Source organism: Cupressus sempervirens, chromosome 6 (assembly GCF_028749045.1).
Source record: "Cupressus sempervirens isolate cs-2001-9-10 chromosome 6, ASM2874904v1, whole genome shotgun sequence".
NCBI lineage: Eukaryota > Viridiplantae > Streptophyta > Pinopsida > Cupressales > Cupressaceae > Cupressus > Cupressus sempervirens.
The window spans coordinates 105,164,860-105,309,038 of NC_143123.1; positions in this window are offsets into that span (position 1 = coordinate 105,164,860).

Here is a 144,179-nt window from a genome sequence, read left to right on the forward strand (position 1 = left end):
CAACTTTGTTGCAAGGAAAAGTTTGATGAAGCTACATCTTGGATCCATAGGAGATTATGCCCAAAATTGAATTGTCATTGAATATGTAGATCCAACAAGTGCTCCTACTACAGAAGACATGAAAAACAAACAAGAACACAATCAGACAATGCTAGAAATTGCATCTGCACTCAGCTATGCTAAATTTGATGATATCAAAGGATGTGACACTGCATTCAAAATGTGGAAAGCACTATCAGACATCTATGGAGGAGATCGGAATGTACAAAGAGCAAAAAGAGAAAGTCTAAGAGGAAAGTTTGATGACATGAAAATGGAGAAAAATGAGAATGTTACTCAGTATGGTGCAAGAATAAAAGAAGTGGTAAGTGCAATAAGATACTTGAATGGTCAACTGGATGAGGATACTATTAATAGTAAGTTCTTAAGAACCTTGCTCCCTATCTATGCTATTAGAGTATCAGGAATACAAGAACTAAGATGCATACCAGGAAATAATCTAAGCTTTGAAGGTATAATAGGTAGACTCACAGCATTTGAGTTATCTAACTTTGACAACTACAAACCTGAAAATGTTGAATCTACTTTTAAGGCAAAGTTATCATTGAAAGATGCCGAACAGGTAAAATCAAAGAAAGGAAGAAAAATGAAGTATGTATCTAGTGACAGTAGCACTGATGAGGAAGATGTGGAACAATTGGAAGCATTTCTCTCTAGAAGATTTCATAGGGGCAAAGGAAAATTCAAAGGTAAGATGCCTATCATCTGTTTCAATTACAATGAAGTAGGTCATATTGCTGCAAGATGTCCACAGAAAAAGGATTCCAGGGAAAGTAATAAATACAAGAACAGAAGAGATGATGACAAAAGAGATTACAAAGAAAAAGGTGAGAATTGTTATATTGTTGAAGAAAATTCTGATGACAATGATGATGAAGTTGTTTATGTAGCCATGAAGGACCAATCTGATGAAGAAGAAGCCACAGCGCTGGTGACATGTATAAACAAGAATGACAGATGGATCATAGACAGTGGATACTCACATCACATGATAGGAGAAAAAAGTAATTTTGTCAACTTTACTCAGTATGATGAAAATAGTGTTAGATTTGGTAATGATGCTCCATGTCAAATCAAAGGAAAAGGTTCCATTAAGCTCACAGAACAGATTTCATGTGATAATGCATACTATGTTGAAGGATTAAACTACAATTTACTGAGTGTCTCACAGTTAGGCAATATAGGTTGCAAAGTGGAATTTGGAAACAAAACTACAAAAATCTATGATACTGATGGTAAACTAATAGGAAAAGGAGATCAAACAAAGATTAATTTGTTTTACCTTGATATGGATGATGCTTCTTGTCTATTTGCAAAATTTGATGATGAATGGTTATGGCATAGAAGATTATGTCATGTCAATTTTGATAATCTAGTCAACATCAGTAAAATGAAGAAAGTCAGAGGTCTACCAAAACTGAAAAAGCCTGATAATATCATGTGCAAACAATGTCAGCTAGGAAAGATGACAAAATCAAGTTTCAAAAGCAAGAACTATACATCTAAAGAGATACTTGAGTTAGTTCACACTGACTTATGTGGCCCAATGGAAATACAAAGCTATAGAGGAGATAAATACATAATGCTATTTGTTGATGACTATTCTAGGATGATGGCTGTTATGTTCTTAAAACAAAAATCTGATGCTTTTCAAATGTTTAAATGGTATGTGGCCAGAGTTGAAAAGGAAACTGAAAAAAGTCTGAAATGCCTAAGATCACATTGAGGTGGTGAGTTTATAACAAAAGAATTTGAGTTATTCTGTAATGACAATGGAATCAAAAGACAAACGTAAGCTCCTAGAACACTCCCACAGAATGGAATTGCTGAGAGAAGAAACAGATCTATGATTGACTGTGCCAAAACATTAATGATGGAAAAGAATGTTGCTCTAAAATATTGGAGAGAAGCTGTAAGTGTAGCTATTCATACACTAACCCGAGTACAAGTCAAGAAAGGTACAAATACAACACCTTTTGAATTATGGTATGGTTACTCACCCAATGTAAAACATTTCAAAGTGTTTGGTTGCAAATGTTTTATCCTGAAGGATACTAGAAATGGAAACTTTGATGCAAAAAGTGATGAAGGTATATTTCTTGGTTACTCCACTAGAAGTAAGGCATATAAGTGTTTGAATGTTAACACTAACAAAATTGTGGAAAGTGCAAATGTAAATTTTGATGAGCATGTAGAAGTCCAAGCTGAAGAACCAAAGAAAATAGAAGAATATAGAACCTTTGTATATTCTTATGAAGGAATGACTGCTGATGAGGATGATGACAATCTAATTGAAAATCAACAACAAGTGTTAGTTTCAGCTGATTCACAACCAGTGAATGCCGAGTTGCATTCAGAAGCCGAGTTACAAAATGAAGAAAATGCACAATCTAACTCTGAAGACAGTACACATAATGAAGAACAACCTGACAATGAAGTGCATAGTGATCCTAAATCTGAAAGATCAAACTTGGAAACAAGAACAGAGCCAAGATTATCCAAATATGTAAAAAGACATCACCCTGCTGAACAGATAATTGGTGACAAAGATGCAAGACCAATGACAAGGAATAGACTAAGACATGAATCATGTCTGATCAGAAAATCTGAACCCAAGACAGTATATGGTGCATTATAGGATGATGTCTGGTATAAAGCTATGGAAGAAGAAATTAATCAAATAAGGAAAAACAAAACCTAGAGTTTGGTTCCTAGACCAACTGACAAGAATGTGATTGGTACCAAATGGGTATTCAAAAACAAACTAGATGAGAATGGTGAGATTACCCGAAATAAAGCCAGATTAGTATGCAAGGGTTATGCTCAAGAAGAAGGAATAGATTATGGAGAAACATTCACTCCTATTGCTAGAATGGAAGGAGTAATAACTTTACTTGCATATGTTGCCTACAAAGATTTCAAAGTCTATTAGATGGATGTAAAATTTGCCTTCTTAAATGGTATACTAGAAGAAGAAGTCTACATTGAACAACCAGAAGGATTTGTTGATGAGAACAATAGGGATATGGTGTGTAAGCTACATAAAGCACTCTATGGTTTGAAACAAGCACCTAGAGCATGGTATGAGAGACTTCACAAGTATCTAGTGCAAATTGGATTTGAAAGAACTGATGATAATAGCAACATGTACATCAAAGTTGAAGAAAGTAAAGACATTATTGTATCTAAAATTTTTGTGGATGACATAGTATTTGGTGGTAAGGAAGTACTTTGTAAAGGCTTTGTTGACAGTATGAAACATGAATTTGAAATGTCTATGTTTGGAGAAATCAAATTTTTTGTTGGATTGCAAGTACACCAACTTAAACATGGAATATTTGTTACACAGTCAAAGTACATCATAGAAATTCTTAAAACGTTTGGATTGGAGGAATCCAAACCAGTAAGCACACCAATGGCCACAGGAAATAAGCTGTCCAAAAATGATGAGTCAACTGAAGTCAATCAAACAATGTACAGATACATTATTGGAAAACTACAATATGTTGTGCATAGTAGACCAGACATAGCATTAGCAATTGGAATAGTGGCTAGGTTTTCTGCTAATCCTAAAGAAAATCATCTCATAGCAATAAAAAGAATAATGAGATATCTCAAAGGGACTAATGATTTTGGTCTATACTACAAAAGGAATGGAAAATTTGAACTCAATGCATATACAGATGTAGACTAGGGAGGAAACATTGATGACAGAAAAAGCACAAGTGGAGGTGCATTATTTCTAGGCAAAAGGCTGGTTACCTGGACTAGCAAGAAACAAACATGTATATCCCAATCCACTGCAGAATCAGAATATGTGGCAGCTGCAGTCAATTGTACAAATATTGTATGGCTCACACATCTATTGAATGGAATGAAAGAAGAAGTAACAAAACTGGTCACATTGTATTGTGATAATACAAGTGCTATAAACATATCCAAAAATCCAGTGATGCATGCAAAAACCAAGCATATCGCAATCAAGTATCATTATGTTAGAGAATTAGTAGAAGACAAACAAGTGAAGTTGGAATACATTCACACAAAAGAACAAACTGAAGATATCTTCACCAAACCATTGCCCAAGGATGCCTATGAATATCTTAGAGGCAAATTGGGGGTCATACCCCTAACCCAAGCAGTTTAAGGCAACAAGGAAGCTGCCTTACATCAACAGGAATAAATCATTAAAATATTAATAGGTTGATCCAAAGGATGACAACAGGTACAAAAACTCCAAATCAGTCACAAGCATGGTGACAGAGGGAGAAAAACAACAAGAAGCCAAAGCTTATATTTTGCATGATAAAAATGCTACATCTTTGGCATTTATGTCAAAGAGGGAGAAATATGCAGGGAAACTGATCAATGCAAAGAAAGAGGGAGATATATATATATATATATATATATATATATATATATATATATATATATATATATATATATATATATATATATGAAAGAAGGAGATATATGAGATCTATAGTGAAATACAACAAGACAACATATACAATCTTGTTGGTAACTGAATTGATTATTTGATCAGTTTGGTTTGCCATCAATGCTAAAGAGGGAGATTGTTGGAAATGATTGAAATAATTATAAGAAAATTTGAGGGAGATTGTTGGAATAAAATATGGAACTAGTAAAGAATGTCCTCAACCATTATTTTGTCATTGATGTCAAACTTGCTACTTGCAGGGATGACAATTGCTTTAGTGATTCAAATACTATCAATTAGTTGATTGTCAAGGTGGAGGCAATTAATAAGATGTAACTAAAATACCTAGAGAAAGGTTAAAGTTATAACGTTGGAATGAAGTACAAGGATCAGCTAAGCCATTGATGAAAGAATGTATTTGATGACATACTACAAAGAATGGGCACATTGAAACATATCAAAGATTTAAGGTTTTAACTAAGTCTTTTGTAAAGCTCAAACTAAGTTTATTAGAGAGAAGGAGCCGGGCAAGCTAGTAAGAGCCGAGCAAGTTCTAGTTGATGCCGAGTGGTGCCGAGTAGAATCAAGTGCCGAGCAAGTTCAAGTGCCGAGTAAGTTCAAGTGCCGAGCAAGTTCAAGTGTCGAGCTGGTATAGATGTCGAGTAACACAAAGGTGCCGAGCACCAGTAACTCAATAATGCCGAGTTGCTACATTATTTAGAAAATAAAAGATTTGCCAGATCTAAGCCGACAAGGTTGTTATCTAGAAATTTGTGAATTAAAAGGAAGATAAGAATGATGATTTGGTGGCATAGAACACCATGTAGAACATTTTTAAGATACAATTGGCGAAGTTTCAAGAAGAAAACAAGATATGGGGTAGATACATTGTATCCTACCTAATCAATTTTGAAACCCTAAAATTGAAGAGGGAGAATTGAGTGGTAAAGGCAAATCAGACTTCTATATAAGAAGACATAAGTTAATAAGAGAAAGAGAGAGCGAGAGGGGATACAAGGAAAGGAGACAGTGGTCAAGCATAAAAGCATGAAATGCTGAAGAATGTGCCTAGGAGAAGATAGCGCAGAAATTCTATTTGTATAGACGATCGCAAAGGTGATTGCATTGACAGAATTAGTTAGAAGACTCAAGGAGACGAAGCTTGAGAGGAAGACAAGCAGTCAGAGCTAAAGATCTTAAAGCCAAGCATAAGGATTGAACTAAAAGTGTGATTTGAAATCTGCAAAGTATGTTGTAAGTTATATCAGATCAAAAGACCATTATTGTTACTTTCTAGCAATTGTAATTGTATGTCTAAATCCTATGGACTTAGGTTGGTTTAATAGCCATTAGAAAAATCCTTTAATAGGGTGACATTCCAAGTGAATGTTCTAAAGACCTTTAATAAGGCCCATTCCTAACAGTTTGGTGAAATCCTCTAACAAGGTCACATTTAACAGTGTGTTGTAAGCCTTTAACAGGGCAGGCTTTTAACAGGGCAACATTTCAGAAGAGTGAGAATAAAGTAGCATGTTATCGGTGGTTTTTCTCAAATTGGGTTTCCACGTAAATCATTGTGTCATGTGTTGATCTTGAGTGTTTTATCTTTGCGTGCTGATTTACTATAACTTGCTTATATGATTGATTTAAGTTTGAACATATGAAAAGGGTATGGATTCATTAAAAGTAGTAAAAAGGTATTAATAGGGCATTTGGACCATGAATAACTGATTCACCCCCCCCTCAGTTATTCTAAAGAATTCTAACAATTGGTACTCATTTTATTAAATTAAATATCTCAACAAAATCTCTCTTCAGTTCAAAAAGAGAAATTTCTAGTTCACTATTGATCAAAAATGAGTTAAATCAGTTAACTCCTTTTTCGACTCAAATTGAATCAGTTAACTCTTTATTTTACTCAAATTAAATCGGTTAACTCCCTTTAATTTGGAAATCTCCTTTTATGACTGAACTTCACCTTTAACCCTGACCGTTGATTGAAATCGATCTCAACCGTCGATGAATTCTAGGAAAGTCTATTTAAGAGACCCTCATCTCTTCATTTTGAAAGGTTGAATGAGAATTTGCATCGAATTGTTGCTGGAATTCATACTCACATTAGCTCCTATTCACATACGCAGAGATCAAGTTTGACCAAAAGTTGACCAAATTCAACCACGGTTCACTTCAGCTGACTAGTTTCGAAAAGAATTTTGAAAATAATTAAACAAAATTATTTAATTAAATGGAGTACTTACTTCTAATTAATTAAACAAATTTATTTAATTAAATGAGAAGCCATTCCTAATTAATTAAATCAAGTTATTTCATTAAATAAGAAAAGTGTCTCTAATTAATTAAAGATTATTTAATTAAATAGAAGAAGTAATTAAGACAACATATCTCATTTTATGAAATCAAATATGTCAACAAAATCTCCCTTCAGTTCAAAAAGGGAAATTTCCAGTTCACTATTGATCAAAAATGAGTTAAATCAGTTAACTCCTTTTTCTACTCAAATTGAATCAATTAACTCCTTATTTTACTCAAATTAAATCTGTTAACTCCCTTTAATTTGGAAATCTCCCTTTATGACTGAACTTCACCTTTAATCCTAACCGTTGATTAAAATCGATCTCAACCGTTGATGAATTTCAGGAAAGTCTATTTAAGAGACCCTCATCTGTTCATTTTGAAAGGTTGAATGAGAATTTGCATCAAATTGTTGCTAAAATTCATACTCACATTTTCTAATATTCACATATTCAAAGATCAAGTTTGACCAAAAGTTGATCGGATTTAACCACAGTTGACGTGAGTTGACTAGTTTCGAAAAGAATTTTGAAATTATTATACAATTTTTTTTAAATAAATGGACTACTTACTTCTAATTAATTGAAAAAAGTTATCTAATTAAATAAGAAAAGTGTCTCTAATTAATTAAAGATTATTTAATAAAATAGAAAAAGTAATTATGAGAGCAAATCTCATTTTATTAAATTAAATATCTCAAGAGAATCTCTCTTCAGTTCAAAAAGGGAAATTTCCAGTTCATTATTGATAAAAAATGAGTTAAATCAGTTAACTCCTTTTTTTACTCAAATTGAATCAGTTAACTCCTTATTTTTCTCAAATTAAATCTGTTAACTCCCTTTAATTTGGAAATCTACTTTATGACTGAACTTCACTTTAATCCTAACCGTTGATGAATTCTAGGAAAGTCTATTTAGGAGATCCTCATCTCTTCATTTTGAAAGGTTGAATGAGAATTTGCATGGAATTGTTGCTAGAATTCATACTCACATTTGCTCATATTCACATACGCAAAGATCATGTTTGACCAAAAGTTGAGCAGATTTAACCACGGTTGACTTGAGCTAACTAGTTTCGAAAAGAATTTTGAAATAATTAAACAAAATTATTTAATTAAATGGAGTACTTACTTCTAATTAATTAAACAAAGTTATTTAATTAAATGACCAGTCATTCCTAATTAATTAAATGAAGTTATTTAATTAAATAAGAAAAGTGTCTTTAATTAGTTAAAGATTATTTAATTAAATAGAAAAAGTAATTATGAGAGCATATCTCATTTTATTAAATTAAATATCTCAACAAAATCTCTCTTCAGTTCAAAAAGGGAAATTTCCAATTCACTATTGATCAAAAATGAGTTAAATTAGTTAACTCCATTTTCTACTCAAATTTAATCAGTTAACTCCTTATTTTACTCAAATTAAATTTGTTAACTCATGTTAAATTGGAAATCTACATTTATGACTGAACTTCACCTTTAATCCTGATCATTGATTGAAATCGATCTCAACCATTGATGAATTCCAGGAAAGTCTATTTAAGAGAGCCTCGTCTCTTCATTTTGAAAAGTTGAATGAGAATTTGCATCGAATTGTTCATGGAATTCATACTCACATTTGCTCATATTCACATATGCAAAGATAAAGTTTGACCAAAAGTTGACCGAATTTAACCACGGTTGACTTGAGTTAACTAGTTTTGAAAAGAATTTTGAAATAATTAAAAGAAATTATTTAATTAAATGGAGTACTTATTTCTAATTAATTAAAAAAAGTTATTTAATTAAATGAGAAGCCATTCCTAATTAATTAAATGAAGTTATTTAATTAAATAAGAAAAGTGTCTCTAATTAATTAAAGATTATTTAATTAAATAGAAAAAGTAATTATGAGAGCATATCTCATTTTATTAAATTAAATATCTCAACCAAATCTCTCTTCAGTTCAAAAAGGGAAATTTCCAGTTCACTATTGTTTCAAAATGAGATAAATCAGTTAACTCTTTTTTCTACTCAAATTGAATTAGTTAACTCCTTATTTTACTCAAATTAAATCTGTTAACTACCTTTAATTTTGAAATCTCCCTTTATGATTGAACTTCACCTTTAATCCTGAGCACTGATTGAAATCAATCTCAACCGTTGATGAATTTTAGGAAAGTCTATTTAAGAGACCCTCATCTATTCATTTTGAAAGGCTGAATGAGAATTTCCAGCAAATTATTGCTGGAATTCATACTCACATTTGTTCATTTTCACATACGCAAATATCAAGTTTAACCAAAAGTTGATCGGATTTAACCACGGTTGACTTGAGTTGACTAGTTTCAATTTTTTTTTGAAATAATTAAACGAAATTATTTAATTAAATGGAGTACTTACTTCTAATTAATTAAACAGAGTTATTTAATTAAATGAGAAACCATTCCTAATTAATTAAATGAAGTTTATTAATTAAATAAGAAAAGTGTCTCTAATTAATTAAAGATTATTTAATTAAATAGAAAAAGTAATTATGAGAGCATATCTCATTTTATTAAATTAAATATCTCAACAAAATCTCTCTTCAGTTCAAAAAGGGAAATTTTCTAGTTCACTATTGATAAAAAATGAGTTAAATCAGTTAAGTCCTTTTTTTAATCAAATTGAATCAGTTAACTCCTTATTTTACTCAAATTAAAATTGTTAACTCCCTTTAATTTGGAAATCTCCCTTTCTGACTGAACTTCACCTTTAATCTTGACCGTTGATTGTAATTGATCTTAACCATTGATGAAAATAAAGTCTATTTAGCAGACCCTCATCTATTCATTTTGAAAGGTTGAATGAGAATTTGCATTGAATTGTTGCTGAAATTCATACTCACATTGGCTCATATTCACATACACAAAAATCAAGTTTGACCAAAAGTTGGCCAAATTTAACCACGGTTGACTTGAGCTGACTAGTTTCGAAAAGAATTTTGAAATAATTAAACAAAATTATTTAATTAAATGGAGTACTTACTTCTAATTAATTAAATAAAATTATTTAATTAAATGAGAAGCCATTCCTAATTAATTAAATGAAGTTATTTAATTAAATAAGAAAAGTTTATTAAATTAATTAAAGATTATTTAATTAAATAGAAAAAATAATTATGAGAGCATATCTCCTTTTATTAAATTAAATATCTCAACAAAATCTCTCTTCAGTTGAAAAAGAAAAATTTCCAGTTCACTAATGATCAAAAATGAGTTAAATTAGTTAACTCCTTTTTCTACTCAAATTCAATCAGTTAACTCCTTATTTTACTCAAATGAAATTTGTGAACTCCCTTTAATTTGGAAATCTCCCTTTATGACTGAACTTCACCTTTAATCCTAATCGCTGAATGAAATCGATCTCAACCATTGATGAATTGCAGGAAAATCTGTTTAAGAGACCCTCATCTCTTCATTTTGAAAAGTTGAATGAGAATTTGCATCGAATTGTTGATGGAATTCATACTCACATTTTCTCATATTCACATACGCAAACATCAAGTTTGACCAAAAGTCGACTGGATTTAACCACGGTTGACTTGAGTTGACTAGTTTCGAGAAATTTTTTAAAATAATGAAATGAAATTATTTAATTAAATAAGAAAAGTGTCTCTAATTAATTAAAGATTATTTAATTAAATAGAAAAAGTAATTATGAGAGCATATCTCATTTTCTTAAATCAAATAACTCAACAAAATCTCTCTTCAATTCAAAAAGGGAAATTTTTAGTTCACTATTGATAAAAAATGAGTTAAATCAATTAACTCCTTTTTCTACTCAAATTGAATTAGTTAACTCCTTATTTTACTCAAATTATATCAGTTAACTCCCTTTAATTTGGAAATCTCCCTTGATGACTGAACTTCACCTTTAATCCTGAGCGTTGATTGAAATCGATCTCAACCGTTGATGAATTCCAGGAAAGTCTATTTAAGAGACCCTCATCTCTTCATTTTGAAAGGTTGAATGAGAATTTGCATCGAATTGTTGCTAGAATTCATACTCACATGTGCTAATATTCACATATGCAAAGATCAAGTTTGACCAAAAGTTGATCGGATTTAACCACAGTTGACATGAGTTTACTAGTTTTGAAAAGAATTTTTAAATAATTATATGAAATTATTTAAATAAATGGAGTGCTTACTTCTAATTAGTTAAATAAAGTTATTTAATTAAATGAGAAGCTATTCCTAATTAATTAAATGAAGTTATTTAATTAAATAAGAAAAGTTTCTCTAATTAATTAAAGATTATTTAATTAGATAGAAAAAGCAATTATGAGAGCATATCTCATTTTATTAAATTAAATATCTCAACAAAATCTCTCCTTAGTTCAAAAAGGGAAATTTTCAGTTCACTATTGATCAAAAATGAGTTAAATCAGCTAACTCCTTTTTCTACTCAAATTGAATCTGTTAACTCCTTATTTTACTCAAATTGAATCTGTCAACTCCCTTTATGACTGAACTTCACCTTTAATCCTGACCGTTGATTGAAATCGATCTCAACCATTGATGAATTCCAGGAAAGTCAATTTAAGAGACCCTCATCTATTCATTTTGAAAGGTTGAATGAGAATTTGCATCGAATTGTTGCTGGAATTCATACTCACATTCGCTCATATTCACATACGCAAAGATCAAGTTTGACCAAAAGTTGAGTAGATTTAACCACGGTTGACTTGAGCTAACTAGTTTCGAAAAGAATTTTGAAATAATTAAACGAAATTATTTAATTAAATGGAGTACTTACTTCTAACTAATTAAACAAAATTATTTAGTTAAATGAGAAGCCATCGTAATTAATTAAATGAAGTTATTTAATTAAACAAGAAAAGTGTTTCTAATTAATTGAAGATTATTTAATTAAATAGAAAAAGTAATTATGAGAGCATATCTCATTTTATTAAATTAAATATCTCAACAAAATCTCTCTTCAGTTCAAAAAGGGAAATTTTCTAGTTCACTATTGATAACTCCTTTTTTTAATCAAATTGAATCTGTTAACTCCTTATTTTACTCAAATTGAATCTGTTAACTCCCTTTAATTTGGAAATCTCCCTTTATGACTGAACTTCACCTTTAATCCTGACTGTTGATTGAAATCGATCTCAACCATTGATGAATTCCAGGAAAGTCGATTTAAGAGACCCTCATCTATTCATTTTGAAAGGTTGAATGAGAATTTGCATCGAATTGTTGTTGGAATTCATACACACATTCGCTCATATTCACATACGCAAAGATCAAGTTTGACCAAAAGTTGACCAGATTTAACCACGGTTGACTTGAGCTGACTAGTTTTGAAAAGAATCTTGAAATAATTACACGAAATTATTTAATTAAATGGAGTACTTACTTCTAATTAATTTAAAAAAATTATTTAATTAAATGAGAAGCCATTCCTAATTAATTAAATGAAGTTATTTAATTAAACAAGAAAAGTGTCTCTAATTAATTAAAGATTATTTAATTAAATAGAAAAAGTAATTATGAGAGCATATCTTATTTTAGTAAATTAAATATCTCAACAAAACCTCTCTTCAGTTCAAAAAGGGAAATTTTCAGATTCACTATTGATAAAAAATGAGTTAAATCAGTTAACTCCTTTTTTTAATCAAATTGAATCAGTTAACTCCTTATTTTTTTCAAATTAAATCTGTTAACTCCCTTTAATTTGGAAATCTCCCTTTCTGACTGAACTTCAACTTTAATCCTGACCGTTGATTGAAATAGATCTCAACCATTGATGAATTTCAGGAAAGTCTATTTAAGAGACCATCATCTCTTCATTTTGAAAGGTTGAATTAGAATTTGCATCGAATTGTTGCTAGAATTCATACTCACATTTGCTCATATTCACATACGCAAAGATCAAGTTTGACCAAAATTTGACCAAATTTAACTATGGCTGACTTGAGCTGACTAGTTTCGAAAAGAATTTTGAAATAATTAAATGAAATTATATAATTAAATTGAGTACTTACTTCTAATTAATTAAATAAAATTATTTAATTAAATGAGAAGCCATTCCTAATTAATTAAATGAAGTTATTTAATTAAATAAAAAAGTATCTCTAATTAATTAAAGATTATTTAATTAAATAGAAAAAGTAATTATGAGAGCATATCTCATTTTATTAAGTCAAATATCTCAACAAAATCTCTCTTCAGTTCAAAAAGGGAAATTTTTAAGTTCACTATTGATCGAAAATGAGTTAAATCAGTTAACTCCTTTTTTTACTCAAATTGAATCAGTTAACTCCTTATTTTACTCAAATTAAATCTGTGAACTCCTTTTAATTTGGAAATCTCCCTTTTATGACTGAACTTCACCTTTAATCCTGACCGTTGATTGAAATCGATCTCAACTATTGATGAATTTCAGGAAAGTCTATTTAAGAGACCCTCATCTCTTCATTTTGAAAGGTTGAATTAAAATTTGCATCGAATTGTTGTTGGAATTCATACTCACATTTGCTCATATTCACATACGCAAAGATAAAGTTTGACCAAAAGTTGACTAGATTTAACCATGGTTGACTTGAGTTGACTAGTTTTGAAAAGAATTTTGAAATAATTAAACGAAATTATTTAATTAAATGGAGTACTTACTTCTAATTATTTAAACACAGTTATTTAATTAAGTGAGAAGCCATTCCTAATTAATTAAATGAAGTTATTTAATTAAATAAGAAAAGTGTCTCTAATTAATTAAAGATTATTTAATTAAATATAAAAAGTAATTATGAGAACATATCTCATTTTATTAAATTAAATATCTCAACAAAATCTCTCTTCAGTTCAAAAAGGGAAATTTCCAGTTCACTATTGATCAAAAATGAGTTAAATGAGTTAACTCCTTTTTCTACTCAAATTGAATCAGTTAACTCTTTATTTTACTCAAATTAAATCTGTTAACTCCCTTTAATTTGGAAATCTCCTTTTATGACTGAACTTCACCTTTAATCCTGACCGTTGATTGAAATCGATCTCAACCGTTGATGAATTCCAGGAAAGTCTATTTAAGAGACCCTCATCTATTCATTTTGAAAGGTTAAATGAGAATTTGCATCGAATTGTTGCTGGAATTCATACTCACATTCGCTCATATTCACATACGCAAAGATCAAGTTTGACCAAAAGTTGACCAGATTTAACCACGGTTGACTTGAGCTAACTAGTTTCGAAAATAATTTTGAAATAATTTTAAAAAATTATTTAATTAAATGAAGTACTTACTTCTAATTAATTAAACAAAGTTATTTAATTATATGAGAAGCCATTCCTAATGAATTAAATGAAGTTATTTAATTAAATAAGAAAAGTGTCTCTAATTAATTAAAGACTATTTAATTAAATAGAACAAGTCATTATGAGAGCATATCTCATTTTATTAAATTAAATATCTCAACAAAATCTCTCTTCACTTCAAAAAGAAATTTTTTTGGTTCACTATTGATCAAAAATGAGTTAAATTAGTTAACTCCTTTTTCTACTCAAACTGAATCAGTTAAGTCCTTATTTTACTCAAATTAAATCTGTTAACCCCCTTTAATTTGGAAATCTCCCTTTATGACTGAACTTCACCTTTAATCCTAACCGTTGATTGAAATCGATCTCAACCGTTGATGAATTCCAGAAAAGTCTATTTAAGAGACCCTCATCTCTTCATTTTGAAAGGTTGAATGAGAATTTGCATCGAATTGTTGTTGGAATTCATACTCACATTTGCTCATATTCACATACGCAAAGATCAAGTTTGACCAAAACTTGACCATATTTAACCACGGTTGACTTGAGGTGACTAGTTTCAAAAAGAACTTTGAAATAATTAAACAAAATTATTTAATTAAATGGAGTACTTACTTCTAAATAATTAAACAAAGTTATTTAATTAAATGAGAAGTCATTCCTAATTAATTAAATGAAGTTATTTAATTAAATAAGAAAATTGTCTCTAATTAATTAAAGATTATTTAATTAAATAGAAAAAGTAATTATGAGAGCATATCTCATTTTATTGAATTAAATATCTCAACAAAATCTATCTTCAGTTTGAAAAGGGAAATTTTCTATTCACTATTGATGCAAAATAAGTTAAATCAGTTAACTCCTTTTTCTACTCAAATTGAATCAGTTAACTCCTTGTTTTACTCAAATTAAATCTATTAACTCCCTTTAATATGAAAATCTCCCTTTATGACTGAACATCACCTTTAATCTTGACCATTGACTGAAATCAATCTCAACCGTGGATGAATTTCAGGAAAGTCTATTTAAGAGACCCTCATCTCTTCATTTTGAAAAGTTGAATGAGAATTTGCATCGAATTGTTGCTGGAATTCATATTCAGATTTTCTCATATTCACATATGCAAATATCAAGTTTGACCAAAAGTTAATTGAATTTAACCATGGTTGACTTGAGTTGACTAGTTTTGAAATTTTTTTAAAAATAATTAAATGAAATTATTTAATTAAATGGAGTACTTACTTCTAATTAATTAAACAAAGTTATTTAATTAAATGAGAAGCCATTCATAATTAATTAACGAAGTTATTTAATTAAATAAGAAAAGTGTCTTTAATTAATATAAAGATTATTTAATTTAATAGAAAAAGTAATTATGAGACCATATCTCATTTTATTAAATTAAATATCTCAACAAAATCTCTCTTCAGTTCAAAAAGGGAAATTTTCAGTTCACTATTGATCAAAAATGAGCTAAATCAGTTAACTCTTTTTTCTACTCAAATTGAATCAGTTAACTCCTTATTTTACTCAAATTAAATCCGTTAACTCCCTTTAGTTTGAAAATCTTCTTTTATGACTGAACTTCACCTTTAATCCTGACCGTTGATTGAAATCGATCTCAACCGTTGATGAATTCCAGAAAAGTCTATTTAAGAGACCCTCATCTATTCAGTTTGAAAGGTTGAATGAGAATTTGCATTGAATTGTTGTTGGAATTCATACTCACATTCGCTCATATTCACATACGCAAAGATCAAGTTTGACCAAAAGTTGACCAGATTTAACCACGGTTGACTTGAGTTGACTAGTTTCGAAAATAATTTTGAAATAATTAAACAAAATTATTTAATTAAATGGAGTACTTACTTTTAATTAATTAAACAAAGATATTTAATTAAATAAGAAGCCATTCCTAGTTAATTAAATAAAGTTATTTAATTAAATAAGAAAAGTGTCTCTAATTAATTAAAGATTATTTAATTAAATAAAAAAAGTAATTATTAGAGGATATCTCATTTTATTAAATTAAATATCTCAACAAAATCTATCTTTAGTTCAAAAATGGAAATTTTGAGTTCATTATTGATCAAAAATGAGTTAAATGAGTTAACTCCTTTTTCTACTCAAATTAAATTGGTTAACTCCTTATTTTACTCAAATTAAATCCATTAACTCCCTTTAATTTGCAAATCTTGTTTTATGACTGAACTTCACCTTTAATCCTGACCATTGATTAAAATCAATCTCAACCATTGATGAATTCTAGGAAAGTCTATATAAGAGACCCTCATCTCTTCATTTTGAAAGGTTGAATGAGAATTTGCATCGAATTGTTGCTAGAATTCATACTCACATTTGCTCATATTCACATACACAAAGATCAAGTTTGACCAAAAGTTGACTAGATTTAACCACGGTTGACTTGAGTTGACTAGTTTCGAAAAGAATTTTGAAATAATTAAACGAAATTATTTAATTAAATGTAGTACTTACTTCTAATTAATTAAACAAAGTTATTTAATTAAATGAGAAGCCATTCCTAATTAATTAAATGAAGTTATTTAATTAAATAAGAAAAGTGTCTCTAATTAATTAAAGATTATTTAACTATATAGAAAAAGTAATTATGAGAGCATATCTCATTTTATTAAATTAAATATCTCAACAAAATCTCTCTTCAATTCAAAAAGGGAAATTTTCAGTTCACTATTGATCAAAAATGAGTTAAATCAGGTAACTCCTTTTTCTACTCAAATTGAATCAGTTAACTCCTTATTTTACGCAAATTAAATCCATTAACTCAGTTTAATTTGGTCATCTCCCTTTATGACTGAACTTCACCTTTAATCCTGATCGTTGATTGAAATCGATCTCAACCGTTGATGAATTCCAGGAAAGTCTATTTAAGAAACACTCATCTCTTCATTTTGAAAAGTTGAATGAGAATTTGCATCGAATTGTTGCTGGAATTCATAATCACATTTGCTCATATTCACATACGCAAAGATCAAGTTTGACCAAAAGTTGATCAGATTTGAGATGTAGTGCCTGCCCCTAGTTCACATTTTGTTTTAATTGCCAAACTCATTTAGGCTAGTTTTATACTTGATGTTTAGTAGCATCACATTGAAATTATCAGATATTGTTTTACATTCAACTTATTATATAATTAGATTACTGGGTACTCTATATTTCAGGTATGTATGATGATTATTCAATGTTTTCAGTTATCGCTGATGATTAGTTAGATGGTTTATTATCACATGTGCTTTCTTATGGATACTTACCCCATACTTCATGTGTATGGTGTGCGTGTTTTTTTTCCTTATGTATGGTGTTTCTGATGTGGTTAAGGAAGGGAGTCATAGTCACCTGCTAGTCGGGATCTACACGATGCACCACTTCCTGCCATTGTCTGTTTAGCTTAGAATATTGTGTTTGTATATGCATGGATTTTATGTAGGTTGCAGGTATCGGGTATCGACTTTCGTGAATTGCCAGGATGAGCGTACCCTATCGCATTATCTCAATGGTAAGAGAGGGGAGATAAACTCTTAAGTCCAAATCTTAAACCTTTTAGCCAATTGTTCTAATTGATAGTTAGGACAAGTATCTGAGTTAAGTACCCTCCAAATGCATCAAATGATGTTATTTTGTGATTATAACCCTTTTGTTTGATTTAGTATGTATTTTTCTATGATGGGTTTTCGTATGTTGCTTTATGAGTCTTTGATGTATTTTCTACTAATTAAGTCTAATTAAAAAGATTAATTAATGATTTAATTTAATAGAAAATTATTATAATATTTTAATATTTAATTATAATTAATTAATTAAAAAATTAATTAAATAAAAAGAATTGAATTTGGAGATAAAAGTTTAAGGATAATTTAGAACATGATAATATTTACTTAATTTAATAATAATATATCTAGAGTTCATTTTTAAATAAATGCTAAATATTATTGTTATTTAAATTAATTAAATATTTTATCAATTAAGTTTCTAAAATAAATTAAAAGTTGAAAGATATGAAATTATTAAAGTTTCTAGATCGCATGATGTGAGCTTGAGTTGAAAATAAAAGAAATTAATTAAAAAATAAAATAATAGAAAATAATAATGTTATTTTAATTTCATAAAGTGTACATGAGATTAAAGTAATAAATTAATTTAAAATAGAAGTCAAGTGGAATATTAAATAAAGTTATTTAATAATTCAACTTAATGTACATTATAAAGATAAAGCAAAAATAAAGAAAGTTAATTTTGGAGTTAACTCAGTTGAGCAAAGAGTCCTCTTGGGTGAACGCTCAATTAGTTCCCTGATTTGAGGAGAAAACTCTTGATCACAACTTTGGGAGTTCATTTTCGAGGGACACGAATTTGGACCGGGAATTTGGAGACAGGATTTTTGGGAAAGAACTTTTGTAAGCAAATTTGAGAAGGAGAATTCTAGGAAGGACTTTCAAAAGAAAATTATTGAAGAGAAGCGAGTCCTCTTACAGTTTTTGGGGATTGCGTATTAGCATCAGGTTCAGGTAGGCTCTGGTATTTTGACCCCTAAATGATTTAAGAAATTTAATATGTTCTGTCTACTTCGTGATTGTAAGAACTTGTCTTCTCGAATGTGTGAATTATTCATTCTAGATCTGTTGCTATTTGATTTTGTCTGTAAATCTAGATTGGAAAACTATTTAGAAAACCTCACTCATAAGTAAAAAGGAAACTTGGATTAAATCAGGTTTTGAGTTGAATTAAAATTGAATTGAGAAATTTAATTTGGAAAAATTGATTGTAATAGATTTTATTAAAAAAATAAAATTTAAAATTAAATCATATATATAATGTCATGCATGAGAGTTTGGTTTTATGAAAATAAATAAAATTATAATGTTAAATAAATAAAAATAATAATATAATAACTTTTATTATATATTTATTAAAAAAATTATATATAATATAAGTGAAGAGGGGTCTGACCCACCCCCCCCACGTACTCATTTGTATGGCGGCGGACTGATTCGCAGGTCTGTACTGCGAATTCGCACTAGTCCGGTCGCATATAATTAAGTGCCAGCAGGCTTTTAAACAGCCACACGGCCATATTAAACCAGCTTTTTTATAAATTGTAATGTGTATTGTAACATTTTTAAAATATTAATAATTAATAATTTTAATATAAGTTGCATTTAATTATTAATTTAATTAATTAACCATTTTAATATTATTGTAAATTATTATTAATATTATAATAAGATTTTAATATTGCTCAATAATAATTATTCATACATTTTATTATTGTTTATTTAAATAATGCATTTAAATATAATTTATTTTCAAATAATAAAACTATGAGTAATTTTATTAGTTATTAATAATTGATCATTATTGAGTTGGAAATATAAGTATTTAGGTTTTTGATTATTATTAATTTTTAAAAAAAATTATATATATAGAATTTTAATTGAATTTAATTAATGATGAATTTAGTTAAAATGAAAATTGTAGATCTATAGTAATATTATCATTTTTTTTTATATATAATATTTCTTAGATTGAAATTACTTATTTATTTCAATAAGTTAAATAAACAACTTACCTTTAGATCTTTAAAACAAGCTGCATAATCAGACTTTTTCAAGAAAAAGGACCAATCTATATGGATTAAAATGTACCTTTTTATACTAAAAAACTCACACTAAAATGAAGATTGGAACTTTACTGCGAACTGTAACACTATGATGTTTTTTGTGTACTATCTATGCTTTGGGAGTTTGGGGGTTGTTTAGTTTTGACCAGTCGTAGGTTCTTACCAGAGGCTCAGGGGTTATGTGATTGTGATGCTATGTTGTTTTGTTCTCGATCTTTCTTAACTTGACCATAGTAATGTGATAGAGTGCTCTATGATATGGATGTTTTTACTAGTTGTTATTGCTTTCCAGTTTCCTTGCGTGAGACTGAGGTATATGTATTTGAGTTACCTAACTTAACCATTTTTGAGTCATCGATCAGTTATACTTGGGTTGCTTTCCAGTTGCATTGATGGGAGTGAAGTGTTTTGCTATGCTCTTGATGATGTCATGTTGTGACATGTTTGACTTGACCATTATGGAGTCTTCGATCAGTTTTGTGTTCTATTATTGGAATTCTTTCTGGTTGCTCGTTGGAGAATCATGGGATATTGTGATTTATCATTGATGCCTTCAGATGGTACTAGAGATTTGTTGTGATCATTATGATTATTATTTGAGGCTATTCAGTTGCTCATGGAGAACTGATGTGATGATTATGGATAATATTTATGATGTTTTCAGTCACTTGTACAGGGCTGAGGTGATTTTATTATGATACTTGATTTTGTGATTTCATGAACCTAGGGTAGGTTATCTATGTGTAGTGTCGGTAAGTGGCTTGCAATGAGGGACGGGAGACCCGAAGTGGCTCTGGGCATGACTCATTGTAGGTTGTTTTTTTTAATAAGTGAAAACATCTCACCTAAATACTGACTTAAATGAACCTAATAAGATAACTGTATGTTCACTCCCATGCCTTGAGTGCTAGTACAGACTAGGATGGGGTAGAGAGAATGCTTGGTTACGACCTTGCATTCCGTAGTATGCCTCGTCAGTACGAGAGGATACTAGTGGCTGCAGGATCAAAGGGGACCTAAGATTCTTAAGGGATTGCTCAGGTAACTTCCAATGTGACTTTTGCGATGACACTTTCTCGCTTGCATAGCAGGTTTCCTACGTGTCTTGTGTGCCTCTAGGTCTAGATGTATATCTATGTTGGAACCTTTTAGTTAGTATACTTTTAGGATTTTCCAGACTTAGAGAGTACTTGTGTTTTGTATTTTGATACCTTGTTTGGGACTTGAGACTATCTCCTCAGCGCGGTGGGAGTGGACCATTTAGGTTCCACGCGGTCGGGTGGTAGTGCTTTTACTCTTACCTTTGAGATCTGTTCGTAGTCACTGTGGTTGGAGCTTCTTGGGATGCTTGTTTATCAAGATTAGATGATGTTATTTACTTATGTATTTCTTTATATTGATGATTAGCATGTTAGATTTCTTTATGATTATGTTGTAGTATGTTTATTAGTAACATCCCTAATACTATAGTACCGACGATCTTATCGGTGACTTGGGATGTTATGCGTGAGGGATGGCTAGGGCCCACGATGGTCTGATGATGCTATTGATGGTTGGGAGGAACAACACACTTAGATTAGTTATGTTTTATGATAGATGGATAGTTGTATTTCATGTTGGATGCTTATATCTTTTATGATGGATGGATGGATGTATCATGTATGGTATATGGTTTCATTTATTTTACTATACTTTGTATCATGGATTCTTGGAGGATGATGTACCTTTATTTCTATTTATGTATATTCTTTTAGCCTTTCGTACCCTGTGACATGTACAGTGGATGATTGAGCATTCTGAATTAATTTGCCAAGAGGCATTCGGAACAAATGTATATTAAATGGATATTGGACTTTCTTATTATTCTTTCATGTGAATGTGGTAGTTGTTAGACTTAGAATTAATTAAATTACATGTTACTACTTCCGCTACTATGTGTTTGATGTGTACATTATACTTTCTTGTTTAAAAAAATTTTTTTTTTGGCAAACTTAGTAAAACTTTAGGTTAATTCTTTTGGATCCCTTGGCAGGGCATTACACCATAGTTGACTTGAGTTGACTACTTTTGAAAAGAATTTTGAAATAACTAAAAAAAATTATTTAATTAAATGGAGTAATTACTTCTAATTAATTAAACAAAGTTATTTAATTAAATGAGAAGCCATTCCTAATTAATTAAATGAAGTTATTTAAATAAATAAGAAAAGTGTCTCTAATTAATTAAATATTATTTAATTAAATAGAAAAAGTAATTATGAGAGCATATATTATTTTATTAAATTAAATATCTCAACAAAATCTCTCTTCAGTTCAAAAAGGGAAATTTCGAGTTCACTATTGATCAAAAATGAGTTAAATCAGTTAACTCCTTTCTCTACTAAAATTGAATCAGTTAAATCCTTATTTTACTCAAATTAAATCTCTTAACTCCCTTTAATTTGGAAATCTCCCTTTATGGCTGAACTTCACCTTTAATCCTGACCATTGATTGAAATCGATCTCAACCATTTATGAATTCCAGGAAAGTCTATTTAAGAGCTCCTCATCTCTTCATTTTGAAAGGTTGAATGAGAATTTGCATCGAATTGTTGCTAGAATTGATACTCACATTTTCTCATATTCACATACGCAAAGATCAAGTTTGACCAAAAGTTGACCAAATTTAACAATGGTTGACTTGAGTTGACTAGTTTCGAAAAGAATTTTGAAATAATTAAACGAAATTATTTAATTAAATGGAGTACTTACATCTAGTTAATTAAACAAAGTTATTTAATTAAATGAGAAGCCATTCCTAATTAATTAAATGAAGTTATTTAATTAAATCATAAAAGTGTCTCTAATTAATTAAAGATTATTTAATTAAATAGAAAAAATAATTATCAAAGCATATCTCATTTTATTCAACTAAATATCTCAACAAAATATCTCTTCAGTTCAAAAAGAGAAATTTCCAGTTCACTATTGATCAAAAATGAGTTAAATCAGTTAACTCTTTTTTCTACTCAAATTGAATAAGTCAACTCCTTATTTTACTCAAATTAAATCAGTTAACTCTCTTTAATTTGGAAATCTCCCTTTATGACTAAACTTCACCTTTAATCCTGACAGTTGATTAAAATTGATCTCAACCGTTGATGAATTCCAAGAAAGTCTATTTAAGAGACCCCCATCTCTTCATTTTGAAAGGTTGAATGAGAATTTGCATCGAATTCTTGCTGAAATTCATACTCACATTTGCTTATATTCACATACGCAAATATCAAGTTTGACCAAAAGTTGACCAGATTTAACCACGGTTGAATTGAGTTGACTAGTTTCGAAAAAGAATCTTGAAATAATTAAACGATATTATTTATTTAAATGGAGTGCTTAATTCTAATTAGTTATACAAAGTTATTTAATTAAATGAGAAGACATTCCTAATTAATTAAATGGAACTATTTAATTAAATAAGAAAAGTGTCTCTAATTAATTAAAGATTATTTAATTAAATAGAAAAAGTAATTATGAGAGCATATCTCATTTTATTAAATTAAATATCTCAACAAAATCTTTCTTCAGTTCAAAAAGGGAAATTTCCAGTTCACTATTGATAAAAAATGAGTTAAATCAGTTAACTCCTTTTTCTACTCAAATTGAATTAGTTAAATCCTTATTTTACTCAAATTAAATCCGTTAACTCCCTTTCATTTGGAAATCTCCCTTTTTGACTGAACTTCACCTTTAATCCTGACCGTTGATTCAAATCGATCTCAACCGTTGATGAATTCCAGGAAAGTCTATTTAAGAGACCCTCATCTCTTCATTTTGAAAGGTTGAATGAGAATTTGCATCGAATTGTTGCTAGAATTGATACTCACATTTTCTCATATTCACATACGCAAAGATCAAGTTTGACCAAAAGCTGACCAGATTTAACCACGGTTGACTTGAGTTGACTAGTTTTGAAATAAATTTTCAAATAATTAAATGAAATTATTTAATTAAATGGAGTACTTACTTCTAATTAATTAAACAAAGTTATTTAATTAAATGTGAAGCCATTCCTAATTAATTAAATGAAGTTATTTAATTAAATAATAAAAGTGTCTCTAATTAATTAAAGATTATTTTATTAAATAGAAAAAGTAATTATGAGAGCATATCTGATTTTATTAAACTAAATATCTCAACAAAATCTCTCATCAGTTCAAAAAGAGAAATTTCCAGTTCACTATTGATGCAAAATGAGTTAAATCAGTTAACTCCTTTTTTTACCCAAATTGAATCAGTTAACTCCTTATTTTACTCAAATTAAATCCGTTAACTCTCTTTAATTTGGAAGTCTCCCTTTATGACTGATCTTCACCTTTAATCCTGACCGTTGATTAAAATTGATCTCAACCGTTGATGAATTCCAAGGATGTCTATTTAAGAGACCCTTATCTCTTCATTTTGAAAGATTGAATGAGAATTTGCATCGAATTGTTGCTGGAATTCATACTCACATTTGCTAATATTCACATACGCAAAGATCAAGTTTGACAAAAAGTTTACCAAATTTAACCACGGTTGACTTGAGTTGACTAGTTTTAAAAAAAATTTTGAAATAATTAAACGATATTATTTAATTAAATAGAGTACTTACTTCTAATTAGTTATACAAATTTATTTAATTAAATGAGAAGCCATTCCTAATTAATTAAATGAAGCTATTTAATTAAATAAGAAAAGTGTCTCTAATTAATTAAAGATTATTTAATTAAATAGAAAAAGTAATTATGAGAGCATATCTCATTTTATTAAATTAAATATCTCAACAAAATCTTTCTTCAGTTCAAAAAGGGAAATTTTCAATTCACTATTGACAAAAAATGAGTTAAATGAGTTAACTCCTTTTTCTACTCAAATTGAATCAGTTAACTCCTTATTTTACACAAATTAAATCCGTTAACTCGCTTTAATTTGGAAATCTCCCTTTATGACTAAACTTCACCTTTAATCCTGACCGTTGATTGAAATCGATCTCAACCATTGATGAATTTTAGAAAAGTCTATTTAAGAGACCCTCATCTCTTCATTTTGAAAGGGTGAATGAGAATTTGCAACGAATTGTTGCTAAAATTCATACTCACATTTGCTCATATTCACATACGCAAAGATCAAGTTTGACCAAAAGTTGACTAGATTTAACCACGGTTGACTTGATTTGACTAATTTCGAATAGAATTTTGAAATAATTAATCAAATTATTTAATTTAACAGAGTACTTACTTCTAATTAATTAAACAAAGTTATTTAATTAAATGATAAGCCATTCCTAATTAATTAAATGAAGTTATTTAATTAAATAAGAAAAGTGTGTCCAATTAATTAAAGATTATTTAATCAAATAGAAAAAGTAATTATGAGAGCATATCTCATTTTATTAAATTAAATATCTCAACAAAATTTCTCTTTAGCTCAAAAAGAGAAATTTCCAGTCCACTATTGATAAAAAGTGAGTTAAATCAGTTAACTCCGTTTTCTACTCAAATTGAATCAGTTAACTCCTTATTTTACTCAAATTAAATTCGTTAACTCCCTTTAATTTGGAAATTTCTCTTTATGATTGAACTTCACCTTTAATCCTGACAGTTGATTGAAATCGATCTCAACCGTTGATGAATTCCAGGAAAGTCTATTTAAGAGACCCTCGTCTCTTCATTTCGATAGGTTGAATGAGAATTTCCATGAAATTTTTGCTAGAATTCATACTCACATTTGCTCATATTCACATATGCAAAGATCAAGTTTGACCAAAAGTTGACCAGGTTTAACTACGGTTGACTTGAGTTGACTAGTTTCGAAAAGAATTTTGAAATAATTAAACAAAATTATTTAATTAAATGCAGTACTTACTTCTAATTAATTAAACAAAATTATTTAATTAAATGAGAAGCCATTCCTAATTAATTAAATGAAGTTATTTAATTAAATAAGAAAAGTGTCTCTAATTAATTAAAGATTATTTAATTAAATAGAAAAAGTAATTATGAGAGCATATTTCATTTTATTAAATTAAATATCTCAACAAAATCTCTCTTCAGTTCAAAAAGGGAAATTTTCAGTTCACTATTGATAAAAAATGAGTTAAATCAGTTAACTCCTTTTTCTACTTAAATTGAATAAGTTAACTCCTTATTTTACTCAAATTAAATTCGTTAACTCCCTTTAACTTGGAAATATTCCTTTATGACTGAACTTCATCTTTAATCCTGACCGTTGAGTGAAATCGATCTCAACCGTTGATGAATTCTAGAAAAGTCTATTTAAGAGACCCTCATCTCTTCATTTTGAAAGGTTCAATGAGAATTTGCAGCAAATTGTTGCTAGAATTCATACTCACATTTGCTCATATTTACATACGCAAAGATCATTTTTGAGAAAAAGTTGACCAAATTTAACCACGGTTGACTTGAGTTGACTAGTTTCAAAAAAAAATTTTAAATAATTAAACAAAATTATTTAATTAAATGGAGTACTTACTTCTAATTAATTATACAAAGTTATTTAATTAAATGAGAAGCCATTTCTAATTAATTAAATGAAGTTATTTAATTAAATAAGAAAAGTGTCTCTAATTAATTAAAGATTATTTAATTAAAAAGAAAAAGTAATTATGAGAGCATATCACATTTTATTAAATTAAATATCTCAATAAAATCTCTCTTCACTTCGAAAAGGGAAATTTCCAGTTCACTATTGATGAAAAATGAGTTAAATTAGTTAACTCATTTTTCTACTCAAATTGAATCAGTTAACTCCTTACTTTACTCAAATTAAATCTGTTAACTCCCTTTAATTTGGAAATCTCCCTTTATGACTGAACTTCATCTTTAATCCTGATCGTTGATTGAAATCGATTTCATCCGTTGATGAATTCTAGGAAAGTCTATTTAAGAGACCCTCATTTCTTCATTTTGAAAGGTTGAATGAGAATTTGCATCGAATTGTTGCTAGAATTCATACTCACATTTGCTGATATTTACATACGCAAAGATCAAGTTTTACCAAAAGTTGACCAAATTTAACCACGGTTGACTTGAGTTGACTAGTTTCGAAAAGAATTTTGAAATAATTAAACGAAATTATTTAATTAAATTGAGTACTTACTTCTAATTAATTAAACAAAGTTATTTAATTAAAAAAGAAGGCATTACTAATTAACAGTGTTACCCCAGCGCGGGGGTGCGGCGGTGCGGGGGGACGTCGGGACGATTTTTGGGTGTGGGAAAAAAATAGCCTCAATTTGGGGACGACAAGGGTGCGTTGGGGGTGTGGCGGCGGGGGAGCTGAGGGGGGATTCAAGGGAGGGGGGGAGGAGAGAGAGTGGGGGGAAGGAGGTTGCATAGTATATATATAATATTATTAATATATATGATTGAAAATGCTAATTATGAAATGATACTTCAATATATTATATAAAAATGTAATATTAACATATCAAATATAGTTGACTACAATGAATAGAGAAAATTAAAATGTGATTCACAAATCATAAGTTCAAACTTGAAACTTGAAATTTCATAATCATTACTATTACTAATGACCATTTGACAAATTAACTTAGTTCAAGATGCAAGATTCAAAATTCATTATTTAAATATGATTTTATGAATATCATATATCATAAAGATGCTCATGATGACAATGAGCTGAATAGCATGAAACAGTGAAATAATAATAATGTATCATAGCCATATCAAAGTGAGTATAATCAACAAAATGACAAAATGCCAATAATTAGAATGGATGATTCTCAAGTGTTCTCTAATCATCCCCTATGCCAAAGTCCTCATCATTGGAACTACTAGACTCCTCCTGGGTAAGATCCTGATCCTCTAAAGGAACACCAACTAGCCCTACATTGGCTTTTGCATCGGCATCCTCATCAATCTGAGCTGGATCCTCTGGCTCCACATCCCATCGTGCTGCAGGGCTCTCCTTATACCCGCGTGTCTTGCAATCTTTGAGCCTCAAGTGACCATGTACAGCAACCAGCTTCTCCGCTCTCTTAAAGGTAAGTCTATTCCTGTTAACAGAGTGAATGAAGCTATAGGTGGACCAATTCCTCTCTGCAGCTGAGGAGCTAGACACCTGAGATAACAAAGTTGAAAGTTACAATTTACAAGTTACAAAAAAATGTTCATACAATTTGTAACAAATGATAAATGGTAAATTGATGATTAATAATTATTGAATCAATGAATCATAAATTAAAATCAGCAAGGTACAACTCTTCAAGTTGAGATTGTAAAGGGTTGGAATTAGTTATTAGTATTACAAACCTGAGAAAGCAGTCGAATGGCTAGTGAGGTTATCTTTAACTTTTGTGACCCACGACATTTCCACTAAAAAATGTGATTCTTTTGTGCCATGGTTTTGAGATCCACCTTTGCAATATCCGAGTATCCTACAAGTTACAAGTTTTAAAGTTTACAACATAATATTAAAATTATAAATAACTTAAATAAAGTTATAACTTATAAGTAACAATTAATTATTAAAAGAACTTTTAATTATAAAGAGTTTAGAGCACTAAATCAAGATTTAAGGATTACCTGAAAGATTAGCAAATTGGGACCACTCAGTACAGATCTCACTAGCAGTCTCAGTATCATACATTTTGGCAATGCATCAAAAGAACACATTCTTCACCTCATCATCCTGAAGTGGTGTGACTCTACTAGGCCTAGGTATGTACCACTTCGGGTTCAATGCATAGGTAGCCATGTGCAAAGGAGTGTTCAACTTCTCCCACCTACAATGAATGATAGGCTCAATGTGCTCCGTATAGAATGCTAGAGTGGGGTCTCTCTCATGCACAACAACCCTCATCTGCCCAAGCATGGAATCAATGCACTCATAAACCTCTCCAAGGTTAAGTGAATCTGCATCTCCATATCTGATCACCTGAAACACTGGAGTAATGATGGAGATTATGTATTTTGCATCACTCCAAAATTGATCACTCTTCACTGTCTCCTTTACCCTCTTCCCCTGCTCTGTTTTGGACTCAGGCCATCGATTCCATTCTTGTGTCATAACCATGAGTTGCAATGGCTCTTGCAACTCAATCATTCTCTCCAAGAGAATATAATATGATGCATACCTGGTCTCAACTAGTTTCAGGAATTGCTTCTTTGCGAAGCTCCTGAAAAGTGCATATGATGTATGGTGATTGCAGATAAACATCTGCACCTCTCTCTCATCATTAACCACCTTTCTAATCCACTCTATTTTCCTCATGTCTTTGAGTGCATTGTTCATGGCATGCACACAACATGGAGTCCACCAAATATGCCTATAAGCTACCTCAACAAGCCTCCCTGCAGCTTTGCACACATGTGCTACATCTGTCACAACTTGGACCACATTTTGTGGTCCAACCTCCTCAATGGCTTCCCTAAGCACATGAAACTTAAAATCAGCATCTTTACGATATCCTGAACAATCAACTGCCTTCAAAAAATATGGGCCCTCCGCGAATGTAACCATAATGTTGATGAGTGGACGATGACTAATGTCCGTCCACCCATCCATGATAATGCTGCAACCTGAGTCCATCCAACATGCTTTCATTTGCTCCATCAAGATCCCAACCTTGTCATAGGCTCTATCCAACACTGTAGTCCTCGACTTGTGGTCACCTAGTGGCACATATGATGGCTCTCCCTCATTCACTGCCATGGTAATCATCCTCACAAAATAGGGAGATCGAGCCACATGTGTAGAGATGTCATTGGCAAAGAAGAAATCACCAACAACATCATCTAACCAGTCCCTTGCATGCATATTAAATAAATGAGCAATGGGGTTACTATCAGTACCACTTGAAGTTTCTTTTCGTTTCCCCCTATTGATGTCCCTAGCTGAACTATGTGTAGGCGAGGAGAATCATGGTGTAGGTGACATAGTCCCTGCTCTCTGATGCAAGATACGAGTAGATGTATCTCGCTGCCCCTGTAACTGCTGTATGTGTTGTACCTATTGCCTAGCAAACAAAGATCTAGGCACCGGAACAACACTATCATCAGGAATGCCCCATAGTTTATTTACTTCAATTCTGTATCTGACATTCTCAGGATTTGATAAGAACATGCATGGGTTCACACCATAGCCACTCCAAAAAAGAAGGTGTGAATTAACTATTGTAATGCTGCCAAACCATTCTGCTCCACATATATTGCACTTCCATTTGCGTGTGCTGCCCCCTGAAGGTGTAGGGCATGTAATTTTTGTAGCAAACTATTTAAGAGGGGACTTTGGGTCATAAGGACCCCTAGCATACTTCCTCAAAATCTTTGAAGGGCAATCAGTAGAAGGCACCCCTAGTGCAACATAAGGAGGCTCTTCTGCAGGCTCAGATTGACCACCTACATCAGCCCCATGATCACTTCCTTCAGGCTCAAGTTCAGGCTCATAATCAGATGCACTTGGCTCATTAATTTCCATGACTTCTACACTTTGGTTGGATCTAGAAGCCATTTATAAAACTGCATTTCACAAAATGAAAGTAAAATTATAAAAATGATCATGATACATTTTAGCCCAAGTAAAAATAATTTAAAACTTAAAAATTTACTATTTAATTTTAGCATTTACTATTTAAAAATTTAAAGTATTAAAAAATGAAACTAAATAGTAAAATACTAAAAGAAAATATTAAATAAAAATATGGCAATATGGCATATGTTGAAACGTTTTACTAAGTTAGTAAGTTACTCTCAAGTTTCAAGTTTTATTTTTTATTCTTGAATCTTGTTGATAGTTGAATCTTCTTAGTTCTATGATTTTTTATTTTTTTATTTAATATTTATATTGATTTTTAGTTTTTAAATTTTTTCATTGTTCTTAAAATAAAAATATGGCAATATGGCATATGCTGAAATGTATTTTACTAAACACGTTTCAGCATATGCCATATTGCCATATTTTTATTTTAAGAACAATGAAAAAAACTAAAATTTAATATAAATAATAAAATAAAAAATCATAGAACTAAGAAGATTCAACTATAAAAAAGATTCAAGAATGAAACTTGAAACTTGAAAGTAACTTAGTAAAACTAAATACTAAATACTAAATTTAAAAATTATAAATTAATTTTTAAAACCAAAAAAACAAAGTAAAATAAAAAAAACCCTACCTTGAAGGCTCGAACTTGAGGAGACAGTTGCCAAATCAAACTTTCTTACTCCTCTTGCTCTTCTTGATTTTGCAATCCCTTGCAAAACCACCCACTAATCTCTCACAAGCTCCTCCAAACACTCTTTCTCACTTAGCTCCTTGCTGCTCCAAAATGGTGAAATGAAATGATGAAATGAATAAGAGATCTATTGGTCTTATTAAGATTTCAAATAGACTACATGGGACCCACACCAAATTAGGGTTAGCATACTTCAAAAACAAAAACAAAAAAAGAAGAAAAAAGTTTTCTTTTTTAAAAAAAAATTGGGCCTCTTCTCAATGCACCCCGCGCGCACCCAGGAAGCACCCCGCGAGCACCCGTGGTGCACCCGTGCACCCTCGCACACGGGAAGCACCCAAGCACTCGGTGCTTGATCGGTGCGGTGGGGGTGTGGCGACGAAAAAGCCTTGGGCGGGGGTGCTTGGGTGCGTGACGCACCCGCACCGGGTGCGCAGGGCTTTTGACTCAGGTGCGCGCACCCGGGTTACAGTACTAATTAATTAAATGAAGTTATTTAATTAAAAGAAAAAAGTGTCTCTAATTAATTAAAGATTATTTAATTAAATAGAAAAATTAATTATGAGACCATATCTCATTTTGTTAAATTAAATATCTCAACAAAATCTCTCTTCAGTTCAAAAAGAGAAATTTCTAGTTCACTATTGATCAAAAATGAGTTAAATCAGTTCACTCCTTTTTCTACTCAAATTGAATCAGTTAACTCCTTATTTTACTCAAATTAAATCTGTTAACTTCCTTTAATTTGGAAATCTCCCTTTATGACTGAACTTCACCTTTAATTCTGACAGTTGATTGAAATCGATCTCAACCGTTGATGAATTCTAGAAAAGTCTATTTAAGAGACCCTCATCTCTTCATTTTGAAAGGTTGAATGAGAATTTGCATCGAATTGTTGCTAGAATTCATACTCACATTTGCTCATATTCACATACACAAAGATCAAGTTTGACCAAAAGTTGACCAGATTTAACCATGGTTGACTTGAGTTGACTAGTTTCAAAATTTTTTTTGAAATAATTAAATGAAATTATTTAACTAAATGGAGTACTTACTTCTAATTAATTAAACAAAGTTATTTAATTCAATAAGAAAAGTGTCTCTAATTAATTAAAGATTATTTAATTAAATAGAAAAAGTAATTATGAGAGCATATCTCATTTTATTAAATTAAATATCTCAACAAAATATCTCTTCAGTTCAAAAAGGTAAATTTCCAGTTCACTATTGATCAAAAATGAGCTAAATCAGTTAACTCCTTTTTCTACTCAAATTGAATCAGTTAACTCCTTATTTTACTCAAATTAAATCCGTTAACTCTTTTTAATTTGGAAATCTCCCTTTATGACTGAACTTCACCTTTAATCCTGACCGTTGATTTAAATCGATCTCAACCGTTGATGAATTCTAGGAAAGTCTATTTAAGAGACCCTCATCTCTTCATTTTGAAAGGTTGAATGAGAATTTGCATGGAATTGTTGTTGGACTTCATACTCACATTTGCTCATATTCACATACGCAAAGATCAAGGTTGACCAAAAGTTGACCAGATTTAACTATAGTTGACTTGAGTTGACTAGTTTCGAAAAGAATTTTGAAATAATTAAACAAAATTATTTAATTAAATGGAGTACTTACTTCTAATTAATTAAACAAAGTTATTTAATTAAATGAGAAGCCATTCCTAGTTAATTAAATGAAGTTATTTAATTAAATTAGAAAAGTGTCTCTAATTAATTAAAGATTAATTAATTAAATAAAAAAAGTAATTATGAGAGCATGTCTCATTTTATTAAATTAAATATCTCAACAAAATCTCTCTTAAGTTCAAAAAGGGAAATTTCCAGTTCACTATTGATAAAAAATGAGTTAAATTAGTTAACTCCTTTTTCTACTCAAATTGAATTAGTTAACTCCTTATTTTACTCAAATTAAATCCGTTAACTCCCTTTAATTTTGAAATCTCCCATTATGACTGAACTTCAGCTTTAATCCTGACCGTTGATTGAAATCGATCTCAACCGTTGATGAATTCTAGGAAAGTCTATTTAAGAGACCCTCATCTCTTCATTCTGAAAGGTTGAATGAGAATTTGCATCGAATGATTGCTGGAATTCATACTCACATTTGCTCATATTCACATACGCAAAGATCAAGTTTGACCAAAAGTTGACCAAATTTAACCACGGTTGACTTGAGTTGACTAGTTTCGAAAAAAATTTTGAAATAATTAAACGAAATTATTTAATTAAATGGAGTACTAACTTCTAATTAATTAAACAAAGTTATTTAATTAAATGAGAAACCATTCCTAATTAATTAAATGAAGTTATTTAATTAAATAAGAAAAATGTTTCTAATTAATTAAAGATTATTTAATTAATTAGAAAAAGTAATTATGAGAGCATATCTCATTTTATTAAATTAAATATCTCAAAAAAACCTCTCTTTGGTTGAAAAAAGAAAATTTCTCGATCATTATTGATAAAAAATGAGTTAAATCAGTTAACTCCTTTTTCTACTCAAATTGAATCAGTTAACTCCTTATTTTACTCAAATTAAATCCGTTAACTCCCTTTAGTTTGAAAATCTTCTTTTATGACTGAACTTCACCTTTAATCCTGACCGTTGATTGAAATCGATCTCAACCATTGATGAATTCCAGAAAAGTCTATTTAAGTGATCGTCATATCTTCATTTTGAAAGGTTGAATGAGAATTTGCATCGAATTGTTGCTGGAATTCATACTCACATTTGCTCATATTCAGATACGCAAATATCAAGTTTGACCAAAATTTGACCAGATTTAACCACGGTTTACTTGAGTTGACTAGTTTCGAAAAGAATTTTGAAATAATTAAACTAAATTATTTAATTAATTGGAGTATTTACTTGTAATTAATTAAACAAAGTTATTTAATTAAATGAGAAGTCATTCCTAATTAATTAAATGTAGTTATTTAATGAAATAAGAAAATTGTCTCTAATTAATTAAAGATTATTTAATTAAATAGAAAAAGTAATTATGAGAGCATATCTCAATTTATTAAATTAAATATCTCAACAAAATCTCTCTTCAGTTCAAAAAAGGAAATTTCCAGTTCACTATTGATAAAAAGTGAGTTAAATCAGTTAACTCCTTTTTCTACTCAAATTGAATCAGTTAACTCCTTATTTTACTCAAATTAAATCTGTTAACTCCCTTTAATTTGGAAATCTCTCTTTATGACTGAACTTCACATTTAATCTTGACCGTTGATTGAAATCGATCTCAACCGTTGATGAATTCAAGAAAAGTCTATTTAAGAGACCCTCATCTCTTCATTTTGAAAGGTTGAATGAGAATTTGTATCAAATTGTTGCGAGAATTCATACTCACATTTTCTCATATTCACATAATCAAAGATCAAGTTTGACCAAAATTTGACCAAATTTAACCACGGTTGAATTGAGTTGACTAGTTTCGAAAAGAATTTTGAAATAATTAAACAAAATTATTTAATTAAATGGAGTACTTCTAATTAATTATACAAAGTTATTTAATTAAATGAGAAGCCATTCCTAATTAATTAAATTAAGTTATTTAATTAAATAAGAAAAGTGTTTCTAATTAATTAAAGATTATTTAATTAAATAGAAAAAGTAATTATGAGAGTATATCACATTTTATTAAATTAAATATCTCAACAAAATCTCTCTTCAGTTCAAAAATAGAAATTTTCAGTTCACTATTGATCAAAAATGAGTTAAATCAGTTAACTCCTTTTTCTACTCAAAGTGAATCATTTAACTCCTTATTTTACTCAAATTAAATTCGTTAACTCCCTTTAGTTTGAAAATCTCTCTTTATGACTAAACTTCACCTTTAATCCTGACCGTTGATTGAAATCGATCTCAACCGTTGATGAATTCTATGAAAGTCTATTTAAGAGACCCTCATCTCTTCATTTTGAAAGGTTGAATGAGAATTTGCATCGAATTGTTGCTGGAATTCATACTCACATTTGCTTGTATTCACATACGCAATGATCAAGTTTGACCAAAAGTTGACCAAATTTAACAACAGTTGACTTGAGTTGACGAGTTTTGAAAAGAATTTTGAAATAATTAAGTGAAATTATTTAATTAAATGGAGTACTTCGAATTAATTAAACAAAATTATTTAATTAAATGAGAAGCCATTCCTAATTAATTAAATGAAGTTATTTAATTAAATAAGAAAAGTGTCTCTAATTAATTAAAGATTATTTAATTAAATAGAAAAAGTAATTATGAGAGCATATCTCATTTTATTGAATTAAATATCTCAACAAAATCTCTCTTCAGTTCAAAAAGGGAAATTTCCAGTTCACTATTGATCAAAAATGAGTTAAATCAGTTAACTCCGTTTTCTACTCAAATTGAATCAGTTAACTCCTTATTTTACTCAAATTAAATCTATTAACTCCCTATAATTTGGAAATCTCCCTTTATGACTGAACTTCACCTTTAATCCTGACCGTTGATTGAAATCGATCTCAACCATTGATGAATTCCAGGAAAGTCTATTTAAGAGACCCTCATCTATTCATTTTGAAAGGTTGAATGAGAATTTGCATCGAATTGTTGTTGGAATTCATACTCACATTCACTCATATTCACATACGCAAAGATCAAGTTTGACCAAAAGTTGACCAGATTTAACCACGATTGACTTGAGTTGACTAGTTTCAAAAAGAATTTTGAAATAATTAAACGAAATTATTTAATTAAATGGAGTACTTACTTCTAATTAATTAAACAGAGTTATTTAATTAAATGAGAAGCCATTCCTAGTTAATTAAATGAAGTTATTTAATTAAATAAGAAAAGTGTCTCTAATTAATTAAAGATTATTTAATTAAATTGAAATGTCCCTTTACTGATTTTATATGATATTTCATGCCTCTAATCAGATTTTCAAAATCAAACAACTAATATCACAAAGATCCACCAAATTTCTCAAGAAACCCCAAATCGAGTATGCCGAAAATAGTGCCAAAAGTTTCACAGCTTCACCTATTATTAATAAATCTAAAAGTGGAAATTTTTACAGAAATTTGAGCAGAATAATAGCCTATAAAATGACATTTCTAGATCTGTATAACATGAATACAATAGCTCCCAAACAAAGGACAAAAACAATGCTCATCGGGCTCCCGAAAATAGCACAAAATAGCTCAGAATCTCCACAAAAACTTAATAATATATCATAGAAGTATAATCATATCCAAATACATATTTTTAGCTTTATTTTAACATTTAAAAGTCTGATATACAGCAGCGACCCAAACTGATATGAAATACTCAACCGAAAATACCAAACTCTTACGAAAAATACACCCGAAAACTCACAAATCTGCATTGTTCAACACAAAGGCAAACTCTGCATGAGCATGCACATGGAATGGCTTCAAACTCCAATCCTTAGCCTTCTTTGAAACCTAAAAACTCCCATTCTTGGGTCTCCCTGAAAACTTGCAAACTTCCGTTCTTGGGTCTCCTTCTCCATAGGTTTGGCAGCCTCTGAAGAATAACAAAGAAATGAGCAAAAATCAAGTTCTAAAATTAGCCCAAAATGCCTCCAAACCACTTAAAAGAGGGCATAACCCTAACTCACGTCCAAGAGGGGTTAATAAAACATATTTTGATAATAATTTTCATTTATTAGTCCATTAGCTTCCAAAAATTATCCCCTTTTTTCTGAAACTTCACCTTTTTGGGCCTGCCTACCTTAGGAAAGATTATTATTTTTTAATTATTTGAAAAAGGGACATGACAAGTCCTCCCCTCCCAAATATTGCTTGTCCTCAAGCAATGGCTGAACAATAAACCAATCAATCCACCTAGATCCCAAATGTAGTCATGAACTATACTACTATCAATTAACACATGCTCCTACAATACAATCAAGAGGAATCCATAACCAAACTGACAATTATAGCTCAGCCAAACTCCAAAACCAACACTACCACGGTCAGAAACCCATGAGACACAAAATCTTAGAACACTAGAACCCAAGTAAAGTGGATAAATCAAACTACCAACATGGTAAATACCATCAACGCATCCCACTGGTCTATACAGAATGTACAATCCAACTTTGCAACAATGGTGAATTTTCTTGAATGAAACTGTACTGCATATGGATAATCCACACACTATACAACTCCTATAGGCAACACAACTCTGTAGATCATGAACCACTGTCTCATAACCATAACTCCCATGCATTACTGATGGTGAAAAGACATTACAAAATAAATAGCAAGAAATGGAACCCAAACCAAATTTTCCTGCCATCAACTCCTCAACACAAGGATCAAATGCTAACTGATGTACATACCCTTTCAATATAATGTTGATGAAAAAAACCAAACTCAATCAACAGCTCACCATGAACAAGTGATACAACCCACTGTGATTGATCACCAGCTAAGTCAGGAGATGTCATAGCCAAAGGAGTAGAATCAATAACAACACCCGCTGAAGCATCACTCCAAAACTCCTACTCTAAGTCATGTATTATCAAGCTGTCAACTGCAGAACCTATCGCCATGTTGTGCCCATCATAACTCTCATCCCAAGTCGTCAAACTATCCCATAACTGATGATAAGCATTAGGAACCAAAATACATCTCTGTATCATCATCTCATCAACATGGTCATCAAAGGTGAATTGATGAGCATACCTCACAATGTAATGTTGATAGAATGCGCCAATCTCAGTCAATGGCTCAGACTGCAGTCTAGATGAAACTAACTGCAATTGATCATTAACCATGTTGGTACTAACTACTACCTCTGAAGATATTACCAAAGGAGTAGTATTACTAGCAGGAACCATGCCAACTGCTGGCTCACCCACATCATACATAATCTTTGATACATCTCTAGTCTCCGTGCCATCAGTACTAGAGGCCACCACCATGTCAGGCATACAAAAATTTGCTACAGCACCCAACTCAACTAAACCTAACTCTAGTGGGAATGAACCTGATATGCCAATGTTAGTATCAAGGATGGATGCATCCCCATCTCCACTGTCTCTGACAATCTCGGCCATGGACATCCTCAGATCACCAAATACCATAGCTTGTGACTGTATAGAATCAGGTAAAGACTGTAGTCGCTCTAATTCCATGGTCACCTTAACCAAATGAAACTGTGACTCCTCGAAAGCCAACTGTGTACTCTCAAGAATCTCAAAAGTCACCTTGAGTTGCTGAGTAAGCTCACTCACCTCATCTTCCTTGGCCAACAATGCATCGTATGCTGTACTCCCCCACTCCATAAGATAATCTCTATCGGCTACCAACTGCATATAATTCTATCTCAGAATCTGGATAGCCTCCCATAAAGAGTGGAACTCTGTCAAGGAAAGATAACTACCTCCCTCCTCATCACTAGTAGGAGAACCCCATCCATAAACTACTGAAAAATGACAAGCAACATCGAAATGCTGGCAAGCGATAGAAGTATCTTGCTCACTAACTCTCAACTGATTAGACACATGATGGAACTGTCTAGACTATCTCCTACAAACCTCCTCTGATGCACTGTCTAAAGGAATATCCTCAAAGTTACTAGTCTCTAGAGTATTACCATACATATCCTATGAATCAAATCCAAAGCTCATATCAACATACGGAGTATCAAAAACTATAGCATTGCTGTCCAACTCCTTTGTACCAAAAGAAACTCCCAAGGAAACTAAGTCTTCAAAACTGCCCACTGCATCCTCTTGGATGTCATCAATGCCAATATGATCCTGGGACTCATTTTTACACACTGCCAAATATGAAAGATCATCAACACATTCCATCAAGTATGGTCCACTGGATATATGAACAAAGCCCAACACCGGTGTATAAAAACTAATACCAACATCAAACAAGCTGCTAGCACAAGAAAAGACAACACCGTGCAATCTACTAATCAAATCCATGATAGCACCCAAACAAAAACTACTACAAAAAAGTGTTAAAGATCTCCAGTCAACTGAATCCCAAATGCCAATATAACAATCTCGAGTCCATATTCGTAAACTAGAATCAGCTAGTAACTCAAGCAAACTCCTCACCTGAGTAATATGATCAATACCAACTAACTCCACATACCTGTCATGATGGGATAATGTAGTCACAATACTGTCTTCACTCACCTTCAGCTGGCGGGATAAATCATGTGAAGTACTACTAGCCTCAACTTCATGTGATAAAGCATCTAATTGTGCCTGGTACTCTCTCTCAGAAAAGTCATGAATACTCAATGTCTGCTCATCTCTACTAGGTATCTCACCATCATGCACAACAACATCCTCATAATCATCATCCTTGAGGTCAAATCTATCTATCACTCTTTGACTAAAATCATCAAATGTAGTTACCTGATCATGACCTTGAGTAGTCATTCCATGATACCACCAATCATAGGCTGCATCTTCCAAATGTAGACTTGCAATTTGAACAACATCACTCTCCTTCATGGGGTTAAGTGTGAAGAAGGTCTGTAATTTTTGTAGCCATGCTCTAGCTGAAATTTTATTTGTTCCATCAAAAATAGGTGCTATAAACTTGCTTATTTTATTTTTGAGCCCTCTTCCACTTATGTCATGCTCCCTTCTGTACTCTTTCTTAGGCATCAAAGTGTTCATCATATCCACATATTCTCTAAAAGGAACTAAACTACGAAAGTCATCATCTAAACCATTGTAAGTAGCTCTTAATGCAATCAAGTTACTTGTAACCTCTTCCATGGGATTAAAGACTGGATTTGGCACTGGTGGCTCATCTGCATGCAAAAAAATAGTTTTTGTCAATATTCGCAAAGCCTCTCTAGTTTCTGCCAAACTATCCACTATTTTCTTTTGAGTATTTTGGATGTCTTGGAAGAATTTCTTTGCCATCTCATCTAGATTTTCCATACTTTTTCCTTTCTTGGATTTTGTACTTTTACTTTCAACTGGAGGTTTCACCAAAATTTCTTTATTCTTTTCTCACTGTAAATATCTCTTTTCTCTTTCACTTAGTTGCATGCAACCATAAATTTTGACATGCAGCTGATTAGAAGCAACATGCAACCACCAAATTCACCAAGAACTAACATGCAAATGATTAGAAACAAAATGCAACCATAAATTTTGACATCCAGCTGATTGGAAGCAACATGCAACCATAAATAATGACATGCAAGATTTGGGTAGTTATCAAAACTGACATGCAAGATCTGGGTAGTTGTCAAAACTGACATGCAGGATCTGGGTAGTTGTCAAAACTGACATGCAAGATCTGGGTAGTGTCAAAACTCACACGCAAGATCTGGGTAGTTGTCAAAACTAACATGCAAGATTTGGGTAGTTGTCAAAACTGACATGCAAGATCTGGGTAGTCAAAATTGACATGCAAACTTCTACAAACTCTCAGGCTAGCAAGATCATGGCTCTGATACTACTGAAATGTCCCTTTACTGATTTTATATGATATTTCAGACCTCTAATGAGATTTTCAAAATCAAACAACTAATATCACAAAGCTCCACCAAATTTCTCAAAAAACATCAAATCGGGTATGCCGAAAATAGTGCCAAAAGCTTCACAGCTTCACCTATTATTAATAAATCTGCAAGTGGACATTTTTAAAGAAATTTGAGCAGCATAACAGCCTATAAAATGACATTTTCAGATCCGTATAACATGCACACAATATCTCCCAAATGGAGGACAAAAACAATGCACATCGGGCTCCCGAAAATAGCACAAAATAGCTCGGAATCACCACAAAAACTTAATAATCTATCAAGTATAATCATATCCAAATACATATTTTCAGCTCTATTTTGGCAGCCTCTTAAGAATAACAAAGAAATGAGCAAAAATCAAGTTCTAGAATCAACCCAAAATGCCTCCAAACCCCTTAAAAGAGGGCATAACCCTAACTCACATCCAGGAGGGGTTAATAAAACATATTTTAATAATAATTTTCATTTATTAGTCCATTAGCTTTCAAAGATTATCCCCTTTTTTCTGAAACTTCACCTTTTTGAGCTTGCCTGCCTTAGGAAAGATTATTATTTTTAATTATGTGAAAAAGGGACATGACATAAATAGAAAAAGTAATTATGAGAGCATATCTCATTTTATTAAATCAAATATCTCAACAAAATCTCTCTTCAGTTCAAAACAGGTAATTTCCAGTTCACTATTGATCAAAAATGAGTTAAATCAGTTAACTCCTTTTTCTACTCAAATTGAATCAATTAACTCCTAATTTTATTCAAATTAAATCTGTTAACTCCCTTTAATTTGGAAATCTCCCTTTATGACTGAACTTCACCTTTAATCCTGACTGTTGATTGAAATTGATCTCAACCATTGACGAATTCCAGAAAAGTCTATTTAAGAGACCCTCATCTCTTGATTTTGAAAGGTTGAATGAGATTTGCATCGAATTGTTGTTGGAATTCAAACTCACATTTGCTCATATTCACATACGCAAATATCAAGTTTGACCAAAAGTTGACCAAATTTAACTACGGTTGACTTGAGTTGACTAGTTTCGAAAAGAATTTTGAAATAATTAAATGAAATTATTTAATTAAATGGAGTACTTACTTCTAATTAATTAAACAAAGTTATTTAATTAAATGAGAAGCCATTCCTAATTAAAGATTATTTAATTAAATAGAAAAAGTAATTATGAGAGCATATCTCATTTTATTAAATTAAATATCTCAACAAAATCTCTCTTCAGTTCAAAAAGGGAAATTTCCAGTTTACTATTGATAAAAAATGAGTTAAATCAGTTAACTCCTTTTTCTCCTCAAATTGAATCAGTTAACTCCTTATTTTACTCAAAATAAATCCGTTAACTCCCTTTAATTTGGAAAACTCCCTTTATGACTAAACTTCACCTTTAATCCTGACCATTGATTGAAATCGATCTCAACCATTGATAAATTCCAGAAAAGTCTGTTTAAGAGACCCTCATCTCTTCATTTTGAAAGGTTGAATGAGAATTTGCATCGAATTGTTGCTGGAATTCATACTCACATTTGCTCATATTCACATACGCAAAGATCAAGTTTGACCAAAAGTTGACCAGATTTAACTACGGTTGACTTGAGTTGACTAGTTTCAAAAAGAATTTTGAAATAATTAAAAGAAATTATTTAATTAAATGCAGTACTTACTTTTAATTAATTAAAAAAAGTTATTTAATTAAATGAGAAGCCATTCCTAATTAATTAAATGAAGTTATTTAATTAAATAAAAAAATTCTCTCTAACTAATTAAAGATTATTTAATTAAATAGAAAAAGTAATTGTGAGGGCATATCTCAACAAAATCTCTCTTCAGTTCAAAAAGAGAAATTTCCAGTTCACTATTGATAAAAAATGAGTTAAATCAGTTAACTCCGTTTTCTACTCAAATTGAATCAGTTAACTCCTTATTTTACTCAACTTAAATCCATTAACTCCTTTTAATTTGGAAATCTCCCTTTATGACTGAACTTCACCTTTAATCCTGACCGTTGATTGAAATTGATCTCAACCGTTGATGAATTCCAGGAAAGTCTATTTAAGAGACCCTCATCTCTTCATTTTGAAAGGTTGAATGAGAATTTTCACTAAATTGTTGCTGGAATTCATATTGACATTTGCTCATATTCACATACGCAAACCTCAAGTTTGACAAAAAGTTGACCAGCTTTAAGCACGGTTCACTTGAGTTGACTAGTTTTGAAAAGAATTTTGAAATAATTAAATAAAATTATTTAATTAAATGGAGTACTTATTTCTAATTAATTAAATAGAGTTATTTAATTAAATAAGAAGCCATTCCTAATTAATTAAATGAAGTTATTTAATTAAATAAGAAAACTGTCTATAATTAATGAAAGATTATTTAATTAAATAGAAAAAGTAATTATGAGAGCATATCTCATTTTATTAAATTAAATATCTCAACAAAATCTCTCTTCAGCTTAAAAAGGGAAATTTCTAGTTCACTATTGATCAAAAATGAGTTAAATCAGTTAACTCCTTTTTCTACTCAAATTGAATCAGTTAAGTCCTTATTTTACTCAAATTAAATTTGTTAACTCTCTTTAATTTGGAAATCTCTGTTTATGACTGAACTTCACCTTTAATCCTGACCGTTGATTGAAATCGATTTCAATCATTGATGAATTCAAGAAAAGTCTATTTAAGACACCCTCATCTCTTCATTTTGAAAGGTTGAATGAGAATTTGCATCAAATTGTTGCAAGAATTCATACTCACATTTGCTCATATTCACATACGCAAATATCAAGTTCAACCAAAAGTTGACCAAATTTAACCACGATTGACTTGAGTTGACTAATTTTGAAAAGAATTTTGAAATAATTAAACGAAATTATTTAATTAAATGAAGTACTTACTTCTAATTAATTAAACAAAGTTATTTAATTAAATGAGAAGCCATTCCTAATTAATTAAATGAATTTATTTAATTAACTAAGAAAAGTGTCTCTAATCAATTAAAGATTATATAATTAAATAGAAAAAGTAATTATGAGAGCATATCTCATTTTATTAAATTAAATATCTCAACAAAATCTCTCTTCAGTTCAAAAAGGGAAATTTTCAGTTCACTATTGAATAAAAATGAGTTAAATCGGTTAACTCCTTATTTTACTCAAATTAAATTCGTTAACTCCCTTTAATTTGGAAATCTCCCTTTATGACTGAACTTCACTTTTATTCTGACCGTTGATTGAAATCGATGTCAACCGTTGATGAATTCCAGAAAAGTCTATTTAAGAGACCCTCATCTCTTCATTTTGAAAGGTTGAATGAGAATTTGCATCGAATTGTTGCTGGAATTCATACTCACATTTGCTCATATTCACATATGCAAAGATCAAGTTTGACCAAAAGTTGACCATATTTAACCACGCTTGACTTGAGTTGACTAGTTTCGAAAAGAATTTTGAAATAATTAAACAAAATTATTGAATTAAATGGAGTACTTACTTCCAATTAATTAAACAAAGTTATTTAATTAAATGAGAGGCCATTCCTAATTAATTAAATGAAGTTATTTAATTAAATAAGAAAATTGTCTCTAATTAATTAAAAATTATTTAATTAAATAGAAAAAGTAATTATGGGAGCATATCTCATTTTATTAAATTAAATATCTCAACAAAATATCTCTTCAGTTCAAAAAGGGAAATTTCTAGTTCACTATTGATAAAAAATGAGTTAAAATAGTTAACACCTTTTTCTACTCAAATTGAATCAGTTAACTCCTTATTTTACTCAAATTAAAGCAGTTAACTCCGTTTGATTTGGAAATCTTCCTTTATGACTGAACTTCACCTTTAATCCTGACCGTTAATTGAAATCGATCTCAACCTTTGATGAATTCATGGAAAGTCTATTTAAGAGACCCTCATCTCTTCATTTTGAAAAGTTGAAAGAGAATTTGCATCGAATTGTTGCTAGAATTCATACTCACATTTTCTCATATTCACATATGCGAAGATCACGTTTGACCAAATGGTGACCAGATTTAACCACGGTTGACCTGAGTTGACTAGTTTTGAAAAGAATTTTGAAATAATTAAACAAAATTATTTAATTAAATGGAGTACTTACTTCTAATTAAATAAACAAATTTATTTAAGTAAATGAGAAGCCATTCCTAATTAATTAAATGAAGTTATTTAATTAAATAAGAAAAGTGTCTCTAGTTAATTCAAGATTATTTAATTAAATAAAAAAAGTAATTATGAGAGCATATCTCATTTTATTAAATTAAATATCTCAAAAAAATCTCTCTTCAGCTCAAAAAGAGAAATTTCTAGTTCACTATTGATAAAAAATGAGTTAAATCAGTTAACTCCTTTTTCTACTCAAATTGAATCAGTTAACTCCTTATTTTACTCAAGTTAAATCTATCAACTCCCTTTAATTTGGAAATCTCCCTTTATGACTGAACTTCACCTTTAATCCTGACCGTTGATTGAAATTGATCTCAACCGTTAATGAATTCTACGAAAGTCTATTTTAGAGACCCTCATCTCTTTATTTTGAAAGGTTGAATGAGAACTTGCATCGAATTGTTGCTAGAATTCATACTCACATTTTCTCATATTCACATACGCAAAGATCACGTTTGACCAAAAGTTGACCAGATTTAACCACGGTTGACTTGAGTTCACTAGTTTCAAAAAGAATTTTGAAATAATCAAATGAAATTATTTAATTAAATGGAATACTTACTTCTAATTAATTAAATAAAGTTATTTAATTAAATGAGAAGTCATTCCTAATTAAGTAAATGAAGTTATTTAATTAAAAAAGAAAAGTGTCTCTAATTAATTAAAGATTATTTAATTAAATAGAAACAGTAATTATGACAGCATATCTCATTTTATTAAATTAAATATCTCAATAAAATCTCTCTTCAGTTCAAAAAGGGAAATTTTCAGTTCATTATTGATCAAAAATCAGGTAAATCAGTTAACTCCTTTTTCTACTCAAATCGAATCAGTTAACTCTTTATTTTACTCAAATTAAATCTGTTAACTTCCTTTAATTTGGAAATCTCTCTCTATGACCGAACTTCACCTTTAATCCTGACCGTTGATTGAAATCGATCTCAACCGTTAATGAATTCCAGGAAAGTCTATTTAAGAGACTCTCATCTTTTCATTTTGAAAGGTTGAATGAGAATTTGCATCGAATTGTTGCTGGAATTCATACTCACATTTACTCATATTCACATACACAAAGATCAAGTTTGACCAAAAGTTGACCACATTTAACCACGGTTGACTTGAGTTGACTAGTTTCGAAAAGCATTTTAAAATAATTAAACAAAATTAGTTAATTAAATGGAGTACTTACTTCTAATTAATTAAACAAAGTTATTTAATTAAATGAGAAGCCATTCCTAATTAATTAAATGAAGTTATTTAATTGAATAAGAAAAGTATTTCTAATTAATTAAAGATTATTTAATTAAATAGAAAAAGTAATTATTAGAGCATATCTCATTTTATTAAATTAAACATCTCAAAAAAAATCTCTCTTCATTTAAAAAAGGGAAATTTTTAGTTTACTATTGATAAAAAATGAGTTAAATCAGTTAACTCCTTTTTCTACTCAAATTGAATCAGTTAACTCCTTATTTTACTCAAATTCAATCTATTAACTCCCTTTAATTTGGAAATCTCCATTTATGACTGAACTTCACCTTTTATCCTAACCGTTGATTGAAATCAATCTCAACCGTTGATGAATTCTAGGAAAGTCTATTTAAGAGACCCTTATCTGTTCATTGTGAAAGGTTGAATAAGAATTTGCAATTAATTGTTGCTGGAATTCATACTCATATTTGCTCATATTCACATACGCAAAGATCAAGTTTGGACAAAAGTTGACCACATTTAACCATGGTTGACTTGAGTTGACTAGTTTCGAAAAGAATTTTGAAATAATTAAACAAAATTATTTAATTAACTAGAGTACTTACTTCTAATTAGCTAAACAAAGTTAGTTAATTAAATGAGAAGTCATTCCTAATTAACTAAATGAAGTTATTTAATTAGATAAGAAAACTGTCTCTTATTAATAAAAGATTATTTAATTAAATAGAAAAAGTAATTATGAGAGCATATCACATTTTATTAAATTAAATATCTCAACAAAATCTCTCTTGAGTTCAAAAAGGGAAATTTCTAGTTCACTATTGATCAAAAATCAGTTAAATCAGTTAACTCCTTTTTCTACTCAAATCGAATCAGTTAACTCCTTATTTTACTCAAATTAAATCCGTTAACTCCCTTTAATTTGTAAATCTCCCTCTATGACTGAACTTCACCTTTAATCCTGACCGTTGATTGAAATCGATCTCAACCGTTGCTGAATTCTAAAAAATTCTATTTAAGAGACCCTCATCTCTTCATTTTGAAAGGTTGAATGAGAATTTGCATCGAATTGTTGCTAGAATTCATACTCACATTTGCTCATTTTGACATACGCAAAGATCAAGTTTGACCAAAAGTTGACTAGATTTAACCACGGTTGACTTGAGTTGACTACTTTCGAAAAGAATTTTGAAATAATTAAATAAAATTATTTAATTAAATAGAGTACTTACTTCTAATTAATTAAACAAAGTTATTTAATTAAATGAGAAGCCATTCCTAATTAATTAAATGAAGTTATTTAATTAAATAAGAAAAGTGTCTCTAATTAATTAAAGATTATTTAATTAAATAGAAAAAGTAATTATGACAGCATATCTCATTTTATTAAATTAAATATCTCAACAAAATCTCTCTTCAGTTCAAAAAGGGAAATTTTCTGTTCACTATTGATCACAAATTAGGTTAAATCAGTTAACTCATTTTTCTACTAAAATTGAATCAGTTAACTCCTTATTTTACTCAAATGAAATTTGTGAACTCCCTTTAATTTGGAAATCTCCCTTTATAACTGAACTTCACTTTTAATCCAGACCATTGATTGAAATCGATCTCAACCATTGATGAATTCAAAAAATGTCTATTTAAGAGACCCTCATCTCTCCATTTTGAAAGGTTGAATGAGAATTTGCATCGAATTGTTATTGGAATTCATAGTCACATTTGCTCATATTCACATACGCAAAGATCAAATTTGACCAAAAGTTGTCTAGATTTAACCACGATTGACTTGAGTTAATTAATTTCGAAAGGAATTTTGAAATAATTAAATAAAATAATTTAATTAAATTGAGTACTTACTTCTAATTAATTAAACAAAGTTATTTCACTAAATGAGAAGCAATTCTTAATTAATTAAATGAAGTTATTTAATTAAATAAGAAAAGTGTCTCTAATTAATTAAAGATTACTTAATTAAATAGAAAAAGTAATTATGAGAGCATATCTCTTTTTATTAAATTAAATATCTCAACAAAATCTCTTTTCAGTTCAAAATAGAAAATTTCCAGTTCACTATTGATAAAAAATGAGTTAAATGAGTTAAATCCTTTTTCTACTCAAATTGTATTAGTTAACTCCTTATTTTACTCAAATTAAATCTGTTCACTTCCTTAAATTTGGAAATCTCCCTTTTTGACTGAACTTCACCTTTAATCCTGACCGTTGATTGAAATCAATCTCAACCGTTGATGAATTTCAGGAAAGTCTATTTAAGAGACTCTCATCTCTTCATTTTGAAAGGTTGAATGAAAATTTGCATCGAATTGTTGCTGGAATTCATACTCACATTTTCTCATATTCACATACGTAAAGATCAAGTTTGATCAAAAGTTGACCAGATTTAACCACGGTGTACTTGAGTTGACTAGATTCGAAATGAATTTTTAAATTACTAAACGAAATTATTTAATTAAATGGAGTACTTACTTCTAATTAATTAAACAAAGTTATTTAATTAAATGAGAAGCCATTCCTAATTAATTAAATGAAGTTATTTAATTAAACAAGAAAAGTGTCTGTAATTAAATAAAGATTACTTAATTAAATTAAAAAAGTAATTATGAGAACATATCTCATTTTATTAAATTAAATATCTCAAAAAAATCTCTCTTCAGTTCAAAAAGAGAAATTTCCAGTTCACTATTGATCAAAAATGAGTTAAATGAGTTAACTCCGTTTTCTACTCAAATTGAATCAGTTAACTCCTTATTTTACTCAAATTAAATTGGTCAACTCCCTTTAATTTGGAAATCTCCCTTTATGACTAAACTTCAGTTTTAATCCTGACCATTGATTGAAATCAATCTCAACTGTTGATGAATTCTAGAAAAGTCTATTTAAGAGACCCTCATCTCTTCATTTTGAAAGGTTGAATGAGAATTTGCATCGAATTGTTGCTACAATTCATACTCACATTTGCTCATATTCACATACGCAAAGATCAAGTTTGACCAAAAGTTGATCAGATTTAACCACGGTTGAATTGAGTTGACTAATTTCAGAAGGAATTTTGAAATAATTAAACGAAATTATTTAATTAAATGAAGTACTTAATTTTAATTAATTAAACAAAGTTAATTAATTAAATGAGAAGCCATTCCTAATTAATGAAATGAAGTTATTTAATTAAATAAGAAAAGTGTCTCTAATTAATTATGGATTACTTAATTAAATAGAAAAAGTAATTATGAGAGCATATCTCATTTTATTAAATTAAATATCTCAACAAAATCTCTCTTTAGTTCAAAAAGGGAAATTTTCAGTTCACTATTGATAAAAAATGAGTTAAATCAGTTAATTCCTTTTTCTACTCAAATTGTATCAGTTAACTCCTTATTTTACTCAAATTAAATCTATTAACTCCCTTTAATTTGGAAATCTTTCTTTATGACAGAACTTCACCTTTAATCCCGACCGTTGATTGAAATCGATCTCAATTGTTGATGAATTCCAAGAAAGTCCCTTTAATAGACCCTCATCTCTTCATTTTGAAAAGTTGAATGAGAATTTGCATTGAATTGTTGATGGAATTCATACTCACATTTTCTCATATTCACATATGCAAAAATCAAGTTTGATCAAACGTAGATCAGATTTAACCACGGTTGAGTTTAGTTGACTAGTTTGATCAAAAGTATGACTGAACTTCACCTTTAATCCTGATCGTTGATTGAAATCGATCTCAACCGTTGATGAAATCTAGAAAAGTCTATTTAAGAGACTCTCATATCTTCATTTTAAAAGGTTGAATGAGAATTTGCATCGAATTGTTGCTAGAATTCATACTCACATTTGCTCATATTCACATACGCAAAGATTAAGTTTCACCAAAAGTTGACCAAATTTAACCACGGTTGAGTTTAGTTGACTAGTTTCGAAAGAAATTTTGATATAATTAAATGTTATTATTTAATTAAATAGAGTACTTAATTCTAATTAATTAAACAAAGTTATTTAATTAAATGAGAAGCCATTCCTGATTAATTAAATGAAGTTATTCAATTAAATAAAAACAGTGTCTCTAATTAATTAAAGATTACTTAATTAAATAGAAAAGGTAATTATAAGAGCATATCTCATTTTATTAAATTAAATATCCCAACAAAATCTCTCTTCAATTCAAAAAGGGAAATTTCTAGTTCACTATTGATAAAAAATCAGTTAAATCAGTTAACTTGTTTTTCTACTCAAATTGAATTAGTTAACTCCTTATTTTACTCAAATTAAATCTATTAACTCCCTTTAGTTTGGAAATCTCCCTTTATGTCTGAACTTCACCTTTAATCCTGATCGTTGATTGAAATCGATGTCAATCGTTGATGAATTCAGGAAAAGTCTATTTAAGAGACCCTCATCTCTTCATTTTGAAAGGTTGAATGAGAATTTGCATCGAATTGTTGTTGGAAGTCATACTCAAATTTGCTCATATTAAAATACGCAAATATGAAGTTTGACCAAAAGTTGAGCAGATTTAACTACGATTGACTTGAGTTGAATAGTTTCAAAAAGAAATTTTGAAATAATTAAACGAAATTATTTAATTAAATAGAGTACTTACTTTTAATTAATTAAACAAAGTTATTTAACTAAATGAGAAGCCATTGCTAATTAATTAAATGAAGTTATTTAATTAAATAAGAAAAGTGTCTCTAATTAATTAAGGATTACTTAATTAAATAGAAAAAGTAATTATGAGAGCATATCTCATTTTATTAAATTAAATATCTCAACAAAATCTCTCTTCAGTTCAAAAAGGGAAATTTCTAGTTCACTATTGATAAAAAATGATTTAAATCAGTTAACTCCTTTTTCTACTAAAATTTAATCAGTTAACTCCTTATTTTAATCAAATTAAATTTGTTAACTCCTTATTTTACTCAAATTAAATCTGTTAACTCCCTTTAATTTGAAAATCCCCCTTTATGACTGAACTTCACCTTTAATCTTGACCGTTGATTAAAATCGATCTCAACCATCGATGAATTCCAAGAAAGTCTATTTAAGAGACCCTCATCTCTTTATTTTGAAAGGTTGAATGAGAATTTGAATCGAATTGTTGCTGAAATTCATACTCACATTTGCTCATATTCACATACGCAAAGAACAAGTTTGAGCAAAAGTTGACCAAATTTATGTACGGTTGACTTGAGTTGACTAATTTCGAAAAGAATTTTGAAATAATTAAACAAAATTATTTAATTAAATGGACTACTTCTAATTAATTAAACAAAGTTATTTAATTCAATGAGAAGCCATTCCTAATTAATTAAATGAAGTTATTTAATTAAATAAAAAAAATTGTCTCTAATTAATTAAATATTATTTAATTAAATAGAAAAAGTAATGATGAGAGCATATCTCATTTTATTAAATTAAATATCTCAAAAAAATCTCTCTTCAGTTCAAAAAGGGAAATTTCCAGTACACTATTGATAAAAAATGAGTTAAATCAGTGAACTCCTTTTTCTACTCAAATTGAATGAGTTAACTCCTTATTTTACTCAAATTAAATCTGTTAACTCACTTTAATTTGGAAATCTCTATTTGTGACTGATCTTCACCTTTAATCATGACCGTTGATTGAAATTGATCTCAATTGTTGATGAATTTCAGGAAAGTCTATTTAAGAGACCCTCATCTCTTCATTTTGAAAGGTTGAATGAAAATTTGCATCGAATTGTTGCTGGAATTCATACTTACATTTGCTCATATTCACATACGCAAATATCAAGTTTGACCAAAAATTGATCAGATTTACCCACAGTTGACTTGAGTTGACTAGTTTCGAAAAGAATTTTGAAATAATTAAACAAAATTATTTAATTAAATGGAGTACTTACTTCAAATTAATTAAAAAAAGTTATTTAATTAAATGAGATGCCATTCCTAATTAATTAAATGAAGTTATTTAATTAAATAAGAAAAGTGTCTCTAATTATTTAAAGATTATTTAATTAAATAGAAAATGTAATTATGATAGCATATCTCATTTTATTAAATTAAATATCTCAACAAAATCTCTCTTCAGTTAAAAAAGAGAAATTTTCAGTTAACTATTGATCAAAAATGAGTTAAATCAGTTAACTTCTTTTTCTAATCAAATTGAATTAGTTAGCTCCTTATTTTACGCAAATTAAATCTGTTAACTCTCCTTAATTTAAAAATCTCTCTTTATGTCTGAACTTCACCTTTAATCCTGACCGTTGATTAAAATTGATCTCAACCATTGATGAATTTCAAGAAAGTCTATTTAAGAGACCCTCATCTCTTCATTTTGAAAGGTTCAATGAGATTTTGCATCGAATTGTTGCTGGAATTAATACTCACATTTGCTCATATTCACATACGCAAAGATAAGGTTTGACCAAAAGTTGACCAAATTTAACCATGGTTGACTTGAGTTGACTAGTTTCAAAAAGAATTTTAAAATAATTAAACGAAATTATTTAATTAAATGAAGTACTTACTTCTAATTAATTAAACAAAGTTATTTAATTAAATGAGAAGCCATTCCTAATTAATTAAATGAGGTTATTTAATTAAATAAGAAAAGTGTCTCTAATTAATTAAAGATTATTTAATTAAATAGAAAAAGTAATTACGAGAGCATATCTCATTTTATTAAATTAAATATCTCAACAAAATCTCTCTTCAGGTCAAAAAGGAAAATTTCAAGTTCACTATTGAACTAAAATGAGTTAAATCAGTTACCTCCTCTTTCTACTCAAATTGAATGAGTTAACTCCTTATTTTACTCAAATTAAATTTGTTAACTCCCTTTAATTTGGAAATCTTCCTTTATGTCTGAACTTCACCTTTAATCCTGATCGTTGATTGAAATCGATCTCAACCATTGATGAATTCTAGGAAAGTTTATTTAAGAGATCCTCATCTCTTCATTTTGAAAGGTTGATTGAGAATTTGCATCGAATTGTTGCTGGAATTCATAATAACATTTGCTCATATTCACATACACAAATATCAAGTTTGACAAAAAGTTGACCAGCTTTAACCACGGCTGACTTGAGTTAACTAATTTTGAAAAGAATTTTGAAATAATTAAACGAAATTATTTAATTAAATGGAGTACTTATTTCTAATTAATTAAAATAAAGTTATTTAGATAAATGAGAGGCCATTCCTAATTAATTAAATGAAGTTATTTAATTAAATAAGAAAAGTGTCTCTAATTAATTAAAGATTATTTAATTAAATAGAAAATGTAATTATGAAAGCATATCTCATTTTTTTAAATTAAATATCTCAACAAAATCTCTCTTCAGTTCAAAAAGAGAAATTTTCAGTTCACTATTGATAAAAAATGAGTTAAATCAGTTAACTCCTTTTTCTCAAATTGAATTAGTTAACTCCTTATTTTACTCAAATTAAATTTGTTAACTCCCTTTTATTTGGAAATCTCCCTTTATGACTAAACTTAACCTTTAATCCTGACCATTGATTGAAATCGATCTCAACCGTTGATGAATTCCAAGAAAGTCTATTTAAGAGACTCTCATCTCTTCATTTTGAAAGGTTGAATGAGAATTTGCATCAAATTGTTGCTAGAATTCATACTCACATTTGCTCATATTCACATATGCAAAGATCAAGTTTGACCAAAAGTTGACCAAATTTAACCATGGTTGACTTGAGTTGACTAGTTTTGAAAAGAATTTTGAAATAATTAAACGAAATTATTTAATTAAATTGAGTGCTTACTTCTAACTAATTACACAAAGTCATTTAATTAAATCAGAAGCCATTCCTAATTAATTAAATGAAGTTATTTAATTAAATAAGAAAAGTGTCTCTAATTAATTAAAGATTATTTAATTAAATAGAAAAAGTAATTACGAGAGCATATCTCATTTTATTAAATTAAATATCTCAACAAAATCTCTCTTCAGTTCAAAAAAGGAAATTTTCAGTACATCGTTGATCTAAAATGAGTTAAATCAGTAAACTCCTTTTTCTACTCAAATTGAATCAGTTAACTTATTATTTTACTCAAATTAAATTTGTTAACTCTCTTTAATTTGGAAATCTTCCTTTATGATTGAACTTCACCTTTAATCCTGACCGTTGATTGAAATCGATCTCAACCGTTGATGAATTCCAAGAAAGTCTATTTGAGAGACCCTCATCTCTTCATTTTGAAAGGTTGAATGAGAATTTGCATCGAATTGTTGCTTGAATTCATACTCACATTTGCTCATATTCACATACGCAAAGATCAGGTTTCACCAAAAGTTGACCAAATTTAACCACGGTTGACTTGAGTTGACTAGTTTCAAAAAGAATTTTGAAATAATTAAACAAAATTATTTAATTAAATGGAGTACTTACTTCTAATTAATTAAACCAAGTTATTTAATTAAATGAGAAGCCATTCCTAATTAATTAAATGAAGTTATTTAGTTAAATAAGAAAAGTATCTCTAATTAATTAAAGATTATTTAATTAAATAGAAAAAGTAATTATGAGAGCATATCTCATTTTATTAAATTAAATATTTGAACAAAATCTCTCTTCAGTTCAAAAAGGGAAATTTCTTTTTCACTATTGATAAAAAAATGTGTTAAATTAGTTAACTCCTTTTTCTAATCAAATTGAATCAGTTAACTCCTTATTTTACTCAAATTAAATCTGTTAACTCCCTTTAATTTGGAAATCTCCCTTTATGACTGAACTTCACCTTTAATCCTGACCGTTGATTGAAATCGATCTCAAGCGTTGATGAATTCCAATAAAGTCTATTTAAGAGAGCCTCATCTCTTCATTTTGAAAGGTTGAATCAGAATTTGCATCGAATTGTTGCTGGAATTCATACTCACATTTGCTCATATTCACATACGCAAAGATCAAGTTTTACCAAAAGTTGACCAGATTTAACCACGGTTGACTTGAGTTGACTAGTTTCGAAAAGAATTTTTAAATAATTAAACAAAATTACTTAATTGCATGGAGTACTTACTTCTAATTAATTAAATAAATTTATTTAATTAAATGAGAAGCCATTCCTAATTAATTGAATGAAGTTATTTAAATAAATAAGAAAAGTGTCTATAATTAATTAAATATTATTTAATTAAATAGAAAAAGTAATTATTAGAGCATATCTCATTTTATTAAATTAAATATCTCAACAAAATCTCTCTTGAGTTCAAAAAGTGAAATTTTTAGTTCACTATTGATCAACAATGAGTTAAATCAGTTAACTACTTTTTCTACTCAAATTGAATCAGTTAACTCCTTATTTTACTCAAATTAAGTTTGTTAACTCCCTTTAATTTGGGAATCTCCCTTTGTGACTAAACTCCACCTGTAGTGCCTACCCTCGTTCACATCTTTTCTGGACATATTATTGCTATTATTATCAGACTATGATAGACTAGCTTTATGTTAATGGATTAGTGGTATTGTTTTGACACTATCAGACATTATGTTATGGATTCAGTTGTTATATGATGAGATCATTTAGACTTTACATTTCATGTATGTATGATGATCATTATATTGTTTTCAATTATTTTTGATGATTAGTTAGATGGTTTATTATCTCATGTGTTTTATTATGGATACTTACCCCATACTTGCATGTGTATGGTGTGTGTGTTTTCTTATTGTATGGCATTTCTGATATGGTTAAGGAAGGGAGTCGTAGTCACCTGCTTAGTCGGGATCTACACGATGCACCACTTTCTGACATTGTCTGTTTAGCTTAGCACTATATATATTGTATGTACATGCATGAGTTTTCTGCAGGTTGTAGGTACCAGGTATCGACTTCTTTGAATTTCCAGGATGAGCGTACCCTATTATACTATCTCAATGATAAGAGAGGGGAGATAAATTCTCAAGTCCAAATCCAAAACCCTAAAACCATTTGTCCTAGTGAGTTAGGACAAGTATCAGAGTTGGATATCCACCAAATGTGTCAGATGACATATTTCGTGATTTTTAACTCTTTAGATTTATTTTGTATGATTTGTTCTATGATGGGTTTTCATATTTTATCTTGGAGGTCTATGGTGAATTTTTCATTAATTAAGTCTTAATAAATAGATTTAATTAATAAATTATTTATTTGAGAAAATTAATAAAAGATCATGATCTTTGATTTTTTGATTATAATTAATTAAATGTGAATTATTGGGGAAAAAGAATTAAATAAAAGAAAACTAGAAATTAAAATTAATAATAATTATAAAATAATAATAAAGTAATAAATAAAATAATAATAATAAAAATTATAAAAATTAAAATGAAAGTTATAAAATTTAAATAAAAATTATTTAAAAAGTAAATTGGAGTTATAAGCTTGCATGGGAATTAACATGTGTCAACAACACGGGGGTTAGTGTATCAATTAAGCACAAAGTGTTTACAATTATATGACTCATCAAAAAGAATTGGAAAAGACCCATGCTTAGTTGGTGACACCTTTCAGCGGTTTCAAGAAGTATTCCAAAAAGTTCTTGAGAGCTCTTTATATTCAGGCATTCATAAAAGCTTAAAAAAAAAAGGGGAGAGCTATTAGAGCATTAGAGAACTCAAGAACTCTGAAGAAGGGAGGAGCTTGTTCTGCAAATTTTTTTTGAGGAAGAGTGATTTAGCATCAGAATCCGGGTAGATTCTTGTGATTTTACTTATGCTATTTTCGCATCATGCATTCACTGTCTTCTTCGTGTCTTCCATATGTCTTCTGAGGAATCTCATATTTCATTATGCATTTTCAATTTGGGCAATTAAAATTTATATGAGGATTCTATATGCTTAGATCTGAAAATGACACGGGGCTAGGGTTGAAAATTCATAGTTAAACCCATTAGGTTAATTATTAGAAATTTTGAAAATCAAGTTTCATAGAGAAATTCTGAAAATTGGAAATTGTATTCGTAAATCTGCTTATACATATATATATATATATATATATATATATATATATATATGTACATATTATGTAATACTTTTTAATTTCTGTATATATGTATTTGTTTAAAAATCGAATATCATTAATCGAAAAATGTTTTTGAAAAAAAATGTTAAATTTTAATCAAAAATCTAAATCTCATCACGTAGTGGAAGCGTTTTGAAAACATTTTATACATATGCAAATGTTGGGCGGGCGGGTATTCAATAGCCCACCCACTGTAGGCCTACGAGATCGCAGGGTACCTATGGTCCGTATTGTACCTGCGATGCGGTACCTTATATGGCTGCACGATTTAATAAATCGCATTGCAATTTTTCATTTGGTTTAAATGAATTGCAACATCATCTCATATACAATTTGGTATGAATTTTGATTTCGGTTGCATTGTTATTAATTATTATTATATATATTTATGTATGTATATATATATATATATATATGTATATAAGTATATATGTATATATAATTAATTATAAATAATTATTATAAAGTTCTAAATTAATGGACCACTATTTTAATGATTTAAAGTAATGTTATTAAGGTTATGAAGAGATATTAATAATTAATTTAATTAAACATTAGTTTTAATTAAGATTAATTATTAGAATATATAATCAAAGTTTTATTTTTTAAACAAATTTTTTATAAATAAAATATTATTGGATCAATTAGAAAATTGAATCTAATGGAGGAACTTTTATCTATTAAGCAAATACATGGGTTAGGTAATATGTGATATTTCTCCACTTGATATTAATTGGGAAACGTAAATTGAGACTTCTACATTCAAATTTGAAAACTTAGCAAAACCAAAACATGTGTTTACATTGTGTATTCCTTATGCTAATGTTTTGGGTTTTGGGTTGATTAGTGTTGACCAGTATAGGATGTCTACCAGAGGCTTGGGGGTTATGTAATTGTGATGTCATGATGATGTTTTATTCTCGATCTTTATAAACCCAACCATGATTATGTGATGGAATGCTCTATGTATTGGTTATGATTACTGATTGTTAAAGTTGAGATTCTTATGTTTGAGACCCTTGACTTAACCATTATTTTTGATCATCGATCAGTTATCCTTGGTTATATTCTAGTCGCCATGATGGGACTAAAATGTGGATTTATTCTTAATGATGTCATGTTGTGACATGTTTGACTCAACCATTTTTGGAGTCTTCGATCAGTATGATTGAGACATATTTTGTTTATTGAGAACCAATGGATACTTTGATTATCAGTGATACTTCAGTTGCCAATAGAGAGTTGTTGTGGTCATGATTTTCTATGGATGTTGTTCATGGAGATTTGATGCTTTTATGCATATTTGATGATTTTATCATGGATATTTGATGATTCTTATTGTGGATATTTGATAATTTTATTATAGATTTTCTTTGGTGATTTTGATGATTTATGATACCATGAGCATTAGGGTAGGATATCTGCATGTAGTGTCAGGAAGTGGCTTGCAATGGAGGTTGGGGTCCTAAGAGGCTGCCAGGGTAACTCATTGTAAGTTGGATTAATAAGTAATAACATTCACACTTAATACTAACTGAATGAACCTAAAAAGATAAGAGTTTTGGTTCTCACCCATGCCTTGAGTGCTTGTATAGGCTAGGATGGGATTAGTGAGAACGCATGGTTGTGACCTTGCATTCCATAGTATGCCTTGTCAGTATGAGAGGATACTAGTGGCTGCATGAGATCTGTATGGACTCGTGGAGTTTAGCTAACTGCCAGGGTGACTTGTATGAGATAAATGTGATGACACTTTCCCACTTGCATAGTAGGTTCCTACATGTCATTGTGTGCCTCTAGGAAGTAGATGTCTGTTGTGTGATTGGAACCTTGAGTTAGTATACTTTTAGGATTCTTGGACTTTAGAGATTTGTGCTATGTGATTTTGTTAGCCTATTTGGGACTTGAGATTATCTCCTCAGCATGGTGGGAGTGGACCACTTAGGTACCATGCGGTCGGGTGGTAGTGTATTTTCCACTCTTATCATTTGAGATTCATTGAGACATCGTGGCTGAATCGTCCTTCGTGATGGTGGATATGTATCCTTTCATTGATGATTAGCATATGTTAGATGATGTTATCTTATGCTTATATTTTCATGTTAGATTACTTCTACATATGATGTTGTATTTATTAGGAGTGACATTCTTACTATGTTAATGCTGATGATCTCTTCGATGATTTGGGATGTTACGCACAGAGGGATGGCTAGGGCCCACGATGGTCTAATGATGCTATTAACAGTTGGGAGGAACCGTGCACTTAGTTTATTATGTTTGATCTTATGATGGATGTATCATGTGATTATCTTTAGTTTGATATATCATGGATTAGAATAGAGTGATGTACTATATTTCACATATGTATATTCTTTTAAGCCTTCATACCCTGCGACATGTGTAGTGGATGACTGTGCATTCTGGAATGTAATTTAGAAAGGACATTTGCACAATGGACTTATCATTATTATTTCATGTGGATGTTGTACTAGATGAAAACATGTATGTAATTCACGTTAAGGAATCTTAAAGAATATAATCTGTTAAGTATGTTATGTTTATTTTTAGATGGACATTGCTAATGCTTCCGTTATTGTGAATAAGTTATATGTGGTATTTACTTTCATGTAATTTTAAAAAAAAATGTTACCAAATTTAGTGAAATTCTAGGTTAATTCTTTGGATCCCTTGGTGGGGCATTACATTTGGTATTAGAGCTTGAGTTTCTACATTGGGAGCTCTGGGTATTTCGGAACAACTAGAACTTGAACTATTAAGTGTATTTCTTCAACTTGAAACTAGGGGAACTGAAAACAGAACTTGAATTGTTACTTATATATTTTGTCAAAACTGAAATTTTACTTAGACCTAAACATAGAACTGAACTTAGTCTATTACAAACATGTGTCTTTTGATTGTAATAGTACTTTGTACTATTGTAGGATGGTATCTGGGGCTAGGTCTTCTATTAGAGGCTGTGGTAGAGGCTGTGGTCATGGCAGAGCCGTCAGTGCCCATGAGTCTACCCATGAGGGATCGGCTTGTATAGAGAGTAGGGAAGAGCACTCTAATAAGCAGCAGGAAGAGAGCCGTATAGAGGACCAAGCTGAGTCTGAAGAGGTTGGTCTGAGATAGATGATGCAAACTATTCTAGAACATCTACCTCTTCTTCAAGAACAGCCTAAAGTGCATTAGACAGAACAAGAGCATAGAACCAGATCTAGAAGTCCTCGAAAGGATCGTCAGAGGTCCATTGTGTCCACTCAGATGAAGGATCTTTCAAGATCCAAGGTTAAGCCTTTCAATGGGCAAGGTTTTGGTTATGTGGCCGAGTAGTGGCTTATTTCTCTTGATAGGATTTTTTCTATGCAGGACTTTGACAGCCATGTTAAGGCAAGATTTGTGATCACCAATTTAGAGAATTTTGGGGCCCACTTGGTGGACAATTGAGGAGAAGAAGCTAGGGATCGATAAGTGCAGTGTCACTTGGGAACTATTCTTAGAGAGTTTTTGTGAACGATTCCTACCAGAGGAATGGAAACAACAAAGGGCAGATGAATTTCATAATCTCAAGCAGTACTCAAATTAAATCTGTTAATTCTCTTTAATTTGGAAATCTCCGTTTATGACTAAACTTCACCTTTAATCCTGACCATTGATTGAAATCAATCTCAACTGTTGATGAATTCCAAGAAAGTCTATTTAAGAGACCCTCATCTCTTCATTTTGAAAGGTTGAATGAGAATTTGCATCGAATTGTTGCTAGAATTCATACTCACATTTGCTCATATTCATATACGCAAATATCAAATTTGACCAAAAGTTGACCAGATTTAACCACGGTTGACTTGAGATGACTAGTTTCGAAAAGAATTTTGAAATAATTAAACAAAATTATTTAATTAAATAGAGTAGTTACTTCTAATTAATTAAACAAAGTTATTTAATTAAAAGAGAAGCCATTCCTAATTAATTAAATGAAGTTATTTAATTAAATAAGAAAAGTGGCTCTAATTAATTAAAGATTATTTAATTAAATAGAAAAAGTAATTATGAGAGCGTATCTCATTTTATTAAATTAAATATCTCAACAAAATCTCTCTTCAGTTCAAAAAGGGAAATTTTCAGTTCATTATTGATCAAAGATGAGTAAAATCAGTTAACTCCTTTTTCTACTCAAATTGAATCAGTTAACTCCTTATTTTACTCAAATTAAATTTGGTAACTCCATTTAATTTGGAAATCTCTCTTTATGACTAAAATTCACTTTTAATCCAGACCATTGATTGAAATCGATCTCAACCGTTGATGAATTTTAAGAAAGTCTATTTAAGAGACCCTCATCTCTTCATTTTGAAAAGTTGAATGAGAATTTGCATCGAATTGTTGCTAGAATTCATACTCACATTTGCTCATATTCACATACGCAAAGATCAAGTTTGACCAAAATTTGACCAGATTTAACCACGGTTGACTTGAGTTGACTACTTTCGAAAAGAATTTTCAAATAATTAAATGAAATTATTTAATTAAATGGAGTACTTACTTCTAATTAATTAAACAAAGTTATTTAATTAGATGAGAATCCATTCTTAATTAATTAAATGAAGTTATTTAATTAAATAAGAAAAGTGTCTCTAACTAATTAAAGATTATTTAATTAAATAGAAAAAGTAATTATGAGAGCATGTCTCATTTTATTAAATTAAATATCTCAACAAAATCTCTCTTCAGTTTAAAAAAAGAAATTTTCAGTTCACTATTGATAAAAAATGAGTTAAATCAGTTAACTCCTTTTTCTACTCAAATTGAATTAGTTAACTCTTTATTTTACTCAAATTAAATCTATTAACTCTCTTTAATTTGAAAATCTTCCATTATGACTGAACTTCACCTTTAATCCTGACCGTTGATTGAAATCCATCTCAACCATTGATGAATTTCAAGATAGTCTGTTTAAGAGACCCTCATCTCTTCATTTTGAAAGGTTGAATGAGAATTTGCATAGAATTGTTGTTGTAATTCATACTCACATTTGCTCATATTCACATACGCAAAGATCAAGTTTGACCAAAAGTTGACCAAATTTAACTACGGTTGACTTGAGTTGACTAGTTTCGAAAAGAATTTTGAAATAATTAAACGAAATTATTTAATTAAATGGAGTACTTACTTCTAATTAATTAAAAAAAGTTATTTAATTAAATGAGAAGCCATTCCTAATTAATTAAATGAATTTATTTAATTAAATAAGAAAATTTTCTCTAATTAATTAAAGATTATTTAATTAAACAGAAGAAGTAATTATGAGAGCACATCTCATTTTATTAAATTAAATATCTCAACAAAATCTCTCTTCAATTCAAAAAGAGAAATTTCCAGTTCACTATTGATCAAAAATGAGTTAAATCAGTTAACTCCTTTTTCTACTCAAATTTAATTAGTTAACTCCTTATTTTACTCAAATTAAATCTGTTAACTCCGTTTAATTTGAAAATCTCCCTTTATGATTGAACTACTGTATGGCCCATTTGTCGTTGCACCAAAAGCCATGACTGTTAGTGAACATGGAACACCACATAATTAACCACCTGTGGGCAGGGGAGCGCATCGCATCACCCAAAAATCTCCCCCTCGACGCGCATACCAGGTGCTTACACGGGTCGGGAAGGCACCGAGGAGATTCGAACCCATGACCAGGTCAAAACCAGGCTCTGATACCAATTGTTGGGCCCATTTGTCGTTGCACCATTAGCCATGACTATTAGTGAACATGGAACACCACATAATTAACCACCTATGGGTAGGGGAGCGCGTCGCATCACCCAACAACTTCACCTTTAATCCTGACCGTTGATTGAAATCCATCTCAACCGTTGATGAATTTCAGTAAAGTCTATCTAAGAGACACTCATCTCTTCATTTTGAAACGTTGTATGAGAATTTGCATCGAATTGTTGCTGGAATTCATACTCACATTTGCTCATATTCACATACACAAAGATCAAGTTTCACCAAAAGTTGACCAGATTTAACCAGAGTTGACTTGAGTTGACTAGTTTTGAAAAGAATTTTGAAATAATTAAAAAAAATTATTCAATTACATGGAGTACTTACTTCTAATTAATTAAACAAAGTTATTCAATTAAATGAGTAGCCATTAATAATTAATTAAATGAAGTTATTTAATTAAATAAGAAAAGTGTCTCTAATTAATTAAAGATTATTTAATTAAATAGAAAAAGTAATTATGAGAGCATATCTCATTTTATTAAATTAAATATATAAAAAAAATCTCTCTTCAGTTCAAAAAGGGAAATTTTTAGTTCACTATTGATAAAAAATGATTTAAATCAGTTAACTCCATTTTCTACTCAAATTGAATCAGTTAACTCTTTATTTTACTCAAATTAAATCTGTTAAATCTCTTTAATTTGGAAATCTCTCTTTATGCCTGAACTTCACCTTTAATCCTGACCGTTGCTTGAAATCGATCTCAATCATTGATGAATTCCAAGAAACTCTATTTAAGAGACCCTCATCTCTTTATTTTGAAAGGTTGAATGAGAATTTGCATCGAATTGTTGCTGGAATTCATACTCACATTTGCTCATATTAATATAAGCAAAGATCAAATTTGACCAAAAGCTGACCAGATTTAACCACGGTTGACTTGAGTTGACTAGTTTTGAAAAGAATTTTGAAATAATTAAACAAAATTATTTAATTAAATGGAGTACTTACTTCTAATTAATTAAACAAAGTTATTTAATTAAATGAGAAGCCATTCCTAGTTAATTAAATGAAGTTATTTAATTAAATAGGAAAAGTGTCTCTAATTAATTAAAGATTATTTAATTAAATAGAAAAAGTAATTACGAGAGCATATCTCGTTTTATTAAATTAAATATCTCAGCAAAATCTCTCTTCAGTTCGAAAAGGTAAATTTTCAGTTCACTATTGATAAAAATTGAGTTGAATTAGTTAACTCCTTTTTCTACTCAAATTGAATCAGTTAACTCTTTATTTTACTCAAATTAAATCTGTTAACACCCTTTAATTTGGAAACCTCCCTTTATGACTAAACTTCAACTTTAATCCTGATCGTTGATTCAAATCGATCTCAATCGTTGATGAATTTAGGGAAAGTCTATTTAAGAGACCCTCATCTCTTCATTTTGAAAGGTTGAATGAGAATTTGCATCGAATTGTTGCTGGAATTCATACTCACATTTTCTCATATTCACATAAGCAAAGATCAAGTTTGACCAAAAGTTGACTAGATTTAGCCACGGATGACTTGAGTTGACTAATTTTGAAATTTTTTTAAAAATAATTTAAAAAAATAATTTAATTAAATAGAGTACTTACTTCTAATTAATTAAATAAAGTTATTTAATTAAATGAGAAGCAATTCCTAATAAATTAAATGAAGTTATTTAAATAAATAAGAAAAGTGTGTCTATTTAATTAGGGATTATTTAATTAAATAGAAAGAGTAATTATGAGAGCATATCTCATTTTATTAAATTAAATATCTCAACAAAATCTCTCTTCAATTCAAAAAGAGAAATTTCCATTTCACTATTGATCAAAAATGAGTTAAATGAGTTAACTCCTTTTTCTACTCAAATTTAATCAGTTAACTCCTTATTTTACTCAAATTAAATCTGTTAACTCCCTTTAATTTGGAAATCTCCCTTTATGACCAAACTTCACCTTTAATCCTGACCGTTGATTGAAATCGATTTCAACCGTTGATGAATTTCAGAAAAGTCTATTTAAGAGACCTTCATCTCTTGATTTTGAAAGGTTGTATGAGAATTTGCATCGAATTGTTGCTGGAATTCATACTCACATTTGCTCATATTCACATACGCAAAGATCAAGTTTGACCAAAAGTTGACCAGATTTAACCACAGTTGACTTGAGTTTACTAGTTTCAAAAAGAATTTTGAAATAATTAAATGAAATTATTCAATTAAATGGAGTACTGACTTCTAATTAATTAAACAAAGTTATTCAATTAAATGAGTAGCCATTCCTAATTAATTAAATGAAGTTATTTAATTAAATAAGAAAAGTGTCTCTAATTAATTAAAGATTATTTCATTAAATAGAAAAAGTAATTATGAGAGCGTATCTCATTTTATTAAATTAAATATATAAACAAAATCTCTCTTCAGTTCAAAAAGGGAAATTTTCAGTTCACTATTGATCAAAAATTATTTAAATCAGTTGCCTCCTTTTTCTACTCAAATTGAATCAGTTAACTCTTTATTTTACTCAAATTAAATCTGCTAACTCTCTTTAATTTTGAAATCTCTCTTTATGACAGAACTTCACATTTAATTTTGACCGTTGATTGAAATCGATCTCAACCGTTCATGAATTCCAAGAAAGTCTATTTAAGAGACCCTCATCTCTTTATTTTGAAAGGTTGAATGAGAATTTGCATCGAATTGTTGCTGGAATTCATACTCACATTTCCTCATATTCATATACGCAAAGATCAAATTTGACCAAAAGCTGACCAGATTTAACCACAGTTGACTTGAGTTGACTAGTTTCGAAAAGAATTTAGAAATAATTAAACGAAATTATTTAATTAAATGGAGTACTTAATTTTAATTAATTAAACTAAGTTATTTAATTAAATGAGAAGCCATTCCTAATTAATTAAATGAAGATATTTAATTAAATAGAAAAAGTAATTACAAGAGCATATCTCATTTTACTAAATTAAATATCTCAACAAAATCTCTCTTCAGTTCGAAAAGGGAAATTTCCAGTTCACTATTGATAAAAAATGAGTTAAATTAGTTAACACCTTTTTCTACTCAAATTGAATCAGTTAACTACTTATTTTACTCAAATTAAATCTATTAACTCCCTTTAATTTAGAAATGTCCCTTTATGACTAAACTTCACCTTTAATCCTGACTGTTGATTGAAATCGATCACAACCGTTGATGAATTTAGAGAAAGTCTATTTAAGAGACCCTCATCTCTTGATTTTGAAAGGTTGTATGAGAATTTGCATCGAATTGTTGCTGGAATTCATACTCACATTTGCTCATATGCACATAAGCAAATATCAAGTTTGACCAAAAGTTGACCAAATTTAACCACTGTTAACTTGAGTTGACTTGTTTCGAAAAGAATTTTGAAATAATTAAATGAAATTATTTAATTAGATGGACTACTTACTTGTAATTAATTAAACAAAGTTATTTAATTAAATGAGAAGCCATTCCTAATTAATTAAATGAAGTTATTTAATTAAATAAGAAAAGTGTCTCTAATTAACTAAAGATTATTTAATTAAATAGAAAAAGTAATTATGAGAGGATATCTCATTTTATTAAATTAAATATATAAACAAAATCTCTCTTTAGTTAAAAAAGGGAAATTTTCAGTTCACTATTGATCAAAAATTAATTAAATCAGATAACTCCTTTTTCTGCTCAAATTGAGTCAGTTAACTCTTTATTTTATGCAAATTAAATTTGTTAACTCTCTTTAATTTGGAAATATCTGTTTATGACTAAACTTCACCTTTAATCCTAACCATTGATTGAAATCAATCTCAACCGTTGATGAATTCTAAGAAAGTCTATTTAAGAGACCCTCATCTCTTCATTTTGAAAGGTTGAATGAGAATTTGAATCGAATTTTTGTTGGAATTCATACTCACATTTGCTCATATTCATATACGCAAATATCAAATTTGACCAAAAGTTGACCAGATTTAACCACGGTTGACTTGAGATGACTAGTTTCGAAAAGAATTTTGAAATAATTAAACGAAATTATTTAATTAAATAGAGTAGTTACTTCTAATTAATTAAATAAAGTTATTTAATTAAATGAGTAGCCATTCCTAATTAATTAAATGAAGTTATTCAATTAAATAAGAAAAGTGTCTCTAATTAATTAAAGATTATTTCATTAAATAGAAAAAGTAATTATGAGAGCATATCTCATTTTATTAAATTATATATATAAACAAAATCTCTCTTCAGTTCAAAAAGGGAAATTTTCAGTTCACTATTGATAAAAAATGAGTTAAATCAGTTAACTCCTTTTTCTACTCAAATTGAATCAGTTATCTCTTTATTTTACTCAAATTAAATTTGTTAACTCTCTTTAATTTGGAAATATTCGTTTATGACTAAACTTCACCTTTAATCCTAACCATTGATTGAAATCAATCTCAACTGTTGATGAATTCTAAGAAAGTCTATTTAAGAGACCCTCATCTCTTCATTTTGAAAGGTTGAATGAGTATTTGCATCGAATTGTTGCTGGAATTCATACTCACATTTGCTCATATTCACATACGCAAAGATCAAGTTTGACCAAAATTTGACCAGATTTAACCACGGTTGACTTGAGTTGACTACTTTCAAAAAGAATTTTCAAATAATTAAATGAAATTATTTAATTTAATGGAGTACTTACTTCTAATTAATTAAACAAATTTATTTAATTAGATGAGAATCCATTCTTAATTAATTAAATGAAATTATTTAATTAAATAAGAAAAGTGTCTCTAACTAATTAAAGATTATTTAATTAAATAGAAAAAGTAATTATGAGAGCATGTCTCATTTTATTGAATTAAATATCTCAACAAAATCTCTCTTCAGTTCAAAAAAGGAAATTTTCAGTTCACTTTTGATCAAAAATGAGTTAAATCAGTTAACTCCTTTTTTCTACTCAAATAGAATCAGTTAACTCCTTATTTTGCTCAAATTAAATTTGTTAACACCCTTTAATTTGAAAATCTCCCGTTATGACTGAACCTCACCTTTAATCCTGACCGTTGATTGAAATCCATCTCAATCGTTGATGAATTTCAGGAAAGTCTGTTTAAGAGACCCTCATCTCTTAATTTTGAAAGGTTGAATGAGAATTTGCATCGAATTGTTGTTGTAATTCATACTCACATTTGCTCATATTCACATACGCAAAGATCAAGTTTGACCAAAAGTTGACCAAATTTAACCACAGTTGACTTGAGTTGACTAGTTTCAAAAATAATTTTGAAATAATTAAATGAAATTATTCAATTAAATGGAGTACTTACTTCTAATTAATTAAACAAAGTTATTCAATTAAATGAGTAGCCATTCCTAATTAATTAAATGAGGTTATTTAATTAAATAAGAAAAGTGTCTCTAATTAGTTAAAGATTATTTCATTAAATAGAAAAAGTAATTATGAGAGCATATCTCATTTTATTAAATTAAATATATAAACAAAATCTCTCTTCAGTTCAAAAAGGGAATGTTTCAATTCACTATTGATCAAAAATGAGTTAAATCAGTTAACTCCTTTTTCTACTCAAATTGAATCAGTTAACTCTTTATTTTACTCAAATTAAATCTGTTAACTGTCTATAATTTGGAAATCTCTCTTTATGACAGAACTTCACATTTAATCCTGATCGTTGATTGAAATCGATCTAAACCGTTCATGAATTCCAAGAAAGTCTATTTAAGAGACCCTCATCTCTTTATTTTGAAAGGTTGAATGAGAATTTGCATCCAATTGTTGCTGGAATTCATGCTCACATTTGCTCATATTCATATACGCAAAGATCAAATTTGACCAAAAGCTGACCGGATTTAACCACAGTTGACTTGAGTTGACTAGTTTCAAAAAGAATTTAGAAATAATTAAACAAAATTATTTAATTAAATGGAGTACTTACTTTTAATTAATTAAACTAAGTTATTTAATTAAATGAGAAGCCATTCCTAATTAATTAAATGAAGTTATTTAATTAAATAGGAAAAATGTCTCTAATTAATTAAAGATTATTTAATTAAATAGAAAAAGTAATTACGAGAGCATATCTCATTTTATTAAATTAAATATCTCAACAAAATCTCTCTTCAGTTCGAAAAGGGAAATTTCTCGTTCACTATTGATAAAAAATGAGTTAAATTAGTTAACACCTTTTTCTACTCAAATTGAATCAGTTAACTCCTTATTTTACTCAAATTAAATCTGTTAACTCCCTTTAATTGAGAAATGTCCCTTTATGACTAAACTTCACCTTTAATCCTGACCGTTGATTGAAATCGATCTCAACCGTTGATGAATTTAGGGAAAGTCTATTTAAGAGACCCTCATCTCTTCATTTTAAAAGGTTGTATGAGAATTTGCATCGAATTGTTGCTGGAATTCATACTCACGTTTGCTCATATTCACATGCGCAAAGATCAAGTTTGACCAAAAGTTGACCAAATTTAACCACTGTTGACTTGATGTCATGCCCAAACTAAGAGGGTAAAACACACACAACTTTTTTTTTTAATAAATAATATTAAACATGCTCTACGTTTGATATGACTAAGATAGAAGTTTTAGTACAGGTTCCCTACATTGCATCCTAAGATTTTAAACAAGAGGACGATAACATCGTTAAAATTTTGCAACTTTCGTTATTAGATTAATAGTGATAAATTTATGATGTTGCATTAATTTATAATGATATGCAATCAAAATTACTTAAATAACAATGTACCTGAATTCGGAATTAAAATTACTTGCAATATCGAATCAATCAAACCTACATTAAAACTTATTTTAATAGCCAATTAATCGATAAATTTAATCTACTTAATGGTTAAAACAATTAGAGTACATTTGAATCAAAACTAACTAAATTGGTATTTACAAAATCAAGCATAACTAAATAACTAAAATTATTAACAATTACGACAAATGTCCTGAATCAAAACATGACATAACCTTAAACTTTATTAAATCAACTAACTATACTTTAATCAATTTAAAGTTTCTTCTTAAACATAAAATACTAACTTAATTTAAAATTTTAACTATATTACATTTAATATTAAACTAACTTTAAACCAAATACTTTAAAATGATACAACTATTCTAACATGATCTTTTACTAATTTTATTAACAATTTAAACAAACAAAAATAAATAACATATACCTAAACTAACATACTAATTCAATACTAAATCTAAAACTCAATAAATTAATAAAATCTAACTATAAAGAATATACATTAACCACTAACTTATTTAAACATTTAACTAAAACCCAAAGTAAATAATAAACTAACAAACATATTTTAACATTAAACTTAACACTTAAAACAATTTAAATCTATTTAAACACTAAAACTAACCTCAATTTAATCTACCCTATCCAAAACTCCCTACACATCCTACTGCCTAGGCCTAGTCCCCCCCCTCTCCCCTGCGCATGCGCTGCCCGAGGTCTGCACTTGGCAGGTCGGGCCTCCCTATATCCTGTGTGGGCGGCGGCGGCATAGTCCAGAGGGGATGCTTGAGGTGGCGTCCAATGCAGGGACAGCGACCAGGACCCAATGCGTCGACAGTGACTAGGACCCAAGCTGACGCATTGATGACCCTCCCAAGGTGGTTGAGCATCCAGCACAAACAGGGGAAGAGGATGGGACGTACGCTGACAGGGGGAAATTTTTCAAAAACAAAGTGCATAAGCCTTAACAAAGTCTCAAACCCATGATGCGCAAAACAAGAAAAAGGGATTTTGGGGATGGGAGGTGGAGACAGGTGACGTCACCCTCCCATCCAGTCTTCTTTGAAATGCTATATATATTTGTTACAAGCTATTTTTTTTAATAGGCCTTCCAAATCTGATGCCCAAGGAAGGTGGTTAGAGAATTTAAGAGGTAAAGTTTTATAGGTGAAAATAAGATCTTTATTATATTAGTTTAAAACTATATTTACACCATTTCTAACTATCATTATTATTCTAATTTAATTTTACAAGCTTTAACATATGTTTTAAAAGAGGATATTTAAAAGAATATTCTCTGTTCCAAAACAATAATTATTACATTCTCTCATACAAACTCCAGCATCCTGTAGGTGGATTATTTGATAATTTGTCTTCTCTCTCTCTCTTGAAACTCATTGTATCCTTTTTTTTTTTTTGCAACTATATTACAATAATAGGTGTATGCATTCTCTTATAAATTTCTAATTTATTATTTCCATGAACCTCAAATGGCCATGCATTTCAATGAAACCATATTACATGTAATAACCATCTACATATTCATTTAACCATCTATTATAACTGATGGATCAACATTGGAACAACATAATGACTAAACTAGTCTTAAGGCAATTGAGAAAATAGAGAGAGATCAAAATGATAATGCTCTATTCATTTTGATGGGAGTATCAAGACACACCAAGTTCTGTCCTCTATCATATTTTTAAATTTAAGTTTGGATAACTTAACATAATTCTTTCCTACATGTTCTTGCAAATTCACTTTCAACACAACCATCCATAAACTAAATCATACCAAACTCAAAGGAGACACCATACATTTACAATTTGAATCTTGCATAATTGCACATCATGGTTTCATCTCATCTTTGATACACATTCATATAACAACATAGAATACAAAAATTTTAAGAGAAGCAAAGTTTACTCAATCACTTATTTTATTACCAACCTAATTCAAAGGCTCAGCCGGGAAAGAACCAGGAAGAAAACCCGGCTTCGTGGCCATTACAACTAAGTTTAAAATACCATTTACAACAGGATCTCGATCCCAATATTCAACAATTTAATCAAATTTTCTTCATGATCAAAATCAAGGGATTTATAATGTTTTTCTGCAACTCACTTCTAGAACCATGGAGGAAGCAAAAATCTGGTCAGGTGACAACCAAGTAGAACCAAAAGAACATCAAGCATGCATAATCATACATGGTTTACACAATAGGATTCACAATGAATCAAGACTAGGGAGAGGTGGATTCTTCCAACTGGAGAAGTCAAGCACAACACCAATTCAGATGCCCAATCGGGGCCAATAACCAAGAACTTATGTTCTTCCATTTGAACTTTCCATACTCATACCAGGTTTGTGCTGACGGGTAGGGGCCCATAACACCCTACCCTTTATCCCTCTTCTCATCCTGAGAAGAGACTCTACACAGGTTGGAGTCCAACTAAACAAACCTCTCCCAAAATTGGTCACTTCTGCCCTCTCCTAGCGTGAGTAATACCAAAACACCCATGCAAGGAAAACTCAAAATTTCAAACATAAACAAGAAAGGAAAACAACCAAAATGACATGGTTTACAAATCTTCCCAACATACCCACAACCATACAACAGTGAAACAACAACAAAGTAACATGAACATGAAATAAAACATAAAAATTGAATAAGGGGGATGAGAATTTCCTACCTTCACAAGGGGGTAATGGCAATGAACCAGTTTGAGTAGAGTATCCCTCCTTCCTTCAAGCTTCAAGAAATCTTCTCTAAATGTAGAGATTGGGTAACCCCACAACTAATCCAAGGAAGGCCTCTAAATAAGCCTCCAACACAACCACCCAAAAGGAGCAATAACTATCTCCACCCACTAGCCACTCTAGAAACTCCTAACTCAACCTACACCATGGTTAAACCCTAAAAGGAGGTGGGGTAAGACAACTCATGACAACCACTTGCAATTTTCGCAAAAAGGCAAAAAGGGGACTTTTGAGTGACCTCAAAAGTCAAAAAAAGGGGCTTAGGAGTTGGAAAAGACTCCTAACCCATACCCATACCCTTTGGTTGGAATAAAAACATGTTAAAAGCCTAAGGAAAGAGGTTTAGAGACAAATAAAATTTAGGAATGAGATAGGTCCATCTAACAACTCTAACTTGCAAAAATAAGCACTAATCCAAATTAGGGATGACTAACCCTAATTAAGAACCTAATAGAAAATTGACACTAACTTGAATCCAAGGGTTAAACAATTAACCCTAAATAGCACACCGAGGCACATAACATTTTACGAGTGTCAAGCGACACTGAAAGAACATAATTATGAACATTAACATTTACTGAGCAACGAAGATGCATACATACATCACACAATACAATTACGTGATTTATGAACAACATGGTTTCCAAAATTAGCACATGGAGATCAGTTATGTTCCTCCGTAGGGTTTCTTGGCTAAATATCTGCACACTCATTGCACACATCAGTAGTCCCATAAAATCACATGTACATAAATGTATACGTATTAAGATTTCACATAAATTAAAACATACATCAATAAAGTTTCTTCATCCTACATAATTCTTAACCATTTGAAATATCTTAAATCAAATCTCAATCCTACATTTACTGATTTCGTCAACATATATATACATGAACATTAAATGACAATCATCAAATATATCTGCAAATGACATCACACAACAGGAAATAATAAAATATGTTCTAAGCATCAGATACTGTCTCGACATCTCGAGTCGTGAATAACAAAATAAGAGTAATGTATCACTATGCTACGATGGGTCGGGGTGAGGCCTCACATCCTCCCCCACTAGGCATGAACTTCCTCCTGGAGTTCATCAAAAAGGTACGGGTACTGAGATCGCATCTGCGCTGTATTCTCCCATGAAGCTGTGACCTCATCGTAACAATCCCATTGGACCCTAACCTTTTCCAGCTCTCGGCCTCGAAGTGCTAGGGTCCATCGGGCAATAATGCGGATAGGCTCCAGTGCCAGCTATCCGTCTGACTCCACCTGTAAAGCATCCCAATCTATAATATGAGACTCATCATAAATGTATCCTCTAAGTACTGAAATATGAAATACATCTTGGATGCGTGACAAGCTAGGTGGCAAAGCTAAATGGTATGCAACAGGTCCTATCCTCTCAAGGATCTCAAACGGGCCAACAAATCGGGGTGCCAACTTAGAGCCTTTTCTGAATCGATTTGGACTCTTGTGTGGTCGTACCCTTAAGAACACTCTATCACCAACCTGATACTCTCGATCAGTCCTCTTCGCATCTGCATACTTCTTCTGCCTATCCTGTGCCTCTCTCAGGCGTTGTCTAATCAGGGTCACCTGCTGCTCCATCTCCTTTACTAACTGGGGCCCAATAGATACTTGATCCTCAATCCTATCCCAACTCAAGTGTGTCCTGCATGGTCTCCCATACAAAGCCTCATATGGCAGCATACCTATGGAAGAATGATGCCCATTATTATAGGCAAACTCGACAAGATGAAGGTATTCCTCCCATTTGACCTGATGGTCCATCACGTACATACGTAGCATGTCCTCCAAAACTTGATTCACTCGCTCGGTCTGGCCATCGGTCTAAGGATGGTACGCTATACTAAAATTGAGCCTAGTGCCCAAAGCCAACTGTAACTCTCTCCAAAATGAAGAAGTGAACAAAGAGTCTCTGTCAGATATGATCTTACGGGGAACACCATGAAGTCTAACAATGTCCCGCAAGAACACCTGAGCTATGTCTCGTGCTGTAAATGTAGTACGCACGGGTGAGAAATGGGCAACCTTGGTTAATGTGTCGACTATCACCAAAATGGCATCATGGAGACGAGATAACATAGGAAGACCAACAATAAAATCCATAGATATAGTGTCCCATTTCCACACTGCAATCTCATGTGGTTGGAGAAGCCTGCCAGGATGACGATGCTTCGCCTTCACCCTCTGGCACTCGAGGCATCTTGCAACTATGCTAGCAATCTGCACTCTCATGCTTGGCCAATGATACAACTTCCTCAAATCTGAATGTAACTTCTTAACACTGGGGTGCACTGCATAAGGTGCTCTATGAGCCTCAAGTACAATGAGCTCGCGCAAACTCCCAATGGAAGGTACATACATACGTCCCCTATGCCGCAAAAGTCCATCGAACTCCAAAGAATACTCTACAAACTTTCCTTCCAAGGGTCTTTGAGAATGTACCAACTGACTTACTTCTGCATAAAGCTCATCAGCTGGTAAGTGTTGCAAGATTCGCTCTCTCAAGTCGGTGCAAGTAGTCACAGATGAAAGTTCATGGCACCTTCTGCTTAAGGCATCTGCAACCACATTCTCCTTTCCCTTAATGTAATGAACATTAAAATCATACTCACACAGGAACTCCATCCACCTTCTTTGCCTAGCATTAAGGTTCGACTGAGAAAATATGTACTGCAAGCTCTGGTGATCAGAATGAAGCTCGAATCTATGACCCAGAAGGAAATGTTTCCATCTCACCAAGGCATGAACCACTGCCGCTAGTTCTAGGTTATGAGTAGGATAATTGAGCTCATGAGTCTTCAACTTCCTAGACTCAAAGGAAATAGGTTGTCCTTCCTGCATAAGGACTGCTCCGAACCCATCTAAAGATGCATCAGTGCACACCACAAAATCTGCAACAAGATCTGGTACTGCAAGAATTGGTGCACTCGTGAGGGCTCTCTTGAGCTCTTCAAAAGCTCTACCACACTTCTTCATCCACTCGTACTTCTTCCCCTTCCTTTGAAGAGAAGTGATGGGGTGTGCCAATCTAGAGAATCTTGAAATGAAGCGTCAATAATAACCTGCTAGCCCCATAAAGCTCCTCACTTTGGTAACACTAGTGGGTGCTGGCCAATCCATGATAGCCCTGATCTTTGATGGGTCTACTGAGACACCATCACCTAATATGACATGACCCAAATAATGTATCTCGAGTCTGTAGAATGCACACTTTGACAAGCTGCCAAACAACTGATTCTCTCTCAGCCTATGCAATACCTGTCTCAGGTGCTCTTCATGCTCTCTCTCATCATGAGAATAAATCAGAATTTCATCAAGAAACACAATCACAAACTTATCCAAAAAAGTATGAAATACTCCATTCATGAGGCTCATGAATATAGCTGGAGCATTCGTAAGGCCGAAAGGTACCACGGTGAACTCGTAGTGGCCATACCTAGTACGAAAAGCTGTCTTGGGGATATCACTATCCACAATCCTCAACTGATGGTAACTCGACTTAAGGTCAATCCTTGAAAATACTCGGGCACCCTGCAACTGATCAAAGAGGTCATCTATTCTGGGAAGAGGGTATCGGTTCTTGATGGTCACCTTGTTCAATTGCCAATAATCAATACACAACCTAAGTGATCCATCCTTCTTCTTGATGAAAATCACCGGTGCACCCCAAGGTGACACATTAGGTCGAATATGCCCCTTCTCCAAGAGTTCCTCCAACTGAGCCTTTAGCTCACTAAGCTCATGTGTAGTCATCCTATATGGTGCTCTCGAAACTGGCGCAACTCCTAGTACTAGGTCTATGTGAAAATCCACTGCTCGCGGTGGAGGCATACCAAGAAGCTCTGAAGGAAACACATCTGCAAACTCCTGAAGGATTGGAAAATCATCAAGGGATGGCTCCCTTTCTGAATCTTCCTCTCGATCACTGATAGTGATAGCAAACAACTGACAACCCTTTCGCATGCACCGTCTAAGCTGCATAGCGGAAATCATACGAAGGGATACAGGCCTCTTCACTCCGAAGATCTCCCTAGAGATACCATCGTCATCCGCACATTCCACCCTCTTCTGTCAACAATCCACCTTGGCGCTGTGGGCACAAAGCCAATCCATGCCAAGGACAACATCATAAGAACCTAGAGGGGTAATGCATAGGTCATTCTTAGTGGACATGTCTCCCATCTGCATCTGACAACTCCGCACCATGGAACTAACTGACACTCTGGCTCCTGAGGCTAACTCTACCTCCCAACTAACATCCTGTCTAACTGCCACTAGCCCGCAACACTCCACCACAAATGGAGATGTAAAAGAGTCAGTAGCCCCAGAATAAAATAAAACTGCAACCATATGGCCCTGAATAATACCTGTAGCCTCGATAACTGTGGCCTGATGCTCAGCCTAGCGGTTGTCAACCGCTGAAAAAACTCTATGGGATCTACCCATGTCACCAACTATCGGCTCTGAAAAAACCTTGCTCTGACCACTGGATGCCTGTCCCTGTGGACACTCCCTAGCTATATGACTATTGATCAAAAATGAGTTAAATCAGTTAACTCCTTTTTCTACTCAAATTTAATCAGTTAACTCCCTATTTCACTCAAATTAAATCTGTTAACTCCCTTTAATTTTAAAATCTCCATTTATGACTAAACTTCATCTTTAATCTTGACCGTTGATTGAAATCGATCTCAACCGTTGATGAATTTCAAGAAAGTCTGTTTAAGAGACCCTCACCTCTTCATTTTGAAAGGTTGAATGAGAATTTGCATCAAATTGTTGCTGTAATTCATACTCACATTTTCTCATATTCACATTCGCAAAGATCAAGTTTGACCAAAAGTTGACCAGATTTAACTACGATTGACTTGAGTCGACTAGTTTCGAAAAGAATTTTGAAATAATTAAACAAAATTATTTAATTATATGGAGTACTCACTTCTAATTAATTAAACAAAGTTATTTAATTAAATCAAAAGCCATTCCTTATTAATTAAACGAAGTTATTTAATTAAATAAGAAAAGTGTCTCTAATTAATTAAAGATTATTTAGATAAACAGAAAAAGTAATTATGAGAGCATATCTCATTTTATTAAATTAAATATCTCAACAAAATCTCTCTTCAATTCAAAAAGGGAAATTTCCAGTTCACTATTAATCAACAATGAGTTAAATCAGTTAACTACTTTTTCTACTAAAAGTGAATCAGTTAATTTCTTATTTTACTCAAATTAAATCTGTTAACTCCCTTTAATTTGGAAATCTCCCTTTATGACTGAACTTCACCTTTAATCCTGACTGTTGATTGAAATCGATCTCAACCGTTGATGAATTCCAGGAAAGTCTATTTAAGAAACCCTCATCTCTTCATTTTGAAAGGTTGAATGAGAATTTGCATCGAATTGTTGCTGGAATTCATACCACATTTTCTCATATTCACATACGAAAAGATCAAGTTTGACCAAAAGTTGACCAAATTTAACCACGGTTGACTTGACTTGACTAGTTTCGAAAAGAATTTTGAAATAATTAAATGAAATTATTTAATTAAATGGAGTACTTACTTCTAATTAATTAAACAAAGTTATTTAATTAAATGAGAAGCCATTACTAACTAATTAAATGAAGTTATTTAATTAAATAAGAAGAGTGTCTCTAATTAATTAAAGATTATTTAATTAAATAGAAAAAGTAATTATGAGAGCATATCTCATTTTATTAAATTAAATATCTCAACAAAATCTATCTTCAGTTCAAAAAGAGAAATTTCCAGTTCACTATTGATAAAAAATGAGTTAAATCAGTTAACTCCTTTTTCTACTCAAACTGAATCAGTTAACTCCTTATTTTACTCAAATTAAATCTGTTAACTCTCTTTAGTTTGGAAATCTCCCTTTATGACTAAACTTCACCTTTAATCATGACCGTTGATTGAAGTCGATCTCAACCGTTGATGAATTCTAAGAAAGTCTATTTAAGAGACACTGATCTCTTCATTTTGAAAGCTTGAATGAGAATTTGCATGGAATTCTTAGTGGAATTCATAGTCACATTTGCTCATATTCACATATGCAAAGACCAAGTTCGACCAAAAGTTGACCAAGTTTAACCATGGTTGACTTGAGTTGACTAGTTTTCAAAAGAATTTTGAAATAATTAAACAAAATTATTTAATTAAATAGAGTATTTACTTCTAATCAACTAAACAAAGTTATTTAATTAAATGAGAAGCCATTCCTAATTAATTAAATGAAGTTATTTAATTAAATAAAAAAAGTGTCTCTAATTAATTAAAGATTATTTAATTAAATAGCAAAAGTAATTATAAGAGCATATCTCATTTTATTAAATTAAATATCTCAACAAAATCTCTCTTCAGTTCAAAAAGGAAAAATTTCAGTTCACTATTGATCAAAGATGAGTTAAATTAGTTAACTCCTTTTTCTACTCAAATTGAATCAGTTAACTCCTTATTTTACTCAAATTAAATATGTTAACTCCCTTTAATTTGGAAATCTCCCTTTATGACTGAACTTCACCTTTAATGCTGACCGTTGATTGAAATTGATCTCAACCATTGATTAATCCCAGGAAAGTCTATTTAAGAGACCCTCATCTCTTTATTTTGAAAGGTTGAATGGGAATTTGCATCGAATAGTTGCTGGACCTCATACTCACATTTGCTCATATTTACATACACACAGATCAAGTTTGACCAAAAGTTGACCAGATTTAACCACGGTTGACTTGAGATGACTAGCTTGAAAAAGAATTTTGAAATAATTAAATGAAATTATTTAATTAAATTGAGTACTTACTTCTAATTAATTAAACAAAGTTATTTAATTAAATGAGAAGCCATTCCTAATTAATTAAATGAAGTTATTTAATTAGATAACAAAAGTGTCTCTAATTAATTAAAGATTATTTAATTAAATACAAAAAGTAATTATGAGAGCATATATCATTTTATTAAATTAAATATCTCAACAAAATCTCTCTTCAGTTCAAAAAGGGAAATTTTCAGTTCACTATTGATAGAAAATGAGTTAAATCAGTTAACTCCTTTTTCTACTCAAATTGAATCAGTTAACTCCTTCTTTTACTCAAATTAAATTTGTTAACTCCCTTTAATTTGGAAATCTCCCTTTATGACTGAACTTCACCTTTAATCCTGACAGTTAACTGAAATCAATCTCAACCGTTGATGAATCCTACGAAAGTCGAGTTAAGAGACCCTCATCTCTTCATTTTGAAAGGTTGAAAGAGAATTTGCATTGAATTGTTGTTGGAATTCATACTCAGATTTGCTCATATTCACATACGCAAAGATCAAATTTGATCAAAAGTTGACCAGATTTAACCACGGTTAACTTGAGTTGATTAGTTTCGAAAAATATTTTGAAATAATTAAACAAAATTATTTAATTAAATGGAGTACTTTCTGATAATTAATTAAACAAAGTTATTTAATTAAATGAGAAGTCATTCCTAATTAATTAAATGAAGTTATTTAATTAAATAAGAAAAGTGTATCTAATTAATTAAACATTATTTAATTAAATATAAAAAGTAATTATGAGAGCATATCTCTTTTTGTTAAATAAAATATGTCAACAAAATCTCTCTTCTGTTCAAAAAGGGCAATTTTCAGTTCACTATTGGTCAAAAATGAGTGAAATCAGTTAACTCTTTTTTCTACTCAAATTGAATCAGTTAACACCTTATTTTACTCAAATTGAATTTGTCAACTCCCTTTAATTTGGAAATCTCCCTTTATGACTGAACTTCACCTTTAATCCTGACCGTTTATTGAAATCGATCTCAACCGATGATGAATTCTAGGAAAGTCTATTTAAGAGACCCTCATCTCTTCATTTTGAAAGGCTAAATGAGAATTTGCATCGAATTGTTGCTAGAATTCATACTCACATTTGCTCATATTCACATACGCAAAGATCAAGTTTGACTAAAAGTTGACCAGATTTATGTAACGCCCCGTCAAGGGATCCAAAAGAATTAACCTAATGTTTTACTAAGTTTGCTAAACAATTTTTTTTTAAAAGTAAGAATGTATAACATACACATCAAACACATAGTAGCAGAAGCAATAACATGTAATCATCAACAATCATACATAACAGGTTACATTCCTTAAGGATCCCAAGACGTTGAGTCACTTTTAAATTTAATTAATTCTAAGTCTAAAAACTAGCACATTCACATGAAAGAATAATAATAAAGTCCAATGTCCACATTATACATTTGTTCCAAATGCCTCTTGGCAAATTAATTCGGAATGCTCAATCATCCACTGTACATGTCATAGGTTATGAAAGGCTTAAAAGAATATACATATGTAAAAATAGATATGCATCAACCTCCACAAATCTATGATAAAAAGTACAGTAAAAATATATGAACCCATTCACCATACATGATACATCCATACATCCATAATGATAAAACATGTATCATAAAATCTAACCATCCATCATAATAATCCAAGAACATAGTGAAGGTAAATTCCAACCAAGAAAGCTCCAGCCACGGCGACTACGGACGAATCTCAATGCTAAGAGTAAAAGCACTACCACCCAACCACGTGGAACCTAAATGGTCCACTCCCACCGCGCTGAAGAGATAGTCTCAAGTCCCAAATAGGATATCAAATCACATAATCACAAGTACTCTCTAAGTCTAGGAAATCCTAAAATTATACTAACTCAAAGGTCCCAACACATAGATCGACATCTAGACCCAGAGGCACCACACAGACACGTAGGAAACCTGCTATGCAAGCGAGAAAGTGTCATTGCAAAAGTCACGTTGGAAGTTACCCGAGTAATCCCTTAGGAATTCTGGGTTCCTTGTGATCCTGCGGCCACTAGTATCCTCTCGTACTGACGAGGCATACTATAGAATGCAAGGTCGTAACCAAGCGTTCTCTCTACCCCATCTTAGTCTATACTAGCACTCAAGGCATGGGAGAGAACATACAGTTATCTTATTAGGTTCATTTAAGTCAGTATTTAGGTGAGATGTTTTCACTTATTACAGCAAACAACTTACAATGAGTCATGCCTAGAGCCACTTCGGGTCTCCCATCCCTCATTGCAAGCCACTTCCCGACACTACACATAGATAACCTACCCTAGGATCATGAAATCACAAAACACAAAATCACCTCAGTCCTATACAAGCAACTGGATAGCATCAAAAGATAAACCACAATAGTCACATCAGTTCTCCACGAGAAACTGGAAAGCATCAAATAATAATCATAATGATCACAACAGTACTCTATCAGCAACTGAAGGCTTCAATGATAAGTCACAATATCCAATGGTTCTCCAACAAGCAACCAACAAGTATCCAAATAATAGATCACAATACTAATCGAAGACTCCAAAGTGGTCAAGTCAAAACATGTCACAACATGTCACAACATGACATCATTAAGAACAAATCACTTTAAAACACCTTAGTCCTCTCAAGAAGCTGGAAAGAAATAACAACCAGTAAACACATCCATCATAGAGCATATCAACACATCACCATGGTTGGGTTTAGAAAGATCGAGAACAAATCATCATAGTATCACATTTGCATAACTCCCAAGCCTCTAGTAAACAACCTAAGACTGGTCAAGCAAAATCAACCCCCAACACCCCAACACACATATAACACAGATAACACAAAGAAAATAGGATCATGTCATAGTTGAGTATGAATGATAATATATTGTTGAGCTAATGTAAGGACTCTATTTCTAGTTTCATATATGTTTCAGGTAATAAGTTTTTCGCAATTAAGCGCTTACAATTAACCCATTTCTATATTCAAATAATTGTACAATTACCCTATAAATAATCTAAGGATAATCTTTTTAATTTATCAAGTTATAAGAATAGCCATTAATGATTTTAAATAAAATAATTATATTTTTATTTTATTTTATTAAAATCAACAATTTTTCTTTAACATCAAGAAAATTAAGTCATAATTAATAACTATGAATTATTAATCAATATTATTTAAATTATATTCAAATAAATTTATTAATAATATATTACATTTAGTGTTATTGTATCAAATATTAAAATATTAATATAATTTAATAATTGAATTATTAATAATTAATAACATAAATTTGATTTAATTAAAAATTATTAAATTCAATTTATAATATTAAAATTGATGCACATAAAAAAATGAATTTTAACTATGTTAAAAGGCACATATATAAATTTTCTATATATATATAAAAAAAAACATATAATAAAGTGATTGTATTAATCGTTGTCTGCAACTCATTAATCGCCGCGCACATATATCAATGGCCTACATTTATAAATGTAATGGGTGCTAGTTAAATACAGTCGCCGCCTTTAGTAAGGGTGGCCGCGCAGCTCTGCCATGACAGTGGCCTGCCGCGCAACCTTTAAGGCTTCTGGCAGTCCACTGTCGTGGACAATGCTGCCGGCTAGGGGGTGGGATGTGACTGCCCACCCTCCAATAAATTTTTATTATTATTATATATATATATTTTTAAAATTTATAAAATACCTTTATAAAATGTTTTTTTTCAAGTTTATACATTTTCAATTTAAATTTTATTAAAAATTAAGTTCACACAATTTTTTTCTTGTTAATTAATAATTTAATTTAATTCTTTTATTTTTATTTCATTTTATTTTTATTTTTATTTTTTATTTTTTTAAATTATTTTCCAATATTAACATGATAGGAAACTACAAACATCCTTTTTAATTTCCAAACTACAATTTTCTTTTTAATCTCAAAACTCTCCCCAATTAATTCTATCCCTACTCCATTTTAATTCAATTCTAAATCCCGATTTAATTTTGTTGAAGGATGTTCCTAAGCAGTTTTTTTTTTTTTAATCTAGATTACAAATGAAATTGAATAGCAAAAGATCTAGAACGAAGAAATGATACATTCAAGAAGACAAGATTTTTACAATTGTAAGAGAACTCGCTCCTCTTCAATAAATTTTTTCTGAAAATCTTTTCTAGAATTCTCCTTCTGAAATTTGCTTCCAAAAAATCTCCCCAAAATTCTTGTCTCCCCCAAATTCACGATCCAAATTCCTCCTTTTCAAAAATGAACCCCAAAGTTGTGATAAGGAGTTTTTTCCTCAAATCGGAGCACTAATTGTGCGTTCACCTGAGAGGACTCTTTACTCAACTGAGTTAACTCAAAATTAAATTTTATTAATTCTTTGCTTTATTTTTGCATTCATCTTTTCATGCACATTAACTTGAATTATTAAATAACTTTATTTAATATTCCACTTGACTTCTATTTTAAATTAATTTATTACTTTAATCTCATGTGCACTTTATAAAATTAAAATAACATTATTATTTTCACTTATTTTATCTTTTAATTTATTTCTTTTATTTTCAACTCAAGCTCACATCATGCGATCTAGAAACTTTCATAATTTAATATCTTTCAACTTTTAATTTATTTAAGAAATTTAACTGATAAAATATTTAATTAAGTTAAATAACAATACTATTTAGCATTTATTTAAAAATGAACTCTAAATATATTATTATTAAATTAAATAAATATTATCACGTTCTAAATTTATACTTAAAACTTTTATCTCCAAATTCAATTCTTTTTATTTAATTAATTTTTTAATTAATTAAATATAATTAAATATTAAAATGTCATAATAATCTTCTATTAAATTAAATCATTAATTAATCTTTTAATTAGACTTAATTAATAGAAAATACACCAAAGACTCATAAATCAACATACAAAAACTCATCATAGAAAAACACATACTAAATCAAACAAAAAGGGTTATAATCACGAAATAACATCATTTGATGCATTCGGAGGGTACTTAACTCAGATACTTGTCTTAATTATCAATTAGGACAATTGGCTAAAGGGTTTAGGATTTGGACTTAAGAGTTTATCTCCCCTCTCTTACCATTGAGATAATACGATAGGGTACGCTCATTCTGACAATTCAAGAAAGTCTATACCCGGTACCTGAAACCTACATAAAATCCACGCATGTACAGACACAATATTCTAAGCTAGACAGACAATGACAGGAAGTGGTACATCGTGTAGATCCCGACTAGCAAGTGACTACGACTCCCTTCCTTAACCACATCAGAAACACCATGCATAAATAAAAAAAATGTGCACACCATACACAAGCAGTATGGGGTAAGTATCTATAAGAAAGCACATGTGATAATAAACAATCTAACTAATAATCATCGTTAACTACAAACAATGAATAATCATCATACATGCATGAAATATAGAGTACCAAGTAATCTCATCATATAATAAACTGAGTGTAAAACAACATCTGATCATCTCTAAAATAATAATACTAATCATCAAACATAAAATTGGCCTAAAAGAGTTTGGCAAAGATGACTAAAATGCGACTTAGGGGCAGACACTACAATTTAACCATGGTTGACTTGAGTTGACTAGTTTCGAAATTTTTTTTGAAATAATTAAATGAAATTATTTAATTAAATGGAGTACTTACTTCTAATTAATTAAACAAAGTTATTTAATTAAATGAGAAGCCATTCCTAATTAATTAAATGAAGTTATCTAATTAAATAAGAAAAGTGTCTCTAATTAATTAAAGATTATTTAATTAAATAGAAAAAGTAATTATGAGAGCATATCTAATTTTATTAAATTAAATATGTCAACGAAATCCCTTTTCAGTTCAAAAAGGCAAATTTCTAGTTCACTATTAATAAAAAATGAGTTAAATTAGTTAACTCCTTTTTCTACTCAAATTGAATCAGTTAACTCCTTATTTTACTCAAAATAAATTTGTTCAATCCCTTTAATTTGGAAATCTCCCTTTATGACAGAACTTCACCTTTAATCCTGACCGTTAATTAAAATCGATCTCAACCACTGATGAATTCCAAGTGAATTCTAAGAAAGTCTATTTAAGAGACCCTCATCTCTTCATTTTAAAAGGTTGAATGAGAATTTGCATCGAATTGTTGTTGGAATTCATTCTCACATTTGCTCATATTCACATACGCAAAGATCAAGTTTGACCAAAAGTTGACCAAATTTAACCACGGTTGACTTGAGTTGACTAGTTTCCAAAAAAATTTTGAAACAATTAAATGAAATTATTTAATTAAATGGAGTACTTAATTCTAATTAAATAAATGAGAAGCCAATCCTAATTAATTAAATGAAGTTATTTAATTTAATAAGAAAAACTGTCTCTAATTAATTAAAGATTATTTAATTAAACAGAAAAAATAATTATGAGAGCATATCTCATTTTATTAAATTAAATATCTCTACGAAATCTCTCTTCAGTTCAAAAAGGAAAATTTTCAGTTCACTACTGATAAAAAATGAGTTAAATCCGTTAACTCTTTTTTCTATTCAAATTGAATCAGTTAGCTTCTTATTTGATTCAAATTAAATCTGTTAACTCTCTTTAATTTGAAAATCTCCCTTTATGACTGAACTTCACCTTCAATCCTGACCGTTGATTGAAATCGATCTCAACCGTTGATGAATTCCAAGAAAGTTTATTTAAGAGACCCTCATCTCTTCATTTTGAAAGGTTGAATGAGAATTTGCATCGAATTGTTGCTAGAATTCATACTCACATTTGCTTATATTCACATACGCAAAGATCAAGTTTGACGAAAAGTTGACCAGATTTAACCACGGTTGACTTTAGTTGACTAGTTTCGAAAAGAATTAAACAAAATTATTTAAATAAATGGAGTACTTACTTCTAATTAATTAAACAAAGTTATTTAATTAAATGAGAAGCCATTCCTAATTAATTAAATGAAGTTATTTAATTAAATAAGAAAAGTGTCTCTAATTAATTAAAGATTATTTAATTAAATAGAAAAAGTAATTATGAGAGTATATCTCATTTTATTAAATTAAATATCCCAACAAAATCTCCCTTCAGTTCAAAAAGGGAAATTTCTAGTTCACTATTAATAAAAAATGAGTTAAATCAGTTAACTCCTTTTTTTACTCAAATTGAATAAGTTAAGTCCTTATTTTACTCAAATTAAATCTGATAACTCCCTTTAATTTGGAAATCTCCCTTTAAGACTGAACTTCACTTTTAATCCTGACCGTTGATTGAAATCGATCTGAACCGTTGATGAATTCCAGGAAAGTCTATTTAAGAGACCCTCATCTCTTCATTTTGAAAGTTTGAATGAGAATTTGCATCGAATTGTTGCTGGAATTTATACTCACATTTGCTCATATTCACATACGCAAAGATCAAGTTTGACCAAAAGTTGATCAGATTTAACTACGGTTGACTTGAGTTGACTAGTTTAGAAATTTTTTTGAAGTAATTAAACGAAATTATTTAATTAAATAAAGTACTTACTTTTAATTAATTAAACAAAGTTATTTAATTAAATGAAAAACCATTCATAATTAATTAAATGAAGTTATTTAATTAAATAAGAAAAGTGTCTCTAATTAATTAAAGATTATTTAATTAAATAGAAAAAGTAATTATGAGAGGATATCTCATTTTATTAAATTAAATATGTCAACGAAATCCCTTTTCAGTTCAAAAAGGCAAATTTTCAGTTCACTATTAATAAAAAATGAGTTAAATTAGTTAACTCTTTTTTCTACTCAAATTGAATCAGTTAACTCCTTATTTTACTCAAAATAAATATATTAAATCTCTTTAATTTGGAAATCTCCCTTTATGACAAAACTTCACCTTTAATCCTGACCATTGATTGAAATCGATCTCAACCATTGATGAATTCCAAGTGAATTCCAAGAAAGTCTATTTAAGAGACCCTCATCTCTTCATTTTGAAAAGTTGAATGAGAATTTGCATCGAATTGTTGTTGGAATTCATACTCACATTTGCTCATATTCACATACGCAAAGATAAAGTTAGACCAAAAGTTGGCCAGATTTAACCACGGTTGACTTGAGTTGACTAGTTTCGAAAAGAATTTTGAAACAATTAAACGAAATTATTTAATTAAATGGAGTACTTAATTATAATTAATTAAAAAAAGTTATTTAATTAAATGAGAAGCCAATCCTAATTAATTAAATGAAGTTATTTAATTTAATAAGAAAACTGTCTCTAATTAATTAAAGATTATTTAATTAAATATAAAAAGTAATTATGAGAGCATATCTCATTTTATTAAATTAAATATCTCTACGAAATCTCTCTTCAGTTCAAAAAAGAAAATTTTCAATTCACTATTGATCAAAAATGAGTTAAATTCGTTAACTCCTTTTTCTATTCAAATTGAATCAGTTAACTCCTTATTTGATTCAAATTAAATCTGTTAACTCCCTTTAATTTGGAAATCTCCCTTTATGACTGAACTTCACCTTCAATCCTGATCGTTGATTGAAATCGATCTCAACCGTTGATGAATTCCAAGAAAGTTTATTTAAGAGACCCTCATCTCTTCATTTTGAAAGGTTGAATGAGAATTTGCATCGAATTGTTGCTGGAATTCATACTCACATTTGCTTATATTCACATATGCAAACATCAAGTTTGATGAAAATTTGACCAGATTTAACCACGGTTGACTTTAGTTGACTAGTTTCGAAAAGAATTAAATAAAATTATTTAATTAAATGGAGTACTTACTTCTAATTAATTAAAAAAAGTTATTTAATTAAATGAGAAGCCATTCCTAATTAATTAAATGAAGTTATTTAATTAAATAAGAAAAGTGTCTCTAATTAATCAAAGATTATTTAATTAAATAGAAAAATTAATTATGAAAGCATATCTCATTTTATTAAATTAAATATCTCAACAAAATCTCCCTTCAGTTCAAAAAGGGAAATTTCCAGTTCACTATTAATAAAAAATGAGTTAAATCAGTTAACTCCTTTTTTTACTCAAATTGAATCAGCTAAGTCCTTATTTTACTCAAATTAAATCTGATAACTCTCTTTAATTTGGAAATCTCCCTTTAAGACTGAACTTCACCTTTAATCCTGACCGTTGATTGAAATCGATCTGAACCGTTGATGAATTCCAGGAAAGTCTATTTAAGAGACCCTCATCTCTTCATTTTGAAAGTTTGAATGAGAATTTGCATCGAATTGTTGCTGGAATTTATACACACATTTGCTCATATTCACATACGCAAAGATCAAGTTTGACCAAAAATTGATCAGATTTAACCACGGTTGACTTCAGTTGACTAGTTTAGAAATTTTTTTGAAATAATTAAATGAAATTATATAATTAAATACAGTACTTACTTTTAATTAATTAAACAAAGTTATTTAATTAAATGACAAGCCATTTCTAATTAATTAAATGAAGTTATTTAATTAAATAAGAAAAATGTCTCTAATTAATTAAAGATTATTTAATTAAATAGAAAAAGTAATTATGAGAGCATATCTCATTTTATTAAATTAAATATTTCAACAAAATCTCTCTTCAATTCAAAAAGGGAAATTTTCCAATTCACTATTGATAAAAAATGAGTTAAATGAGTTAACTCCTTTTTCTACTCAAATTGAATATGTTAACTCCTTATTTTACTCAAATTAAATCTGTTAACTCTCTTTAATTTGGAAATCTCCCTTTATGACTGAACTTCACCTTTAATCCTGACCGTTGATTGAAATTGATCTCAACCGTTGATGAATTCGAGGAAAGTCTATTTAAGAGACCCTCATCTCTTCATTTTGAAAGGTTGAATGAGAATTTGCATCGAATTGTTGCTGGAATTCATACTCACAATTGCTCATATTCAAATACGCAAAGATCAAGTTTGACCAAAAGTTGACCAGATTTAACCACGGTTGACTTGAGTTGACTAGTTTCGAAAAGAATTTTAAAATAATTAAATGAAATTATTTAATTAAATGAGAACCCATTCCTAATTAATTAAATGAAGTTATTTAATTAAATAAGAAAAGTGTCTCTGATTAATTAAAGATTATTCAATTAAATAGAAAAAGTAATTATGAGAGCATATCTCATTTTATTAAATTAAATATCTCAACGAAATCTCTCTTCAGTTCGAAAAGGGAAATTTCCAGTTCACTATTGATAAAAAATGAGGTAAATCAGTTAACTCGTTTTTATACTCAAGTTGAATCAGTTAACTCCTTATTTTACTCAAATTAAATCTGTTAACTCCCTTTAATTTGGAAATCTCCCTTTACGACTGAACTTCACCTTTAATCCTGACCATTGATTGAAATCAATCTCAACCGTTGATGATTTCTAGAAAAGTCTATTTTAGAGACCCTTATCTCTTCATTTTGAAAGATTGAATAAGAATTTGTATTGAATTCTTTTTGGAATTCATACTCACATTTGCTCATATTCACATACGCAAAGATCAAGTTTGACCAAAAGTTGACCAAATTTAACCACGGAAGACTTGAGTTGACTAGTTTTGAAAAGAATTTTGAAATAATTAAATGAAATTATTTAATTAAATGGAGTACTTACTTCTAATTAATTAAACAAAGTAATTTAATTAAATGAGAAGCCATTCCTAATTAATTAAATGAAGTTATTTAATTAAATAAGAAAAGTGTCTCAAATTAATTAAAAATTATTTAATTAAATAGAAAAAGTAATTATGAGATCATATCTCATTTTATTAAATTAAATATCTCAACAAAATCTCTGTTCAGTTCAAAAAGGTTAATTTCCAATTCACTATAGATCAAAAATAAGTTAAATCAATTAACTCCTTTTTCTACTCAAATTGAATCAGTTAACTCTTTATTTTACTCAAATTAAATCTATTAACTCTTTTTAATTTGCAAATCTCCTTTTATGACTGAACTTCACCTTTAATCGTGACCGTTGATTGAAATCGATCTCAACCATTGATGAATTCCAGGAAAGTCTATTTAAGAGAGCCTCATCTCTTCATTTTGAAAGGTTGAATGAAAATTTGCATGGAATTGTTGCTGGAATTCATACTCACATTTGCACATATTCACATACACAAAGATCAAGTTTGACCAAAAGTTAACCAAATTTAACCACGGTTGACTTTTGAAATAATTAAATAAAATTATTTAATTAAATGAAGAAATTACTTCTAATTAATTAAATAAATTTATTTAATTAAATGAGAAGCCATTCCTAGTTAATTAAATGTAGTTATTTAATTAAATAAGAAAAGTGTCTCTAATATTAATTAAATAGAAAAAAATAATTATCAGAGCATATCTTATTTTATTAAATTAAATATCTCAACAAAATCTCTCTTCAGTTCAAAAAGGGAAATTTCCAGTTCACTATTGATCAAAAATGAGTTAAATCAGTTAACTCCTTTTTCTACTCAAATGGAATCAGTTAACTCCTTATTTTACTCAAATTAAATCTGTTAACTCCCTTTAATTTGGAAATCTTCCTTTATGATTGAACTTCACCTTTAATCCTGACCGTTGATTTAAATCAATCTAGACCGTCTATAAATTCAAGAAAAGTTTATTTAAGAGACTCTCATATCTTCATTTTGAAAGGTTGAATGAGAATTTGCATCAAATTGTTGCTGGAATTCATACTCACAATTGCTCATATTCACATACGCAAATATCAAGTTTGACCAAAAGTTGAGTAAATTTAACCATGGTTGACTTGAGTTGACTAGTTTCGAAAAAAATTTTTAAATAATTAAACGAAATGATTTAATTAAATGAAGTACTTACTTCTAATTAATTAAACAAAGTTATTTAATTAAATGAGAAGTCATTCCTAATTAATTAAATGGAGTTATTTAACTAAATAAAAAAGTGTCTCTAATTAATTAAAGATTATGTAATTAAATAGAAAAAGTAATTATGAAAGCATATCTCATTTTATTAAATTAAATAGCTCAACAAAATCTCTCTTCAGTTCAAAAAGGGAAATTTCCAGTTCATTATTGATAAAAAATGAGTTAAATCAGCTAACTCCTTTTTCTACTCAAATTGAATCAGTTAACTCTTTATTTTACTCAAATTATATCTATTAACTCCCTTTATGACTGAATTTCACCTTTAATCCTGACCGTTGATTGAAATTGATCTCAACCATTAATGAATTCCAGGAAAGTCTATTTAAGAGACCTTCATCTCTTCATTTTGAAAGGTTGAAATAGAATTTGCATTGAATTGTTGCTGGAATTCATACTCACATTTGCTCATATTCACATACGCAAAGATCAAATTTGACCAAAAGTTGACCAGATTTAACCACGGTTGACTTGAGTTGACTAGTTTTGAAAAATGTTTTAAAATAATTAAACAAAATTATTTAATTAAATGGAGTACTTTCTTCTAATTAATTAAACAAAGTTATTTAATTAAATGAGAAGCCATTCCTAATTAATTAAATGAAGTTATTTAATTAAATAAGAAAAGTGTCTCTAATTAATTAAAGATTATTTAATTAAATAGAAAAAGTAATTATGAGAGCATATCTCATTTTATTAAATTAAATATCTCAACAAAATCTTGCTTCAGTTCAAAAAGGGAAATTTTCAGTTCACTATTAATAAAAAATGAGTTAAATCAGTTAACTGCTCTTTTTACTCAAATTGAATCAGTTAAGTGCTTATTTTACTCAAATTAAATCTGTTAACTCCCTTTAATTTGGAAATCTCCCTTTATGACTGAACTTCACTTTTAATCCTGATCGTTGATTGAAATCGATCTCAACCGTTGATGAATTTTAGGAAAGTCTATTTAAGAGACCCTCATCTCTTCATTTTGAAAGGTTGAATGAGAATTTGCATCGAATTGTTGCTGGAATTTATACTCACATTTGCTCATATTCACATATGCAAAGATCAAGTTTGACCAAAAGTTGACCAGATTTAACCACAGTTGACTTGAGTTGACTAGTTTAAAAAAAAATTTGAAATAATTAAATGAAATTATTTAATTAAATGCAGTACTTACTTTTATATAATTAAACAAAGTTATTTAATTAAATGACAAGCCATTCCTAATTAATTAAATGAAGTTATTTAATTAAATAAGAAAAGTGTCTCTAATTAATTAAAGATTATTTAATTAAATAGATAAAGTAATTATGAGAGTATATCTCATTTTATTAAATTAAATATTTCAACAAAATCTCTCTTTAGTTGAAAAAGGGAAATTTCCAGTTCACTATTGATAAAAAATGAGTTAAATCAGTTAACTCCTTTTTCTTCTCAAATTGAATTAGTTAACTCCTTATTTTACTCCAATAAAATCTGTTAACTCTTTTTAATTTAGAAATATTCCTTTATGACTGATCTTCACCTTTAATATTGACCGTTGATTGAAATCGATCTGAACCATTGATCAATTTGAGGAAAGTCTATTTAAGAGACCCTCATCTCTTCATTTTGAAAGGTTGAATGAGAATTTGCATTGAATTGTTGCTGGAATACATACTCATATTTGCTCATATTGAAATACGCAAAGATCAAGTTTGATCAAAAGTTGACCAGATTTAACCACGGTTGACTTGAGTTGACTAGTTTCGAAAAAAATTTTGAAATAATTAAACAAAATTATTTAATTAAATGGAGTACTTAATTTTAATTAATCAAACAAAGTTATTTAATTAAATGAGTAGCCATTCCTAATTAATTAAATGAAGTTATTTAATTAAATAAGAAAAGTGTCTCTAATTAATTAAAGATTGTTTAATTAAATAGAAAAAGTAATTATGAAAGCATATCTCATTTTATAAAATTAAATATCTCAAAGAAACCTCTCTTCAGTTCAAAAAGGGAAATTTCCAGTTCACCATTGATAAAAAATGAGGTAAATCAGTTAACACCTTTTTCTACTCAAATTGAATCAGTTAATTCCTTATTTTACTCAAATTAAATCTGTTAACTCTCTTTAATTTGAAAATCTCCCTTTACGACTGAACTTCACCTTTAATCCTGACCGTTGATTGAAATCAATCTCAACCGTTGATGAATTCTAGGAAAGTCTATTTTAGAGACCCTCATCTCTTTATTTTGAAAGGTTGAGTAAGAATTTGCATTGAATTGTTCTTGGAATTCATACTCACATTTGCTCATATTCACATTTGCAAAGATCAAGTTTGACCAAAAGTTGACCAGATTTAACCACGGAAGATTTGACTTGACTAGTTTTGAAAAGAATTTTAAAATAATTAAACGAAATTATTTAATTAAATGGAGTACTTACTTTTAATTAATTAAACAAACTAATTTAAGTAAATGAGAAGCCATTCCTAATTAATTAAATGAAGTTATTTAATTAAATAAGAAAAGTGTCTCAAATTAATTAAAGATTATTTAATTAAATAGAAAAAGTAATTATGAGATCATATCTCATTTTATTAAATTAAATATCTCAACAAAATCTCTCTTAAGTTCAAAAAGGGTAATTTCCAATTCACTATTGGTCAAAAATAAGTTAAATCAATTAACTCCTTTTTCTACTCAAATTGAATCAGTTAACTCCTTATTTTACTCAAATTAAATCTTTTAACTCATTTTAATTTGCAAATCTCTCTTTATGACTGAACTTCACCTTTAATTCTGACCGTTGATTGAAATCGATCTCAACCATTGATGAATTTCAGAAAAGTCTATTTAACAGACCCTCATCTCTTCATTTTGAAAGGTTGAATGAAAATTTGCATAGAATTGTTGCTGGAATTCATATTCACATTTACTCATATTCACATACACAAAGATCAAGTTTGACCAAAAGTTAACCAGATTTAACCACGGTTGACTTCAGTTGACTTGATCTCTGTCCGAATTTTGAAATAATTAAATAAAATTATTTAATTAAATGAAGAACTTACTTCTAATTAATTAAATAAAGTTATTTAATTAAATGAGAAGCCATTCCTAATTAATTAAATGTAGTTATTTAATTAAATAAGAAAAGTGTCTCTAATTAATTAAATATTAATTAATTAAATAGAAAAAAAAAATTATGAGAGCATATCTCATTTTATTAAATTAAATATCTCAACAAAATCTCTCTTCAGTTCAAAAAGGGAAATTTCCAGTTCACTATTGATCAAAAATGAGTTAAATCAGTTAACTCCTTTTTCTACTCAAATTGAATCAGTTAACTCCTTATTTTACTCAAATTAAATATGTTAACTCCCTTTAATTTGAAAATCTCCTTTTATGATTGAACTTCCCCTTTAATCCTGACCGTTGATTGAAATCGATCTAGACCATTTATGAATTTAAGGAAAGTCTATTTAAGAGACCCTCATCTCTTCATCTTGAAAGGTTGAATGAGAATTTGCATCGAATTGTTGCTAGAATTCATACTCACAATTGCTCATATTCACATACACAAAGATCAAGTTTGACCAAAAGTTGACTAAATTTAACCATGATTGACTTGAGTTGACTAGTTTCGAAAAGGATTTTGAAATAATTAAACGAAATGATTTAATTAAATGAAGTACTTACTTCTAATGAATTAAACAAAGTTATTTAATTAAATGAGAAACCATTCCTAATTAATTAAATGAAGTTATTTAACTAAATAAAAAAGTGTCTCTAATTAATTAAAGATTGTGTAATTAAATAGAAAAAGTAATTATGAGAGCATATCTCATTTTATTAAATTAAATAGCTCAACAAAATCTTTGTTCAGTTCAAAAAGAGAAATTTCCAGTTCATTATTGATAAAAAAATGAGTTAAATTAGCTAACTCCTTTTTCTACTCAAATTGAATAAGTTAACTCTTTATTTCACTCAAATTAAATCTATTAACTCCCTTTAATTTGAAAATCTCCCTTTAGCACTGAACTTCACCTTTAATCCTGACTGTTGATTCAAGTCGATCTCAACCATTGATGAATTCTAGGAATGTCTACTTAAGAGACCCTCATGTCTTCATTTTGAAAGGTTCAATAAGAATTTGCATTGAATTATTCTTGAAATTCATACTCACATTTGCTCATATTCACATACGCAAACATCAAGTTTGACAAAAAGTTGACCAAATTTAACCACGGAAGACTTGAGTTGACTAGTTTTGAAAAGAATTTTGAAATAATTAAATGAAATTATTTAATTAAATGGATTACTTACTTCTAATTAATTAAAGAAAGTTATTTAATTAAATTAGAAGCCATTCCTAATTAATTAAATGAAGTTATTTAATTAAATAAGAAAAGTGTCTCTAATTAATTAAAGATTATTTAATTAAATAGAAAAAGTAATTATGAGAGCATATATCATTTTATTAAATTAAATATCTCAACAAAATCTCTCTTCAGTTCAAAAAGGGAAATTTTTAGTTCACTATTGATCAAAAATGAGTTAAATCAGTTAACTCCCTTTTCTACTCAAATTGAATCAGTTAACTCCTTATTTTACTCAAAATAAATCTGTTAACTCCCTTTAATTTGAAAATCTCCCTTTATGACTGAACTTCACCTTTAATCCTATCCATTTATTGAAATCGATCTCAATCGTTGATGAATTCTAGGAAAGTCTATTTAAGAGACCCTCATCTCTTCATTTTGAAAGGTTGAATGAGAATTTGCATCGAATTGTTGCTGGAATTCATACTCACATTTGCTCATATTCACATACGCAAAGATCAAGCTTGACCAAAAGTTGACCAGATTTAACCACGGTTGACTTGAGTTGACTAGTTTCAAAAAAAAATTTGATATAATTAAATAAAATTATTTAATTAAATGGAGTACTTACTTCTAATTAATTAAAAAAAGTTATTTAATTAAATGAGAAGCCATTCTTAATTAATTAAATGAAGTTATTTAATTAAATAAGAAAAGTGTCTCTAATTAATTAAAAATTATTTAATTAAATATAAAAATAAATTATGAGAGCATATCTTATTTTATTAAATTAAATATCTCAACAAAATCTCTCTTCAGTTCAAAAAGAGAAATTTTCAGTTCACTATTGATAAGAAATGAGTTAAATCAGTGAACTCGTTTTTCTACTCAAATTGAATTAGTTAACTCCTTATTTTGCTCAAATTAAATCTATTAACACCCTTTAATTTGGAAATCTCCCTTTATGAATGAACTTCAACTTTAATCCTGACCGTTGATTGAAATCAATCTCAACCATTGATGAATTACAAGAAAGTCTATTTAAGAGACCCTCATCTCTTCATTTTGAAAGAATTTGCATCGAATTGTTGCTAGAATTCATACTCACATTTACTCATATTCACATACGCAAAGCTCAAGTTTGACAAAAAGTTGACTAGATTTAACCACGGTTGACTTGAGTTGACTAGTTTAGAAAAGAATTTTGAAATAATTAAACAAAATTATTTAATTAAATAGAAAATTTACTTCTAATTAATTAAACGAAGTTATTTAATTAAATGAGAAGCCATTCCTAATTAATTAAATGAAATTATTTAATTAAATAAGAAAAGTGTCTCTAATTAATTAAAGATTATTTAATTAAATAAAAAAAGTAATTATGAGAGCATATCTCATTTTATTAAATTAAATATCTCAACAAAATCTCTCTTCAGTTCAAAAAGGAAAATTTCCAGTTCACTATTGATCAAAAATGAGTTAAATCAGTTAACTTCTTTTTCTACTGAAATTGAATCAGTTAACTCCTTATTTTACTCAAATTAAATCTGTTAACTCCCTTTAATTTGGAAATCTCCCTCTATGACTGAACTTCACTTTTAATCCTGACCGTTGATTGAAATCGATCTCAACCGTTGATGAATTTTAGGAAAGTCTATTTAAGAGACCCTCATCTCTTCATTTTGAAAGGTTGAATGAGAATTTGCATCGAATTTTCGCTGAAATTCATACTAGCATTTGCTCATATTCACATACGCAAAGATCAAGCTTGACCAAAAGTTGATCAGATTTACCCACGGTTCACTTGAGTTGAATAGTTTCGAAAAGAATTTTGAAATAATTAAACGAAATTAGTTAATTAAATGGAGTACTTACTTCTAATTAATTAAACAAAGTTATTTAACTAAATGAGAATCCATTCCTATTTAATTAGAAGAAGTTATTTAATTAAATAAGAAAAGTGTCTCTAATTAATTAGAGATTATCTAATTAAATAGAAAAAGTAATTATAAGAGCATATTTCATTTTATTAAATTAAATATCTCAACAAAATTTCTCTTCAGTTCAAAAAAGGAAATTTCCAATTCACTATTGATCAAAAATGAGTTAAATCAATTAACTCCTTTTTCTACTCAAATTGAATTAGTTAACTCTTTATTTTACTCAAATTAAATCTATTAACTCCCTTTAACTTGGAAATCTCCCTTTATGACTGAACTTCACCTTTAATCCTATGCGTTGATTGAAATCGATCTCAACCGTTGATAAATTCTAGGAAAGTCTATTTAAGAGACCCTCATTTCTTCATTTTGAAAGGTTGAATGAGAATTTGCATCGAATTGTTGCTGGAATTCATACTCACATTTGCTCATATTCACATACGCAAAGATCAAGCTTGACCAAAAGTTGACCAGATTTAACCACGATTGACTTGAGTTGACTAGTTTCAAAAAGAATTTTGATATAATTAAATGAAATTATTTAATTAAATGGAGTACTTACTTCTAATTAATTAAACAAAGTTATTTAGTTAAATGAGAAGCCATTCCTAATTAATTAAATGAAGTTATTTAATTAACTAAGAAAAGTGTCTCTAATTAATTAAAGATTATTTAATTAAATAAAAAAAATTATTATGAGAGTATATCTCATTTTATTAAATTAAATATCTCAACAAAATCTCTCTTCAGTTCAAAAAGGGAAATTTTCAGTTCACTATTGATAAAAAATGAGTTAAATCAGTTAACTCCTTTTTCTACTCTAATTGAATTAGTTAACTCCTTATTTTACTCAAATTAAATCTGTTAACTCCCTTTAATTTGGAAATCTCCCTTTATGACTGAACTTCACCTTTAATTCTGACCATTGATTGAAATCGATCTCAGCCGTTGATGAATTTCAAGAAATTCTATTTAAGAGACCCTCATCTCTTCATTTTGAAAGGTTGAATGAGAATTTGCATCGAATTGTTGCTGGAATTCATACTCACATTTGCTCATATTCACATACGCAAAGATCAAGTTTGACCAAAAGTTGACCAAATTAACCACGGTTGAACTGAGTTGACTAGTTTCGAAAAGAATTTTGAAATAATTAAACAAAATTATTTAATTAAATGGAGTATTTGCTTCTAATTAATTAAACAAAGTTATTTAATTAAATGAGAAGCCATTCCTAATTAATTAAATGAAGTTATTTAATTAAATAAGAAAAGTTTCTCTAATTAATTAAAGATTATTTAATTAAATAGAAAAAGTAATTATGAGAGCATATCTCATTTTATTAAATTAAATATCTCAACAAAATCTCTCTTCAGTTCAAAAAGGAAAATTTCCAGTTCACTATTGATCAAAAATGAGTTAACTCCTTTTTCTACTCAAATTGAATTAGTTAACTCTTTATTTTGCTCAAATTAAATCTGTTAACTCCTTTTAATTTGAAAATCTCCCTTTATGACTAAATTTCACCTTTAATCCTGACCGTTGATTGAAATCGATCTCAATCGTTGATGAATTCCAAAAGAGTCTATTTAAGAGACCCTCATCTCTTTATTTTGAAAGGTTGAAAGAGAATTTGCATCTAATTGTTGCTGGAATTCATACTCACATTTGCTCATATTCACATACGCAAAGATCAAGTTTGACTAGAAGTTGACCAGATTTAACCACGGTTGAGTTGAGTTGACTAGTTTCGGAAAGAATTTTGAAATAATTAAACGAAATTATTTAATTAAATGGAGTAGTTACTTCTATTTAATTAAACAAAGTTTTTAATGCCCCGCCAAGGGATCCAAAGAATTAACCTAAAGTTTGCCAAACATTTTTTTTTTAAAACATGAAAGTAAAACCATTCATAACATCTGTGGAAGCAATAGCAACATCCAATTGAAAGAAAACATAACATAACAGATTACATTCATTAAAGATCCCTTAACGTTGAATTACTTCTAATCATAACTTATTCACCTAATGTTACATCCTTAACAATGAAATAACAAGGATACATCCAATGTTCTTAAACCATATATAAGTGTACATTTTAGATTGCTCAATCATCTACTGTACAAATCACAGGGTATGAAAAGCTTAAAAGAATAAACATTTTTCCAAATAAAGTACATCAACATCCAATATTAATCTATGATGCAATTAAAGTAAATGAAACCACATGTCAGACATGATACATCATCACAAAAGATATAAACATCCATCATAAAAGATAACCATATATCACAAACATAAATAACTAAGTGCACGGTTCCTCCCAACCATAAATAGCATCATTAAACCATCGTGAATCCTAGCCATCCCTCCGTGCGTAACATTCCAAAGCACTGAAGAGATCATCGGCTATTACCATAGTAGGAATGTCACTCCTAAAACATCCTACTAACATGCAAAGTAAAGCATAGGATACCATCATCTAACATATGCAAATCATCAATATAAGAAACATACTAATAAATACAACCATCATAGGGTATATCATCTATCATAATGATCCAAGAATAGAATGAAGATAAATACCAACGAAGAAAGCATTAGCCACGGTGTCTCAGATGGATCTCAAATGATAAGAGTGGAAAATACACTACCACTCGACCGCGTGGAACCTAAATGGTCCACTCTTACTGTGCTGAAGAGATAATCTCAACTCCCAAACAGGCTATCAAAATCACATAGCGTAAATCTCTTTAAGTCCAGTAATCCTAAAAGTATACTAACTCAAAGGTTCCAATCACAAAATTGACATCTAATCCTAGAGGCACAACAATAAGTACACCACCAAAGGTACACAAAATCTATAGAAGAGATTCAGGCTACATACTAGAGAGTGTCATCACATGGCTGCTTGAGTTACCCTGGACTGGTCTCTCATTAGACCCCAAACCCTCAAGCGTTGAGTTACCTTGGACTGGTTACTCTGAACCCCGGACCCTCAACGTGGCACATGTGGAAACCAAGAAGCCCTCTCAAGAGGATGAGACACTTCTTCCATCCTTAGTCTATACAAGCACTCAAGGCATGGGTGGTTTAAATATCTCTAACTTATCTTTTTAGTGTGTTTCCCCCCATAAATTTTAATTACTAGATTATCACTTGTTACATAACTTGCATTAGGTTACCCTAGTACTGACCAATTTGGGCCTCGGACCCCTATGCAAGCCACTCCTATAGTCATGTACCTAGATAACCTCTCCTAAGCACATAAATTCACAGTTGTGTCCTATACCACAACACTCATAAAGATCAAACTCAGTTCCTTAATAGGAAACCTGATAATAAGATGGTTCTCTCATCCAAGAATACATAAAAACTCCACAAAATAAACTTCATAATTATAATCTCCAATATGAATCACAATATCCATTGGTTCTCAACAAGCAACCAAGAATATCTCAAAATAATACTGATCAAAAATTCTAAAATGGTTGAGTAAAACATGTCACAACATGACATCATCAAGAAATAAATCAACATTTCAGTCCCATCATGGCGATTGGAAAGCAATCCAAGGAAAATTGATCGATGACTCAAAAATGATTAAGTCAAGTGTCTTAGATACAAATAACTCAGCTTCACTCAAGAAGACTGATAAGCAATAACAATCAATAATACAATCATCTCATAGAGCATACGATCACATAACCATGGTTGGGTTTATAAAGATCAGAATACGACATCATCATGACATCACAATCATAACCCCTGAGCCTCTGGTAGACGTCCTATAACTGGTCAACACTAGTCAACCCAAAATCCAAAATAAGAAGCATAGAAAAAAAATGATGCAAACACATGTTTTGGTTTATTAAAAACACATAGCTAAATAATGTATAGAGCTTCAGTTTTTCGTTTCAAATATAAATGTGTAAAGTTTTTCATTTGACCTACATGTCAACCTGTTTGTTTCCCCGATAACATTATCCTTCCATTATTTAAAATTATATTCTAAGAATAATTTAAGAGTAAATATTTACTCATTAAACTAATCATCATTAACCCTTAATTAAATTGTTCTCTTTATTTAACTAAGATCCATATTCTTATTGATTAACTCTTCTTTAATGTTACTTCAACTTTTCAACATAATCAGAGGATCATTATTCGTTAAATTATAAGAGAACCAATTATCAATCTTCGAATAAGAAGAATATAACTTTATTTATCTCAATCAATTAACATAGGTACACAATTCATGACCTTTTAACCTTCTAATAGTTCTCAATTGAATAATACTAGTTCTCATCATTAAAACATCTAAGGTCATTATTCAAGTCATCAGAATAAGACTTATCAACTTCGATATCAATATTTTTACAATCTCGTTAAAAGATTTATATCAATTAAATCTCTATTACATAACATAATTATTAATTAAATCCAATTAACTCTAGTTTATTGATTTAATTAATAATTACACAACCATACCATCAACCTAATGAATATCAGTTGGCTAATAACTAAAAGTCAGCCATAATCCAATACACAAATATTCATATTCATAATTCAATAATAATAACTTGTTAATATTTAATAATAAGCTATATTGGAAATCTTATTAATAAACCTATAATGACCATATCCGTCACTCTGCAACAATGCTCCCATTTATATTTTAACAAGTTATAATAAATCTCCAATACCAAGTATTATTATCTCAAATAAGTTTCCCCTATGTACGTTGATTCAATTAATTAATACTTCTCCAAATTATTAACCGATTCAATTTGATTAATATTTTTTACAGTACTTCAAACATTAACTAATCTCCTCTGGATTAACTCTGATCGTATTAATTGATAACTATTTAAACTACATAAAAAATTTTTAAAAAAAAAAAAAAAAAAAAAAATTAGTGAAAGAGAGGGATGGGCACGGTGAGAGAGAGGGATGGAGCGGGCGGGAACTGCAATTCGAATCACGTTGTTTCGAACCTGGAGAAAGGCGGGAGACAGGAGAGAACGTCTGCAGGAGGGCATGCAGCAAGGCATGCAGCAAGCGCAGGGCAGGAAACGGAGGGGAAAGATGAGGATGCCTCAAAGGATGGGGACCCACGGGTTATGATGCCCCATCCAGGTGAGAAGATTCCCCCTCCCCCCCATGTGGGCAGTGGGCCGTCTGGGGCATGAGGACACTGGTCGAATCTATTCGAGATAAAACCATCAGGTAAATCGTCTTTCCCAAAAGTCATTGACAAATCTGATAAGGAGAAAGGTATTTTTGCTCTGGAAATCCCTAGGGAAATTATTGACCACAATATCCTAAGCATGGCAAACACTTTGGTAGGAAAATTTGTAGGGCCAAGACCTAATATTGATGTAGTGAGGACATTTACCAGGAGAAAATGGGACCTTAAAGGGCATGTAGAAGTGACTGCTATGGCCAAAGGCTTCATGTCTTTCGAGTTCTCTTGCTCGAAAGATTTTTCTCGTATACTATGTGCTGGGAACTGGTCTTTGGGCAGATCCAACCTAATATTGCAAAAATGGACATCCAACTTGGATTTGAACAATGATTTCCAATCTCAGGTTCCAGTTTGGTTAAGACTTCCAGAACTTCCTTTGGAATATTGGCATGAGGATGTCTTTGATGGCATAGCCAGGACTTTTGGAGAGCTCCTCTCCATTGACCCTGTCACAACAGCTAAGAAAAGATTGAACTACGCAAGAATCTGTGTAGGAGTCATCGAAGGCCAGGACATGCCTCAAGTTTTAGAACTACAATCTCGTCTAGGAAACAGATCTCAAAAGATTGACTATGAAAGTGTGCCTTTTGCTTGTTTCCATTGTAAGAAGGCTGGCCACAAGGCTGGATCATGCCCACTTTTCAAAGGGAAGAGTACGGTGGGAAAGGCTCGTCCACAAGGGGGGATAAAAGATTCTCTAGATCCCAAAAAAGAATGGAGGAAAAAAACATCGCAAGTCAAGGCAAATGGAGAGGTAGAAGGAAAAACAAATACTATTCCTAGTGCACCCCAAGAGGAATCAGGGCCTCCTCGGGTGACTGGAAATGTAGGAGGGCGAGAAGAGAAAGGAGTGAAAGACGATTCAACACCTCTCCCCAATGCAAAGGAATCTGAGAAGAAACCTGAGGAGACAGGTGAAAATATGACTCTTCCCCCTCTGGATTCTCAAGAGGATGACTTGAAACTATCCTTTGTCCCGAACTCCATGGAAGAACTAAAGGAGGGGGAACCCATGTCCCAGGACCCTAACCCGATGTGTTGTCCCCCCCTTCAACAGTAAATAGAATCATAGAGAGGCTGTCTGCATCGACAATGGAAGATTTGGCGAGAATTGATGCTTGGCTAGACAAAGGACTAGAGGGAGAAGAGAATCCCTGGACAGAAGTCAGGAGTAGAAAGAAGAAGAATAGCAGGGACCCTTCTCCGGTATCTCCCCCTTCTACTAGAAGCATGGCCAAGGCTGATCTCGGCCACAAATCTAACCTAGTGGGAAGGAAAAACAAGAATGAAATCAGGAAAGAGGAAGCCAGAAGAAACATTAAGGATGGTACGCAGTGCACCATCCAGGAAGCATGTTTAGTAGTTAAATCCTGAAGATCTTATCTTGGAATATTCGTGGACTCAATGGAATCCACAAGCAAGAAGTTATTAGAAATATGATAAGGGACCAAAGGCCTGATGTGTTTCTAATCCAGGAAACTAAAATGAAGAAGGAAAGGATGGAAAATATTAAGTTTAGCAATAGCATGAAGGGCATAGCCTCTAACTTTGAAGGAGCGTCTGGAGGACTGCTGTTACTTTTCAATGATAAGTATTTCAATATAGTAGCTAAGTATGATGAAGATAACATTCTTTTCTACAGAGTTCAACATTTGCACACCAATGATTCCTAGTTTTTAGCGAATATTTACGCCCCCAATAATAAGAGAGATAGAAAAAACTTCTGGACCAAAGTTGGTAATATGGTGCAAGATTGTGACATTAAGAAAGGTATAATCATGGGAGACTTTAACACACCGCTAGAAGATAAAGAGAAAAAGGGAGGTATGCCCCCGAATTGGGAAAGTAAACAGGATCTTTCTAACTTCATAAATAATCTGGCCCTTATGGACGTAGAGCTTAAGGGCGGATCCTTTACCTGGTCAAACAAGAGAAAAGGCCATGATTGCATTCAGGTTAGGCTGGATAGAGCTCTTATATCTTTGGACTGGCTTCAATCCTTCAGTTGCAGACTATCTCTGATTCCCAGATTTGGTTCGGACCACTCTTCCATTTCTCTTTTAGTTTCCCCTCTGGTACACAGGAGATACCATCCTTTCAGGTTTGAGAAAATGTGGACCTCTCACCCTGACCTCCTGGATAATATCAAGAAATGGTGGGGGATAGAGGTGGAGGGCTCAGCCATGTTCAGAGTCACCAGAAAACTTAGCAATGTGAAGAGGATGATTAAAATTTGGAACAAGTCTGATTTTGGTCATATCTTCCATGAAAAGAAAGAGTTATTTGATAATCTAACTATTATCCAAGATTGCATACAGAAGGAAGGTTACACTGAGACCAACAGGGTTTCGGAGCTCAAGACCCTGTCTGAAATTCATAACATTATTAATAAGGAAGAAAAATTTTGGAGGCAAAGATCGAGGATCACCTGGCTAAAGGAAGGAGATCGGAACACTAAGTTTTTTCACCTAACCACCCTCAAGCACCGTGCTAGTAACAGGATCTATGGTATCAGAAAGGGGCAGGAGCTGTTAACTGAAGAATCTGCCATCTCGGAAGAAGTTGTTTCCTTTTTCTCTAGCCTTCTCTCTGAGGACCCAATGCTTTCCAATTTGGACCAGGAGGATTTGTTACACTGTATCCCTCAGCTCATTCAACCTATCCATAATAAATAGCTCTGTGCTATTCCTAATGCTTCAGAAGTTAGAGAGGCTCTCTTTTCTCTGCCTGCTGACAAGGCTCCAGGCCCGGACGGTTTTTCCACTTTTTTCTTCCAAAGGTTCTGGCCGGTGATCATGGGAGAGGTTGTTCAGGCTGTCCAGGAATTCTTTGGAGCCAAATCTATTCTCAAGGAGCTAAACTCGACTTTTGTGGTTCTCATTCCTAAATCCCCTGGGGCGGACTCGTTGGAAAACTTTAGACCTATTAGTCTGTGCAACTCACTCTACAAGATCATCTCTAAAGTTCTCACTTTAAGAATGCTCAAGATCTTGCCCATGATAATCTCGTAGCATCAATCAGGTTTTGTTCCAGGGAGACAAATTTTGGATTCTGTCCAGATGGTGCACGAAGTCATCCACTCTCTTGAGGCATCCAAACGGGAAGGTATGTTTCTCAAACTGGATCTTTCTAAAGCTTATGACAGGGTGGACTGGTCTCTCCTTGGGAAGGTCCTCTCAACTTTTGGCTTTGACAGTAAAGTTTGCAAAATTATCTCTCAATTGGTGTCCACCTCCTCCTTGGCTGTTCTGGTTAATGGAGTCCCTTCTAATTTTTTCAAACCTTCCAGAGGCCTCAGATAAGGAGACCCCCTTTCGCCCATTTTATTCATCATTTTAGCTGAATGCTTAGGAAGGATTATAGACTGTAGAAAGCGTGAGGCTTGTATCAAAGGGATCCTTCCCTCCTCTAATTGCGTTCCCTTCACTCATCAGCAATTTGTTGACGATACTATCTTGGGGGGGGAAGCTTCTATCAAAGAGGCCAGAGCCCTGAAGAAGATTCTTGATACTTACTCCAGTGGGACGGGTCAGCTGATTAATTGGAACAAAAGCTCGCACTTTTTCATCAACACCTCTGAGGTTAGACAAAGAAAAATCGCCAGGATTCTGGGTTGTGGGGTAGGCTCTTTCCCCTCTACCTATCTTGGTCTCCCTTTGGGATCCTCACCCCCGGAGTCCTTTTGAAATGTTATTTTGGACAGATTCAACAGGAAGATGGCTTGTTGGAAAGGGGTCTCTCTTAGTCAAGCGGGGAAATGCCTCTTAGTCAAATCTTCTCTTCAAAATATGCCAATCTACGCCCTGAGCCTCTTTGGAATTCTGAGGAAAATAGCTAAAAGAATGGAGAAAATCCAGAGAGACTTTCTTTGGAATGGTAATGAAGGGAAGAAAAGATACCCTCTTGTTGCTTGGGAGAAGGTTTGCCTCCCTAAGAGGTACGGAGGTCTGGGCATTAGAAAGATCACCCACCTCAATAAGGCTCTCCTAGCTAAACAAATATGGCGGATCTTCAGTAGCACCGGTGAATGGAGGGACACCCTGGTAAACAAGTACCTTAGAAGACCCACTCTTCTTTTCACCCTTTTTAATGGAGATATCCCAAAAGGATCGAACATTTGGAATGGGATCATGAAAGCTAGGGACCTGGCTAAGGCCAGGATATCATGGAAATTGGGAAATGGGAAGGACATCCAGTTCTGGTCGGATAGATGGCTTTCCCAAGATCCACTTATCAATAACCCTATTTTTGAGAGATGGATGCAAGCTTGTACTGATCAAATTGGGTCCAAAGTTTGTGATTATTGGAATGGCCAGGAATGGATTGACGTATCCCTCATCTCTGAGGACTTGACTCCTATAATGCTTATGCTCAATTCCATGATTCCTATCAATTTGGGGGATGAGCTGGTCTGGAGGGATAATCCCAATGGAAGATACTCTGTTGCCTCAGGCTATAATTCCCTTTGGAGCTTAAAAGAGAAGGCCCCTTGGGCGGAGGCTTGGATTCTGGGTCTCACTCCAAAGATCAACATTTTTTACTGGCTGGCTCTTCAGAACAAAATCCTTACTCATGAAAATCTCATGAAGCGAGGACATGTTATGCCCAGTAGATGTCCCTTGTGTAAGAATCAGGCTGAGATCGGAAATCACATTTTCATCTTATGTGACTATGTCAGGGAGGTGTGGAATGTCATCACACATGATAATGAAACCCTCTGGTGCAAACCAGATAATCTCATGGATTTTTTCCATCAGTGGAAAGGTCTTTGTAAGATTTCTGGTCGGTAGGATCACTCGGACTGGATTTTACCCCATTTTTGCTAGGGAATTTGGAAGGAAAGGAATAATAGAATATTTAGAGACAGAGAGGAGCCGGCTATAATCCTTGGCAGGAAGGTCTCGAAGAATATAAAAGAAAATCTCCAAGTGCTGAAGGAGGAAGAAGAAGAAGAAGGGGACAGAAAGATAGCTAAAGAAAAAGACAAGAACCTCAAAAGGCAGGATGCTAGCTGGCTTCTCCCCCCAGATGGTTGGTCAAAAGCCAACTTTGATGGGGCTTCTAAGGGTAACCCAGGCCCTTCAGGTTGCGGTGGAATCATAAGAAATAGCTATGGGGAGGGAATAGCTGCCTTTGCTTCCCCGCTGGGAATCCAGACTATTCATCTGGCTGAAGCAAGAGCTGCGAGTAAGGTGGTCAAGTTGGCTTTTGAAGCCGGGATTACTAAACTCTGGCTTGAGGGGGACTCCAAAAACATTATTAATACCATTAATGGTATTTCCCCTCCCTCGTGGACGATTGCAAACATAATTGCTGAGACTTGCGCCACTCTCACAAAGTTCGATAAGGTCCACGTCACTCATGTTTATAGAGAGGCAAACCCAGTCGCTGATTGGTTTGCTAATAAAGGGGTTAACGCCACCAATAATCTGACCTGGCATGCCGGAAAAGATTTTCCAGCGGAGGCAAAGTTGCTTATTGACCAAGATAAAATCTTGGGAAGGACGGCTCAAATCCAATGCAATTATGGATAATAAAGATTGCTTAATAAATGGTAAGTGCCATTATTGGCATCATGATTTTCACCAGCAAAAGGGGTTTCCTCTGACATTTCGACACGTTCGAAAGGACGATACCATTATTTTCAGAAAGGGGTATATTCACGGGTATCATAAAAGAAACATCACCATTTTTTCGAATGCAAATAACTTGCACAGTTCAGAGTTCATGAGAATTGTGGAAGTTGATCAGGTAAACATGACGGGTGAGAGGAGCAGAAAGGAGCCGGTGGGGGAAGTTCAGAAGTGGAAGAACAAGGCCAAAGTTTGGAGAGAGCTGGAAAAGGGTGGGGTTACTAATTTCTTCGAGAAACTTCATGGATTGGATCCTGAGATCACTAACAGCATGGTGAATTCGTGGAATAATGGTAAGGTTAAGGTGAACGGGGTCTACTTTCAAATTACTGAGGATGTGGTTGCTGAAGTCACGGGGATTCCGATGGAGCGGCATAAATTCTTCAGAGACAAGAAGATGTCTTCTAATGCAATCAAGGATTTTGTGAAAAACACTGAAGAGCTGAACAAGCTGGGCAAGAAACAGACATTTTTTGTAACGGATACTATAAAGAAGCTCTGGAGGTATGTTCTCTACGCTGTCATTGAATATATAACCCTAGACCCCAGGTTTGATAGGGTTAGGACTCACCATTTTGTGATTCTGAATCATTTTCGCCATGGTAGTAAGATCTCCTTCCCGTATTATCTTTTTAACTCGTTGAACAAGGCCATTTCTAGTTTTAAAAAGAAAGCTACCGTCAACCCGACACTGCATGAGGGTCTTCTGCTTCTGATTCATGAGCATTTCCACGCTCAAACCATTAGCAAAAACCCTATCCAGGGGGAGGATGTTGACAAGAGCAGCTCCAGTTTTTCCTCAGATTCTGACGATGTCGAGAGCATCAGCTCTGATGAGGTTTTTGAGCATTCAGGTAAGAAGACTAAAAGCCATAAGAAGGATTACCCCTCTATCAAATTACCTAGCAGAAAGAGCCCTAGAGGTCATACCCCAGCTAAAACTGGCTCTGCTGAGGTGGAGGAGGAAATGGATACTGATGATTCTGACAAGGTTTCGAAGGAGGAGCTGGATGAGGAGAAACTGAGAAAAAGATAGAAGAGGGAGGGAGAGAGCATGGAGCGCTCTAGTAGTCAGGGAAAGGATTCTCTGCCCATTCCCCTCTCCCCTATACATCCTCAGCCTCCTTTGGAGGAAAATGACAACTCTGTACAGATTGAGGGGGAAGTGCAAGTTAATAACAGAAGGAAGGCTTGGAAGAACTTCAATGTGAGAACGGCCACTATGGGAATCTACAGAGAGGCGATGAACCCCCAACTCCTGGTGGATGACCTCAAGAAGCCTAGACTCAATGAGCTAATTAACCCGGCTATGGTGGCTATTTTTGATAATGCAAGAGAAATGGGCATGAATCTGTTGAACAATGCCCACAATAGCATGATCAACAACTTTAGATCAATTAAATGGCTTTTCCATGAGCTTGAGGATGTCAGAGATAGGGTTTCCCAAATGGAAAAAATCAAGAGCAAGACAAGTGCAGAAAGCCAAGGCGACCGGAACAGCTGGGAGACTCTGCTGGAGAGGAGAGTAAAAAATATTGAGAACTACAATCACAACCTGGCAAGTCAAATGATCTCCCTCCTCGCTTCGATCAACGACAACATCCTCTCTCTCTTGGAAAATCTCAAAGACAGGAACCAGATGGAGGAAGATGATAAACAGAACAGAGACAAAGATAGGCTGGATGTGGATAAAGCCAAGGACAGCACTATGGAGCAGGATTTGACGAATGCCCAGGATCATAAGGCAGAAGAGCAACAAGAGTGCGCCGAAGCTGCCCAGACCATGCTCGAGATGGAGAAGAAGTCTACTAGGTTGGGTCTCTGTCCTTTGGTTTTTGTTTCTCCTGGCTTTGGCTTTTTGTCTGGTCTCTGTTTTTCTGGTTGGTTCTCTGGCCTTTTTAGTGGGCAGTTGTTTCGGGCTGGGCCTTTGGGCTTATTTTCAGCCGTAAGGCTTATGTTTTGGTTGGGCATTTTTTCGCTTATTTTCAGCCTTTCTTGTTGTTAAACTTATGGGTTTCAGGACCCCTTAAAACCTATTTACCTTATCAAAAACTATTTAAACTACTTATCCTATTATTTATTAATAGTTTGTTAGACCCAACAAATATTAATAAATAATAAACTCATCAAAACTATTATTAATCGATTTAGAGAATCCTTCCGTAAACTTCATTAGTTAATATTTTACTAACTCTAAACACCATTAAGATATATCATTAAGTTATTTATTAATAAATAATGTATTAATAATAACATAACAATAATTCAAATCGTAGCTATGTTATAACAAGGTCAAAATGTAACAATGACCCATTGTCCAATATCATTAAAAATTTAAGTCTCTTAATTTAAAATCATCTTCATAATATAAAATTAGCATCTCTAAATTATTTAATATATATTAAATAGTATTTAATATACATTATAAAAAATTCCACTATATAAACTATATTAAAATCTCTTTTCTTTTAATTTTCTCTCATTAAAAAAAAATCATTTACTTAGATTGACTAATAATTAATTACACTTTTTCTACTATTAACTAATCTTAATTAAATTTGATTTAATTAGATTAGATAATAAACCATATAAAACTAATGCATATTAATAAGATTTTAATAAGGAAAGATTACAATAATATCTTTAATTCATTCCATGCTTTGATATATTATTTTTTGTGAAGTTTAAGCATAAAGAACTCTTGGTTATGGAAAATGATGAAATGTCTGTCCTTAAATAAAACAGTCCCAGTATGAGGGCCATATCTCTCTAATGAACTGTTGGATCGAGCTGAAATTGAAATATGTTGTAGAGGGCCAAGTTGCGCCAATTCTGACTAGAGTGATCGAATAAATTCAATCACGATAAAAAGTTATGAATGACTGAGTTCGGGTCTATCCAAGGGGCAGCGACAGGACAGTTTGTGATGAATTAAGAATTTTTCCTAAAAGGTAATTGTTCTCTAAATTTATCTAATAATTTCACTAATGGATTTGGCCATAAATCTTGAAACCATTTTCAAATCTATTTCAATTTGATTCTAATTCGAACCCAAACCTGTTTAGATCTAATTTCTTCCTCAATTGGATCTAGAGTTTTTCTATTATTTTCTTCTCAACTAATAAAATATCTAGATTCCAATTTGATTGTAGATTCAATCACAAAGAGTATTCAGAGACATATAACAGACATGATGAAGATAGGAAGAGAAATAGTGCAAAGAGAATATGCAGATATCACGAGTGCACTTGGACACTGATGCTAATTTGCTATGCCTCAGAAGTCTATAGAAAAGTCCCTTCTTTTTTCAACATTCACAATTCCTCCAAGATCCAAGCCAACCAAAATTCTCGCATGACTAGAAGTGCTTGAAGAAGCATAGGAGCATGTAGAAACATATGAGCATGTAGAAGCATATGAGCTTCTCAAATGCAAGTAAGCTTTGAAGCTTGTGGGTTGTCCAAACACACTAGGAGAGCCTCTATTTGAAGCTCTCTAAGATGCATCTAGAGTGTGTCTAGAAACAACTAGAAGATAAGCATGACAACCAAGCATGAGTTTTCTCCAACCTTTTAGATGAGTATTAAGGTTGTAGACACCATGTGCTCAAATAAAATGCTAACTCCTAAGTGTAGACAACTAGTGCATACTTAGAGTGCAAACCCCTGTGTTGTTTACATGACAACTCTCGAGAATTTGCCAACTCTTGTGTGATTAAAATAATGCACAATAATTAATATAATATTTAATTTACTCTTTCCAATTTAATTTATTTATTATTAAATCTCATGCACTAACTTTAATAATTCCACTTTTCAATCTTAATATATTTATATTTTAATCACATGAGATTTAGAATCTTTTAATAATTTTAATATATTTTCCAGTTTTAAATCTCTTTTTCCAAAACTTAATTGCTAAAATATTTGTTAGCTTTAATAATAATATTATTTAGTCATTTATTTGAAAATGAGCTCCAAATATATTATTATTAAAATAAATATTGTCACATTCCAAATTCAAACATTTAACTTTTATTTTCAAATTTAATTATTTTATTTAATTAATTTTTTAATTAATTAAATAAAATAAATATTAAAATATCATATTAATTTTTCATTTAATTAAACCATTAATCAAATCTTTTAATTAGGCTTAATTAATAGAAAATACTCCAAAGACTCTCAAGGTAAAAATATGAAAACCCATCATAGCCAAAATACATACAAAATCAAACCAAGGGTTTATATCATGAATTACGTTATCCAACGCATTCGGAGGGTACTCAACTCAAATACTTGTCCTAATTTTTTCAATTAGAACAAATGGCTTAAAGGGTTGGAATTTGGACTTAAGAATTTATCTCTCCTTTCTTATCATTAAGATGATGTGATAGGGTACGCTCATCCTGGAAATTCAGGGAAGTCAATACCTGGTACCTGCAACCTCCATAAAAACCATGCATGTACAAGCACAATAAATACTAAACTAAACAGACAATGGCAGGAAGTGGTGCATCGTGTAGATCTCGACTAGCAGGTGACTACGACTCCCTTCCTTAACCACATCAGACATGTCATACAAAAGCAAACATGCAAAGCAAACAAGCACACCATACACATGCAAGTATGGGGTAAGTATCCATAAGAAAACACATATGATAATAAATCATCTAATCTAATCATCATCAATAATTGAAAGCAATGTAATGATCATCATGCATACATGAAATGTAAAGTCTAAGTGATCTCATCACATAATAAACTGAATCCATAGCACAATATCTAATAGTCCCAAAATAATGTTGCTAACCAACAATATAAAACTAGCTCTTAAAAGAGTTCAACAATGATAACAAAATGCAAACCAGGGGCAGGCACTACAAAGTTATTTAATTAAATGAGAACCCATTCCTAATTAATTAAATGAAGTTATTTAATTAAATAAGAAAAGTGTCTCTAATTAATTAAAGATTATTTAATTAAATAAAACAAGTAATTATGAGAGCATATCTCATTTTATTAAATTAAATATCTCAACAAAATCTCTCTTCAGTTCAAAAAGAGAAATTTCTAGTTCACTATTGATAAAAAATGAGTTAAATGAGTTAACACCTTTTTCTACTCAAATTGAATCAGTTAACTCCTTATTTTACTCAAATTAAATCTATTAACTCCCTTTAATTTGGAAATCTCCCTTTATGACTGAACTTCACCTTTAATCCTGACCGTTGATTGAAATCGATCTCAACCGTTGATGAATTCTAAGAAAGTCTATTTAAGAGAACCTCATCTCTTCATTTTGAAAGGTTGAATGAGAATTTGCATCGAATTGCTGCTGAAATTCATACTCACATTTGCTCATATTCACCTACGCAAAGATCAAGCTTGACCAAAAGTTGACCAGATTTAACCACGATTGACTTGAGTTGACTAGTTTCGAAAAGAATTTTAAAATAATTAAACTAAATTATTTAATTAAATGGAGTACTTACTTCTAATTAATTAAATAAATTTATTTAACTAAATGAGAAGCCATTCTTATTTAATTAAATGAAGTTATTTAATTAAATAAGAAAATTGTCTCTAATTAATTAAAGATTATTTAATTAAATAGAAAAAGTAATTATGAGAGCATATATGATTTTATTAAATTAAATATCTCAACAAAATCTCTCTTCAGTTCAAAAAGGAAAATTTTCAGTTCATTATTGATAAAAAATGAGTTAAATCAGCTAACTCCTTTTTCTACTCAAATTGAATCAGTTAACTCCTTATTTTACTCAAATTAAATCTATTAACTCCCTTTAACTTGTAAATCTCCCTTTATGACTGAACTTCACCTTTAATCCTGACTGTTGATTGAAATCGATCTCAAGCGTTGATGAATTCCAGGAAAGCCTATATAAGAAACTCTCATCTCTTCATTTTGAAAGGTTGAATGAGAATTTGCATCGAATTGTTGCTAGAATTCATACTCACATTTGCTCATATTCACATACGCAAAGATCAAGTTTGACCAAAAGTTGACCACATTTAACTACGGTTGACTTGAGTTGACTAGTTTCAAAAATTTTTTGAAATAATTAAGCAAAATTATTTAATTAAATGGAGTCCTTACTTTTAATTAATTAAACAAAGTTATTTAATTAAATGAGAATCCATTCCTAATTAATTAAATGAAGTTATTTAATTAACTAAGAAAAGTGTCTCTAATTAATTAAAGATTATTTAATTAAATAGAAAAAGTAATTATGAGAGTATATCTCATTTTATTAAATTAAATATCTCAACAAAATCTCTCTTCAGTTCAAAAAGAAAAATTTCTAGTTCACTATTGATAAAAAATGAGTTAAATCAGTTAACTCTTTTTTCTACTCAAATTGAATCAGTTAACTACTTATTTTACTCAAATTAAATCTGTTAACTCTTTTTAATTTGGAAATCTCCCTTTATGACTGAACTTCACCTTTAATTTTGACCTTTTATTTTAAATCGATCTCAACTGTTGATGAAATTCAAGAAATTCTATTTAAGAGACCCTCATCTCCTACCTTCTTGATAATTTTGTAAGGCCCATAGAACCTTGGCTTGAGTTTCTCTGCCCCACTCATCTTCAAGGTGCTTTGCTTATATGGCTGCAACCTAACAAATACCAAATCTCCCACCTCAAAAGATCTTTCAATCCTTTTCCTGTCAGCATATATTTTTTGTTGGTTCTATGCATGTTGTAGATTATCCTTGAGGGACCTTATTATGTCTTAGCTTTGCTTGACGAAGTCACTTGCTGCGGGTACTCTGCTATCGGAAAGTATTAGATCAACAAATGAAAGGGCATCATAACCATAAAGAGCATGAAAAGGAGGCATACCAATAGACATGTGATGAGATGTATTGTAACAATACTCCCCTAGGTGTAACCATCTCACCCAAGTATGTTGTTGATTTGAAACATAGTTCCTCAAATATCCCTCTATCCATTTATTAACTATATCTATTTATCCATCTGTTTGAGGGTGATAGCTAGTACTGAGAGTGAGTTTAGTTTCTGCCAAATGAAAGAGCTCCTTCCAAAAAGAGCTAAGGAATCTATTGTCTCGGTCACTAACAATGTTTCTAGGCAAACCATGTAATCTAAAAATTTCCTTGAAGAATAATTCAGCCACTTGTGATGCCTTGAAATCAGATGTGATAGGAAAGAAATGTTCATACTTAGTTAGTCTATCTACCACCACATATTTGCAATCCTTACCTTGAACCTTGGGCAACCCAGTGATGAAGTCCATGGAAATACTTTCCCATTTTTGTTCAGGAATAGCAAGTGGCTGCAACAACCGTGCAGGAAAATTTTTCTCACTCTTGCTTTGTTGGCATACCATACATTCTTTAATGTGTTTAAGGAGATCCTCCTTCATACCCTTCCATGAAAACCGCTCTCAAATTTTCCTGTATGTCTTGAAGTATCCCTGATGACCAGCCAAAGGTGTGTCATGAAAGGCCCTCAATATCCTCTCTTTAGTTTTTGACCCTGGCACTAAGAAGATCTTTTTCTTGTAATAAATCAATTCATCAACAACCTTTTACCTATTATCATCCCCTAATTTATCCAAAATTTTGGTGGCAAAGGAATCTTTAGCATACTCTAAAATTATGGAGACTTTCCAATTAGCAGAGATAGATGATAAGGAACACAAAGTGGGCTTTCTTGAGAGAGCACCAACAACCACATTATTCTTTCCTTTCATGTATTCAATATCAAAATCATAAGCTTGCAATTTTCTTACCCATTTTTGTTGATGATCATTTAAATCCCTTTGGTTCAAGAAGAACCTGAGGCTATTATGGTCTGTCTTTACAATGAATCTCCCACATACCAAATATTGTCTAAACTTATGAAGTGCATGCATGATTGCCAACATTTCCTTATCATAGATGGAGTAACCTTTCTCTGATTGATTTAATTTTTTACTCTCAAATGCTATTGGATGTCCCCTTTGAGTTAGGACAACCCCTATACCTTCTCTAGAAGCATCACATTCAACAACAAAAGGTAAAGAGAAATCTGGAATTGCAAGCACAGGGCATGAACTCATTACCTCCTTAAGCTTATCAAATATTTTTTGTGCCTCTTCTATCCAAACAAAAGCTCTTTTCTTTGTCAAATCAGTCAAGGGGGCAGAAAGCTGAGAAAATCCCCTGGCAAATCTCCTATAGTAGCTACACAACCCGAAGAAACCTCTCAACTGTGTAAGATTAGTGGGTGGAGGCCAATCCAAAATTGCCTGGATTTTTTGTTGATCAACCTATACTCCTTTAGAACTTATAATATGTCCCAAATATAGGATCTCTGTCAAACCAAACTCACATTTAGATAGCTTAGCATAGAAGGATTTCTGCTCCAAGATTCTCAAAATAGTGTCTATGTGCTTTAGATGCTCTTCCCATGTTTTACTGTATATCAAGATATCATCGAAAAATACCAAAACAAATTTTCGGAGATGCTGGCTAAATACCTTATTCATACAAGATTGGAATGTTGCAAGTGCATTAGTGAGTCCAAATGACATAACAAGAAATTCAAAGTGCCCATAGTGACATCTGAAAGTAGTCTTTTTCACATCTTCACTCCTCATTCGGATTTGATGGTACCCTGATCTTAAGTCAATTTTTGAGAAGTATACAAAACCATGTAACTCATCAATGAGTTCATCTATGCGTGGTATGGGATACCTATTTTTTATGGTCTTCTTGTTTAGAGCCCTGTAGTCTATACACATTCTCATTGTACCATCCTTTTTCTTGACAAGTACCACAAATGATGCAAATGGACTAGAGCTAGGCCTTATGAATCCCATGTCCAAGAGTTCTTTAATAGTTTTTTCAATTTCTTCCTTATAACCTCTTGGATGGTGGTATGGGGTTTTTATAATTGGTTTGGCACCCTGTTCTAACTCTATAACATGCTCAAAACCTCTATCTAGTGGTAATCCTGGAGGCAAATCATTGAAAACTATACTATGCTTATCAAGAATATTTTGAATTTCAAAATAGAAATTACCTTGATTCTTTGGAGAGCTTGTTGATTGGATTATGACTCCTGCTGCCCATGTTACTTGTCCTCTTCGAAAAGTCCTCTCCATCCTCTTTGCAGAGACCACCTTAGGTGCTCCATTCGATAAACCTCTCAATATGACTTCTTTCCCATTGGAATGAAATTTAAACTCCATAGTTTGATGGTTCATGTAATAGCCTCCGATAGAGTGCAACCATTGAACACCCAATACAAGATCTATCTCCCCAATACCAACCACATAGAAGTCATCACATAACTCATAATCTCCTAAGGTCATCTTGAGTTGTTTCACCACCCATGTACAAGGCATAGTGAATCCATCAGCTACCGTAACATTGAATCCCTCAAAATCTTCTACTTTAAGCCCTCTTTTCATGACAAATCCCTCATCAATAAAATTGTGAGTTGCCCCACTATCAAGAAGAGCTATCAACCTTTGTCCTGCTAGTACACCTCGAATTCGAAAGGGATGGTATCTTGGGACTCTCGATAATGCTGCTAAAGTGCCATCCTTGCTATTTTCTTTTTCTTTCTCTTCTTCTACCTCCTCCTTAGTATCATGAAATTCCTCATGCTCATCTGAATCAGATTCTGAAGCAACTTCAATATAGTGCACTTGACCTTTCCCCAAACATCTATTTCCTAGAGCCCATGGTTCTCTACAAGTGAAACAAAGCATTTTTCTTCGTAATTCACTCCTAGTCTCTTCATCTACCTTCTTTTTTGCCACATTTATCACATCTTTTGGTGGTAGTGTTGGGAAAGTCTTTTTCTAAAAATTTCCCTTATGTTGCCAAAGATTTGGGAGTTTTTGATTAGTGATTGATTTCATAGGCACACAAGTTTCAAGTTGCAACCTTCTTTTGATAGCTTCCTGTAAGGTTGAGGGTGAGAAAGCCTTAACCAAACCCTTAACAAAATCTTCTAAACCATCAAGAAAAAGATAAACAATCCTCTTTTCACTCATATCAGGTACCATAACAGCCACTTTTTGAAACTCTTCTATATACTCATTAACTGATTTGGTTTGCTTCAATTTTGACAATTCTTTAAAGTACTCTTCATCATCCTTGAGGTCAAATCTATCTATCACTCTTTGACTGAAATCATCAAATATAGTTACCTGATCATGACCTTGAGTAGTCATTCCATGATACCACCAATCATAGGCTACATCTTCCAAGTGTAGACTTGCAAATTGAACAGCATCACTCTCCTTCATGGGGTTAAGTGTGAAGAAAGTCTGTAATTTTTGTAGCCATGCTCTAGCTGAAATTTTATTTGTTCCATCAAAAGTAGGTGCTGTAAACTTGCTTATTTTATTTTTGAGCTCTCTTCCACTTATGTCATGCTCCCTCCTATTCTCTTTCTTGAGCATCAAAGTGTTCATCATATCCACATATTCTCTAAAAGGAACTGAACTACGAAAGTCATCATCTAAGCCATTATAAGTAGCTCTTAATGCAAACAAGTTACCTGTAACCTCTTCCATGGGATTAATGGCTGGATTTGGTACTGGGGGCTCATCTGTAGGCAAGAAAAAAGTTTTGGTTGATTTAGATGGTGTGGATTTCAGATTTCTTGGCTCCTCTGAAGTGCTCCCTTTCTCATTAATAGATGCAACTCCTTGTAGTTTTTCTGTCAATATTTGCAAAGCCTCTCTAGTTTCTGCCAAACTATCCGCTGTTTGCTTCTAAGTATTTTGGATCTCTTGAAAGAATTTCTTTACCATCTCATCTATATCAGCCATACTTTTTCCTTCCTTAGATTTTGTACTTTTACTTTCAACTGGGGGTTTGATCAAATTTTTTTTATTCTTTTCTCGCTGCAAATATCTTTTTTCTCTTTCACTTAGTTGCATGTGACCATAAATTTTGACATGCAACTAATTAGAAGCAACATGCAACCATAAAATATGACATGCAAGATCTGGGTAGTTGTCAAAACTGACATGCAAGATCTGGGTAGTTGTCAAAACTGACATGCAAGATCTGGGTAGTTGTTAAAACTGACATGCAACTTCTACAAACCCTCAGGCTGGCAAGATCATGGCTCTAATACCACTGAAATGTCCCTTTACTAATTTTGTATGATATTTCAAGCCTCAAATCAGATCTTTAAAATCAAACAACCAATATTACAAAGATTCACCAATTTCTCAATAAACCCAAATCTGAAAATGGACATTTTTACAAAAATTTCAGCAGCATAACAGCCTACAAAATGACATTTCCAAATTCGTATAGCCTCTACACAACAGTTCATAAATGTAAGACAAAAACTATGCTCATCAGGCTCCCGAAATTAACACAAAAATGCCTGAAAACATAACAAAAATACTAATAATCTATCTCAAAATTTTGATCATGTCTCAATACATATATTCAGCTCTATTTTAACACCTTAAATTCTAAAATACAACAGCAATCCAAACTGATATGAAATACTCAACTGAAAACACCAAACTCATACAAAAAATACACCCAAAAACTCACAAATCTGCACTGTTCAGCACAAAGCCAAACTTTGTATGAGCATGGACATGGAATGGATCCAAACTCCCATCCTTAGCCTTCCAAGAAACTGACAAACTCTCATTCTTGGGTCTTCTTCTCCACAGGTTTGGAAGCTTCTGACTAACAACAAAGAAATGAGAAAAAATCAAGTTCTGGAATGAGCCCAAAATGCCTCCAAACCCCTTAAAAGAGGGCATAACCCTAACTCACGTCCAAGAGGGGTTAATAAAATATAATTTAATAATAATTTTTATTTATTAGTCCATTGGTTTCCAAAGATTAGCCCCTTTTTTCGAAACTTCACCTTTTTGGAGCCTGCCCGCCTTAGCAAAGTTTATTATTTTTTTAATGATTCGAAAAAGGGACATGACAATAAGTTAATTCCTTTTTCTACTCAAATTGAATCATTTACCTCCTTATTTTACTCAAATTAAATCTGTTAACTCCCTTTAATTTGGAAATCTCCCTTTATGACTGAACTTCACCTTTAATCCTGACCGTTGATTGAAATCGATCTCAACCGTTGATGAATTCCAGGAAAGTCTATTTAAGAGACCCTCATCTCTTCATTTTGAAAGGTTGAATGAGAATTTGCATCGAATTGTTGCTGGAATTCATACTCCCATTTTTTCATATTCACATACGCAAAGATCAAGTTTGACCAAAAGTTGACCAGATTTAACCACGGTTGACTTGAGTTGACTAGTTTCAAAAAGAATTTTGAAATAATTAAAAGAAATTATTTAATTAAATGGAGTACTTACTTCTAATTAATTAAACAAAGTTATTTAATTAAATGAGAAGCCATTCCTAATTAATTAAATGAAGTTATTTAATTAAATAAGAAAAGTGTCTCTAATTAATTAAAGATTATTTAATTAAATATAAAAAGTAATTATGAGAGAATATCTCATTTTATTAAATTAAATATCTCAACAAAATCTCTCTTCAGTTCAAAAAGTGAAATTTCCAGTTCACTATTGATAAAAAATGAGTTAAATGAGTTAACTCCTTTTTCTACTCAAATTGAATCAGTTAACTCCTTATTTCACTCAAATTAAATATTTTAACTCCCTTTAATTTGGAAATCTCCCTTTATGATTGAACTTCACCTTTAATCCTGACCATTGATCGAAATCGATATCAACCGTTGATGAATTTCAGGAAAGTTTATTTAAGAGACCCTCATCTCTTCATTTTGAAAGGTTGAATGAGAATTTGCATTGAATTGTTGATGCATTTCATACTCACATTTGCTCATAGTCACATACGCAAAGATCAAGTTTGACCAAAAGTTGACCAGATTTAACCATTGTTGACTTGAGTTGACTAGTTTCGAAAAGAATTTTGAAATAATTAAATGAAATTATTAATTAAATGGAGTACTTACTACTTCTAATTAATTAAAGAAAGTTATTTAATTAAATGAGAAGCCATTCCTAATTAATTAAATGAATTTATTTAATTAAATAAGAAAAGTGTCTCTAATTAATTAAAGATTATTTAATTAAATAGAAAAAGTAATTATGAGAGCATATCTCATTTTATTAAATTAAATATTTCAACAAAATCTCTCTTTAGTTCAAAAAGGGAAATTTTCAGTTCACTATTAATCAAAAATGAGTTAAATCAGTTAACTCCTTTTTCTACTCAAATTGAATCAGTTAACTCCTTATTTTACTCAAATTAAATCTGTTAACTCCCTTTAATTTGGAAATCTCCCTTTATAATTGAACTTCACCTTTAATCTTGACCATTGATTGAAATCGATCTCAACTGTTGATGAATTCTAGGAAATTCTATTTAAGAGACCCTCATCTCTTCATTTTGAAAGGCTGAATGAGAATTTGCATCGAATTGTTGCTGCAATTCATACTCACATTTTCTCATATTCAAATACGCAAAGATCAAGTTTGAACAAAAGTTGACCAGATTTAACCATGGTTGACTTGAATTGACTAGTTTCGAAAAGAATTTTAAAATAATTAAATGAAATTATTTAATTAAATGGAGTACTTACTACTTCTAATTAATTAAAAAAAGTTATTTTATTAAATGAGAAGCCATTCCTAATTAATTAAATGAAGTTATTTAATTAAATAAGAAAAGTGTCCCCAATTAATTTAAGATTATTTAATTAAATAGAAAAAGTTATTATGAGACCATATCTCATTTTATTAAATTAAACATCTCAACGAAATCTTTCTTCAGTTCAAAAAGGGAAATTTCTAGTTCACTATTGATAAAAATGAGTTAAATCAGTTAACTCCTTTTTCTACTCAAATTGAATAAGTTAACTCCGTATTTTACTCAAATTAAATTTGTTAACTCCCTTTAATTTGAAAATCTCCCTTTATGACTGAACTTCACCTTTAATCCTGATCGTTGATTGAAATCGATCTCAACCGTTGATGAATTCTAGGAAAGCCTATTTAAGAGACCCTCATCTCTTCATTTTGAAATGTTGAATGAGAATTTGCATCGAATTGTTGTTAGAATTCATACTCACATTTGCTCATATTCACATATGCTAAGATCAAGTTTGACCAAAAGTTGACTAGATTTAACCATGGTTGACTTGAGTTGACTAGTTTCGAAAAGAATTTTGAAATAATTAAACAAAATTATTTAATTAAATGGAGTATTTACTACTTCTAATTAATTAAATAAAGTTATTTAATTAAATGAGAAGCCATTCCTAATTAACTAAATGAAGTTATTTAATTAAATAAGAAAAGTGTCTCTAATTAATTAAAGATTATTTAATTAAATAGAAAAAGTAATTATGAGAGCATATCTCATTTTATTAAATTAAATATCTCAACAAAATCTCTCTTCAGTTCAAAAAGGGAAATTTCCAGTTCACTATTGATCAAAAATGAGTTAAATGAGTTAACTCATTTTTCTACTCAAATTGAATCAGTTAACTCTTTATTTTACTCAAATTAAATCTGTTAACTCCCTTTAATTTGGAAATCTCCCTTTATGATTGAACTTCACCTTTAATCTTGACCGTTGATTGAAATCGATCTCAACCGTTGATGAATTCTAGGAAAGTCTATTTAAGAGACCCTCATCTCTTCATTTTGAAAGGTTGAATGAGAATTTGCATCGAATTGTTGTTGGAATTCATACTCACATTTTCTCATATTCAAATACGCAAAGATCAAGTTTGAGCAAAAGTTGACCAAATTTAACCACGGTTGACTTGAGTTGACTAGTTTCGAAAAGAGTTTTGAAATAATTAAATGAAATTATTTAATTAAATGGAGTACTTACTACTTCTAATTAATTAAAAAAAGTTATTTAATTAAATGATAAGCCATTCCTAATTAATTAAATGAAGTTATTTAATTAAATAAGAAAAGTGTCTATAATTAATTAAAGATTATTTAATTAAATAAAAAAAGTAATTATGAGAGCATATCTCATTTTATTAAATTAAACATCTCAACAAAATCTCTCTTCAGTTGAAAAAGGGAAATTTCCAGTTCATTATTGATAAAAAATCAGTTAAATCAGTTAACTCCTTTTTCTACTCAAATTGAATCAGTTAACTTCTTATTTTACTCAAATTAAATCTGTTAACTCCCTTTAATTTGGAAATCTCCCTTTATGACTGAACTTCACCTTTAATCCTTACCGTTGATTGAAATCGATCTCAACCATTGATAAGTTCTAGGAAAGTCTATTTAAGAGACCCTCATCTCTTCATTTTGAAAGGTTGAATGAGAATTTGCATCTAATTGTTGCTGGAATTCATACTTACATTTGCTCATATTCACATACGCAAATATCAAGTTTGACCAAAAGTTGACGAGATTTAACCACGATTGATTTGAGATGACTAGTTTCGAAAAGAATTTTGAAATAATTAAATGAAATTATTTAATTAAATAGAGTACTTACTACTAATTAACTAAACAAATTTATTTAATTAAATCAGAAGCCATTCCTAATTAATTAAATGAAGTTATTTAATTAAATAAGAAAAGTGTCCCTAATTAATTTAAGATTATTTAATTAAATAGAAAAAGTAATTATGAGAGCATATCTCATTTTATTAAATTAAACATCTCGACAAAATCTCTCTTCAGTTCAATAAGGGAAATTTTCAATTCACTATTGATAAAAATGAGTTAAATCAGTTAACTCCTTTTTCTACTCAAATTGAATAAGTTAACTCGTTATTTTACTCAAATTAAATCTGTTAACTCCCTTTAATTTGGAAATCTCCCTTTATGACTTAACTTCACCTTTAATCCTGACCGTTGATTGAAATTGATCTCAACCGTTGATGAATTCTAGGAAAGCCTATTTAAGAGACCCTCGTCTCTTCATTTTGAAAGGTTGAGTGAGAATTTGCATCGAATTGTTGCTGGAATTCATACTCACATTTGCTAATATTCACATACGCAAAGATCAAGTTTGACCAAAAGTTGACTAGATTTAACCATGGTTGACTTGAGTTGACTAGTTTCAAAAAGAATTAAACAAAATTAAAGAGTACTTGTAATTGATCAAACAAAGTTATTTAATTAAATGAGAAGCCATTCCTAATTAATTAAATGAATTTATTTAATTAGATAAGAAAAGTGTCTCTAATTAATTAAAGATTATTGAATTAAATAGAAAAAGTAATTATGAGATATTATCTCATTTTATTAAATTTAATATCTTAATAAAATCTCTCTTCAGTTCAAAAAGGGAAATTTTCAGTTCACTATTGTTAAAAAATGAGTTAAATCAGTTAACTCCTTTTTCTACTCAAATTGAATCAGTTAACTCCTTATTTTACTCAAATTAAATCTGTTAACTCCCTTTAATTTGGAAATCTCCCTTTATGACTGAACTTCACCTTTAATCCTGACCATTGATTGAAATTGATCTCAACTGTTGATGAATTCTAGAAAAGTCTATTTAGGAGACCCTCATCTCTTCATTTTGAAAGGTTGAATGAGAATTTGCATCGAATTGTTGCTGGAATTCATACTGACATTCGCTCATATTCACATATGCTAAGATCAAGTTTGACCAAAAGTTTACTAGATTTAAACATGGTTGACTTGAGTTGACTAGTTTTGAAAAGAATTTTGAAATAATTAAACGAAATTATTTAATTAAATGGAGTACTTACTTCTAATTAATTAAACAAAGTTATTTAATTAAATGAGAAGCCATTCCTAATTAATTAAATGACGTTTTTTAATTAAATAAGAAAAGTGTCTCTAATTAATTAAAGATTATTTAATTAAACAGAAAAAGTAATTATGAGAGCATATCTCATTTTATTAAATTAAATATCTCAACAAAATCTGTCTTCAGTTCAAAAAGGGAAATTTCAAGTTCACTATTGATAAAAAATGAGTTAAATGAGTTAACTCCTTTTTATACTCAAATTGAATCAGTTAACTCCTTATTTCACTCAAATTAACTATGTTAACTCCTTTTAATTTGGAAATCTCCCTTTACGACTGAACTTCAATTTTAATCCTGACCATTGATTGAAATCGATCTCAAACGTTGATGAATTTCAGGAAAGTTTATTTAAGAGACCCTCATCTCTTCATTTTGAAAGTTTGAATGAGAATTTGCATCAAATTGTTGCTGAAATTCATACTGACATTTGCTCATATTCACATATGCAAAGATCAAGTTTGAGCAAAAATTGACCAGATTTAACCACGGTTGACTTGTGATGACTAGTTTAGAAAAGAATTTTGAAATAATTATACAAAATTATTTAATTAAATGGAGTACTTACTTCTAATTAATTAAACAAAGTTATTTAATTAAATGAGAAGCCATTCCCAATTAATTAAATGAAGTTATTTAATTAAATAAGAAAAGTATCTCTAATTAATTAAAGATTATTTAATTAAATAGAAAAAGTAATTATGAAAGCATATCTCATTTTATTAAATTAAATATCTCAACAAAATCTCTCTTCAGTTCAAAAGGGAAATTTTCCAGTTCACTATTGATAAAAAATGAGTTAAATTAGTTAACTCTCTTTTCTACTCAAATTGAATCAGTTAACTCCTTATTTTGATCAAATTAAATCATTTAACTCACTTTAATTTGAAAATCTCCCTTTATGGCTGAACTTCACCTTTAATCCTGACAATTGATTGAAATTGATCTCAATTGTTGATGGATTTCAGGAAAGTCTATTTAAGAGACCCTCATCTCTTCATTTTGAAAGGTTGAAAGAGAATTTGCATCGAATTGTTGCTGGAATTCATACTCACATTTTCTCATATTCACATACGCAAAAATTAAGTTTGACCAAAAGTTGACCAGATTTAACCACGGCTGACTTGAGTTGACTAGTTTCGAAAAGAATTTTAAAATAATTAAACAAAATTATTTAATTTAATGGAGTACTTGTAATTGATCAAACAAAGTTATTTAATTAAATGAGAAGCCATTCCTAATTAATTAAATGAATTTATTTAATTAGATAAAAAAAATTGTCTCTAATTAATTAAAGATTATTTAATTAAATAGAAAAAGTAATTATGATATCTTATCTCATTTTATTAAATTTAATATCTCAATAAAATCTCTCATCAGTTCAAAAAGGGAAATTATCAGTTCACTATTGTTTAAAAATGAGTGAAATCAGTTAACTCCTTTTTCTACTCAAATTGAATCAGTTAACTCTTTATTTTACTCAAATTAAATCTGTTAACTCCCTTTAATTTTGAAATCTTCCTTTATGACTGAACTTCACCTTTAATCCTGACCGTTGATTGAAATCGATCTCAACCATTGATGAATTCTAGGAAAGTCTATTTAAGAGACCCTCATCTCTCTATTTTGAAAAGTTCAATGATAATTTGCATCGAATTGTTGCTGGAATTCATACTCACATTTGCTCATATTCACATACACAAAGATCAAGTTTGACCAAAAGTTCACCAAATTTAACCACAGTTGACTTGAGTTGACTAGTTTCGAAAAGAATTTTGAAATAATTAAATAAAATTATTTAATTAAATGGAGTACTTACTACTAATTAATTAAATAAAGTTATTTAATTAAATAAGAAGCCATTCCTAATTAATTAAATGAAGTTATTTAATTAAATAAGAAAAGTGTCTCTAATTAATTAAAGATTATTTAATTAAATAGAAAAAGTAATTATGAGAGCATATCTTATTTTATTAAATTAAATATTTAAACAAAATCTCTCTTCAATTCAAAAAGGAAAATTTCCAGTTCACTATTGATCAAAAATGAGTTAAATCAGTTAACTCCTTTTTCTACTCAAATTGAATCAGTTAACTACTTATTTTACTCAAATTAAATCTGTTAACTCCCTTTAATTTTAAAATCTCCCTGTATGACTAAACTTCACCTTTAATCCTGACTGTTGATTAAAATCAATCTCAACCATTCATGAATTTCAGGAAAGTCTATTTAAGAGACCCTCATCTCTTCATTTTGAAAGGTTGAGTGAGAATTTGCATCGAATTGTTGGTTGAATTCATACTCACATTTGCTAATATTCACACACGCAAAGATCAAGTTTGACCAAAAGTTGACAAGATTTAACCATGGTTGACTTAAATTGACTAGTTTCGAAAAGAATTTTGAAATAATTAAAAAAAATTATTTAATTAAATGGAGTACTTACGTCTAATTAATTAAACAAAGTTATTTAATTAAATGAGAAGCCTTTCCTAATTAATTAAATGAAGTTATTTAATTAAATAAGAAAAGTGTCTCTAATTAATTAAAGATTATTTAATTAAATAGAAAATGTAATTATGAGAGCATATCTTATTTTATTAAATTAAATATCTCAACAAAATCTCTCTTCAGTTCAAAAAGGGAAATTTCCAGTTCAATATTGATAAAAAATGAGTTAAATCGGTTAACTCCTTTTTCTACTGAAATTGAATTAGTTAACTCCTTATTTTACTAAAATTAAATCTGTTAACTCTCTTTAATTTGTAAATCTCCCTTTACGACTGAACTTCACCTTTAATGCTGACCCTTGATTGAAATCGATCTATGCCGTTGATAAATTCCAAGGAAGTCTATTTAAAAGACCCTCATCTCTTCATTTTGAAAGGTTGAATGAGAATTTGCATCGAATTGTTGCTAGAATTCATACTCAGATTTGCTCATATTCACATACGCAAAGATCAAGATTGACCAAAAGTTGACCAGATTTAACCACAATTGACTTGAGTTGACTAGTTTCAAAATGAATTTTGAAATAATTAACTGAAATTATTTAATTAAATGGAGTACTTACTTCTAATTAATTAAATAAAGTTATTTAATTAAATGAGAAGTCATTCCTAATTAATTAAATGAATTTATTTAATTAAATAAGAAAAGTGTCTCTAATTAATTAAATATTATTTAATTAAATAGAAAAAGTAATTATAAGAGCATATCTCATGTTATTAAATTAAATATCTCAAAAAAATCTCTATTCAGTTCAAAAAGGGAAATTTCTAGTTCATTATTCATAAAAAATGAGTTAAATCAGTTAACTCTTTTTTCTACTCAAATTGAATAGGTTAACTCCTTATTTTACTCAAATTAAATCTGTTAACTCCTTTTAATTTGGAAATCTCCCTTTACGACTGAACTTCACCTTTAATCCTGACTGTTGATTGAAATCGATCTCAACCATTGATGAATTCTAAGAAAGTCTATTTAAGAGACCTTCATCTCTTCATTTTGAAAGGCTGAATGGGAATTTGCATCGAATTTTTGCTAGAATTCATACTCACATTTGCTCATATTCACATACGCAAAGATCAAGTTTGACCAAAAGTTGACCAAATTTAACCACGGTTGACTTGAGTTGACTAGTTTCAAATTTTTTTTTGAAATAATTAAACGAAATTATTTAATTAAATGGAGTACTTACTTCTAATTAATTAAAAAAAGTTATTTAATTAAATGAGAAGTTATTCCTAATTAATTAAATAAGAAAAGTGTCTCTAATTAATTAAAGATTATTTAATTAAATAGAAAAAATAATTATGAGAGCATATCTCATTATATTAAATTAAATATCTGAACAAAATCTCTCTTCAATTCAAAAAGGGAAATTTTCAGTTCACTATTGATCAAAAATGACTTAAATCAGGTAACTCCTTTTTCTACTCAAATTGAATCAGTTAACTCCTTATTTTACTCAACTTAAATCTGTTAACTCCCTTTCATTTTGAAATCTCCCTTTATGACTGAACTTCACCTTTAATCCCTATCGTTGATTGAAATCGATCTCAATTGTTGATGAATTCCAAGAAAGTCTATTTAGGAGACCCTCATCTCTTCATTTTGAAAGGTTGAATGAGAATTTGCATCGAATTTTTGCTGAAACTCATACTAACATTTGCTCATATTCACATACGCAAAGATCAAGTTTGACCAAAAGTTAACCATATTCAACAACAGTTGACTTGAGTTGACTAGTTTCGATAATAATTTTTAAATTATTAAATGAAATTATTTAATTAAACAGAGTACTTACTTCTAATTAATTAAATAAAGTTATTTAATTAAATGAAAAGCCATTCCTAATTAATTAAATGATGTTATTTAATTAAATAAAAAAATTGTCTCTAATTAATTAAAGATTATTTAATTAAATAGAAAAAGTAATTATGAGAGCATATCTCATTTTATTAAATTAAATATCTCAACAGAATCTCTTTTTAGTTCAAAAAAAGAAATTTTCAGTTCACTATTGATAAAAAATGAGTTAAATGAGTTAACTCCTTTTTCTACTCAAATTGAATTAGTTAACTCCTTATTTTACTTAAATTAAATCTATTAACTCCCTTTAATTTGAAAATCTCCCTTTATGGCTGAACTTCACCTTTAATCTTCACCGTTAATGAATTCCAAGAAAGTCTAATTAAGACACGCTCATCTCTTCATTTTGAAAGGTTGAATGAGAATTTGCATCGAATTGTTGCTGAAATTCATACTCACATTTGCTCATATTCACATACGTAAAGATTAAGTTTGACCAAAAAATGACTAGATTTAACCACGGTTGACTTGAGTTGACTAGTTTCGAAAATAATTTTGAAATAATTAAATAAAATTATTTAATTAAATGGAGTACTTACTTCTAATTAATTAAACAAAGTTATTTAATTAAATGATAAGCCATTCCTAATTAATTAAAGGAAGTAATTTAATTAAATAAGAAAAGTGTCTCTGATTAATTAAAGATTATTTAATTAAATAGAAAATGTAATTATGAGAGCATATCTCATTTTAATCAATTAAATATCTCAAAAAAATCTCTCTTCAGTTCAAAAAGGTAAATTTTCAGTTCACTATTGATTAAAAATGAGTTAAATCAGTTAACTCCTTTTTCTACTCAAATTGAATCAGTTAACTCCTTATTTTACTCAAATAAAATCTGTTAACTCTCTTTAATTTGGAAATCTCCCTTTATGACTGAACTTCACATTTAATCCTGACCGTTGATTGAAATCGATCTCAACCATTGATGAATTCTAGGAAAGTTTATTTAAGAGACCCTCATCTCTTCATTTTGAAAAGTTGAATGAGAATTTGCGTCGAATTGTTGCTGGAATTCATACTCCCATTTGCTTATATTCACATACGCAAAGATCAAGTTTGACCAAAAGTTGACCAGATTTAACCACGGTTGACTTGAGTTGACTAGTTTCGAAAAGAATTTTGAAATAATTAAACAAAATTATTTAATTAAATGGAGTACTTACTTCTAATTAATTAAATAAAGTTATTTAATTAAATGAGAAGCCATTCCTAATTAATTAAATGAAGTTATTTAATTAAGTAAGAAAAGTGTCTCTAATTAATTAAAGATTATTGAATTAAATAGAAAAAGTAATTATGAGAGCATATCTCATGTTATTAAATTAAATATCTCAACAAAATCTCTCTTTAGTTCAAAAAGGGAAATTTCCAGTTCACTATTGATAAAAAAAAAGTGTTAAATCAGTTAACTCCTTTTTCTACTCAAATTGAATCAGTTAACTCCTTATTTTACTCAAATTAAATCTGTTAACTCCCTTTAATTTGGAAATCTCCCTTTATGACTGAACTTCACCTTTAGTACTGACCGTTGATGGAAATCGATCTCAACCGTTGATGAATTCTAGGAAAGTCTATTTAAAAGATCCTCATCTCTTCATTTTGAAAAGTTGAAAAAAAATTTGCATCGAATTATTGCTGGAATTCATACTCAGATTTGCTCATATTCACATATGCAAAGATCAAGTTTGACCAAAAGTTGAGCAAATTTAACCACGGTTGACTTGAGTTGACTAGTTTCGAAAAGAATTTTGAAATAATTATACGAAATTATTTAATTAAATGGAGTACTTACTTCTAATTAATTAAACAAAGTTATTTAATTAAATGAGAAGCCATTCCTAATTAATTAAGTGAAGTTATTTAATTAAATAAGAAAAGTGTCTCTAATTAATTAAAGATTATTTAATTAAATATAAAAAGTAATTATGAGAGCATATCTCATTTTATTAAATTAAATATCTCAACAAAATCTCTCTTCAGTTCAAAAAGGGAAATTTCTAGTTCACTATTGATAAAAAATGAGTTAAATCAGTTAACTCCTTTTTCTACTCAAATTGAATCAGTTAACTCCTTATTTTACTCAAATTAAATCTGTTAACTCCCTTTAATTTGGAAATCTCCCTTTATGACTGAACTTCACCTTTAATCCTGGCCGTTGATTGAAATTGATCACAACCGTTGATGAATTCTAGGAAAGTCTATTTAAGAGACCCTCATCTCTTTATTTTGAAAGGTTGAATGATAATTTGCATCGAATTGTTGCTGGAATTCATACTCACATTTTCTCATATTTACATACGCAAAGATCAAGTTTGACCAAAAGTTGACTAGATTTAGCCACGATTGACTTGAGTTGACTAGTTTCGAAAAAAATTTTGAAATAATTAAATGAAATTATTTAATTAAATGGAGTACTTACTTCTAATTAATTAAACAAAGTTATTTAATTAAATGAGAAGCCATTCCTAATTAATTAAATGAAGTTATTTAATTTGTGAGGCCTCACCCAATTTGTCATAGTACCAAAGAGATAGTTGCATTACGGTGATTTTAATCCTATGTTTGATACACTTTTAAGACTGTAGGGTTATGTCATTTTAATATTTGCATTTTGATGATCTGCAATTACGTCTGCATATTATGACCTAATTGATGCATTTAATGACTCTATTTCATGTTGTAAGCTATTGACATTGCTTTAATAGAAATTAAATGGTAGAAATGCTTGTAATATAAGAAGGTAATGTTGAAGTGGAAATTAGAGTTAAAAGATAATTTTTTTATGCATTGAGACCTAACTCACATACCTAGGGATTCAATAGTTATGGATTCAGCATCTTGTCGTAGAATATGAAGTTATTCAGAATATTAAATTGACCATGTTATGTTGATATGTAAAGTTTAGTTTTATAGTGTTTTGAACATTTTACATGGAAATTGTTAGAAGAAGTAATGTAATTATAAGGAATGAAGTATGGAATTCAAATGTCGAATGTGATATGTAAGTTTTGATAGTTTAATATTTTGAAGGTTATATTTGAAATGATTAAGAAAGGAAAGTTAATTTGAGATGATGAAATATATGCAAGTCTAATGTATAATGAGATAATGATTTATTTTAGATATGCTTATATGATTTTCTTGGACTACTGACGATCGAGTTTAGTGTGCAGGAATTTGACCATGGGTTAAAGGGGAATTAAGGTTCAAAGTTACTACAAACATGACATAACCAAGGTTGAATCAGTGGAAAAGATTCAAACCTAATTATAATGTGTTTTATTTCGTATATGTGAATTGTATGTGTGCGTAGTAGCCTAGTTCATGTATTATTGTAAAACAAGTCATTCTTTTTAATATAATGTGATATTTTGTGTGTGTTACTTGACACTTGTGCTTGTTATGTGATATGACATGTTATTTGTCAATGGATCATGTGACCACCTTATTCCATGATAAATGGCTCAGTTGAGGAATTTGATTATTGCCTAAGTCAGTAAAAGGACAAGGTCATCACCTTGGGGAATTTGAAATTTGAATCACCTAGCTTTGGGAGGGTCATAAAGTAACTTTAAGGTAAGTTGGGATTAAAATTAACCCCACCCATGTTAGTACTATAGGCTAGGGAGCTATTAACGACCTCTAGGGTGTCTAGTGGACCTAGGAGACCCCATGAAAATGACATTCTTTATGGAATCCGAAAATGAGAAGGATATATATATATATAGAGGTATGGCTAAATGAGAAACCACTTGGCCACTCTCTAATTTTAGAGATAGTTAGTTTTTGGAGGGAGAGGAGGGGAGCTCTACTACAACTATCCTTACCCTAGCTTGGACCAAGGTTGGTATCTCAAGCTTGCTTCATTTCCTTTTTCTTTCTTTTATCATGGTTAAGCCAATCTGCAAGTGTGGAGTTTATCAATGGAGTATGCATTGCATTGCATTGTGGAGTAGCATTCATGTGAGTGTTTGAAAGGTGTTCATTCCATGTAGATTAGTGTGACACCATTGTGCATCTTGTTGTATTGTGTGGAGTATTGTGAGTATGAGGTCCTGATTTCCTCTATTTCCTTGTTGCATTATGGGTGTTGATATTGTGTTGTGATAATGTGATGTGCTCTTGAAAATCTATTGTTTTATTGCTACTTGGTTTTGTTTTGTTTTTGTGCTTGAGTGTTCTTATGGGTGTGGGACTTACATTCACCCTTGTGGGAAGGGAAGAGAAGTCCAAGGTGAATGGGCAGCAGTTGGATTGCATAGTTGAGGACCTTGGAGTATGGGCTTGATTGTATGCCATTGTCATATTCATATTTTTCCTTGGGGGAGGATAAGAAAAAAAAAAAAAAAAATGGTGAGGAAGGAAGTAACTGAAGTATGGGTTTGTAGGAAGCTAAAGCTATTGGTTGTGTGTGGTGGAGGATGTTTTGTTGGTAGTGTGTGTGGTGGAAGATGTTTATGAAGCCTCGAAAGGGCCTTGTATTTTGTTGATTTAGCCCCGAAAGGGCATGAGTTTTATGGCAAATATGATATGAAATGGTAAACCTCCTTGTATTTCCACCTTCACCCTATGTTCAAGGTTCCAATGGTGAGCCTTTGTGAAATATCCTTGGGATGGGATTTGTTGCAGTTTTGTTATGTGGTGTATATGTTTCTTACAAGTGTGTATGTGGATTTTGTTTGTACCTTGTTCCCCTAGTGCGGGGGTGGTCTCTTTGAGGCCTATGGTTGGGTGGAAAGCACCCATGGTCCTTGTTGTTTTGTTGTGATTCATTTTCAAGGTCTTAGAGAAAAATCTTGGAAACTTGGAGTCCTTGTTATCTTCCATGTGCATAGGAGGAGAAGAAACTATTGCATTGAGATTAGATAGAGAGAAAAACTCCATTTTTTTATGTGAGCCTAAATGTATTGTAAGAGAAAGCTATTGTCTTGGTTTGATTGTCAATGGAAAGGTTGTGAGTGCTCATGTGTAGTAAAAGTATTTTCCATTGTGTATATTATGATATGTTGACTTCACCACCTTTTTGTGTGTCATGAGGGTATCACTAAAGATAATTCATTGTAATAATATTGTTGTTTTATTGGATGGTAACACCAATCAGAGATCCAAATTACTTGATGCTCTTGAGTGGAATGCAAAAGAAATTTGATATCATAGAAGAGATAATATTCATACGAAGGATTATCCTGGTGGATTGTTGTTATCATTTTAGTTCCATTGTTTACCAATTGTGAATGTACATTCAAATCTAGATCTGCATAAGAAGATAATGTTGAGAAAATGGTTTCTAATTTTCATAATTCATAGATAGGGATAATCCAGATAACTTCATATAAAGTCTTGTCATGAAATGTTGAGTTATTGGATTAAGTTAATGTTTTGAATGCTAAATGAATCTCAATTTTAAAACTATACTTAGTTTATAATTATCTCCTAATTATCCTTGCAATAACTTACCTTGAATATCCTAGATTACAGAAGAAGAAAATCAAGTGATGATATAAAATATGCAAGACTTAAGACATAAGCTTGCTGTAGGTGCACATTTTATCCTCTGGAAAATGTATGAGAAAGTAAAATAAATCTCTTCTCTTAATACAAACATTAAAATATTCAATAGTATTCCTTAGACTCCTAGGACCCTATAACCTATAAAGTATATTTTAACATAATAAACTAACCATCATATTAATTGCATTAGAAGGGACCTCATATGAGACACATAACTCGAGTCAACACCCTATCAAATCAAAAGAAACTTTTTTTAAAAAAAATATACAATGCTCATGTTAAACAAACCTAAACTAGCACCAAGTAATTATTTAAACAAGACATAGCGTGACAAACAACCTACTATATTATCTACCCTAGGCTAGCATGGGTTGGTGAATGAGAAAACAATTTAATATGCTATGGAGACCAAGGTATTTAATTTCTCTGACATGACCAAGACTTATTTCATCCACCTATTCCCTAGGCACTTCGTGCCTTCAAATATTATATTGGAATACCGTGCAAGTTTATGACATAATTCTGACAAGAGGGAATGGCTTCCATTTTGTCCTTGACGCCTTGATTTGCCTTGTAAGAAGTTATGGCATTTTATATGTCTTTCTTCACCCACCTAATTAAGACTAGGATAAACTCCATGCTGCCAACAATATGGGACCAAGTAGCAAGTCGATTTAACATGGGAATTCGAAATGCATATCTTCTAGCTCAAAATTAATAGGATTTGACTCATGGAAAAGGCGCCTATGCTTGTCTTGGCCAAAAATTTGGTAAGTGAGTTCACCATGGAGAGAAAACCAAGGAATTTTCTTGGTCTATGGGTAAGTAAAGAAGATTATGGGGTAGTAGCACGTGGGTAGTAGGGTGATTTGGAACTTTGCTAGAGAAAAAGTATTTCATCTTCTTAAAAGAAATGTGAGTGGGGTCAAGTTAATGGACTATGACTAATAGGGTATTTTAGATAGATGGATAGTTAATATGTTCATATGCATTCATTTTGTTACCTTAGTATTAGTAAGGATAGATTATCTTTTAAAATCATTCTTTTATGATATATGTTTATATAAATGAATTGATCATTCTTTTCACTACAATTTCAATTGTAGTAGGTATTGACCCTAATATTAAAATGTGATGTCGCTTGCATTAGAGATATAATATGAATAATAAATAGATAATTCAATCTTAATAACTATGTCAATGAAAGATGTAAGTTGGGATATGAAAAAAATAAAAATATACACCGATTGATTTTGGGAACATTTTAAATACTCTAGAAAAGTGTTAATTATGTATATATTGTTATTTGAATCGATTGCCTAGAGTAGCATAGTTGGCATCAAAGTTGATGATAGTTCTAATGGATGGTTAATCGAGGGTTACATGCATTGAAGAAATGTTAACTCATATGACAAATTAGTAAAGATGACATTGAAATGTGGAGTGTAGATTGAAGTAGTAGGTATCAGTATTCTCTTTCCAAACCCTGGGTCAGTAGATGTCAGAGGGATGTCCAACTTAGTGATGATATAGTTGTAACACACATATGTCTTTTGGAGGTTATTTAGGCTTATGAAATTAATTAATTAAGAATAATAATAATGATAATAATAATAATAATAATTTTTTTTTAAAAAAAAATTGTGCTTAATGTACATTTAGGGTAAATTTAGGGCATGACATTTTGGTATCAGAGCCTAGTTGAAGCACTGGGCATTGATGGGTCCATAAACAAATGTAAAATTTAAATGTTACCTTTAAAAGAGAAAAACTTCAATTGACTCATCTTTTAAGCTAGTATCTGCTATGAGAGAGTCAACTAAAGCATAACACTCTTATTGTTCTTGACCTGTTGATAAGATAACCTTTGACCAATTTTTTTTATAAATGACTTTTAATCATATTAAATAGATTATTCTAAATGATACTAACCAATATAATTCTCCTAGTACTAGGTAACTTTGTTCATCATCGTAATAATAATTTCATTAATACTAAAATAAAATAATTAACCCTAATAATACATTCACCAAACCCTTCTCTCACTACTTATAGATTTAGTACAAGCCATTGTCATAAAATTACTATAAATAAGGACTTACATATAGATCTAAAGAGTTATATAGATAGCATCAAGGAGCTAGCATTTTCCTTATCTCATAGGTGAACAATGATCTATCATTAGTGTCGTTCTCAACTTCAAGATAAGACATATATAAAAACATTTACCTTTAACATTCCTAGATGAAAGATCTTTCTGAGGCACTACTAATATCATTATAGTGAAAATAAGAAAAGAAAGAAATCAACAATAAACAAGAATTGAATTTCAATTAAAAGATTAAATTTATTTTATAAGATTTTACTCTTTTTTTAAAAATAAATAAATATAATCTATACAGTTTTGCTTTTAACTAACATTAGCTAAACTTGTATTTCTTTACTCATTCCATTGATAAAGGAATACTAAGTTAATATTATGTGTCAAAAATGTTCCTATATGCCTTTCACATTTGTCACTGCATGTAAGAGAGCTTAGTGACCATAGATTGAACTAGAATGAAGGAATTGTAAAGAAAATAAATGCAAGATTTATCTAAGATTTTCTATGCAAGTAAATGAATATAAACTAGATGAAATACAAATTTAATCTAAGAGTTAGTAAGAAAACATTGAAGCTAGAACATGTAAAATGAAAGTATTGAATGAGAATGTAATAAACTATTTTAAAAAGCACAAAAATGGAGTACTCAAACTGATAGAGTTTATTCATTCACAAATTTCATCCTCTCAAATGAGAGACATAAGTTCCCAATTTATAGAGAAATCCAAAATAAATCAATGGTGTATATCAATTAGATGAATGGTCGAGATTGAATGAATGTTCATTTTGAAATGGAAGTTTCCATTTAAGAGAGAGTTAATTGATTTGTTTCCTTGTTCTTTTTAAAATCACTCAATGTTTCCATTTTTTTTATAAAAACAAATCAAAAGAAGATTTTGGAGATTTTGCTAAAATTATGTCTCATATTTTGAATATTTAAATTCAAATAATATATATATATGTAGATATTTAATTCAAATAAGTAATAAATTCATTTTGCATGTAATTTTAGAAAATATCAAAATTAATATAATCAAAGTATTAGGAAAATTTAATTAAATTAATTGATTTAGTGGGTTTAATAGCCAAGATGTCAATATTCATGAGCTTATTATTTTATTTATATTTATTTCTTTATTAATTCTTATAGTGATTTTTGTAGATTAATGATTTTCTACAATTGATATTTAAATCAAATAGAGTCAATTAGGACTAGAAATGCCTAATAAATTAGGATTTTGTTGATCATTAGAAAGATTAGGAGTAATTTAGTTTTTGAGACCAATTTGAGGTATTACAAATATAAAAATACAAAGTATACTATCCATTATATTATGATCCAATTTAATACTATTCCTATAACTAACAACATTAACTATTTATGATTAATTGTACATATATGACAATTATAATTAATAATAGTGTTGAAGGGTCTAGGTGTCATAAAAATATAGCATATAAATTAGGGAAGTGTACATGTTGGATAAGTTGGATAATTACTTATTTAGGCACATCTATTTGGACACAATTCAAATTGGGAATATAGGTTTCAAAAAGAATTTACATGTTACTTTATAGATATCATGCTTACCCTCAAGGATAGGATGTTAAATTGAATCATTGATAAAGGATATTTCTATAGTAAGGTTGCGTAAGCGTATGTTTCCTTCTGAGATCAACTATTAGTAGAGTTTAGTTACAACACTAGGTGCCTAACCCATTATGTTTCAACATATGCAATAAATGAAAACTTGGTGTAAGATGTATTAGTACACCCAATTAAACCATGAGCTATGGATGAAGCACTTTGAGACATAGGGGGATATGAGACTTCTTACTAAGCCATTAGTTCCATAAAACAACAATGTATCCTCTTCTCCACCAGGGAACCTTGGTATGGCTATGTTATTTCTGTGAGCTTCATATTTGATGTGAATTCTTGTTGGTCATTTGTTCAAACTTTACATTTATATCATCTTTATTTCTACCAATAATTTGACACTTCACATTTCATTAGATTTCTTGAAGTTGGTCCCATTGTGCCTCAGGGACATGTCTTGTGTTATTTGAAAATTTACTAATGTGGCCACATACATATTATTTTCTTGTAAAATATTCCTTTTATTTGTGAGTTTATTTTGAGGCATTTTCTTGGATTGTATTGAAATGCCCATACCAAGGAGAATCCTTGAGAAACCATTTAGGAAATTAATGTACCTATAAACTTTCTAGTTATCCATTGAAAAGTTGCTACACAAGATTTCTAAGACACTAACCCCTTTGTATGTCATAATTATGGAATAAGGACCAACCTCTTTTACCATAGGTATGTTATGTATATTAAACTAGTTAAGACCATAGATGCCTGTTATGTTGGGGACCCTAAGCAAGGACGTAAGCAATTTAGTAGATAGACCTTAGTAAAGAAAGGATTGGATTACTTGGCACCAACAGTAGAATACTCAAGTAGGGTCAGCTTTGATAATTACAACATAGGCAATAACACAACACTGATACCTAGTTGATGAACTCGAGGAGGAGGTTCATGCCTAGGGGGGGAGGATGTGAGGCCTCACCCAATTCGTCATAGTACCAATGAGATAATTGCATTACGGTGATTTTAATCCTATGTTTGATACACTTTTAAGACTGTAGGGTTATGTCATTTTAATATCTACATTTTGATGATCCGCAATTACCTTTGCATATTATGACCTAATTGATGCATTTAATGCTTCTATTTCATGTTGTAAGCTATTGACATTGCTTTAATAGAAATTGAATGGTAGAAATGGTTGTAATATAAGAAGGTAATGTTGAAGTGGAAATTAGAGTTAAAAGATAAATTTTTTTATGCATTGAGACCTAACCCGCATACCTAGGGATTCAATAGTTATGGATTCAACATCTTGTCGTAGAATATGAAGTTATTCAGAATATTAAATTGACCATGTTATGTTGATAAGTAAAGTTTAGTTTTATAGTATTTTGAACATTTTACATGGAAATTGTTAGAAGAAGTAATGTAATTATAAGGAATGAAGTATGGAACTCAAATGTCGAATGTGATATGTAAGTTTTGATATTTTAATATTTTGAAGATTATATTTGAAATGATTAAGAAAGGGAAAGTTAATTTGAGATGATGAAATATATGCAAGTCTAATGTTGAATGAGATAATGATTTATTTTAGATATGCTTATATGATTTTCTTGGACTACTGACACTCGAGTTTAGTGTGCAGGAATTTGACCATGGGTTAAAGGGGAATTAAGGCTCAAACTACTACAAACATGACATAACCAAGGTTGAATCAGTGGAAATGATTCAAACCTAATTGTAATGTGTTTTATTTCGTATATGTGAATTGTATGTGTGCGTAGTAGCCTAGTTCATGTATTATTGTAAAACAATTCATTTTTTTTAATATAATGTGATATTTTGTGTGTGTCACTTGACACTTGTGCTTGTTATGTGATATGACGTGTTATTCTTCAATGGATCATGTGGCCACCTTATTCCGTGATAAATGTCTCAATTGAGGAATTCGATTATTGCCTTAGTCAGTAAAAGGACAAGGTCATCACCTTGAGGAATTTGAAATTTGAATCACCTAGCTTTGGGAGGGTCATAAAGTAACTTTAAGGTAAGTTGGGATTAAAATTAACCCCACCCATGTTAGTACTATAGGCTAGGGAGCTATTAATGACCTCTAGGGTGTCTAGTGGACCTAGGAGACCCCATGAAAATGACCTTCTTTATGGAATCCGAAAATGAGAAGGATATATATATATAGAGGTATGGCTAAATGAGGAACCACTTGGCCACTCTCTAATTTTAGAGACAGTTAGGTTTTGGAGGGAGAGGAGGGGAGCTCTACTGCAACTATCCTTATCGGAGCTTGGAGCAAGGTTGGTATCTCAATCTTGCTTCCTTTCCTTTTTCTTTCTTTTAGCATGGTTAAGCCAATCTGCAAGTGTGGAGTTTATCAACGGAGTATGCATTGCATTGCATTGTGGAGTAGCATTCATGTGAGTGTTTGAATGGTGTTCATTCCATGTAGATTAGTGTGACACCATTGTGCATCTTGTTGTATTGTGTGGAGTATTGTGAGTATGAGGTTTGGATTTCCTCTATTTCCTTGTTGCATTATGGGTGTTGATATTGTGTTGTGATAATGTGATGTGCTCTTGAAAATCTGTTATTTTATTGCTACTTGGTTTTGTTTTCTTGTTGTGCTTGAGTGTTCTTATGGAAGTGGGACTTACACTCACCCTTATGGGAAGGGAAGAGAAGTCCAGGGTGAATGGGCAGCAGTTGGATTGCATAGTTGAGGACCTTGGAGTATGGGCTCCATTGTATGCCATTGTCATATTCATATTTTGCCTTGGGGGAGGATAGGGAAAAAAAAAAAAATGATGAGGAAGGAAGTAATTGAAGTATGGGTTTGTAGGAAGCTAAAGCTATTGGTTGTGTGTGGTGGAGAATGTTGTGTTGGTAGTGTGTGTTGTGGAAGATGTTTATGAAGCCCCGAAAGGGCCTTGCATTTTGTTGATTTATCCCCGAAAGGCCATGAGTTTTATGGAAAATATGATATGAAATGGGTAACCTCCTTGTGTTTCCACCTTCACCCTATGTTCAAGGTTCCAATGGTGAGCCTTTGTGAAATATCCTTGGGATGGGATTTGTTGCAGTTTTTTTATGTGGTGTATATGTTTCTTACAAGTGTGTATGTGGATTTTGTTTGAGCCTTGTTCCCCTAGAGCGGGGGTGGTATCTTTGAGGCCTATGGTTGGGTGGAAAGCACCCATGGTCCTTGTTGTTTTGTTGTGATGCATTTGCAAGTTCTTAGAGAAAAATCTTGGAAGCTTGGAGTCCTTGTTATCTTCCATGTGCATAGGAGGAGAAGAAAATATTGCATTGAGATGAGATAGAGAGAAAAACTCCATTTTGTTATGTGAGCCTAAATGTCTTGTAAGAGAAAGCTACTGTCTTGGTTTGATTGTGAATGGAAAGGTTGTGAGTGCTCATGTGTAGTAAAAGTATTTTCCATTGTGTATATTATGATATGTTGACTTCACCACCTTTTTGTGTATCATGAGGGTATCACTGAAGATAATTCATTGTAAAATATTGTTGTTTTATTGGATGGTAACACCAATCAGAGATCCAAATTACTTGATGCTCTTGAGTGGAATGTAAAATAAATTTGATATCATAGAAGAGATAATATTCATAGGAAGGGTTATCCTGGTGGATTTCTATTATCATTTTAGTTCCATTGTTTACCAATTGTGAATGTACATTCAAATCTAGATCTGTATAAGAAGATAATGTTGAGAAAATGATTTCTAAATTTCATAATTCATAGATAGGGATAATCCAGATAACTTCATATAAAGTATTGTCATGACATGTTGAGTTATTGGATTAAGTTAATTTTTTGAATGCTAAATGAATTACAATTTTAAAACTGTACTTAGTTTATAATTTTAATATCCTTGCAATAACTTACCTTGAATATCCTAGATTACAGAAGAAGAAAATCAAGTGATGATATAAAATATACAAGACTTAAGACATAAGCTTGCTGTAGGTGCACATTTTATCCTCTAGAAAATGTATGAGAAAGTAAAATAAATCTCTTCTCTTAATATAGACATTAAAATATTCAAGAGTATTCCTTAGACTCCTAGGACCCGATAACCTATAAAGCATATTTTAACATAATAAACTAACCATCATATTAATTGCATTAGAAGGGACCTCATATGAGACACATAACTCGAGTCAACACCCTATCAAATCAAAAGAAACTTTTTAAAAAAAAAATATACAATGCTCATGTTAAACAAACCTAAACTAGCACCAAGTAATATTTTAAACAAGACATGGCATGACAAACAACCTACTATATTATCTACCCTAGGCTAGCATGGGTTGGTGAATGAGAAAACAATTTAATATGCTACAAAGACCAAGGTATTTAATTTTTCTGACATGACCAAGACTTATTTCATCCACCTATTCCCTAGGCGCTTTGTGCCTTCAAATATTATATTGGAATACCGTGCAAGTTTATGACATAATTTTGACAAGAGGGAATGGCTTCCATTTTGCCCTTGACGCCTTGATTTGCCTTGGAAGAAGTTATGGCATTTTTTATGTCTTTCTTCACCCACCTAATTAAGACTAGGATAAACTCCACGCTGCAAACAATATGGGACCAAGTAGCAAGTCGATTTAACATGGGAATTCAAAATGCATATCTTCTAGCTCAAAATTAATAGGATTTGACTCATGGAAAAGGCGCCTATGCTTGTCTTGGCCAAAAATTTGGTAAGTGAGTCCACCATGGAGAGAAACCCAAGGAATTCGCTTGGGCTATGGGTAAGTGAAGAAGATTATGGGGTAGTAGCACGTGGGTAGTAGGGTGATTTGGAACTTTGCTAGAGAAAAAGTATTTCATCTTCTTAAAAGAAATGTGAGTGGGGTCAAGTTAATGGACTATGACTAATAGGGTATTTTAAATAGATGGATAGTTAATATGTTCATATGCATTCATTTTGTTACCTTAGTATTAGTAAGGATAGATTATCTTTTAAAATCATTCTTTTATGATATATGTTTATATAAATGAATTGATCATTCTTTTCACTACAATTTCAATCATAGTAGGTATTGACCCCAATATTAAAATGTGATGTCGCTTGCATTAGAGATATAATATGAATAATAAATAGATAATTCAATATTAATAACTATGTCAATGAAACATGTAAGTTGGGATATGAAAAAAATAAAAATATACACCCATTGATTTTGGAAACATTTTAAATACTCTAGAAAAGTGTTAATTATGTATATATTTTTATTTGAATCGATTACCTAGAGTAGCATAGTTGGTATCAAAGTTGATGATAGTTCTAATGGATGGTTAATCGAGGGTTGCATGCATTGAAGAAATGTTAACTCATATGAAAAACTAGTAAAGACGACATTGAAATGTGGAGTACAGATTGAAGTAGTAGGTATGAGTATTCTCTTTCCAAACCTTAGGTCAGTAGATGTCAAAGGGATGTCCAACTCAGTGATGATATAGTTGTAACACACATATGTCTTTTGGAGGTTATTTAGCCTTATGAAATTAATTAATTAAGAATAATAATAATAATAATAATAATAATAATGATAAT